We start from the raw sequence: 121,896 nt of genomic DNA, 5'->3' as shown, positions 1-121,896 counted from the left end.
AAAACTGTAGATAATTCTCATTAAATTATAATGGACTAGCATGTTCCAATGTTCCATAGGAATGTCATACTTTTTTTTGGGAGTTTTTTTGCTGCCTCGGTGTCAGGGCATGTGGCATAGGTGACGCCGCGCTACCCTTCATCTTATCGTCGTCGTTGCAGAGGATAAGCTCAACCTCAGAAGCAGGAGGTGAGCGAAGATCCGGCCGACGCTTGTGCGTTCCCCACGGACGGCGCCAGATGTCGCGGCTCTAAGAGGAGGGCCACAGCCGGGTGGCGTAGTGCACCCGCCTAATCCCTGAAGGTGGTTACTCGGGGAAGTGCAAGCGATACCCCAGATCTACTCATCAAGCAAGCACACAAGAACACTCGAGGATTTAGAGTGGTTCGGGCCGCCGGAGCGTAATACCCTACGTCCACTGAGAGTAGTATTGCTCTTGTGTCTGTGGATGAGTCTATCCTCTGCCTCCCAGTCCCCCTTTTGGACTTGGGCTCTTCTCTAACGGGCGTCTCCTTTTATAGCGCAAGGAGGACGCGTACACAGGTGTTGGACCCCAACATGTGGGCCAAACAAGGATGTATAGTATACTACGGAAAAGATACTAACAGTGCTTGAGATTCTCTGAAGGGGGTCTCCACTTGTCCCATCGGCTAGGCGCCCGTTGAGGCAGTGTAGGTTGCGGCGTAGACTGTTGGGTCTACCGCGTAGGCGTTATGATACTCCGTCGCCGAGCTGTCGTGTCCAACTGGAGTAGCAGACTGACGCGCGTGAGTGGATGGTGCCAGCGGCTGCACTGTGTGCCTTGGTAACGCGCGATCAACAGTACAGCCTGGCAAAAGTCTCCTCGCGCTCTGCTGTGGCAGAGCGCACTTAACGTCTCCCGCATTGAATGTGGTAGGTGGGCAAGTCTTCTCGAGGGAGCTTGGTAGCCGTGTGCGCACCTATGCCTGCGGACATGTGGCAGCTCCGGACCCCCTCAGGTGAGGTGTCTGTTCCCTCCCTGCAGAGGGGTCCGGATAGTATATGGGGGTCCGGGACCCGTGGGGGTCCGGGGCCCCCGGCTGTTTAGCTGAGCGCTCTCTTCTCCGGAACACGTGGTGACACCGGACCCATCCCGAGCGGGAGGCAGGTCCGGGACTGTTGGTCCGGTGAGATGGAGCCGGTCTCCAGGGGTCCGGCTGCTCAGTTTCTTAGGGCGTAGTTATGGATAACTACACGGGTCTTGACATAGCAAGAGGTGGTACCCCAGTCTAGAGGTACCGACAGTGGCCCCCGGGTCCACCTCGGGGGAGGTACGAACCCGCAGGTGGGGCCATTATCGTGACGTATCGCGACGCAAAACTGGTTGTGCTGGTGTGCTCATGTCGAGAGCGGGTGCTCCGGACCCCCTAAAGGCCGTAGCACTGGTCGCCAGGTTCAGGTACTAGGGCGCTTTCCGCAGGGCGGCGAAGGTGCAGGTTTAGGGTACGGAACCAAGCTAAGCGGCTGCACGGACCTCGATCCGTCCAGGGAGCGAGCACCACTTCCCCGGACCCGGCTCCAGCGACCGTGGCGAGCGGTCTCCGCCGGAGCGGGCCACCGGAGCGGACTTGGAGCGACCGTGGCGAGCGGTCTCCGCCGGAGCGGGCCAACGGAGTGGACTTTGAGCGACCGTGGCGAGCGGTCTCCACCGGAGTGGACTTGGAGCGACCGTGGTGAGCGGTCTCCACCGTAGCGGGCCACTGGAGTGGACTTTGAGCGACCGTGGCGAGCGGTCTCCGCCAGAGCGGGCCACCGGAGTGGACTTGGAGCGACCGTGGCGAGCAGTCTCCGCCGGAGCGAGCCACCGGAGTGGACTTTGAGCGACCGTGGCGAGCGGTCTCCGCCGGAGCGGGCCACCGGAGTGGACTTTGAGCGACCGTGGCGAGCGGTCTCCGCCGGAGCGGGCCACCGGAGTGGACTTTGAGCGACCGTGGCGAGCGGTCTCCGCCGGAGCGGGCCACCGGAGTGGACTTAGACCGACCGTGGCTAGTGGTCTCCGCCGGAGCAGGCCACCGGAGTGGACTTTGACTGTTGCCATCAATCCTCCGAGATATGTTACCGGACCTCGCGGTGGGGCATAGGAAACCAAGCCTTATACTAGAAAGAAGTCCGGACCTCTAGACACAGCAGCTTCGGATACTAGGGTACTCGTAACAGTGCAGTGAAGTGCGTAGGCTTAGGGTACATTACCAGGCTAAGCGGCTACGCAGAACTCCTCCACCCCAGGATACAAGCACCACTTCTCCGGAGCAGGTCCCTAGAAGTTCGGACCATCTTTCAGCTAGAAGGGGTGTCCCAACCTGACTACAAGCCAGCAACTCAACTTGGATCGTTAGCAACAAAAGAAGGATCTCTGTTCAGAAAAAAGGAAACATGCAAGCTGAACGGACAAGTGACATTAAGCTAATGTAAAGATAGGACTGAGAAAGCAAATCTCCTTCATTACTTGATTTGTGGTGTACATCAGAGGCCGGGATTACGAGAGCGGACCTCTACCGCTCTGGACCACTTGCTGGTGTCGCCTGTTTGTGCGATGAAACCAGAGGTTGGGTTTACAAGGGCGGACCTTTACCACTCTGGACCACACGTAGGTACCGCATCATTACAAAGGGGAAACACACTCAATCCTATCTAGTGATAACCCACAGTTGTCGCCCCGTAAGGCGTGCATGTTGCTGGCCGTAGTGGAACTACCACCTTGGGGGCTCTTCTCAGTCGTTGGGGGCGAAGGCGCCCTAGACGTGCTTGTACAGCATCATCCAGCATCACCTCGAGAGCTTGCGGGGCTCTTCCCAGCACAAGAACTGTCCCACGCTCAGATAGCATGGGAACAAATTCTTTGGCTTTGAATGGTAGTGGCCCTGCCACTGCCGGCTGCCGGCGGAAGCCAGCCCGATGGCTGCCCTCGATGTGCTGAAGCCAGCTTGACGTCCTGGCACAGCGGAAGGACGGGTGCTCGTTTGGGCGAGCACGGAGCGTGGAGAAGGGCGGTCGTTCGCCGGCTTCGCCTTGGTGCTGGCACAGGGCCCCCGCGCCTTGCGATGGAGGCTGAAGCTTGTCTGCAGCAGCTCCAAGGGTGGCTTGAGCCAGGCGAGGGAGAAGGCGACAGACATCCTTCTAGCTCCAGCTCCATCTTGAGAGGAAACCTCGAGCCGACGTCGTGCCGCCGCAGGAGACCCCGAGTGGTTGCTTGAGAGAAAACCTTGAGCCGACACTAAGGTGTCGCAGGGTGACGGGAAGCAGGCGCCGCCCCCGCGCGCCACCGCGCCGGCTCTGAGGTGTCGTAATGGTGACGCATAGCAGGCGCCGCTGCCGTGCGCCACCGCACCGAGGACATTGCTGCCTCGGTGTCAGGGCATGTGGCGTAGGTGACGCCGCACTACCCTTCATCTTCTCGTCGTCGTTGCAGAGGATAAGCTCAACCTTAGAAGCAAGAGGTGAGCGAAGATCCGGCCGACGCTTGCGCGTTCCCCACGGACGGCGCCAAATGTCGCGGTTCTAAGAGGAGGGCCACAGCCGGGTGGCGTAGTGCACCCGCCTAATCCCTGAAGGTGGTTACTCGGGGAAGTGCAATCGATATCCCAGATCTACTCATCAAGCAAGCACACAAGAACACTCGAGGATTTAGAGTGGTTCGGGCCGCCGGAGCGTAATACTCTACGTCCACTGAGAGTAGTATTGCTCTTGTGTCTGTGGATGAGTCTATCCTCTGCCTCCCAGTCCCCCTTTTGGACTTGGGCTCTTCTCTAACGGGCGTCTCCTTTTATAGCACAAGGAGGACGCGTACACAGGTGTTGGACCCCAACATGTGGGCCAAACAAGGATGTATAGTATACTACGGAAAAGATACTAACAGTGCTTGAGATTCTCTGAAGGGGGTGTCCACTTGTCCCATCGGCTAGGCGCCCGTTGAGGCAGTGTAGGTTGCGGCGTAGACTGTTGGGTCTACCGCGTAGGCGTTATGATACTCCGTCGCCGAGCTGTCGTGTCCAACTGGCGTAGCAGACTGACGCGCGTGAGTGGATGGTGCCAGCGGCTGCACTGTGTGCCTTGGTAACGCGCGATCAACAGTACAGCCTGGCAAAAGTCTCCTCGCGCTCTGCTGTGGCAGAGCGCACTTAACGTCTCCCGCATTGAATGTGGTAGGTGGGCAAGTCTTCCCGAGGGAGCTTGGTAGCCGTGTGCGCACCTGTGCCTGCGGACACGTGGCAGCTCCGGACCCCCTCAGGCGGGGTGTATGTTCCCTCCGTACAGAGGGGTCCGGATAGTATATGGGGGTCCGGGACCCGTGGGGGGTCCGGGGCCCCCGGCTGTTTAGCTGAACGCTCCCTTCTCTGGAACACGTGGTGACACCGGACCCATCCCGAGCGGGAGGCAGGTCCGGGACTGTTGGTCCGGTGAGATGGAGCCGGTCTCCAGGGGTCCGGCTGCTCAGTTTCTTAGGTCGTAGTTACGGATAACTACGCGGGTCTTGACATAGCAAGAGGTGGTACCCCAGTCTAGAGGTACCGAAGCGCACTTGAGCCGAATTAATTCGGGCGGTTCTGCCACAGTCGTGCTGCTGGCCTACTTCCCAGCCAACATAGATCCCTTCCCTATCACCTACCTGGGAATTCCTTTAGGAATAAGGAAGCTAAGCCCGTGTTCAGTTCCAAACTTCCAAATTCAAAATTTTTTTTCCGGCACCCGCATGGAGACTTAAATCTAGACGAAATAAAAAACGCATTGCGACTGCTGTCTGTAAATGGCGAGACGAATCTAATGAACCTAATTAGGCTGTAATTAGATGCTAAATTGCTACAGTAATGCTACACTAAATAATCTCTAATGACAGATTAATTAGGCTAATTAGATTCGTCTCGCGATTTACAGACGAGTTCTGTAATTATTTTTGTGATTAGTCTATGTTTAGTATTTCAAATATAGAAAGATGCCTTTTCAAAATTTTTACAGGCTGCAACCAAACGGGGCCTAAACAAGAAAGATCTACAGCCTCTGGTCGACAAGGTTGCCAAACGCCTACCATCTTGGAAGGCAAATTTACTTAATAAGGCTGGTCGCACCGTGTTAATCAAATCCACGCACACGGCTCTGGCGGTTAAGATTTCCCCCTGGCAATTCAGTGCATAGATAAGATCAGAAAGGGATTTCTTTGGACGGGTGCAGCTTCTGCTAAGAGCGGTCACTGCTTGCTTGCTTGGCCGCGGGTCTGCCGGCCTCCTGATCTCGGTGGCCTGGGCATTATTGACCTGGAGCGGTTTGGTTTCGCACTTAAAATGAGATGGCTCTGGCTTCGCAAAACTGATCCAACTAGACCTTGGCACAACCTGATCGATGTCAGAGAGCCGATTGTCGAAGCCATGTTTCGTGCATCAGTGTACGTGGAACTCGGGGATGGTAACACGACATTGTTCTGGTAGGATCGATGGATAAATGGTATATCGCTGCAGGACATGGCGCCATGTCTGTGCAATGTGGTCAGCACCCGGGTTCGAGCTCAATGCACGGTGGCACAAGCTCTAACTAACAATCAATGGATCAGGGACATCTCGGGGGCCTTGACAGTGCAGGTTCTCGTGGAGTATCTTCAAGTTTGGGATCAAATGCAACTCATTCAGCTCAACCAAAACCCAGATCGGGTGTGTTGGAAATGGACTGCCGATCGATGCTTCTCCACGGCTTCAGCTTATCGCTCTTTCTTCCTTGGTCAGTATGCTGTCAAGGGTGCAAAACTACTCTGCAAAGCTCGCGCTCCTCCCAAGTGTAAGTTTTTCATCTGGTTGGTCCTTCATGATCAATGCTGGACAGCTCACCGTCGCAAAAGACGCAATCTACAAGTGGACGACTCTTGTGCTCTCTGCTGTCAGGAACCTGAAACCATTGATCATCTACTCACTTCCTGTGTTTTTTCGAGAGAAATTTGGTCTAGAATCTTCCTCCGACTAGGCTGGTCCGATCATGTCCCTCCTGCAGCTTGCACTGCCTTTGCCGATTGGTGGACTTCAGCCCACAAAAGGATTGCTAAGCCTGATCGCAAAAGTTTTGACTCATTACTCATTCTCGCGGCCTGGTGTCTATGGAAGGAGCGCAACCGGAGGATATTTGACCACCAAACACGCAGCACAGCAGACCTTTTTTCTCTTATATCTGATGAGGTGGTGTTTTGTGCCAAGCAGGTCACCAGCAGCTTGTTCCAGTAGCTACGGCCTTCGGCAGGTCGTTGGGTCGCCAAAATATTCAGATGTAATTTTCTCTTTTGCAAACTTTGAGTGACCAATTCCCTTTTTTGTAATTGGTCATTGTACATAAATTTTTCTATTCTTTTAATGAAAAACATGCTAAGGCACGTTCGCGAAAAAAATACGGTTGACACACCAAAAAAAAACTCTTCTACGAAAGAAGGCCCCATGTCCCACCCTTGCCTCATACCAACCTCATGTTCTGAACTAAATCTGTCCATAATAAGTATGCAGAAAAGGAATAATCACACAAAAGGAGCTGAGAGCTCATGCTACAGTATCGAGGTGAGATAAACATGGTCTCGAACGTTTCGAGGATGATCCTTACAGACAGCATCTTTTTAATCTGGAATTGCTAGTGTGGCATCGTGTCGCAAAATCCTTCAAGCCACAACTCAGTGAACCACAAAACAGGAAGCCCTCGCCCAACTTCTTTGTTTCATTGGAAAATGCAGCTAAAAATATTTATATAGATATATAGTACTCGTAGATTCTCCTATCGTTCTCCGACAACCTGACAAAATCTCAACTGTTGAGGGTGTGTTTAGTTCCCACAAAATTTTCAAATTTTCCATCACATCCCCTATCATATCGAAACATTAAATATATCAAATGACCCATGCATGAAGTACTAAATATAGTTAAATAAAAAAACTAATTGCTTAGTTTTGATGTACGTTGCGAGACGAATCTTTTGAGCCTAGTTAGATCATGGTAGGACAATATTTACCACAAACAAACGGAAAGTGCTACAGTGTGATACAGTGACTGATGTGACTTTTTCTCCCACCTTTTCACCCCATCTAAACACAGCCCGAGAAATTGGGGTTCTTGTCATCCATTCTCACGGTTCTTGTCACCTTGGATTCTGTACTGATCTTTTAGCTGACTTTAAGCTCTACTCTACTCAAGTTCTAATTAGACCAATCTCAGTGGTGCGTGCCATTGCACAGTTACCAACACTGTGTGTGAATTAGATAACCGAGCTGAAAGAGTACTATGGTGATAACACTCAGGGGCGTAGCTCTGGCCCCCTATGGTTCCCAATTTTGCATTATAAATTTGAAATTTGATTAAATTTTTATATAAATTGATATAGTTGGCCCCCCTAATAATAAAAAAATAAATTCTTGGCTCCGCCCCTGATAACACTGCTCTTGTCCTGACCGAAAATTTAAATATTAAATAAAAAATGCATGTCTAACTAGCATTTCAGCCAGAGAAGGCCTGATGGCGAAGAGATTCTGTTGAGCTGGCATGCATTTCGCGGCACGTCCGTCTGTCTCAAAACAGTTTCTTATAAATTGGGGACTGAGCAAAATAAAGGACGTATCAATATTGAATTCAAACTCCACCACTGTTGAAGGCGAACGTCACTTTCGTAATCTTGTTTAGGGCCTTGAGGGGATAATGCTTTAATTTGAACACAACTACACAAGGCACCTAGTATAGACGATGCTTCTTTGTTTTCCCCCCACCTGCATGGCACACAGTACAAGAACTTGTTCGCCTTATTTTATTTAATATATATCACCCTGGTTTGAAAAAAAATGAAGGGTTGCATTGGGATTTGAAAAGATATCTTCGCAAAAAAGTGAAAAGATATATTTTGGTAGGCCAAATGTTGAGAAATCTCTGCAGGACTACCAGCAGCAGAGCTCGAGTGCTTGACCAATACCAGTGTTGTGTTCCCATACGGACTACCATGTGCGTGTGTGGTCACCGCTGGGGGCTCATATCTATCTTGTGAAAGATAGATAAGGCATTTATTTTTAAAGTCTACTTAGACCTAATTATTTACTGTAAATATATTTAATATTTTGATAATAATAATTCAATATTTTATTAAATATATTCAACATTTAGCTTTCAAAATATTAAAACTGTAAAGGCAAAATGTTGAAATTAAAAATATAAAATATTAAAAATACTAAATAAAAATATTAAAGATTTCCTCTTCGGCAAGGCCCTTCGGCGGCGCATCGCGCGCGCCCGCAGCAGCACGCAGCCCGCAGTAAGCAGCAGCCCGCACACAGCAGCCCGCAGCGGCGGCCACGCAGCAGCAGCACGCGGCGCGCGACAGCGAGCAGCAGCAGCCCGCAGAGCGCGGCGGGCAGGCAGGGGGTGGCGGCGGCGCGTGATGAGGAGGGGGCACGATGAGAAAGAAGGTTAGGTTTGAGAAAATCCAACAAATGAAATAGTTTGCACGAATATCAAACACTAAAAAATCGGCAAATAAAATCAATCAAAAAATATATAGGATCCACCTCACCGCTGGGCATGTCCTCGGCCCCGTAGTCGGAGGCCCAACCCGGCAACACCGACCCAGCCCATTGCCGCTTTCGTTCGCGCTTGTACCGTCAACCGTGTAGTACGCAGTACGCACGCATAGCAGGCACAATCCCCTGTCTCGCTGTCCAGCGTCCGGTGCCTTCCTCATCGACGTCTTTGTCTGCACGTATCGGCGCCATTGCCGTCTCCCCGTGCCGGTCGATCGAGCAGCATGCCAGAATCGGTCGCCGATCGGTTCGCCATTGGCGGCGATTCCTGCTTGCGTGGTCCCTATGCGCCAAGGACGGCGGGAGGCCGCGTCGTCCGCACCGAGCCAGGACAAGCGAGTCCGACCTGACTTCCACCCTGTTCGGCTGCTGGGCGGTTGCGGCTGCTGCTGGCGGCTGTGGCGTGAGTGCAGAACCAGCCAAGAGCAGCCGGCCGAGCACCAGCCAAGCACCAGTCGAACACAGGCGAAGTCGAGTTTGGACAAGATATTTTACAAGATTGTGTATCATCATATCATCTGCATGTGTGATTTTTTGGTGAATTTAGACGATTTTTTTGCCGTGGTTTGTATGAGTTTTCACAGTAGCCTGGTTTCCATAGCATACGTTGCCTTGTTTTTTAACCAAACAAAGGTATTTGTTCCGGCTGTAAAAAGGTAATACTTTATAGGAAAAAGTCCGGTTTACACCCTCCAACTGTCGCAAAAGTCTGATTTTCAACCTTCAACTACGAAACCGGACGACATAGGCCAACCAACTATCAAAACCGGGCAAATTTGACCCCTAGGGTGGTTTTGAAGGTGGTTTTCCATTTTGTGAGAATTAAAAATATTCAGTTTTACACTAAAAATTTATAAATAATTCATTTTAAGTCAAAAAATTATGAAATTGGTATCACAAGTTTTCTAAAAATGTAACCTATCTATTGTCATATGACTTGTAAGCTATTCATATCTAATTTTTTTATGTTCATAATATTTAGCTACTTGCAGTTATGCCTATGAACTTTAATAACTAAGATTCAAATGGAGCAATAATAGATAGTTACATTTTTAGAAAAAATTTGGTACTAGTTTCATATTTTTCTAATTTAAAGTGAATTAATTTTGATTTTTTTAAATCTAATTAGGTTTATTTAATTTTTTTTTTCAGAAAATGCAAAACCACCCCAAGGGCCAAATTTGCCCGGTTTTGACAGTTGGATGGTCTAAGTTGTCCGGTTTCGTAGTTGAAAGTTGAAAATCAGACTTTTGCGATAGTTCGAGGGTGAAAATTAAAATTTTCCCTACTTTATACTAGTATACTACTCGTTTCGTTCCAAATTATTGTCGCTTTGTTCAGTTTAAATCGTACATTTTTTTGAATAAGACAAATGGTTTCGAAGTTAAAAAAGTTAAACAAATTATAATTTAGGATAAGAGAGTATTAAGTGCCTGTTTGAGAGGACTCCACTCCCAAAACAGCCACTATACTCCACCAACTCCACTCCACTCCACCACATGTACTCTATTCTGGTTGGGTATATGTGGTTCCACTCCACAACTCTAAAAGGCCAGCCCACCTCATTTCACCCCACAAGCCCAGCTAGGCCCACCATTCCACACCCTACTTACATGCGGGTCCGGCTTATCTTCTTCCACCTCCACACTTTCCCCTCCTTCGCGCTCGCCGAGCCTGCCCCGCTCTCCACACTCGCCTCGCTCGTCGCGGCAGCCGAACTCGCCGTGCTCGCCTCGTTCGCCGTGGCCACCGCACCTACCGCGCTCGCGCCGCCCGCCGCGGCCGCCGAACTCGTCGCGGCCTCCGCACCTGCCGCGCTTGCCATGCCTGCCGCGGCGGCGGCAAGGGGCTCCACGGCGGCGGCATCAGGGGCGGAGCTCAGTAGAGGCGAAACTGGGCTCCGGCCCCTGCTTGCCGAAAGGAATTTTTCTAATGTCCCATTAACGCATAGCCTCTGGTGTATTATTGTCCATTCAAAGTCCACAGCTAGTAGCCACGTGCTGCAATTTGGCCCCCCTTGCTCTTGGGTCACGTTCCGCCACTGGGCGGCATGGTGGGTTCACGGCGGCGCGAGACCTCCATGGCGGCGGGGCTCCACGGCAGCGGCACGGGGGCTCCACGGTGGCGGGGATTGGTGCACCTCCATGGCCGCCGCGGCGCTTGGTCCCGGCGGCAGGGGCACACCTCCATGGTGGGGGCATCTAGTGAGAGCAGCAGGAGGAAGGAGGCACGGGGAGGGAAAAAAGAAGCCACCCAACCCTTATTTCCCACTAATAAGTGATATGGTGGAGCTGGTGGAGCACCTTTTGAGGAGGTGGAACACTTTTCAAGGAGCTCCAAAAAAGGTGGAGTGAAGCCAATATTTAGTGGAGTGGAGTGGAGCTAGTTAGGGTGTTTGAGTATTTTTTCTTGGAATAGAGCTAGATTTGTTAGAGCAGAACTCTGCCAAACACCCCCTAAGTATATACTGTAGCTATCAATTGGTATTTTCTAAAGTAGAGATAGAGATACCCAATGCTGTGTACACAGTTACGACATCACTATCACCGGGAGCATTCAAATATGACGTTTATGGATGGTGGTGAGGTAGTGCATCTTTAGCAGCTAGGTGAGGGCATCGACCCGGGCGTGTAAATGGCGGCAGGGCACACAGCGTTTTGGTGGTCAATCCTGGCCTTGCAAATGGGGGACAACTCCCGAGTTCAAAGGGCAACCAATAAAAAGAAAGAGCAGAAAAGACAGCAGATAGCTGACTCTGGGAAATCCAGGGCCAACTATCAGAGAAGAAAGGGGACAGGGTTGCCTTCAGATGCAGAAATGTGCTGTTTTCCCAAACTTTCAGAAACCCACTTCACAACAGGACCTCCCCAATTTGCATCACAGAAGCCGAGTGTATTGGAGGATCAGCGATGGACTCCGTTCTTGCAAAGCTCGCGGAACTTACGTGGGACAAGGCCAGCAAACTGGACTTATTGAGCGGCATCGCCTTTCTCAGAGATGAGCTTTGTGCTGTGAACGCCCTTCTCAAGAAGCTTGAGGACGGCGATGAGCTTGACCCGCAGGTGAAGGATTGGAGCAACAAAGTGAGGGAGTTGGGCTATGACATCGAGGACTGCATAGATGATTTCGTGCACCGTGTTGGCCCCGCGGATGCCAGAGCCGGGTTTGTCGGGAGGTTTTCTCACTTCGTCAGCACTTTGAGAGCCCATCTTGAGGCTGCAAGGCAGATCAAGGAGCTCAAGACTCGTCTGCAGGAGATAAGCGAGCGGCGTAAGAGGTACAAGCTTGCACATCACATCCCTGGTTCTAGCTTCGCAGCCGTTGACCCTCGATTGCCGACGCTCTACAAGGAAGCAGACAATCTTGTGGGTCTCGATGGTCCAAGGGATGAACTTCTCAAATGGGTATTAGATGAAAAGAAACAACTGAAAGGGTTGGCTATAGTTGGATTTGGAGGCATAGGGAAGACAACGCTTGCTAATGAGGTTTATCGTGGGGTTAAGGGACAATTTGACTGTCATACGTTTGTCTCAGTTTCCCAAAGACCTGATATAACAAGGCTTCTCTATGGTATAAGATCGAAACTTGGTCACCAAGAGTCTTCTTACCCTTGCGACGTGAAAGACCTCATCGACGATGTTAGAGAATATCTACAACACAAGAGGTACTTATTATGTCTTTAACATCATGGATGAGATCTTGATCTTATACTAACAATTAATATTTAGCTTTAACAAGTCAATTCCCATATAATAATGTCTGGGATAATGGAAGTAATTCATCTTAAACTCCCCAAAAAACGCACGAGAAAGATATTGTCTATCAAGTATACGAATTTTGTTATTCTTCCTACCGATTGTCCCTTAAGCAGATACAACCATTTCCTTAGTCATAGTCCTATTATTCATGACCTTGGTTTGAATTGAATTGTCATTCCTTAAATATTTATCTTCTGAATCTATTGAAGAATTGAGCATGCTTTCATCTATATAATTGCAACTATCTAATCAATGCATGATCTGTTCCAAATAATTTCACAGGTACTTGATAGTAGTTGATGATTTGTGGGATACAATATCATGGGATACTATCAAATGCGCTTTACCAGAAACTAATCTCGGAAGCAGATTTATTGTAACCACACGGATTGATAGTGTTGCTAGGGCCTGCTGTACTCACCAGGAATCCGTGTACAGATTGAAACCCCTCAATGACCAGGACTCAAGAAGATTATTGTTTAGCAGAACATTCAGCCCCAATCGTGATTGTCCTCCACAAATCAAGGAGGTTTCAGCTGAAATCTTGAAGAAATGTAGCGGTCTGCCTCTTGCAATAATTACTGTTGCAAGCCTACTAGCCAATCGGCCAACAAGTAAAAAGGAGGACCGGGATAAGATACGAAATTCATTAGGCTCCGTGTTTGGTACACACCCCACGCTGGCAGGGATGAGACAAATGTTAGACTCTAGGATCAACACAGTGCATAGATCGAGAGGAATCCTTTCTCTTTCCTTTGTTCTAAGTACAAGAGTCCTAGATCTACAACATATACATAGAGAGATAGGGTAGAGGGGACCTTCGCCGCTTGCAGAGGAGCTTGAAGTGGATCCGGCCATCTCTGGTTCGGTGATGGAGATCCACTCAAAGGCGGCGACGAGCGGCGCAGAGAGGTCGAGCCCGGCGCGGTGACGTCGAGGACGGCGGCGACGGCGGCGGCGCGGAAGGGATGACGGCGGCGGCGGTGACTCCAGGGATGCCAATGGCATGCTTCCCGTCACTGGCTGCGCACCCTCTAGATCGGTTAGGGTTTTGACGGTGGGTTTTGGGGAGCACGACAAACTTGGGCGTGCGTGCCCCCTGCGGCCCCCACCTTTCTTTTATAGCGCAGTGTGACGGGGCCCGCCAACCATAGTGGGTTGGGCGCCCCCGACCAGGGGCGCGAGGGGGAGACCGAGTCGGACTCTGCCGTTGGGCTGAGTCCATCCCGAGATCAAATCCAACATTCTCCCTCTTGATCTCTACTTTTCCTTTCAACTTTACATTTTATCTTTAGCACTTTTCACTTTACTTGTTCCATCACAGATTAGCGCATAGAGCATGCTTCATCGTCACGATCAATTGCCGATAGATTCAACAGCTACCATACACTTCATTGTTTTGAAACAACTCTTTAACTTTTGGGCCCTATATAGTCCAGGAGTCACAGACTTTCCCTTAAACCCATGCCGGCTACGTGTTCACTGAACACGCTGGGTGGTAAGCCTTTTGTGAGCGGATCCGCAAGCATTTTCTTTGTGCTTATATGCTCAAGACTGATGGCATCACCCTGTATTTTCTCTTTCACAACATAAAACTTTATGTCAATATGTTTGGCAGCACCACTTGACTTATTGTTGTGAGCATGAAACACTGCGGGTTCATTGTCGCAGTACATTCTGAGTGGTCTTTGAATGCTATCTACCACTCTTAAACCGGGTATGAATTTCTTTAACCATTCTACCTGCCCCGATGCCTCATAACATGCAACAAATTCTGTATACATCGTTGATGATGTAGTAACACTTTGTTTGGAGCTTTTCCACGATATAGCTCCTCCTGCGAGAATAAAAACATAACCGGACGTGGACTTCCGGTCATCTATGTCTCCCGCAAAATCTGCATCTGAGCACCCTTCTATCTCTAGGGTGTCAGATCTTCTATATGTTAACATGAGGCCTTTTGTGCCTTGCACATAGCGCAAAGCTTTCTTTACCATTATCCAGTGTGCCTGTCCTGGATTACTTTGATATTTGCCAAGTATTCCGGTAACAAATGTCAAGTCAGGGCGTGTACACACTTGATCATACTGTAGGCTTCCGACAGCTGAAGCATATGGAACCGCTTTCATTTGATCGATCTCATATTGGTTCCTGGGACATTGAAATTTCCCAAATCTTCCGCCCTTGACTATAGGAGCAGGTGAAGACTTACAGGCATGCATACTGTATTTCTTTAGAACTTTTTCCAATAAGTCTTCTGTGACAATCCTAATACCCCCTTTCTTCTATCTCGGTGAATTTCAATTCCCAAAACAAATGAAGCTTCACCAAGATCTTTCATATCAAAATTTGAGGACAAAAATTTCTTTGTCTCCAGTAGTACACCGACATCACTACTAGCAAGTAAAATGTCGTCCACATACAGGATAAGGAAAATAAATTTCCCACTTTTAAACTTTGCATAAATGCAATTGTCCTCATCATTCTCTTTAAACCCAAATTTTCTTATGGTTTCATCAAACTTTAAATACCACTGCCTAGAGGCTTGCTTTAATCCATAAATGGATTTCTTTAGGCGGCATCCCATACGTTCTTTTCCTTCCACGACAAAACCTTTCGGTTGTGCCATGTAAACATTTTTATTTAGATCCCCATTAAGGAATGTCTTTTTTACATCCATCTGATGTAACTCTAAATTATAATGTGCCACCAGTGCCATTATAATTCTGAAAGAATCTTTACATGAGATTGGAGAGAATGTCTCATTGTAATCAATCCCTTCTCTTTGCGTAAAGCCCTTTGCTACGAGTCGTGCTTTAAACCTTTCCACGTTCCCTCTGGAGTCACGTTTAATCTTGTAGACCCATTTGCAGCCTACTGTTTTGGCTCCTTTAGAAATTTCCTCTAAGTCTCAAACACCATTGGAACTCATCGATTTCATCTCATCTTTTATAGCCTTAAGCCATTCTGATGAGTGAACACTTCTCATGTCTTCTTCATATGAAGCGGGATCACCCTCCATATGAGACTCTTCTGTATTATAAACTTCATAGTCGCTAGAAGTAGCTGACCTTCTGACTCTTTGAGACCTTCTAGGGGCTTCGACTTCTGGTACATTTTGTACCTCGACTTGTGGCACATTATCCTCTTGGGGCTGTTGTGCCCCCCCCCCTCATCTGTGGCAATTGGTTCTATCGGATCCTGAAGGACAGTTTCCCTATCATTATTTATTTCCACAGCTGGAGAACTCACAACAGGTGTTGGCATCACAATATTAGGTATTGTCGGTGCAGCAGCAACAGGTAGTGAGAAAAATGGCTCTTCAATCATCGGAGTGGGCACACACACCTGCTTCTCCTCAAGATTAATTTCTCGAGCTACCATGCTCCCCCTTACCATTTATTCCTCCAGGAAAACAGTGTGTCTTGTTTCTACAAACTTTGTGTGTCTGTCTGGACAATAGAAATGAAAACTTTTGACTTTTCTGGATAGCCAATGAAATGACAGCTCACTGTCTTGGGATCCAGTTTCCCAATATTTGAGTTAAATACTTTAGCCTCAGCCGGACTCCCCCACACACGCAGGTGGTTTAGTGAGGGTACTCTTCCTGTCCACAGCTCGTACGGTGTTTTGGGCACCGACTTACTTGGCACTCTGTTGAGAATATGGATGGCGGATTTTAACGCCTCCATCCACAAACTCAATGGCAAGGTGGAGTAACTCATCATACTGTGCACCATATCCATCAGTGTATGGTTACGCCTTTCAGCCACTCCATTCTGCTGAGGTTCGCCCGGTGTGGAATACTGGGCGACTATTCCATTTTCCTGTAGAAACCTCGCAAAAGGTCCAGGAACTTGTCCATACGGGGTATGCCGACCGTAGTACTCCCCCCACGATCAGATCTTACTATTTTAATTATTTTATCATGCTGATTTTCAACTTCAGCTTTGAATATCTTAAATTTATCCAATGTCTCTGATCTTTCTTTAATTGGATAAATGTATCCAAAACGGGAGTAATCATCTGTGAATGTTATGAACGAGTCACAACCATCCACACTTCGCACATGAAAAGGACCACAAATGTCTGTGGGGATTATCTCTAAAGTTCCTACGCTTCGTTTGGCACCCTTTTTAATTTGCTTTACAAACTTTCCTTTAATGCATTCTATGCATTGTTCAAGATCAGAGAACTCTAGTGGAGGAAGAATTTTATTCTTTACTAATCTTTCAATTCTCCCCCTTGAAATATGGCCTAAACGACAGTGCCATAGTTTCGACGATTCAACTTGAGTTCTCTTTCTTTTCCTGTTCACATTCACTGACAAGGACGCTATCACATTTACATTCACATCATACACAGAATGTACTTTATCACTCATAGATAATAAATAAAGCTCATTATGAAGGAAAGCATCACCAACACAATTATTATCAAACCATAGTTCACATTTGTCATTCTCAAAATGGCAACCATAACCATCTTTGTCTAGACGTGACACACTAATCAAATTTCTATGAAGCGAAGGAACAAATAAAACATCACTTAATACAAGCATAAAGCCATTAACTAGCTCGAGGGAGACATCGCCAACAGCTTCAACTTATGCTTGTACTCCGTTTGCAACTTTAATGTGTCTTTCGCTTCTTAGCGTAGTCTTTGTCGAACGGAATCCCTGTAAAGAATTTGTAACATGCACAGTTGCACCAGAGTCAATCCACCAAGTAAATTTAGAAAACTGTATATACAAGGATTTATTTACGAATGAAATAATATTCTCACCTTTCTTTGCCATGATTGACTTTAAGAAGATAGGACAATCCCCCCTTGTAGTGCCCCTTCTCATGACAGTGAAAGCACTCATCACCTTCCTTTGGAGGATACTTCTTTTGCAGATGCTGATACTGCAAGGGTCCTTTGTCTTTTGACTTTGAGGGAGAGGCAGCATGGAAGGTCTTTTTCTTTTTGTTCTGATGAACATAGTTCACTGAACCTCCATGCTGACTTTTGATTCTGTCTTCCTCTTGCACACACATAGCAATTATCTTTTCCAGATCCCAGTTTTCAGGCTACATGTCGTAATTTACGACAAAAGTCTCAAACTGGTCTGGTAGGGAAGCAAAAACCAGATGGACAAGGAACTTCTCTGGAAGATCCAACTCCATAGGTTTGAGCTTAGCATTCATGTTGCTCATCCTTAGTATGTGCTCTCTTATGCCTATGTTTCCACCATGGTACCTTTCTGTGACCAGCTATTTTATTAGCATGGTTGCACAAGTCTTTGAAGAACCAGTGAACTGGCTCTGTATTCTCTCAAGGTACCCTTTGGCGGAGTCACACTCTGCGATTGAGCCCACTATTGCAGGCTCAATCGTGTTCTTTAGGAATGCCATACATTTCTTGTTGGCATTTCCCCACTTTTTACTTTCTAAGTCATAAGATATCTTTAAGGGAGCATAGTCCCTTTCCTTTTTCTGCCATTCAGCATCACTGTCCTCTTTTGCCCTGGCTGGTGTAGGTGGCTCTTTAGGCTTAGGTCTAGTGAGAACCCAGTCCACCTCTGCGCAAACGAAGGCTAGGCCAACCTTCTTGCGCCATTCTCCATAGTTGTCACCTTTAAGAGTTGGGACATCCTTGATGCAAGTCATCAAGTACATCCCTCCTTAAATGACAAAGAAAGTGAAAATACAACAATAACAATTGCATGAATTACTTCCAACGTTGGTCAAAATTAACACATACAACTGTTTATGCAATTAAATCTATATCACCGTTGGACAGAAATAGAAATAAAAGCAAAACCATACAAAAAATATAATATTACTATTAACAACGTTGGTAAAAAAATAACAATATCATATTTCACTTTTCAAGTAATCTCTTTAAACATGCTCTTCAATTTAATTGTGACGTTGGTTCGAATTAAATTAGAGAGCAAATAACTTTAATCTTCGCAGCGGAAACATGTAAAATACATTTATTCAGAAGCAATATCACTGTAAAACTTTACTATTCTCTAAGACAAATAATCCCGTTGGTTTAAATTTGAATAGAGAGTGAAACTTTACAAAAATTCACTAAATAATTGCTTCTGAAAAGAATAAAATTGTGCTCTGTGTATTTGGCATGGTGACCAAACACTATGCACTCTTGGGCCGAAAACAGCTCACCACGGCGGCCCGGCAGGCGCACGGCCTGCCCGCGCGCGTGGCACCCCGCGACCCAGGCCGCAACCTGGGCCTGGGCCGGGATTTCGGCCCGTGCGCGAGCCCCACCTGGGCTGATTCCAGCCCGCCAGTCGCCGATCGCTCTCGGCCGTCAGATCGAATCCGATGGCCCAATGTCCTCTTCGGCGGATCAAAACCGGCCGCCGGCCGGTTCCCCAAACCCTAGCGCCATTTCGCTCCCTCCTTTCTCTGTCAGCGCCAAGCGCTGGCGGCCACAGGCCGGAGGAAGCGGTGGCGCCGCCGCCGCCCCCCTCGCCGGTGCGCGCGCATCCTGTCGGGAGCGCGCCGCCGTCGAGTGGGCTAGCGGTGGTGCCCTGAGCCCATACGCGCAAATCGGGGCGGAGCTCTGTCGAGCGCAGCGGCTCCTGTCCATCCCGCGCAGAGGCGGTCCTAAGCCGGAGAGCCGGCGCCTGCCGCGCGGCAATGGCCGGCGGTATTGCCGGCGACGGGACCCGGGTGAGTCGCGCCGCTCCTCTTTCCTTTTCTAGGATTAGAGTTTCGACTTTCGATTTTGATTTGCATCGATTCTTTCTTTTCTTTCTCTGATTCGTGACCGAATCTCCTTTTCCAATCTCGATCTACTCACTTGAGTAGGCAACTGATACCATTGTTAGACTCTATGATCAACACAGTGCATAGATCGAGAGGAATCATTTCTCTTAAGGAGGTGATGGAGAAAGATATTGGTATCCTTGGGGAGTTGCCCTCACTCATGCACCTCCATTTTCAGATCCAACAAATCCCTAAAGAAAAGATCATCATATATGGTGGCACGAGATTTGTGTTCCCAGTCCTTGTTAATTTTCAGTTCAAGTGTGAACGGAAAATGTCCCTGCAGCTCCTGATGTTTGAGGCAGGAGCCATGCCCAACCTGCAACGGCTTGAGTTAGAAACCAGCGTGGCATTGCTTAAAAAATGGGACGGTTGCACGTCTGCCAGAATGGAGCACCTTTTAGGCCTCAAAGAGATATGTGTAACCATGTGGCACGGCCAATGCACAAAATCTGAAATAATAGCTGCAGAGTGTGCACTCAGAAACTTCGCTCAAGTACACCCGAGCCGTCCGACCATCACAATTACAATAATATAAAGAACGGCGACTGCACGCCCACTATGGCATATCCTTAAATGGCAATGGTTGCGATGTGAGACAAATGGAATGATGGATCATAAGAGTCAGTGCAGCAATGAAAAGACCGCCATATATTATACTTACTGATTAGTAAACGATCATGTTAGATTAATTCGATTAATCTGATTAGTTCTAGTGATCTTGATCACACATGTCGATTTGAATTTAGATCCGAGTGTTGTTCGTGAGGCACGTTGCTTTAAGCGTAGCTTGCCTCCCCTCGATCAGCTGCACGATAGCTGATTGCTGACACCATCAGCATCGGCTGGCTAGCCAATAGCCTCGGAATGTGACGTTTATCCTCCTTGTCAATTGCAAGTCAAATTGACTGACACGCCTAGCGCACCATATGCGCGTCTGTTGGGTTCAACCTAGTACTCCGGAGTGAAACAAATCTCCCTAGCCCTAACGTACGTACGTGGAGCGTGAGGATTCCTGTCCGGCGGGAAATCTTCTTGGCACGCCTAGTGGGACACGACATCAACATCCATGACATCAACATGTTCCACTAAATCAACATGGTCGAAATCAAATCGACCGTGATGACGATGGTACCATACGTGACGGATCTGAGGTCAACACCAACAACATCCTCAAAGTCACCGAAGAACACCTTAATGACGTCAAGAAGCAATAGATGGCACACGCCGTCAATAGCTTCAAAGAGGCTTGCCTTCGGTCGTTCAGTTTGGTCGGCGGAGATGGGAAGGTTATTTAGAAAAGTACTTTCCCTACGCCACATCATATCATAATCTCTGAAGACCCTATGAAGTTTTGGGAGTTGTTTGATCAGGTCATGCATCAGTCAATAGCTTCAAAGAGGCTTGCCTTCAGTCGTTCAGTTTGGTCGGTGGAGATGGGAAGGTTATTCAGAAAAGTACTTTCCCTACGCCACATCATATAATCTCTGAAGACCCTATGAAGTTTTGGGAGTTGTTTGATCAGGTCATGCATCACGCCGGGATCAATCAATCGAAGGTTATGACAAACTTTGTCCAGAACGCCATCTATCAGATGATGACGGGCAACTGTACTCCTGGATACACAGGGCCGGCTTACTCCGAAGCAAAGTCATCGGCCGCCGTGGCTAGCAGGGCAGCGGCTTTACTAGCAGCGGGCATCGGCTCCCAGCTAATAGCAAATGGTGCTGCACCGGCAGGTGCGGGACCTGCTCCTACGCCGCCTCCTGTCTTCCAGCCGCCCCATTTCCATCCATGGGGACTCTAGAACAGACGACACCAACTTACACCACCAGCTCACCGTCGATGGCTGCATCAGCCAGCATGACACACAGTACTTGTTCTGTCTGGATGCCTTATTTTGTTTAATACTCCCTCCATACCCATAAAACAAGTCGTTTAGGACATAATTGTGCTTACCAAGGAGTGATTAATTAGTGTAGATTTTCCCATTTTACTCTTATTAAATAGGTTGGCGGGCATGGTTCCAATATCAGCTATAGACTGGTTAACTGGCTAGTGTAGGGAGGCCGGGGGCTTCAGGTCCCGGGGTTTGCCTGTTCGATTCCTCTCCAGGTCAGATTTTGCATGTGCTTTGCATGCGCGTGGAAGGAGCCAGCATGCGAGGCGCAATGAATGAAGCAGCAGACCCAAAGAATCAGGGAAGAGTCAGGGGCAAACGCGTCCACCGGAAGGCAAGGAATGCCGCAACGACTTCGGATGTGTTTAGTTTCCAACATCCTCCAAAATTTCTAAAATTCTCATCACATCGAATCATTAAATGTATCAAAAGATGCATGCATGAAATATGAAATGTAGGTAAACAAAATAATTAATTTTACAGTTTAGATATACATTTCGAGACGAATCTTTTGAGCCGAGTTACCCCATGATAGGATAATATTTACCACAAACAAACGAAAAGTGCTACATTTCACTACAATGTCAATTTTGCAGGATTTCGCAGAATCTAAACACAGCCTTCATTTGCGGAAACGCGTCCACCCTCTAAAACGACTTCAATTTAAAATTTAAGTAGTACCCAGTAGTGTTGTGTGTCGTACCCTGTGTGCGTGTGTGGTCACCGCTGGGCATGGCCTCGGCCCGGACTCGGAGGCGAGGCGCTAATTTACGGTTGCCCGTAAGTTGGGTTGCTCACGGTCGATTCCAATCAGGTTGAGGCGTTGAGCTAATTCCTGATCCCACTATTTCCAGTGTCTTGTACCCTCACGTCACGTCACCTCGTCCTGTTCCCCGGATCCAGTGAAACAAACCGCCGTGACACAATTATGAACAAAACTTTGAAAAAAAATTGAAAGAAAAATCTGACAAAAAGATTTCATAAAATTTGGACTAGAATATTTTGACATCGATAATTTTTGGAAAGAAAAGTCATGGTGCAAAATTTTTGTACAAGACAAATTTAGGATAAACAATAGTCCAGCAAAAAATTCTGAAATAGAAAATTTGGAGAAAAATATTTTGATATAAATTTCATGATAAAAAGTTAAAGAAGAAGAAAAAAGTTGAAGACAAAAAATTAGAAGATGAAAAGTGAAATCTGAAGAGAGTTGCCGGCCTACTGGCCCACGTGCACGGGCAAGCGCATCGACTGACTGCTGCGAGCGGTCGACCGCAAAATCAGCATTGGCGACTCGGAGGCCCAACCCGGCAACGCCGACCCAGCCCATTGCCGCTTTCTTCGTCGCGCGCGCATTGCTTGTGCTGCGTGTACGCACGCACGGATCCTGCTAGGGTCCCCATCGTCTGGCTGTCCAGCGCCTTCCTCAACGTCGACTGCACGTACGTGCCAGCATCGACCGCCGATCGGTCCGCCATCGGCGGCACTTCCAGCTTGCGTGCGCGGTCCCGTGGTGGGGCCATGGCACATCATCACCGATCCGATCGGGCAGGTGATCCCGGGCCAACACCAGACGACGGAGGAGGCCGCGTCGTCAGCCTCGCGACGGACCGCGCCGAGCCAGGACAAGCGAGCCCGACGCCGCGCCGGCAGGGCGCGCGCCCACGCGGCAGCAGCCTGCCGCGCGAGCATCTCTTGCAAAGTCGGCGCCAGGTCACCAGCCCGTGTCGTGTTAGGCGCGCGCCAGGGCACCAGCCCGTTGCGTGTCGATCATCCGTTTCTCACTAACGAGAACGCGCGAGTTCCTCGGTCACCACCAAGAACCTCTCGCGATAGGCGCCGTGGCGATCGACGAGCGACGACGCGGCAGCAATCCTTGACTCGGGCGTGGGGAAGGTGTCCTTAATTGGGGCCCCGGCCGGCCCGGCGACCATCGGCGGCGGCGATCGTTCGAGAGCGGCGCCGGCGCGCCGTCAGTCACCCGCCAGCCAATCATGTCACGCGGATCACGCGCCGTAGTCGCGTCTTCGTCTCTCGTATGGACCGGTGGTTAGCGGCCCACGTCAGCACTAGTAGTGCTGCTGCTGTTGCCGCATGCATACGAGTGCCGGGATTAGCGGACACGTTTGGTCATCTCACCTCGCCACGGCAGACGACGTGTGCCGCCGAACGTATCTTGGGTCACATCGCAGGCTCCCTGTTTGTTAGGGATTAGGATAGCATACGTGTGGTCCCCACTCATCGACTAAGAATAGATTAACAGCTCTACCTTATGTATCGCTTAACCAGGGGAATTAATAAATAAATTGTTTAAGTCGCTACCAAAAGTATTTTTTTGGAGACCGTCGCTACCAAAAGTAGAGTAGTGCGAGAGGGACCCGACCGCGATCGAGGGAGGAGGAACCGAACCAGCAGCACAGAGCTAGGGACAACCAACCCGTCTGCGCGAACCTCCCAAAATGGCCGGTCAGTAGCGGCCTGCCACGAACTCGTCCAACCTCGACCCGCCGGGTCCATCTCCTCCATCGCGACCCGCTCGCTCAGTCTCGGTCGTCCACTCCGCCGCCGCCGCCGCCCAGCGCGACCGAGAAAGCGGGAACCCCAAACCCGATCTGCCGAAGCCAGACGCTGATCCATATGCGTCACACGAAGAAGAAGACCCGTCCCGTTTCTAGAACATGAGCAGGCCAGGCAGGCATTTTTCTTCCTCAGCCGGCGGTCGTTTTCTCGTGGGCGGTTCGTCGGAGCCACGTGCCGACATGGATCCACCGGTGGGCATTAAACCCGAGCACGCGCACCTGTCTCGCTGCTCCCGACCGGCGTCGGCGGCGAGGGCGGAGCCGTGGATGCTACCAGAAACCCCAGATCGCGCGCCTCTCGCTATCACAGGGCCCACCTTGCAGCCACATCAGTATTATTAGGCCGTGTTTAGATGTTTTGAAAAAAAAATTGTAATGGAATCTTGCGAATTTGAAGTACTAAATGAAGTCTATTTACAAAACTTTTTGCACAGATGGATTGTAAATCGCGAGACGAATCTAATGATGCTAATTAATCTATAATTAATTACTTATTAGTGGATGGGTACTGTAGCATCACTGTTGCAAATCATGGATTAAGTATGCTCATTAGATTCGTCTCGCGATTTACAGGCCATCTATGCAAAAAAATTTATAAATAGACTTCATTTAGTACTCTATGCATGTGTCGAAACATTCGATGTGACGTGTTTTTTATGTTTACGGGGTTTATGGGGTGGCAACTAAATATAGCCTAATTAATGTAGCACAAGAGGAAAGGAAACCTGTGTCTGCTGACTTGCCAGATCGCCACGTGAGAGTCACACCGCCGTGAGGCCGTCTCGTCCTCGTCTTTAACCGGCGCGGGCGGAAGGAACCGAGTGGCCCCGGCGTCGCGAGGCGAGCTTGACGGCGGCACTGCTCCAGCCAGGTGAGAGCTCCCTCGCTTCTCTATGGCTGCCTCGCTCTGGGTCTGGGGTTTCTCGCGGGGTCGTCAGGGGTAGGCACCGCGGCCGTGCTCTGATAGGGTTGGTAGGACGGCTAGTTGGCCGGTGCAGGGGGTGAGCCGTCCTGGCGTGCAGAGATTTGGGGCGAGAGGGAAGTGTGGTAGATTTATTAGTGGCAGAGGCGAGGAGTCGTGAGCTACTGAGCTTCGAGTAGCCAATTCACATCCTACCTGACGCTATCGCTTTTCTGATTTGCTTGCGCTGCAGAGCTGATGCATTTGACAAAGTAGTTCCGGGAATCGCCGTGGCCACACGATGGACCGCAGTAGTAAGCTATAAAGTGATTTGTGTGCAAACCACGACTGTGCCCCTTGTGGATCTTCATGGTTGTTTCGTCAACCGGTCCTCCTACTAATGTGTTGCCTGATGTAGGATTCCAGTTAGGATTCGTGTGTCATGTGGCCCTGGGTCCCAATTTTTTTGGGAATTATTGCGAAGATTCTGTTTTATGAACATAGGCTCCGGTTAATGTTTTGTAAAAGCTCACTCTGCTTGTTGAGAAGTCCAAGGTAGAATACTTGATGAACTCTTTTTAGAAAAAAAAAAACTCAGGCTTGCGAAATTCCTTTAGTAATTTCATCTGTGTCTAGTGCTCATGCCACTGTATTAATGCAGAAATCTTGCTTGCTTGAATACCTTCCCATCCACGACCTTTATGTCTCACTTGAGCGACTCTGGAAAATTATTTTTTTGTGAAATTGCTGCACAAGTTATAGGTGTTTAAGCACACAGTCCCATATCCCCTAAACAGAAGCTGATGTTTGGGTCAGTCAAGAGTGGAATACTCTCAGTATTGTCTTTGGGTGTCTCCTGTCTTGTGCATATATGAAAAGCTTATGCTGATATTGTGATAAGGTGTTTGTAAAAGTTGTTCAGGAAATGTTAGTATAGTACTTCTCCTTATGTTCTGGAAACCATCTCTGATCGATGCAATCCTTGTTGTAAACAGTAGTTTTAAGTTATAGCACTCTGCATGTAATTGGTGGCTTCCTTATTTTTCGTCTAATGAAATGTATTCTTAAGCAAGATAGTGTGAAGTCATTAGTTGGTGATGGATAGAGGCATATTGCGTTTTGTTTCCTTACAAATGAATTAATTTACTTTACCTGAACATATTTTTTAAGATAAGGATCATAAGATGGTTCTTGATTGTTTAATTTCCTTTACCAAACCTCCATTCAACTGTTTAGGAAATAGTCTTCTTACTGCAATCCAGAGTTAAGTAAACAAACTAGTAGGCAGAAACTAAATTCAGATCAATACCACTGAATTATTTGAAATGTATGTAAAACACAACCATGAATGTCCTGTGACACTGCCTTTATTCACAGCCATGCCTGACATGCAGTGGTTCTTTCCAACAATTGCCTTTTTCTCTTGCCTCCCTTGTACAGTTGTACCCTACCATCAGTTCCTCGTTGCTCCCTCTTGCCCTGAAGAAGCTTTAGGTTCCTGAATTCGACACCACCTCCTCCCTTTGCTAGATCTATCCTTACTTCCTGAGGGGAGTGGCTGAGTGCTTTAGGCCCCAACTGATTGTGAATTAGCCTGTATGATGTTGCTCCCAAGACTGGATCTGATTTTAGTCTTGGCATTTAGGTTCAGAGAATGGTTAGTAGGAGCTTTCAATATCATGTTTTGAACAGTAGTGCTAATTTCTTTACTGCTCCTGCTAGTACTAGTGCTCAATCTGAAGAGAATTCAGGCTCCAGATTTCCTCTAAGAACTTCTGCTATTCTTTGAGAAGATTAGGTACCCAATGGAGGAAACTTAAGATCAGGACTCAACTATTATAGCCAGACAATACCCTGTACCTATTCTAAAATGAAGCTCTGGTTTTTCTTTATTTTATAAATATGTATAGTTTTATGAATTGGCCATATCTATCCTTTTTAGCTACCATTCCAGGAGTTCATTAATTCATCTGTAGATCTTTTTCTATCAGTAAAAATTTTCTACAGGCTAAGTTATGTGTTTTTCACTAGGTAAATCTAGTTACAGAAAGGATGGCAACTTGATTAATTTAATTTTTGAATCGAAAACCCAACTCTAATTAAATTCAAATTGTGCCTGCAAAACATGTGATTAATCACTTGTTCAGTAGAATGCAGCCAGGCTGAGCTTAAGGTCACCTATACCCTCTTAAAAAGGTGCACTTCTGACATCTGTGGCAGTACTTTTTTTTTAAACAAATTTTGTAAGTGCACAAAGTGCATTTCAGATGGGGTGACCTTGGCTGAATCAAATATTTGTGCAGTATCAGTTTGTATTAGTGTCCTTGGTTTTCCTGTTACGAAGGGCTACGTTTGACTTGCGATTGTGATTGACAAAAATGTATCCTTCAATGGAGAACTTAAATCTCTATATAACTTTTCAGGCACCATGTCACTCATGTCTCCATTCCCGGGGATGGATCTAAGTAAAATGGATGCCCCAACTCTGACCCTCCTTGGGGCAGCTGGTTGTGTAATGCTGACTATGCATTTCACTGTGCAATTGGTGTCACAGCATCTTTTCTATTGGAAAAACCCCAAGGAGCAGAAAGCTATACTTATTATTGTGCTAATGGCTCCATTATATGCTATCTCTTCGTTTGTGGGTCTTCTTGATATCCAGGGAAGCAAGACATTTTTCACATTCTTGGATGCTGTTAAAGAATGCTATGAGGCACTGGTGAGTCTTCTTTGGGCCGACGTCATTCTTAGGCATAAATGATGCTTGGCATTTAACTAACACTTATTTTCCTTTCAACTATGCAGGTCATTGCTAAGTTTATGGCATTGATGTACAGCTACTTGAATATATCCATCAGCAAAAACATAGTTCCTGATGAAATCAAAGGGAGGGTTCTTCATCATTCTTTCCCTGTTTCTCTTTTCCTGGTACCTTTCTTATTCCTTGGTACAGAATACTTTTTTTATTACTGAACTTTTATAATATGTGCTTAAATTTTTTTGCAATGCATATTCTGTTATGGTGACTTGTGTTAGGTCCATACCTGGGCATATCTATAGCAAACCTATATGGCGTTTGGTTCAGCTATGGTAACGGTAATGTAATCAGCTGGCAGTGCTCTGTTACAGTGGAATGCATAGCGATGTTAGTTTGGTTGATTTCAGTAACGCTTTCTGTTTCCTTTACGTTGTTTGGCAAAAAGACGTTAATATTTACCAGACTGCTCTGCTCTGCTCTATCAGACTGCAGACCGTTGTTCTGATCAACATATAGGCAATACAAAAGACCCAAAATACTTTATCTATGAATCATTAGAACTTCGCTTCTTTAAAAATCAACATCTCAGCAAGCAAACTGTCACCAAATTTATGACCAGAAGGCATTGACCTGCTAGCAACTTTAGAAATTTCGAAATTATCTCAATAAACTATCAATATCTCAGTAAACCATGATGACAGTTTTAGAAAATGATAACAGATCTGGACATTGGCATGTCAAATTTCTAAAGTAAAAAAGAGCTTGCAGCAAGCAAGCAAGCCTCATTTCTTAGAGCTTCACAATGTTAACAAATTCAGAAAGATAACACAGTAACATATCTTGGAGCTAACACAACAACAGTCTCCAAAGTTTCATCTGGTAGCTGGTACATTGGCTTCTCAGAGTCTCAACTGAATATAATGAGCAAACATATTCTTTATTTTTTTTTCCAGCAAGGGCCTAGCCCGAATTTCATTACTTTGTGGGTAACGAAATTACACAGTTGTCGAGTTCAACAGCATACATCCTGCTCATCGTACAGAGTTCAGACCAAAACAAAGAAACGTTAACAGACATTCGACCATGAACAGATACTGAAACAGAAGAGCACTAAGCCACCAGTCGCGCAAACGGAGTCTTGCTTTAAAAAGGTGCGGCGCTCCATCACTGGAGAAGCACCATCCCTGCATCGTCGCCGGCGGCCTGTGTGTGGAAGTGCAGCGCCGTCTTCAGTAGAGCTTCTGCACCGGCTTCCAGCTCCTCCTTGTTTTGTCCTGCTTGTAAACCTGCCCAATATTTTAGAGAGGAGCTAACTGAACAAACAATTTCCGTTGGGGATCTGATTAACTTTTTCCAAAACAACAGTTATTCCGGGTTGTCCAAATCGCCCAGCAAATGGCTGCCAAGCCAATCATATAAAACTGTTTTCTATTTGGTAACAGAACTGAAATCCATTGCCAAAATTGTCAAAATGAAGTAGGTCTGTGGTTTGCCCCTAGCACAAAAGCCACCAAACTCCAGATATATTTAGCCGTATTACACTCAAAGAAAAGGTGGTCAATAGATTCAGATTCATTGCAAAACCGGCAATGCATATCCCCTGACCATTTTCGCTTGGCCAGGTTATCCTTTGGTAAGAATAGCATTATGTTCAATCAACCGTAACCAAATCTTGGTTTTTAAGGGAAGTTTCAATTTCCAGATCAGATTGCATTGAGCTCCCAGCTCATTCATGCACAGATGTGCATAGGTTGATTTAACAGAAAAAATTCCAGTGTTTTCAGAAGACTTTGACAAAATTATAAACCACATTTAATTATGGACACAATGTTATTTTATCAGCAGAACATTTAATGCTAACTTTGGATCAGAGGCTACTCAACTATTGTCGACATTTAAATCATAGACATCCTTGCAGTCCAGAAAACTTCAGACCAGATTCTCGTTGAGAATTCAGACACAATACTAACAGTTCAGCCACCCAAAATTGAAGAAAGGGAAAAGATCACCAAGAACACTTACAGATCCGAGCCTTGTTGATTCGATTGATGTAGGTCTCCTCTGCGAGCCCCTCACGGATCCTGCCTTTCACCAAGAACCACGTGAAAACCTAGAACACGAGCAAGGGTTAGGGTTTGTTGAAAAGGTTGGGGCAGAGAAGGAGAAGGAGAAAGAGGGGGAAAGGGCCGGACAGGGACAGGGAGAAGGTGGTTCTCACCAGTGAGGATGCAGCAGAAAGGGTTGCAGGCATCGTCGTCGTGTGCGAGGCCAAGAGGTCGCGCGGAAGAAGCGAGAGGGGGCTGAGGAAGAAGTTTGAGGGGGCGGGGACCGAAGCAGCAAGAGGGGTTGGCAAGGATGCGTGCAGGAGGAGCTGGAGCCACAGCCGCTGGCAGCGTCTCGAGGCCGGGGTCGAGCTTTGGGGGGGGGGGGGGGGGGGGTACCGGATAAAGCCTGAATGTCGAACCCAATCGGTTGTGGTGGGATTTTTATTGGCCGTATTCGTTACCGTCATCATGCGCTACGGGGCTTCTCAAAACAAACGTCAACTAACGGGATCTGTTTACGGTGTAATCGATTACGGAGAAAAATCGCCGAGCCAAACGCCTCCCTAATGTATTTGATTGAAGGATGTGGCAAGTACTTGAGTTTACATGTTTCTTTGGTTTTGGTAGATTACATTTCTATATTTGCTGAAAGGAACTAATATTCTGATGCATTCTACAATGGCAGCCCCACACTGTCCGATTGGAGCACAAGACACTGAAGCTTCTGAAGTACTGGACCTGGCAATTTGTTGTTATTAGGCCAGTATGCTCCATTCTGATTATTGCCCTACAGCTTCTTGGGATGTACCCAAGTTGGGTCAGCTGGACGTTTACAATTATACTGAACATTTCGGTCTCCATGGCATTATATGCCCTGGTTCTTTTCTACCACTTGTTTGCTAAAGAGCTGGCACCTCACAAGCCTCTTGCAAAGTTCTTGTGCATCAAAGGGATTGTCTTTTTCTCTTTCTGGCAGGTAAATCATCTTGACCTGAATGGCATGTAGTTTAGAATAATCGTTAATGTTTCTGAATTCTCATATATAAATTTGCGTAGTGATTCTCTTGATGATTGCATCTAGATAACTCACCTGATGATTTTTCCGAAAGCTAAAGCACTTAGTGTGGTACCGATAGTTTTGGATGGCTTTTTTGTTCCTTTGAGCGATTGGCATGCCTTCACCAGAAGCTTATAGCCATGTTGTCGACCTTTGTTCCATAAGCACATGTTACTTTGTGACAAGAAAGCACGAGCTCTAGAAAAAGGTGTACCTGAAAAGAAAGCTAAAGTTGAAAAACTTTTTGAAACAAACCAGTTGATATTAGGTACTTCATCCTTTCTCTTTTAGCCTGCTGGATGATACATTCGCGGCTCACCTTCCTTATTAGTCAGCCAGTGCACTCCCTCTTGTGGGTACATCAGGCAACATTCGAATTTGGAGGGAACCTGGTTACAGTACCGTTTTGCCCTCCAGTTTCTTTCATTGACAGCCATTGCCTATTTTCGTTGCAGGGTCTTGCGCTCGATGTTTTGACTGAAGTAGGCGTGATCCAATCCCACCATTTCTGGCTAGACGTGGAGCACATCCAGGAGGCGATCCAGAATGTCCTGGTGATCCTCGAGATGGTCGTGTTCTCCGTCATCCAGCAATACGCGTACCATGTCGCCCCCTACAGCGGCGCCGACAGGGCGAAGTTCGAGAAGAAGAACGAATGAGCCAAAGGTCCCAAAAGAGTAAGAATACCGCACTGCTCTGTTTTTTCTAGTATTCAGTTGGACTGGAGGACTAGTATTTCCTTGCGGCAGAGGGACAGACGATCCGATGAGCATATTTGATAGCTATTAGAAGTCAGGATCATCAAGCACAGACACGAACTTGACCACTGCTGTAAAATTGCACTATTATTGTACGGCTTGTACCGAATAATTGCTGGTTGTGTCGTTGAACGCTGTCTCTGAGGCCATGTAGCAAGGACCCCTCATCTTTGTACGTACGCTCTGCTATTGGGGAATCCTTTATCAATAAAGCTACAGTACTACAGAGGCACCCACGCTCCCCCAATTATTGGAATGGTTGTTTGAGGAAACTTTTTTGGTGCATGCAGTAGTTCTGAGGTCTGTGACTAAACATTTTGTGCATGGACATGGAGATTTTGGCGGGGGTGTTTGGATTCTCTGACTAAACTCCAGTCCCCGTGGATGTTTGAACATGCAGTATACCTGAAGAATCTGAGATCTGATCGCACAAAGTGGTTTTTTTTTCTTTTGTGAATTTTTTGTATGGTTCATCGTCACCGTATTTGCAGCTGTTTGTGGTGCTGCTGCACCCCGTCGTGTCAGCGACGCAGGATTGCAGGGGCGCGCGGGGAGCTACAGCCGTAGGCAGGCCCGGCCCATCGTCCTGCGGCCTGGCGGGGGTGGTAGGCCATGGACCGCCCACAGTGCCAAGGTGGGCACGAACCACTCAGCAGCCAGCAGTTAGCACTGCCACTGACTGCACTGCTGCTGGTGGTGGCGGCGTGGGCCCATGCAACTCCTGTAGATTCCTCGTACGGCTCGCACCGGCCTCCCTTCTCGTGACTTTAACCAGGGGCAGAACCGTCTTCTTGTGACTTCCTCCTGCACACCCCCAGACCACAGGCCACAGGCCACAGACCCCAGCTCGTGCTGTACTTTGTTTGGGCGATTATTATTGTTGCAATGTTGCTGGCTGCTACCAGCTATCAGTCATGGCGCTGCTTAAAGCAGAGTAACAACGAGAGAGAGAGTTCTTTCAAAAAAAAAACGAGAGAGAGAAGGGATTTGGTGCTTGCTGGTGGTAGTGGTAGCCAGAAAAGGGAGCGTATCATGTGTGTGTGTAATGGAACAGCGGATCGTGAAGGGAACATGTCGACGAAACATGGCAGCAAAGGCTACTGTTCCTTTTGGAGGTGTGCCCTCCGCATCCCTGAGGCGAGGCGATGCGAGACGGGAGGTCGTACGACGCGGCATCGGCCCGATGAGCACGACGGCAGCTGACTCGAAGGCTTGTCTTCACGCGCCACGGCGGCCTGCGACGGTCGCCGCTCTAGCCCAGGCTGTCGTCGTCGTCGCGCTCCCTCCCTCCCCGGCCAGCGGCCATAGCATTAGTGACGATCGCTGATCAGAGAGAGTGATCAGCATTCAGTATTCAGTGGCGTCGCAGCTAGTATGTGAAGGAGAGAGACAAGAGGAGGGGGCAGACTTTTCTCTTGGCATCAGCTTTTTTCTGGCGCCGTCGTCCGTTCGTCCGTCCTCGCCAGCCAGCAGCCGCCACTCGGCAGTCAGGCAGTGGCCGGGTAGGGTAAAGCTGCCTCGGATCACGTGCACGCGCCAGCGCCAGTCAGCTAAAGCAGGCGGGTCCGTCCCCGTTCCCTCCCCGCGCCGTCCCTACACCGTACGAGCGCGCACGCGGGGCGAAAGCGATCGAGGAGGAGACCCCGGAGGCCGCCGGAGCTTTGGAATTGGAAGCAGTGATTGATCTCCTAGCCCTCCTCGTGTAGCTGCGCTTGCCAAAGGCTAGCTGATCGATCCGGTCCACAGCTGTTGCTGTCCGCACGACGACCAACCTACCTCCTCCGTCGCACAAAGATGGTTAGACTTTAAATTTTATCCTACAAGGCTACAAAGATGATTCATTTGGATTGTAATAAAGTCCATCTAATTAAAAGTAATTAGTCTATCAAACCGTGCTCCTGCACGGGTTTATTAGAATTAATATAAAAATGAGGTTAATAATTATAATTATATATCTAACACCCTTTTTATTTATTAAATTTTCTAACACATACTCTAAAACATATATTTAGCATTATCTTGTTATAATATATTCCATTTTGTATCACACCTCCATATTATTGAATATATGTTTAGTTGAACTATTTGTTTGTGAATTGGTATTCTTATCTCTTCCATCATACATGAATATATAGTAACATATATCGTGGGTAGTATTTTTATATAAATAATAATAAAAATAATATATTAATAATGATAACAATAGTAATTTATAATTTTATATTGATCACTTAAATATATTATTATAATTATATAATTTAGATTCAGACTGACGAGTAACTTAACTTGTAATAATAATGATATAATTGGATAATTTATATGCAAATTTAGGGAGGTATTTGTATTATTTTTATAATGGCATATGTGGGTAATTTACACAAATATTAGGGGGTTACTTTAGACTATTTTTATAATGGCAGAGGTGGGTAATTTAGATATATGTTTAAGGGTTACTTTAGTTTATTTTCATAATGACAGAAGTGGGTAATTTATTAGGAAAGATAACAGATCCGATGGTTATTATAATTAGAATTGTTGGGTTGATGGCGGGATGTTTCTGATTTTTGTGAGAATTTATAGGATTTCTTTATTTTTTCAGAGTGTCCACCTAGGATTATATGTGGCTTCATGTGAAAGCTCTAGAAGAGCCTCTAATCTTACTATTACTAATTGGAGGCTCCTTTGAAGCCTCCACATGAAATCGTCTAGAATCCTAAGTGTACACTCTAAAAAATAGAGAAATCCTAGAAATTCTCACAAAAATCAGACACATCTGGCCATCCATCTGACTACTCTAATCTTAATAGTCATTAGATTCGTTATCTTTTCTAATAAATTACCCACCTCTGCCATTATAAAAAAGACTAAAGTAACCCCCTAAACAAAAATCTAAAGTAAACCCCTAATCTTCATGTAAATTATCCACCTATGACATCAAAATAATAATGCAAAACAACCCCTAATTTTGTACATAAATTATATGTCATTATTAAAAGTTAAAGTAACCCCTAAATCTTAATCTAAATTATATAATTATAATAAAATTTTAAAGTATCTCAATATAAAATTCTAAATTACTATCTCTATCATTATTATATTATTATATATATATAAATACTACCATGATAAGTGTCACTGTGTATTCATGTATGATGAAAGAGATAAGAACACTAATTTATAAATAAATAGTTTAATTAAATATATATATATATCAAACATATCTGGAGGTATGGTGTAAAATAAAATCTATTGTAACTATATTATGATAAATATATATTTTATAGGATGTGTTAGAATATTCAATAGATGGAAGTGCGTGAGATAGATAATTATAGTTATTAGTTGTATGATTTATATTTTTAAAATAACTCTAATTAGCCCGTGCGGAAGCACGGGTTGATAGGCTAGTTAGTAATAGTAAGATATTAAATATAAAAAATAATTGCGTAGTGAAGTTCATGGAGCCAATCAAATGCTTAATTCGATATTTATTTTCTGTATCTAATACATTTGCATTTAATGAAGATCTAGATAATTAAATAATTAAATAATATGGTTATCAATCACACCTACTATAATTAATTAGGGATAACATAATTATTTTCCACTATGAGTAATATGTCCACTACCAGTAATATGTTTGAAATTTTCTAAACAAACAGTGCGTGCCGACCTTCTTCTTAATTCTCCGCTCAGCATAGAGCAATAGCCAGCAGGCAGCAGGCTGTGACGGCTCATGTCAACGCTCACGTCAACTCGTGACGGTTACCTCGCCACATCTGCTGCCTATTGCGAGTGCGGCAAGCCGGCAACTGGAGGAACCACTACACCAGAATCGAATTATCTTGGCGGCCAAAAACCGTCAAAAAAATACGTAAACCGCCAAAAAAATGATCCTTAGCTGCTGGCCGCCGAGCAAAATCCGCCAAAAATAAAGCGCCAAGAAAATTCAATTTCCTTGGCTGCGGCATGGCCTCCAAGAAAACTAGAACAGCAGCAAAATCTTCACAATGCCAAGAAAATATAACCGCCAAGGAAATCAAAATCCTTGGCTGCCATGACCCGCCATGGAAAACACATTTCTTGGCTGCCCAGACCTGCCAAGGATATATGGTTCCTTGGCTGCCCTGGCCCGCCAAGAATTTTGTGATTTCCTTGGCAACCAACCGCCAAGAAACACATGGCACCATTAAAAAAATTGCAGTACAATTTAATATCATCCATCATATCAAATGTAAAGCAAATGGTAATTCTTTATCCAACGATTATTAATCAAATGGAATGCTACGGATACAAATCAGGCTTGTTCATATAACGGCATGAATTGGACATTGTCGATATTAACTTACAAGCAAATTTGTAGAGTAACTAGCTAAACAACTTGAAATACCAGAAACTTTCATACATCATCAAATAGAGACTAATAACAAGCCTATTTTACACAGCAACTCCTGCTCTCTCCAATTCTCAAGATTCTTGTTTTTTCTGCATTCCATGTGAACACTCTTCTTGCATTAAGCAAATACTGCAAGAAAAATAGTGCTGCCTGCATATAAAAGGAACATTCTTATCTGTTTCGCCAAAAAAAAAGGAACATTCTTATCAAGCTAGCCAATACATTAAACAAATACTACAAGAAAAACTAAAGAATTTGCAAAGTAATGTCGCCTTATCATAAGCAGGGACCCCTATCATGTCATTATTCAGTTTTCCTCCTCACCTAAAAATAAAGGCATCAATAAGTAGTCAACAGAAAGGGGCACAAACATGTAGGAATGTAGGAATGTAGTCAACAGAAAGGGGCATCAATAGTTGCACAAGTAGAAAAGCTAATTTAACTATCATGTGGACTTCTGGCTGCTCATCAAAGAACTTTTCACTAGGAATGTAGGCTGTTCAGTTTCTAATAATTTTTTGCTTTTTTTCTAGAGAAAGGAAAAAGGGCTAACTTAACATGGCACATACAAATGGTGTATAATTACTGACCTTCACATACCAGGATCAGCAGGGTACCAGTTTTTCGCAACAAAGTTCTTCAAGAGAATACTTGCAACCTATCTCACGGTCATGCCACAGTTTCCATCTACAATAATTTGCAATAATCTAATCAAATCTTGTGGAGTTTATTACTAAAGCTGCAGAATCAAAGAATGTCAATACAAGATTCTGAAATAAGACAACTAAGAACGGCACCAACAACAACAACATAGCCTTTTTAACCAAGCAAGTTGGGGTAGGCTAGAGATGAAACCCGAAAGAAATAAGTTCCAAGGTTCAAGCACATTGATAGCTAGTCTCCAAGCGCTCCTATCCAAAGCTATCTCTTTAAAAATATTCCAATCCTTAAAGTCTCTTTTAACCAACTCATCTCACGTCAGTTTAGTTCTACCTCTACCCCTCTTTACATTATCGACCCGCTCAAGAACCCCATTACGCACCGGCGCCTCAGGGGCTTTCGTTGGACATGTCCAAACCATCTCAGCCGATGCTGAGTAAGTTTCTCCTCAATTGGTGCCACCCCGACCCTATCCCGAATAACTTCGTTCCGGACTCTATCCCTCCTTGTGTGTCCGCAAAACCACCGCAACATCCGCATCTCTGCTACACTCAGTTGCTGCACATATCGCCTTTTTGTAGGCCAACATTCAGCACCGTATAATATCGCCGGACGAATTGCTGTCCTATAGAATTTGCCTTTTAGCTTTTGTGGCGCCCTCTTGTCACAAAGGATGCCAGAAGCTTGCCGCCATTTCAACCAGCCAGCTGAAATTCTATGCCTAACATCTTCATCAATGTCGCCATCCTTTTGTAGCACCGATCCTAAATACCGAAAAGTATCCTTCTGGACCACCACTTGCCCATCTAGACTAACGTCTCCCCCCTCATGCCTAGTCGCGCTGAAATCGCACATCATGTACTCGGTCTTGGTCCTACTAAGTCTGAACCCTTTCGACTCTAACGTGCGTCTCCACAGCTCTAACTTCCTATTAACCCCTGCCCTACTCTCGTCAACTAGCACCACATCATCAGCAAAAAGCATACACCAAAGGATCTCACCTTGTATATCCCTTATGACCTCATCCATCACTAAAGCAAATAAATAAGGGCTCAATGCTGACCCTTGGTGTAGGCCTATGTTAATAGGAAAGTCAGTGGTGTTGCCATCACATGTTCGGACAAACGTCGTCGCATCCTTGTACATATACTTAATGAGGGTAATGTATTTAGTTGGGACTTTGTGCTTCTCCAAAGCCCACCACATGACATTTCTCGGTACCTTGTCATATGCCTTCTCAAGGTCAATGAAGACCATGTGCAAGTCCTTCTTCTGCTCCCTATATCTCTCCATCAATTGTCGTATTAAGAAAATCGCCTCCATGGTTGACCTTCCAGGCATGAACCTAAATTGATTTTGGGTCACACTTGTCACTCTAACTAAGAACGGCACCAGCATGATTTTTTTTGGGGAAAAGAGGACATATGCAGAGAGGAAGTTAGTATCAAACTATCAATTAAACAGCACTGCAAAGTAGACCCTGACGTTGCTAATCCTATTGGCCAGATCGAGTTCCTAGCTTGTTAGGACGAGTCTCTTCCACCAAGCTCGAGGTCGCCGTTGCTCAAATCAACGAACTCGCTGCAAAAATCAACTACCCAATCGACAAGCTCGACAGAACAAATAGCCACTGACCTGTAGAGAAGGTCGGTGCTGCCTCCACGGAGAGTCATCGCCTCATCGAGGAACTTGTCGCTCCTTATGCTGAGGCGGACGTTGCCCCTTGAGATGGTCGGGAAACGCGTCGAGCTCAGCATGCTCGCGATGCAGCACCATGGCAAGCGCTAGCACGGAAGCCAGGTTCTCAGGGGACGCAAAGTGCGCATCCAAGAAGCCGTGGAGGCCCGCCGGCGGTAGGTGCGGCCGTGGCGGCAGCGCAAGGCCGCATCTCCTGCGAGGCACCGTGAGCCCAGATGCCGTGCGGCCACGACGCCGCATCCAGACCAACCCCGACGCTGCCATGGGGTCTCTCGCTCGATCCGCCGCCGCGAGGTGTGAACAGAAACGGGAAGGAGAATGGCTAGGGTTTTCACGGTGGGCTGCCCGCAGGGCGGGTTTTGTTGCACGGGCGTGCCACTGGTGCCGTCGGATTGTCGATGGATGGCCAATGGCTTAGCAGGCCGACGTGGGCGCGGGGGAGCTCGAACGAGCTGGGCTGAATTCAGCCCGATTAAGAGATATTGTGCAGTGTTTAATAAAATATACAAACTTTTGAATTTTGTGCCTGAGTCACTGAAATAGTATCTAATTTAGTCAAAAAATTCTACAAATTGACATGACAACCTATTTTTTGTCAATATGCTTTCCATAAAAAACTTAAATAGTTTTAATAAAGCTAGATCATATATTGTTCATAAAAGAATACATCTCACATAGTTTCTTATAACTCAATCCAAACTTTAAGATTTGAATACCTTATAATATTTTTGAAAACTTATGCATCTCAAATTTGGACACAACCTTATGTTGACCTTAATATTAGAAAAATGTAAAGTTACAATAGTAATTGTTATTGAAAACATGTTTTTATATTTTTCCACTTAGTGGAAGAAAATAGGCCACATGACAAATATCTAATAAATAGCAATTAGCATACATATAAACAGCACCAAATGAAAGAGCAAAATTTTATACGAAATAAGGAAAAAGAACAAACTAATTTGGAGTTCTTATAAGGAAGAAATACAACTTTTAAATTTTAATTCTAGATTAAAAAGAGAAAATATGATATTTCCTTGGCTATCAGCTGCCAAGAAAATGCGATATTTTCTTGGCTGTCTGATAAAACCGCCAAGAAAATTCTCAATTCACTTGGCGGCTTAGATAATCCGCCAAGGAAATGCATATTTTGCTTGGCGCATCTCATCAGCAGCCAAGGAATATAGAATCCTTGGCTATTAACTATTAACTAGTACCGCCAAGGAAACTACATTTTCCTTGGCGGTTTAATTTCAGCCGTCAAGAAAATTGATGCCCGCCAAGGTAATTCCAGTTTGGTGTAGTGAACACGGCATGATTACGACGGGAGCTAATCACCACGCACTCTCTCATCTTAGGACATTGGGCAGAGCTATTTTCTATAAAAAATAAGAGAGGTTTCTCCTATAGCTGGTAATATCTATACCCATTTTTAAAGCATAAAGTTTTTATCTAAATTTTTGATTTGATCCGCTTTGTGTCATTGACAGGTGAACTTTACTTCATCCTGTATTCGCCTAGTATTATATAGAAAAAAGCAAGAGTACGAACCAATAGAAGGAGAGATGAAATGAAGCAAACATAAAAAAAGGGTAAGGAAATTATATTACCCAGACGACTCTAACCATTGCTCTAGATGGGGGCGAATACTTTCCTTTTGCACTCAGAATTATGAGCAATTTGTTCTCTGACCTGTCACTTGCAACTTGAAATGATGGGCTGAATGTTCTAGAGAATATATAAGGTCATTTCTTACGGTCCAAATACACGAGTATTATGACTTCCATGCAAAAAATGCATACGCAACCAAACTTTTAGGTTCTCCATAATTTCAAAGAGCCTCAAATTCGTCATGATTTGGTGATGAAAAAAAAGGTACGATTGCATTGGTTGCCCTTGATACCCGTTAGAACAGTCAAATATGAAACACACGGCTAGAATTTATTCCGACCTTTTTTACTGTACACTTTCTGGCCATGATAATTCCCAATTTTATTCCACATAGTACGTATGGGCCACTGAGACAGTGCTCAGCACTGAGGAAAAAAGGAAGGCACAACGGGCTGAAAGAGATGTCCAAATAATGCAATACCTGGCTGTTTACTGATCGTCATGGCCTTACGACCAACTGCATGTCTTTTCACTTAAAAAGAAACCGTAAAACATCTCCTACTACTAGTAGTAAAAAACAGTACATAGTACTACCTCCGTCCAAAAATATAGTTATTTTTAGATTTTCTCCGAGTCATCTATTACTCCCTCCTTTCTCGTTTATAAGGCACACACGCATATCAAAATTCAAACATTTATATCTTTGACCAATAATTTAACTATTAATTTTTAATTTTTATAATGTAAATTTTATATGATTGGATTCGTCATCAAATATAGTTTACAATGATTATAAATTTATAATCATAAATGTCGGTACCCTACAACTGGGGTACCCACTCCTACTGTGCCAAGACTCGCGTAGTTATCCGTAACTACGCCCTAAGGAGCTGAGCAGCCGGACCCCTGGGGTCCGCCTCCATCTCACCGGATCAACGGTCCCGGACCCGCTTTCCGCTCGGGGACGGGTCCGGTGTCACCACGTGTCCTAGAGGTGGAAATACTCAGTACCTGTGGCCGCGGACCCGGACCCCCGCAGGTGGGTCCGGGACCTCCACGTGCCTATCCGGACCCCCGTGAGCTCTCGGCTGAGCTAGCTGCTCGGGAGGGGTCCGGAGCCGCCACGTGTCACGCGGGCGCGGGCGCAAGCCTTCCGCTGGAAGCTCCCTCACCCACCCGCATTAAGTGCGAGTGGTTGAGGTGGGCTCTGCTGCCTCTGGGCACGGGGCAGCTTTAGTCAGTCCGCACTATGGATCGCCAATTACCGACGCGGCTCGTCATTTACCAAGACAAGCATTAAAGACTCAGCGCCGTGCGCATGCGCGACGAGTCATGATGACCAGCTACTGACTGGAGCAACAGTGCACACTGCTACAGTGGACTGAGTCAGTAGTTCGGCGCTTCATCATGACCTCGACGTGCGGCTCCAGAGGCTAGACTCTACTCCGACAAGACAGCTCAAGACCATCCCTGGTCAGAAGCTACGCACGGAAGCCGACGACGAAGATCTCCGGATCTGTAGCATTTAAGGCTCCGCTGTGTACAATATCAAATATATCGCCGGGCCCACCTGTCGGGGCCCCGCTCAGTGTACGTGCTCCCCTTGGACATATAAAAGGGAGAGCACGCCCGCTAGAACACAAGATCCACACGAACTGGGACTCTCTCAAGACTCAAGCTCTCGCACCTTCTCACTCTCGTGGGAAGGCAATACAACACACAGTGGACGTAGGGTATTACGCTCCGGCGGCCCGAACCACTCTAAATCCTGCTGTGTTCCTCGTGTTCTTGAGTGAGATCGATCTAAGACTAGCCACCCCCTGAGTACACACCCTCTGGGCTAGGGCGGGTGCCGTCCGCCACCCAGCTGTGGTCTCCTTCTAGCACCACGACATTTGGCGCGCCAGGTAGGGGACTTCTAGCTGGTCGCAGTTCGTCTCTTGCCCATCTCCATGGCTCGGGTGGTTGAGCACTCCCACCACCACGACGACGTGGAGATGACGGAGGGTGTGTCGTCATCCGCGCCACACGCCTCTCGTCTTCCTGCGCCAGGGGCAGCCGTGCCCGTGGAGCAACCACCGTCGGCAGCGGCGCGCGCTGCACGTCGGCAAGAGTCAGGGCGCCCGTCGGGGGCCCCCTCACAAGCTGCGAGCGGCGGAGCGACAAATCCCAGCTCGCAGCATACCTCACTCATGTGAGGAAGCCCGCTCCGGCGAAAAGCCCACTCCGGTCGCACTAAGCCGACTCTGGTGGCTCTCTCCGGCGAAAAGCCCACTCCGGTCGCACTAAGCCGACTCTGGTGGCTCTCTCCGGCGAAAAGCCCACTCCGGTCGCACTAAGCCGACTCTGGTGGCTCTCTCCGGCGGAAAGCCGACTCCGGTCGCACCCCCGACTCTACATCTCTGTAAGTCCTACCCTTAGAGGACCAGCAGGGAATAAAACATTTTCCTTTGTAACTAGGTAGTACTTCCGTGTGGTCCAGTCCGGTGAGCCTCCCCCGTGGAGGGGTCCGGACCTCTGCAAACCAGGTTCAGGGAAGCGTACTCACCCTCCGGGGAGGTCCGGAGCCGTGTAGCCGCTTAGCCTGGTTCCGTACCCTAAGCCTGCATGCTCTACCTCTCTAGGGCGAGTACCGTAGTACCTAAGACTGGGGGCCCGGAGGTCCGGACAGCTCCGGCCTCATAAACCCGTGTTCTGGCTTACATCGCACATCTCATGTACATCTAGTTTTAAAGGAAAAAATTATTCTCAGTTCGCCTCTAAGGATGTTACATTCCAATTTCAATCTACGCATTCTGTTTGCGCTAACCCCCACGTGGCTTCTTACTCTTGTGCGGTGATTGTGGTCCGAATTGAGTTGGCTAGTTAGTGACTTAGCTCAAGACCCCTCATGGAAGAGAGGGGTTCGGACCCCTGGGAACCTGCAGGCTCAGGGAAGCGCACTCATTCTCCGGGGAGGTCCGGAGCCGTGTAGCCGCTTAGCCTGGTTCCGTACCCTAAGCCTGCACGCACCACCTCCTGTGAATGAGTGCCGTAGTACCTAGGACTGGGAACCTGGAGGTCCGGACTTTCTCTTAACCTAAAGGCCGACCCCTTGAGCTCCGTTCACTGAACCTAGCTGTCTATCTCAAAGGATTACAGCCAACAGGATTTGGGACCCGTGGGCACGCTACTAAGCATCTACCTTGAGTCATGTGCAGGTCCAAACGTGATGATGCAGCAGGTGACCCAAAGGATGGACGATGCAGGGCAAGACCCTTGCGGCGCGCACCGCTGGGCGCCAGAAGCAGCCAAGTTGCTCACAGTAGTGGCCCCACCTGCGGGTTCGTTGCCTCTCCCGAGGCGGGCCCGGGGGCCACTGTCGGTACCCTACAACTGGGGTACCCACTCCTACTGTGCCAAGACTCGCGTAGTTATCCGTAACTACGCCCTAAGGAGCTGAGTAGCCGGACCCCTGGGGTCCGACTCCATCTCACCGGACCAACGGTCCCGGACCCGCTTTCCGCTCGGGGACGGGTCCGGTGTCACCACGTATCCCAGAGGTGGAAATGCTCAGCACCTGTGGCCGCGGACCCGGACCCCCGCAGGTGGGTCCGGGACCTCCACGTGCCATCCGGACCCCCGCAGGTGGGTCCGGGACCTCCACGTGCCTATCCGGACCCCCGTGAGCTCTCGGCTCAGCTAGCTGCTCGGGAGGGGTCCGGAGCCGCCACGTGTCACGCGGGCGCGGGCGCAAGCCTTCCGCTGGAAGCTCCCTCACCCACCCGCATTAAGTGCGAGTGGTTGAGGTGGGCTCTGCTGCCTCTGGGCACGGGGCAGCTTTAGTCAGTCCGCACTATGGATCGCCAATTACCGACGCGGCTCGTCATTTACCAAGACAAGCATTAAAGACTCAGCGCCGTGCGCATGCGCGACGAGTCATGATGACCAGCTACTGACTGGAGCAACAGTGCACACTGCTACAGTGGACTGAGTCAGTAGTTCGGCGCTTCATCATGACCTCGACGTGCGGCTCCAGAGGCTAGACTCTACTCCGACAAGACAGCTCAAGACCATCCCTGGTCAGAAGCTACGCACGGAAGCCGACGACGAAGATCTCCGGATCTGTAGCATTTAAGGCTCCGCTGTGTACAATATCAAATATATCGCCGGGCCCACCTGTCGGGGCCCCGCTCAGTGTACGTGCTCCCCTTGGACATATAAAAGGGAGAGCACGCCCGCTAGAACACAAGATCCACACGAACTGGGACTCTCTCAAGACTCAAGCTCTCGCACCTTCTCACTCTCGTGGGAAGGCAATACAACACACAGTGGACGTAGGGTATTACGCTCCGGCGGCCCGAACCACTCTAAATCCTGCTGTGTTCCTCGTGTTCTTGAGTGAGATCGATCTAAGACTAGCTACCCCCTGAGTACACACCCTCTGGGCTAGGGCGGGTGCCGTCCGCCACCCGGCTGTGGTCTCCTTCTAGCACCACGACAATAAATGATATAATATATGACAAATAAATAGTCAAAGTATCGTTTGGAAGACCGTGCAATGTTCCACCGTGCCTTATAAACGAGGAAGGAGGGAGTATCTTATTACTTGACCAACAAACGAAGCCTCCACGACTAGAAATTCCCACGTTAATCAGAGAAAAAATGAAAAATAAAAATTACCCATCACTACCATTATGATAAAAGTTAGCCTAAAATATCCCTGTGCCTAATTAAAAATCACCCACCAATGCCATTATGAAAAATTAAATATAAAATACCATTTAGCTATGTATCAGTTACAAACATATGTTATTAATAAAATATAAAGCTAACATCAATCAATCAAAATAAAATGAAAATAAAAATAATTTTATACATAATATTATTAAAGCTCAACTAATCAAATTGTTATTATAGGTAGATCATATTTGAATTGTTTTAACCAACAATAAGACATAACTTACGATAATGAACAGAGTTATGTATGGTAAAAATAGTATAATCTTTAAGGATACAACAACATGCAAATTTTTGAATTTTCAATACTAGCCGTGCAAATACGCGGGCTATACGCCTAGTATCTTTTAAACTATAAAAATTGACAACATAAAAGTGATATCATTTTATTCATAATGAAAAGCAACTATCACAACATGTAATATTTTCTATAAAATAATTATTTTTAAAGATATTATTGGTCAAAGATGAAAATATTTGACTTGGATCAAGTCAAAAGGTTGTTATATTTTAGAACGGAGGTTGTAACTTGTCAAAGAAAAACTTCAATATATTTGGCTAGCAAATTACATGGCAAACGTTCTTATCATATCTTATCGCTCTATGTTTGGCTTGCGGTTTTCCAATCAACCATGTTACTAGAACGTGGGCAGCGTCGAATTCTTGATAGACAAATTATCATTTTGTTTGTGAACAAAGCAAAATATCCTCCAGCAAAAGTTGGGTTTGAACGACGCTTTAATTTCTTCATCCCAGTTTTCTTGAGAAGAAAAAAAAGATGAAAGATTCGCTAGCCAAATAACTTTTCATAAGGACGGCTAAATTCTTTAACAAATAACGGTCGTCAAAATTTGGCTTGGCATCGTCCAAACAGGCTCTGATCTAGCTAGTAGTAATCCTCCAGGGTTCGTTTGGCCTGGCTAGGCCACGCATGCATATATGCAGAAATTTCTTAGACTTATCTTGTGATGAACCTGGGCTCTCGTGCATTTTGCTAGAATTCAGAAGCCCCAACAATAATTAGGATCAATAAGGTGTGTGGCTTGCAGGTCGCATGTTCCCCCATCACACCTTTTTAGACTAGTTTGATCCAAAGCCAGTAACAGTGAATCAGTGATTGGTACCCATCTTGTCCTGTAAAAGAATATCTGCAACTGCAACCAAACATGCGGAAGGGTGACGATATGATGGTCGACAGATGATACTATGAAAAAAAAATCGTGAAACCGCGAAAGCAACAGCTTACATCGGCAGGAATCCTGGAAAAGGTGAAAACAACGCCACCTTTAATTTCTTACCGAGCTTCGTTCTCAACACATGATATCCAACATTTAATTACCAAAAAAGGGAAGGCGTGAGCACTGGCTCACGAGTGCGCGAAGTCACTCATCAAAGGCATGCTGCATGGAGCAAACGCGAAATGGCACGCGACTTACCGGACCTCTCCTGACGAAAGTTTCTGGATATAAGCATCACATGCACCACCATTCCACAACGGCACAACCGTAAACTCTCGTGCATTTTGCTTGAATTCAGAAGCACCAATAGTAGGTGTACTGGTGTGCAGTCAACAGGTGATTTTGACGGCTAACTACTACGGAGTACTACCTCGGTCTCAAAATATAAACATTTGTTGACATCTGCTGATCATGTTTAACCATTCGTCTTATTCCAAAAAATTGTGAAAATATTATTTATTTTGTTATGATAAATTTTATCTATATATATATTTGAAGTATATCTTAATTATTTTTATTTTTCTTAAATTTTTTGAATAAGACGAATGGTCAAATATGATTAGCAAAAATCAACAAATACTTGTATTTTGGGACAGAGGTAGTACTACAAAGATAATAATAATGTAACTAAATTGAAGCACGTGACTTGCATTGACAGTACGCATGAAACTAACGTTTTTGAACTTCATGAGCAGTGTCGATCGTCCAACGTAGTTGTTGGCCGACGATGTTAATGGACACACACACAATCTATGTTCAAAGCTTCTAGAGTCAAGCAAGCAGCGAAAGAGACAAACGCGCCAAGCCATCCACCACCGGTCGTGTCGTCGTCGGTCGCTGCGCCGCTGTTAATAATTTCACCGGAAATTAGCGCGGTCAAATATTTGTCGGAGCCGTGGCACCCGGCACGGCGCGCGGGAGCAGATCGATATCGAGGGCGAGGCCCGGCGCCCGGTCGTCCGGCCCGCCGGGTGACTCATCTCCAGCTCCGTCCCCCTCGTCGTCGCCTCCCCGCTGCACTCCACTCCACTCCACTCCACCGATCAGGCCCGCCCTGCCCGGACTCGCCCCCATTGGATGGCGCCCTCGCGCGGTACGGCGATGCAGCCGCACCACGCCGGGGCAGTCACCGGCGTGCCGCGCGGCGTTCCCGGCCGTAGGGGTCAGCGATGAGTGCGCCGCAGCCCCAGCACCCACGCACACGCACGCGTGGTACGCTTCGATCTGCGGCCATCGGCCCCGGCCCGGCCCCCTCGCGATTGCTCGCCCGTGCCGTGTGCTCGGAGTCCCGGCGGCCGGTCTCGCACGGGACGCCGATCCTCGCGTTCCGTCCAGGGTTAACAATTTCGGCGAAATTTCGGAAAATTTTTCGTTTCCGCTAGTTACCGGGATCCGAAATTTCGGTATTTTTCGGTATATTTCGTTTTCAAATTCAAAATTCAACAAATTTCAACCGAAATTCAACGAAATTCGTCGAAATTTACCGAAATTTCGGAACGGAATTCCGTTTCCGCTAAACACCGGGATTTGACCGGAAAACGAAATGGTTAACCCTGGTTCCGTCAGAGGATTGGGGGTCGTCTCGTCTCATCTCCGCGCGAGGACTGGACAATTAGTGGTGCACGACAGTCCTGGCTGCTACCTATCTACTATGCTGTTTTGTTTGGTGATTATTCGATAGCAAAACCAGTAAGAGACTAAGCCGTGCTTGCAAGTTGCAACTTTCAAGCAGCTGACAAATAAGAAAACGCAATGTGCCTACTGTACGCTTTGCTTGTACTGCTAGCTTCAATCCAAGGCTACTTACAGCTTTGTATTTTCATTCGACAACTTTCATCTGAGGCTTCTAGCTCTACCACATGGCTCGATATTATGCCAGTTGCCAGGTCCACCTGATCTTTCCTTCTTTAAAAAAGACACTAGTAAGAATGGTCGTGTGTGTGTGTATACACACACACACACACACACACACACACAGACGCATACGCCCCAATGGCCCATGCTGCTAAGGCATACATGCACACGTGTATCGGTGTATGCATATAACGTGTAGGTACACGAACCCGCTATGGCGCGGGGCCCACATGGGCGCCCTGCCTCCACACACACGGCGCCCGCCTTTATATCCCTGTCAACCGCCCCCGCCGTCCCCCTTCGCGTCATCGTCCTCCGCTCATGAGAGCTAAGCAAGCTAGCAAGCGCGGCTCCCGAGCTCCACATCCACCACGCCAGCTCTCCTCCCCCGACGGCGCCGCCATGGACCGCAAGGGCCCGTCGAGCTCGGCGGCGGCGTCCATGGCCGCGCTCGCCGCCGCCGCGGCGGCCGGCCAGGCCAACGGGGCGCTGTCGCCGCATGCGGAAGAGGACGAGAACCCTGCGACGCTGGCTGCCGTGGGCGGTGCCTCCGGCTCCTCGGACCCGGTGGCCGCGAGGAGGGGCGCGGCGGGCGGCGGCCCGAGCTGCCAGGTGGAGCGGTGCGCCGCCGACCTGCACGTTGCGAGACGGTACTACCGGAGGCACAAGGTGTGCGAGCCGCACTCCAAGGAGCTCGCCGTGCTCGTCGCCGGCCTCCGCCAGCGCTTCTGCCAGCAATGCAGCCGGTAAGCCGAAACCTCCCGATATAGCCCGCAGCACATGGGTGAAAATTTGCAAGACCAAGAGCTCAAATAAAGCACCGTCCACTTTGAGTTCGTACAATTAAATAAAATATAGCTCAATTCGTTCTTTTCTTTTTTTAAAAAAACTAGTCCTTGAGATGTATGGATCTTCAAAAATCTTATAGCTTTTCTTGGATAATGGATTGCATGATCCAAGAAAAGCTAGCTGTTAGATTCTCGTCCTGGTTTCAGGTCAAGATCGATCTTGCCGTTTCTCTCGTGCTAGCTCTTGGGCGGCCATGCTCTGTTTGGTTCTTGGCTCTGCAACAACTAGCTAGTTAAAGTGCAAAATAGCCCCAAGCCCCTTACAGATTCAAGCGTGACATAACATCTGGATTAATTTGGGTATCACAGTTCCTCTTTTGGTGGCTGCAGCAGCCACGGGTTTAGCTAGCGGTCTAATCTGAAGCCTAACTGATACCCTGACGCACTGAAAATATGGATCATCAGTGGAAGTTACTGGTCTGTTCGAGGACGCTTTACAAGGAGAAACTAACCTTTGTGTGCTAGTAAAGAGAGAAATTAAAGAGAGAAGAGAAGCAGGATATGGGGACAGACTAGGTTTTCATGCTACCTCAGCGGATTACTTTCGCTTTTTGATGGTGCGCCAAAGCCCCCCTTCGTGTTTCGTACGTTCACATGAGAGTGAGCATAGTGGCCAACTGGCAGGACATGATTGTCCTTTCCCCCTTCTTGCTTTTTGTCGGTGGGGTTAGCATGGCGGTAGGCCGGTAGCCGATGGAAAGATTGAGCTTGACCCGGCCGATCGGGGAGTGGCCGGGCCGGCCAGCCGGCCTCTTGCTAGAACAACAACGGCTGGCCGGATCCAGGCCGGCGGATCTGGCTCTCCCAGGCAGATTCGGCCTTCCCGATTGAGCTGCGAAAGCCTGCACATCTTTGCCAAATGTGTGGCCTTTGCTGATCAGTGTCGTAGACGTGCTGTCTTTGATGAGTCAAGTTGTGGACACGGGATAGTTTTGGTCTCTGTCCCTGACGATATGCTTATCTACCTATGCTTCTTCGACCATCTCGCTCTATGTTCAGGAGCATAAACTGCAAATGGGAAGCACTTGCATGCTATTGATGTTCAGATTTGAGTCATTTCACTATTGATCTCATTCTCTGTTTCAAAAGAGAAAAGTTATTGATCTCGTTCTCCTATTTATTCTTGTGGCTTTCAGCATATTGAGACCTTTAATTTGTAGCCTGATATTAATGTGCCTGATGAATGGTTCTTGTTGGTCCCTGGTAGTACTGTTCAGCCCTAGTGCTGTTGACTGAGGCTCTGATAAAGCCCATGTATGTCATCGAGCAAAAAAAAAAAACTGTTGCAACTGGCAATCGATAACTGAAAGAACAGATGAGACACAACACTTGTCGTTCTGATCTTCTTATGGTGCTCTTATCCAAATTGATGTGCTGAAATTTTAAACAGTTTACCGTGAAAACTTAGAAATTTCAAGGTACTAGCTAGTGAAAACTGTACTGCTCCAGATGAATTTTGTCTGATGCATGTGTTCCGTCCTCCTCTTGCTTGGTCTCCGTTTTTGTAAGGTTTCATGAGCTGTTGGAGTTCGACGGCGACAAGCACAGCTGCCGCCGGCGCCTGATGGGGCACAACGCACGGCGCCGGAAGAGCTCGGCGGATAGGCACGGCGGCGGCGGCGACCAGGACGGCCGGAGCCACCCAGGGAACCCGTCACGGAACCACTTCCAGATCAGATAAACCTATCTAAATTTAGAGCATGCTCTCTCTCTTCTGTCATCATGCAGCTAGCACTACCGGTATACACACCACCGAGAGGTGTGTGCTGTGTCGATCTGCCACAAAATAATCGAGTTGGACTTTTTCAAAAAAAAAATCGAGTTGGTTATGCTGATTGTAACCTAACCAGCAGGTGATTAAGCAGGGGCGCTGCTAATTAACGGGTACGTAACTGTGTCTGCGAGGATGGATTATTCTGACGTGTAATTGGTTCGCCTGTGCTAAACAGTACACTAGTAATTTCTGCAGGCTGTTTATGTGATGTTGTGCCCTCTGGTAATTGTGGTAGCAATTGCTGTTTATTCAAGTGGTACATTGGCTGGGTCTCACACGTTTGTGCATGGTTTTTGGTAGATACTTCCTCCATCCAAGTATGACATCCAAGTATGATAGATATATTTCCATATGACACAATGTCCAAGGGGCACCAAGTGTGCTTATTAATCTCATAAATACAACATAGAATTTTTGTTGATCCTCCAATGTTTTAACTGAGAACTCATCGTTTCTAGTGCTGTTTATTGCCACAACCCATGCCAATAGCAAATATAGCTATCATTTTTGAACATTTGAAGTTTTGAAATATAGCTATCAAAAGTGGATGGAAGGAGTATCAATCAGCTGGAGGGTACCAAACAACTGTAACGAACATGGCACCATTTATGCCATTTCGAGTGATTTTGGTGATCGTATGATAACGCAATCAATGAGACTAATAGTTTTGTTAAGTGAATATTTCTAAAATCCCAGGGATGAAGTAAAAAGATCATGCAAAGCAATACACGAAGAAAGAACTCAAAGAAACGCTGAATTGGACGAGTTCTACTGAAACCAATAGCACCGGAAGAACCGATGCCTATAGCATCGGTGCATCCGATGGTTGTTGGAAGATCCGATGGCCTGGCTTTGGTGCAAGACTGAGCACCTCTGGAGATTAAGTGAAGAAAGAATAAAGCACCGGTTGAACCGACGGTGTCAAGAGAAGCGTCGGTGCAATAAACGTACTATGTTCCAGAGACGATGTCAAGCGCGAGGGAGCCACGCCTTCAGTGCAATGACGTCAGCAAGGGCAGCGGCTACATGGAGATCAAGAGGCACCGGTTGAACCGACACTAAGTCATCGGTTAAACCGGTGGTTGCCAATTCAGCTGCAGAAGTGTCAGAGTTGCCAACGGCTACTTCAGAGTGCAGAGTGATCGGAAGAACCGATGCCCTATGCATTGGAAGTTCCGATGCCTACCCAGAAACTGGCTAACGGCTAGTTCGAGTTGGTGGCCTATATATACGTCTCACCCTGGCCATTTTGAGTTTGCTGGAGTCCCAGGACATCTCATACACACCCAAGAACACCTCCAAGCCATACAAGAGCTCATTGATCATATCCTTAGGTTTTAGCACTAGCTTTGTAAAGTGTGAGTGCTAGATTAGCTCTTGAGTGAGTGAACAAGCAAGGTTGAGATTCTTGTGGCTGGTTCTAGAGTGAACCACACTTGTATTACGGTGTGCCGGTCCCTTGGAGCAATTGGTGGCTCGCCGGCAAGTCAACGACCCTCCGGCTTGGTGTGGAGCGACGTCGACGATATTGTGCGGGGGACGGAGACCCATCCTTCGTGGGCAATCTCCCTTAGTGAAGATCGGGATTAAGGTGACCATGATTGTGTTCACGGAAGAGACTTGATTGCCGAGAAGCGATACTCTTCGTGAGTGCTTCAACAACGTGGACGTAGGGGCGCCTTTGTGATAATCCGAACCACGGGATAAATCCTCGTGTCGAGAGTTCGCTTCCTCTCATCCCTCTCTTTAAACTTCCGTATTTCATATTGCAACTTGTGTGCCTTTATCTTCTTAGTGTAGTATCTTGCTAGGATTGGCTATAGGTTGTAAAACTCTTTTGGGATGAGGGTTACACACTAAGGTGAACCATAGTTGCACATCTAGATAGCTTGTTTTAGTTTAAGTTTTGTGCAAACTAGTTGGAGTCATATGTTAAAATTTTAAGAGTGTCTAATTCACTCCCTCCCCCTCTTAGGCTAGAGCATCCGATCACTTTCAACAACACTCCAGACTTTTGGGAAAAAAATTCAGTGGGGACCGTGTGGACCCCTCTCGATGCCAAGCGTGCCGTCCGATCCTCTGGTTGGACAAGTGGCTAGCATCGGGAGGGGTCTGCACGGTAAAGAGTTTGTGTCTTCAGCCAACCAGAGGATTGGCCTCCAGTTCTAATAAATTGCTAAATTGTTAGTTTCTGTCGATATTTCCTTTGTGTGTGTGAGAGAGGGGCACGTGGTTTTGTATGCTCCTACTAGGAAGCAACACTAATTAGCCAGTCAATAATAATTGTGGCTCTACTTTGCACAACGTAAAAGCAAAACAAATTCATTCACAAATGATTATAAGAACTTGTTTGGTCAACCAGATGAGAATGGCATTTCACTTGTGGAATGTCGAATAAATGACATTCCTCAAGTAACAGAAATAGAGAATGAGACCCTGATATCTGCTTTCACTGAGATAGAGGTGAAGGAGGCGGTGTTTCAAATGGAACACAATAAAGCCCCTAGTCCTGATGGTTTCCCAGCAGAATTATCAAGTATTCTGGGAAATAATAAAGGAGGACCTTATGGCACTCTTTAAAGATTTCCATGAAGAATGCCTACCCCTTTATAGTCTTAACTTTGGGGTGATTACACTACTTCCAAAGACAGTGGATGCCAAACAGATACAACAATATAGGCCAATCTGTGTTCTCAATGTCAGCTTCAAGATTTTCACAAAAGTTGGCACCAATAGGTTGAATAAGGTAGCTCAAACGGTGGTCAGTCCCTCCCAAACTACTTTTATGCCGGGTAGAAATATCATAGAGGGGGTGGTCACAATCCACGAAACCATTCACGAGCTACACACTAAGAAACGAGATGGGGTCATTTTCAAAATTGACTTTGAAAAGGCCTATGACAAAGTTAAATGGTCATTCCTTCAACAAACTCTAAGAATGAAAGGGTTCTCACCCAAATGGTGTAGATGGGTTGAAGGAATGATTAAGGGGGGCAGTGTTGGGGTTAAGGTCAATGATGACATTGGTTATTACTTCCAAACTAAGAGGGGGCTTAGACAAGGCGATCCTATGTCTCCAGTCCTATTTAATATAGTTGCAGATATGCTAGCAATTTTGATTAAAAGAGCTAAGGACGATGGACAAATCAGTGGTGTTATACCACACCTAGTGGACGATGGCTTGTCAATTTTGCAATATGCAGATGATACCATCATTTTTTTGGACCATGACATCGAACAAGCAAAAAATATGAAACCTTTATTAAGTGTTTTTGAACAGATGTCTGGTCTTAAGATAAATTTTCATAAAAGTGAAATCATTTGTTATGGACAAGCGAAAGAGTTTGAAGATGAGTATATCGAACTCTTTGGATGCAATGCTGGGGAGTATCCTTTCAGATATTTGGGCATCCCAATGCATTTTCGACAGCTCCATAATATTGATTGGAGGAAAGTCGAAGAATGTTTTGAAAAGAAATTAACATGTTGGAAAGCTAAGTATTTGTCTTATGGAGGCAGATTAGTTCTCCTAAACTCAGTGCTTTGCAGCTTACCCATGTTCATGATGTCATTTTTTGAGATACCCAAAGGGATTCTTAAGAAACTTGATCAATACAGATCATGTTTCTTTTGGCAAGGTGGCTTAGATAAGAAAAAATAGGGAAAATTCGATTCATGCCACCACAACTCCGTGAAATTGGGTGTCATGTTGAAAATCACGCCACTCAATGGCATGGATTTCAACATGAGATCCAATTTCAAGAAATTGGAGTGGCATGGATCCAACTGACCCGAAAAAATACCGCTTAGCTAAATGGGACATTCTCTGCCGCCCTAAAGATCAAGGGGGCCTTGGACTCATTGATCTCAAGGTTCAGAATAAGTGCCTTCTAAGCAAATGGATAGTTAACCTGGTTAACGGCAAAGGCACGTGGCAATACTCAGAAATAAATATTTGAGCTCAAAATCTCTACCACAAGTCCAAGCTAAACCAAACGACTCTCATTTTTGAAGAGGATTAATGAAGATTAAAGAAGAGGTCTTGGCATGTGGATCCTTTGAGATTAAAGATGGAAAACAAACGAGATTTTGGGAGGATACTTGGATGGGCCAAAGGCCATTCAAAGATCAGTATCCAAGAATTTACAACATAGCTCGCAGACCACATGCATCAGTAGCGAGTGTGTTAAGTTCAGAGCCCCTAAACATTTTGTTTAGAAGGGCTTTGGTGGATGAAAAACTCCAAGAATGGCTTGACCTGGTAGCTAAGATAACCAACTTCAATTTAGTTGAAGGGGGAGATCATCTCAGATGGAATTTACATAATGACGGATCTTTACTGTTAGATCTATGTACCTCCACGAGATGAACCAGCATGCTCCCTTTCGCCACAAATTGATTTGGAAACAAAAAATCCCTCTCAAGATAAAGATTTTCTTTTGGTATCTCCAAAGAGGAGTTATCCTAACAAAAGATAATCTAGTGAGGAAGAATTGGAAGGGGAGTTTGAAGTGTTGCTTCTGTAACTGTAATGAATTGAATACACATCTCCTCTTTGACTGTCATCATGCAAAGGAGGTTTGGAGGATAGTCTATTTAGCTACAGGGTTAACCCCGCCAAATTTCAGTTTCTCATATGCTAGAGAATTGGCTCTCAAATTTTAGTGACAAAGAGAGACATGTCATGTTAGTGGGGGCAGCTGCATTGTGTTGGGTTATTTGGAGATATCGTAGTGATATTATTTTTAACAAAACCAAGTATTCTTCATTTATACAAGCTATTTTCAGGGGGACCTATTGGTTGCGCCTATGGGTGCACCTACAGCATGAAGATATGATGAAGGTGCTATTCCGAAGGACGAGTCTTGCTTTGGAGACCGTCGCCTTGGAAATAGCTAATCGGGGGTGGAAGCATAACCTCAGGATTGGTTTAGATCATTTTCTCTTAAATTTTCCCCCAATTCGACCATGGATGGCTTTGTTTTGTAATAATCTTTTGGCCATATACACTTTGTAGAGGCTGGAACTCGTTTGCATTATCTAAAAAACAAATTCATTAACAATTCTGAATTTCGCACCTTCGAAAGTGGGCGATGTTGAACATGTAGCGATTCCTCGTTGTTCTGATCCTCCAAGTAGGGGTGGTAAAGGACTTCAAAATTTTACCTAGATAATCTAAGAGCTAAATTCTAAAGAGGGCTCGGTTCTAATTTTATACAATTTTAAACTTATATATATATATAAAGTTCGACTGTATAGAGATTACTAGGGTCATGATCTGTTACCACCCCTCTAGGGCATTAAGATAATTATTTCCTGAAGAAGAGCACTTGGAGCTGTTGTTAGAAAGAGTGCTGCAAAATTGCACTATGCTTGAACTGAATAATTTTGCTGGTTTTGTCTCTCTTAACTCCAAAGCCACGTAGCAAGGACTACTTATCTTGTACCCCCGGCTCTCCGAGAAATCCTTCATCAACAAAGCTACATTCCCGGGTGTACAGAGGCGGCACTAAACTGATCTTAGAGCATCTCCAAGAGTTTGTCAAATCGAGTTGCCATCTTTGATTTTTGGCAAAAACGTTAAAAATACTCCTCCAACAGTTTGGCAAAAGACTTGGCAAATTTTGGCAACTTGGGAAAAATCAACCTCCAGCGCGTAAATATACGCGCGCGGTGCGCGGTTGGCATCGTGGTTTCTAGTCAGGTGGGAGGGTGAAAAAAGAAATAAATAATAGAGAAGGGTTCCTGATTTAAGTTTTCAAGAGGTGGAATGGCATAAATATAATTTTGTTTCTCTCTCAGGGTTCCTGATGTAAGTTAGATCTGGATTTGGCAAGTGAATTATGCTAAACTGTTGGAGATAAACTTTTTTTACTTGGCATATCTTTTTAAAAGTTGGCAAAACACAAGATATGACAAGTAAAATATGGCAAACTCTTGAAGATGCTCTTAGGGAGTTCCAGAAGTGATCGCATAGCGGGTGGTTTTCCGTTCTTTGAATTGTGGCAACTTCATCGTATAGAGAAAAGGTTTACCCGCTTTATTTCCCCAAAACAAAGATCACAAGTTTAGCATCCAGAGTATTCGCAGCATGCTAGCACACGCTAGTTGGTTCAGGAAAGATCAAAGCTCTAAGCAGAATTAAGACTAGCTATTGCATCCAGATTATCTCCAGCATTGGACAAAACCTCCCTAACATCACCTTCAACGATATCTAGTAGTACATTGTCGGAGATCGATCTTACAGTCGATGGAGCCGAAGGCGCCGCGCTCACCCTCAGGGAGTGCTAGGTAATTTCGGATATATTTTAATTTCAAAATTACATAAATAATTGAGTAATATTTCTATGACAATAGCGAGTGAAACATAGCATGTGTACGTGTTCATGTCGTTACCAGCCGGAATAGTCATGCTATTCGGCTGACCTTGTTCGATGTAGCCGTACAAAATAGATGTAGGAAGATGTTCGCAGTGCAGTCCCGCGAACGACCACCAGGACATGTTTAATGTCTCAAAATTATTGCATTTAACATAAAAATATTCTCATCGCATTGCACGATGTGGCTAGCTAATCTCCTCTTACCGGCCTCACAAGGAGTGCACACCAAGCCCACCATTTAAGTCGGTTGAGATTCTCCTCAAATGCTTATATGAGATTAAGCACTTGATCTTCTCTAGTATTTATTAATGGGCTTTTAATTTTTTATTACTAATGAAATTAAATGGGCCAAGTCCCTAAATTCCAACAGGGAGCTCAACTGAGATGAGCTCACTTGGCTTGGTCCTACCAGAGTCCAGTTTAGGGGATGTCATTTGATCCTGTGTTTCCAAGTCTCCATCCACGGACAGAATCCATCGATTCTTCAATGTAATTGATAGTCTTCTTATCACCAGCTTCTCTCTCTGTCACATTTTGCCTTCAAACCAGATTTCATTTTGAAATATCCATAAGCACCACATTAATGCTGCTGAGCAACAATTCATAACTTTGTATTTTTGTTTTAACCGACCAACAGACTACAGATTCAAATCTGCTACCCAAATCGATATGGAAAATATCCACTAAATAAAAGCAGCTATTTTAACCACCACGCACTCAAAGAACAGGTGACAAATTAAACCGGCCCTAGTTCAGCATAAAATAAACAAGTTTTATCCTCTACATTCTTCCTCTTGGCCAGGTTATCTCTGGTAAGAGTATTAATTATTTGAGAAAAGCCAGACAAAGGGCCAATTTGGGAGGGCTCCGGCTTCTCTAGTGGAGCGGTTTTTCTGGTGGAGTTGGAGCCGTTTTGAAAAATATTTGGCAAAACGACTTCACCTGTTGGATTGAGGTTACAAAATGTCTAAATTGCCCTTTCTTTTTTTCTCTTCTTTTCATTTTTCTCTCCCTCTTCTTTTTTACCTCCACTCCTCCTTATCTACTCGCCCCACCTCCCTCCTACTGCCCGCGCCTCCTCCTCCCGCCGATCGTGGCCGCAAGCTTCGGCCGGCCCCTGCACTCGCCGGCCTCCACCCGCGCCTCCTCCTCCTGCCGTCCATGCCTCCTCCAGCCGGCCGCCGTTGTGAGCTCCGACCAGCCCCTGCACCTCGACCTCGCCGGCCGCCGCCCCTCCTCCCTTCTGGCAGCCCGCCCCACCTCCCCTTCGCCGGCGGCCCTGGGCTCTCTCCGCCCCGCCCCACCGTGGCTCGGGCTGCCCCTATCACGAGCTCCCATCGGTCGCCCTCCTCGTCTGCGCTCTCACCAACCCCGCTCCGCCGTGCCTCAAGCTGCTGCTGCCGCCGCACGACCTCCCTCTGCCACGGCAACCTGCCACCGGCCACCCTCCTCTCCGCGAGCCGCGCCCCTGCGGCGGCCCTCCTCTCCGCGAGCCGCGCCCCTGCGGCGGCCGTCGGACACATGCCTGCCCGAGGGCAGGGTTGGTAATGGTCCTCTGGAGCCCCTCGGAGCCGGATGAAACCACGATTTTGTAGCTCCGCCAACGCCAAAGTGCTGGAACCAAGGGTGAAGATCCCGTGGAGGCCTGCCAGCCAAACAGGGCCAAAGATATGCTGGCGTCTTCATGATCATCATCATTCACGTCACGGCCTCTGTTGGTTCTGCTGCGACTGCGAGGCGACCCGCGACGGCGATTGGCCGCGATTCGCTCCCGTCGTGTCAGCGACGCAAAAAGCACCGCAGGCTACGGGGTATAGCCCTGGCCCAGCGTCCTACCTATAGCGGGGTAGCCATGGCGGCAGGGCGCGGTACAGTCCAGTCCCTGAAGGAAGGAGAGAAAGAAAAAGGAAAGGAGGAGCGAAGGCCGTGGAGGCGTGGACCGCGCACAGTGGCGCCGGGGTGGGCACGGATCGTTGGGATCAGCACTGGCTGGTGGCTGGCGATGGCGCGTGCGTGGGGCCATGCGCAACTCCTGTAGATTCCTGGTACGGCACCACCACCACGGCTTCTCGTGAATTTGCCGGTTCGCCATGCCCCCCAGCCTGCCTACAACCATGGCTGGCTACTCGTTGCTCCTACAGCGGCCTTGTTTAGATATCAAAATACAAAATATAAAATTTTTGTAAATTATTTGCATGATCTACTAAATGTAGTCAAAAAAATAAATCGCATTACATAAATGGACTGTAAATCGCGAGATGAATCTAATGAGCCTAATTATGCCGTGATTAGACACGAAACTGCTACAGTAATGCTACAATAAATATGCTCTAATGATGGATTAATTAGGCTCATTAGATTCGTCTCGTAGTTTACAGACGAGATCTGTAATTAGTTTTGTGATTAGTTTACATTTAATACTTCAAATAGTGAAGTTTGAAGATATAAATTTTGGAACTAAACACAGCCTAGCTTTGCTCTGCCTGCCCTGCACTCTGTCTCTGCTGCGCATTGGAAGCGTCCGCGTAGCTGTGCCGGCGTAGGCTAGCAGCTAGCTGACCGATCCGGACATCCGGTGGCCGGCACGGTCGCTGTCCGCACGTCGATCAGCCAAGCCCAATCAGTGAGTGCATGCGGAGCTTCTCCGGCGGACCGAGCGAGCGGCTGGCCGACAGGCTGGGTCGCCGGCTCGCGTCAACTCGTGACGGTTAATTGGCCACATCCGCCGTGCGTAGCGTAGCGAGGGCGGTAAACTGAAGGACACGACGTGGTTTTACGCCGGATGCGCCGGAAGGCGGGAGCTAAATAAGGGGCATGTTAGTCTTTTCATTGTCTTTTTAATCTGTCTTATCCTCGCTCCGTCCCTGAATACAGATACATTTAGGGTTTTTTCAAAGTCATTTTTTTTAACTTTGACCAACAACATCTCTAAAAATAAATTATTACAAACAGAAAAGATTATATGCTATAATAGTTGATTTCACAATAAATCTACTACCATAATTTTTATGTTATTAGCCTCTATAACAATTTTGCTACTTATACTTAAAATTGAAATATTTGACTTTGAAAAAGTCTAAATGTAGCTATATGCCTATATCCTAGGACCAAGGGAGTAATTGTTATTAGGATACCCCGAGCGAGCAAGTAGTGTCAGCCTTATTCATATTTATAAAAAATGAAGGTAGATGAACTTTTTTTTTGCCTTATTACTCACTCGGTTGCCCTTGATACTCGTTAGTTAAAACAGTTAAGTCCCAATTTGAAAGGCTCAATTTATTCCAATTTACTCTAAACTTTTAGTCATAATAATCCATAATTTTGTTCCACATCGCAATGGTTAAAACCTACTCCCCTGCGCTCCTCTCCCCGCGTCTCATGGGAAAAACGGGACTCGTGTCGATTTCCCGCGAGCACTGTACATTTTGCACAAAACCCCTCCAATTTTATAAGAATTACAAATAAACACAGAGCCTCCAGATGCACAGTACCCGCGTTCATATATTTTTCTCTTGGATCCCCAAACTAATGTTTATTTGCATGCAAAGAAGAAAAAAAATCGAACACTCTATCTTCGCAAAAATCCCCCCGAAGCATTTTTCACTTAAGCCCTCCCGCAACCCCAAACCCTACCCCCTCTCCCCGCCGCCCTCTCCTGCTCCCCAGCTCCCAGCCGTCGCCCTCTCTCTCTCGACGCTGCCTCCCCTTCTCCCACTCCTCCTGCTCTCCGCTGCCGCCACCGACTCCCACGGGATCCACGCCGCCCCTCTCCCCAGTCCCGCGCGCCTCCTCTCTCTCTCTACCCTAGCGGCGCCTCCCTATCTTCTCTCTCCCGGCGGCACCCCTCCGCGCGGCATGGGCCGGTGTGGATCCAGTGCCTTCTTCCCGGCGGCACCCCTCCCCATCCCTCATCCCTCCGCGTGGCACGGGCCGGCGTGGATCCGGGGCCTTCTTCCCGGCGGTGCCCCTCACCCCTCCACGCGGCATGGGCCGGCGGAGATCCGACATGCCTGATTGTGGCGCGACTGGCAGTGGTTGCACCGCGCACGCGAAGAGGAGGAGGAGAAGGAGAGGGAGGGGGAGACCGCCGTGTGCCCAGGTCGGCCCGCGCCCCTGTAACGACCCGGCCCGGGATAACGACTAAGATCTACTCTGCAAGTTGAGTAAACCACACCTACTAATTAATCCTCTTGCGCTTTCGTCCTCGCTTCGCGCAAAAAAGATCAATCCGGAATTAATTAGCTTCCCGCGACCGGCTATTTAAGCTGGTCTGCTCCTTCCTCCGATTCCAGTATGGAATCATCGGTCTGGGGCTACAGTGTCCCGCGATGAACAACACCCTGATGCTACAGTACCAGTTGTGCTACAGTACTCGGGCCCGCCCAGTGTTGTTCAATTCGGCCCACTGGCCCACTTAAGCTGGGATGTCACAGCCCCCTCCCTCCCTTTCTGGCACAGAAGATGAGCACGGTGTGGTCGTTGTGCGGCGCCATCTTGCGGAGCTAGGCCTCGGCCTCGGCCTCCAGCTCCCGTTGCTCGTCCCAGAGCTCGAAGGGGCGAGCCCCCGCGGCTGCGAGCATCACCAATCGCGCGGCTTGCCTGGGGCAGCGATCCAGGCAGTGGAGAGATCTCAGCGACCCAGGGCGGTAGTGGATCTCTATGCCTTCACCGTCAGCACACACACCGCAGTCTCCCCATGTAAGCAAATCCCCTTTCCGCTCACCCCTCTCCAATCAGCGGGGACAGTCTCCACCCTCATATATTGTACTGATTCCCAGTGCTTATTAGATTCTTAGCAGTTGTTTGGTCTATAGCGACAACGGATACTTCTTTGTTTTACTGTTTTAGTCACAAATCTTTTGCAGTACGAATGAGATGCATACCGAGTGAAATTTTCTCCTTCCCAATAGTAACTCTTCTGTCTATTTGGCCAATCAAAAGGAAGCATGACTATGGCAGTAATTCAGACAATGTCAAATTTGTGGTGTATATTTAATTACATGTGTTTCTGTTGCCTTGCATATGCACAACAGGTTTGATTGAAGCCTTGAACGTAATGCTGTGTGGAATTTTCTTACAATCCATATTTTGATTCGTAATTTTGGTAATGCTCTGCAATGGTGTGGTTGTTGTCTAATGCTTGGATAAGTTCAGTGTTAGCTACCTTTGCAAGTATCATCCTGTTATATTGGTCCGGGTTGATAAATTTGTACCTGCTACCTTTACTTGTAGACTATTATGCTTAAAGTTAGATATTGTAAAAAAAAAGCAGAACTGCTATTTTGGTTGTCTCAAAACCATACTAGCAAAAATGACTCTTTGATCTAAACCTGAAACTATATTTTTGATATATGGATGTACCACTTACAACTAGATTCAAGCTATTGTAATAAACCTGATGCTTCTACGGATATAAAATAGAGGAGAGAATTATAATTGTCACAAGAGTTCTTTATAGCATCAGTAGCAGAGAAGAATAACATCTTGTCTTTGACTAATTGCTCCAACAGAATGGTGATTGGCTTCTGCTAAGCATAGGCCATGTTCATGTTCAGGGTGAGGTGATATCTGAATTTCACGAAGCTCCTTAACTTTATCTAATTCTTATTCGATTTCCCCATGTATAAAATGTTGTCGGAGTAGGTACTTTAGTAGATAATCCTTAACTTTATCTAATCCTTAAGTTTTGATTGGATTTGTTCTCTCCCTCAAGAGTTATAGATTTGAAAATTCTCATTCAGGATGTGGACTGCTCATCGATCTAGCTCTGACTCTGACCTTGTATATGCATGTGCATTGGTTTTTTGGCCAAATCGATTTAAATAGTGTGTTAGATCTGCACTTATGTTTAATGTTTTTCCTTAAAAATTTAGATACATGTTTTGCACTCTTCTGGTTCTTGCATTTGAAGCCATGCTCTCTGTATCAGTTAGCTTGTTGACCATGGCATCTACTGTTCTAATATTCTTATTTTCTTTTCTTAGAGGCTCACGAATTACTTTTCCTTAGTCTGACCCACAGCTGTTTGTGTTGGTTGTGCTTGTAGGTGCGCTGCATCGGCGATGAGACCGGGAGGTGGGCTTTTCTGCGTCTTCCTTGCATAAGCGTGCTGCATCGGCCATTCGAGGCCGAGAAGTGGGCTTTTCTGCGTGCTTCCTTGCATGCGAGTCCAAAATGAACATGTTCACATGTTTCTTGCTTCTGTGTCTAATGTTTCGACTATGTTTTGTGTATGCAAAAAAAGAGAAAGAAACAAAACTCTTTTTGTAATTAGAGCTATTCTTTGTCTGGGTGATTTTCAGAAACGAAACTTTCTTTCATGTGTTAGAAACACGTGTTGTTGATTCAGAAAGGAAACTTCCTTGCATGTGACTTTCTTTTCACTTTATGCAGGGAGGGCTGGTGCAGGATTTAGGCCTTTTTAGGTGAATTTATATGCTATCTTTCTTAACTTGATTGTTTTTTGACTTGTGCCGTTGAGGTTCACTTTCCTTCTCTGGGTTTGCATGCTTAACTAAGAAGTGGAAAGACAACTTCCTATTTCAGGAATACATCTTCCTTGGATGGTATTAATGAGATTACAGATTCAAAACATTAATGAGTCAAGGTCACCAAAGACAAGAGTCTTAGGTTTCTCTTTTTTGGGTTTTCATAGGTACTGTCTAGAAATGTGATTGGATTTGGTTGTCTTTGGTTTGTTTTTTGTTGGTAGATTTAGATATGAAAAATTGGTTTAAATGCACGCGATGAGAAAAGAAATTATTTGCGATATCAACTATTAATTGTCTGCACCTTCCGTTTATTCTCAATTTTCATAATGAGATAATGAAAGTTCTTATGCTTTCCTTAGTTAACTTTGAATTTGCTTCCAGAAGACCAAATGTCGAGCAGACACCTGGTTATGGGATAAATTGGTGATCGAATGTACTGTGACGTTGATGATTGAGATGCTGGACAGACACCTGATGAGTAGGATAGCTTGTTGCTCAGATGTGTTGTAATATTCATTATTGAGATGTCGGGCAGACACCTGATGGCTAGGATAGCATGAAGTTTGGATTTGTTGTAATATTTATGATTCAAATGTCTGGTAGATATATATATATATGATAACGTGCTTGCTACCTGGTGGTTTCGTTTGAATTCATCTTATACCATGCATATAGTTTAATTGCATTTTTATTTACTTATGCTTGCTTACATTTGATTGTTCAAATGGTAGGGCGCGCATATAGTTTAATTGCATTTTTATTTACTTATGCTTGCTTACATTTGATTGTTCAAATGGTAGGGCGCGCATCGCGCGCCGAATGTTCTAGTACAATGTATGACCAGTGAGAACGATGGCCAGTAGTGACACTGTGAGAGGTTGCTCTCAACGAAAGGAAAAGGTAAAGGTATAATGGCAGTCCCAATGCAGACTCCACTCATAGAGTCTAAGCCTCCTATTTATTATGTTTTGCTGATATGGTAGTATATTTATGGAAGAGGGAGGGAGAGAAACCAGGACCCCAAGTCTTATTTAGACTCCAAGTTTTCACACAAATCAAGAATAAATGTGAGAGAGACAAGTAGGCCATATAAACCAAAGTAACACATTTTGCATTGAGAAGTATAGTTTCTTATGATGGAGTCTTTGAGGTTTAGATTCTACGAGTGGAGTCTGCATTGGGACTGCCCTAAAGGGCGAAAGAGATGTTCAAATACCAACGTGTTTACAGATTGTCGTGGCCTTTTAATGAAAAACTGTGACATGTCTTTTCACTTAAGAAAGAAAATGTAAAGCATCTAGTTGTAGTAAATCCTACATGGTACTAACTAAGTAGAGTAAAAGTTCGGTATTTTTTACTAGCTATTTGGATAGCACCATTTATTATATTCTTATTGCCCTAGACAGAGGTCCAAAGCATGGGCAATATGTTCACAAAAAAAGAAAGAAACATGGGAATATCAAGTTCTTAGTAGGAAAAAAATAATTAACATTTGGTTTATGAGCAAGCAAAATATTCGGCGGGCAAAGGTTGGGTGGCCAAATTGGGTGTGGTCACTTTGTCCATTCCATTTTTTCACGAAAAAAAGGAAGGTCTCATTTTTTCTAGCCAAATAACTTTTTGATAAAGATGGGGCAAATTCTTCAATGCATAATTGTCAAATTTCTTAATGAACGTAAAAATTTGGCTTCATATCGACCAAACAAGCTCATATAGTCCCCCAGAAATTGTTTGGCCTGACTAGGCCACGCAAGAAGAATTTAGGAGCCCCAATTAGGATCGAGAAGGAGTGTGTGGTTCTCATGCCACACTATTCCACATCACACCATTAGACTAGCTAGTTTGTTAAAAAAAAGCCAGCAAAAGTGATTCATACCCATCTTGTCCCGTAAATAAAAGAATAGCTACAACCAAACATGCAACAGAGAGGATGCTACCGCGTAAAATTCTTGACGATGCGGTGAAACCGTGTGAAAGCAACAGCTTACACAGAGACAGCAACCTTGGAAAAGGTAAAAAACCCCGGCACATCTGTTCTAGGCATACTCCAACATTTAATTACCAAAAATGGGAAGGCGTCGGCACTAGCTCACGAGTTGCGTGCCATTTTAGGAGAGATCAAGGCGTGAGGCAAGTGTAAAATCGCACGCAACTTACCGGGTCTCCCTCCTAAAATTACCCAATATGAGCACGCATCCATTCCACAACTGTCAATTTTCAGAGTGGGTGTGCTTTGATGGTTATGGTAGATGCATGTTATTCCAATTGTATGTATGAAAGTGACGTCGAGCTTCACAAACTGTACTTCAACTTTTTTTTTTGGAGATGTTAATGTACACTCTCGAAATCCATGCTCAAAGTTAATTATCATTTTTGAGTAAAAATAATACATTTTTTCTTAATAAATTTTACAATGATTGAAAATAATAAAAGTCATTCATCTGATAAAATTCTATGGTGGTGAAATTAGAATGTACCTAGAATGAATAAAGTAATTGGTACTTCCAAAATGTGGGTCAAATCTTTTTTTTTCTTTTGAAAAAATTGGTAAGCGAATCCACCGCCGGTAGTCGCGTCCGGTCGCCGTACCAGCAGTCGTCCACCACTGTCCAGGCCATCTCCCCGGAAATTACCGCGGTCATTTGCCAGCCGATGGAGCCAGCCGCGGAACAGCAGCACCCGGCGCGCGGGACGGCGACGAGGCCCCGTCCGCTCCGGTCATCGGTCGTCCGGCCGGGTCCCCTCTCCGTCCTCCCGTCCGTCCCCCGTGCCCCTCGTCGTCGTCGCCTCCGCGCTGCGCACCCCGTCGGTCAGGGCCACCCCCACGCGTACGGCGCCCGGCCCGGCCGGCCGCCCATCAGTCGCCGGGTAGCAACATGGCGGGGCCCGGTACGGCGACGGAGCGGATCGGAGCCGGAGCCGAGCCACTGGTCACCGGTGTACGTACCAGTCAGCGATGAATGCGCCCCGGCCCCAACCCCACCCTCGGGGGCGTGAAAGGGAACGTGGTACTGGTACGCCTCGACCTGCGGCTCCATCGGCCCCAGCCCGGCCGGTCCCTCGACCCGATCGCCCATGTCGTGCCCTGCTCCGACCTCCGAGTCCCGTCGGCCGTCGGGTCTCGCACGGGATCGCCCGTGTACACCACTGGCTAGCTTAACCATCCAACGCGATCGAGGCCGGCCGCAACGACGACTGGCCACTACCCGACCGGCTGGGTACGAGACTACGACCACACGACGGGTGAAATGAAACATGACGAGATGCGACGACGCAACTGTAGTGGTGTGCCGTCTTAGCTAGGTCCTACTCCCGTAGCTAGCTAGCCCGATCTGTGGTTTGATTAGGTGCTCCGATGACAAAACCTGAAGCAAGTTGAATAGTTGTTGCAGGCAGATGAACTGAAAGACCAAATTCTAGAACCCGCCAAGATGAAGGTAGTGGGCCAAATTGAATACTAGGTACAATCATGTGGTTATTGGCTTGTTAACGTGCACGAAGAATGGTGGAGACTGGACCAGTAGCAAATCCCATCAAACTGTGTGTACTTAATCATCATGAGAAAACATCGGAATGCAAATCTTTTAGTCATTTTTATTTTATCATCAGAAAACATTTCATGATACCACTCATCGCTGTCGTAATCTCTATATATCGCTCCGGTGTTTGTCAGGGCTCCGGCTCCTCCAAAAACAGCTCCGGCTCTAGCTTTTTCTGTGGAGCGGCTTCTCTCGTGGAGTTGGAGCCGTTTTGAAAAATATTTGGCAAAACGGCTTCATCTGTTGGACTGAAGTAGTAAAATGTCTAAATTACCTATTTCATATTTTCTTTTTCCCTTCTTATTTTTTCCTCTCTTTTTTCTCTCTCCCATTTTCTTTTTTCCTCCCGTCCACCTTATCCACGCCGCTCCCTCTTCTCCTCTAGCTTCCTCTCCTCCTTCACGCCGCCGCCGCCCTTCTCCAAGCCGCCCTCCTTCACGCGCGAGCTCCCTCTACCGCCGGCCGCCTCCACGCCACAAGCTTCCTCCACCGCCGCCCTTCTCCATAACGCCGGCCGTCTTGAGCCTCGCCTCGGCCGCAAGCTTCCTCCGCCGCGCCCTTCTCCACGCTGTCGGCCGCCTCGGGCTCCCCACCGCGGCGAGGTCCCTCCACGCCGGCGGCCGAATGCGGCCCGGCATCTCCGGCCGCCGTGAGCACGAGCGGCCCCGCATCTCCGGCGGCCGCGAGCTCCTGCCGTCGTCCTCCCAGCTCCCACCCGCCGCAGCGCGCATGGCGCGAGGAGGTGCTGCGCGTGCAAGGGCAAAGAGAGCAGGCATCTGTCGGAGCCGCTTGGAACCATGATTTCGGGCTCCGCCCCGCCTTTGGAAGCCTCTACTGGCTCCATGGACAGCTCTAGACCTGGAGCCGGTGCATTTTGCACCGTTTGGCAGGGCTCCGGGTGGAGCCGGTTTTGGAGCCGCTCTTAGAGCCCTGCCAAACGGGGCCTAGCTAGGACACATCATCAGATCTGGCATACCTAAATATCTTTGGTGAGAGAGAACATACCGATGTGCATGCATGCTACCGAGGCATGTACATGTACAGATTGCATCCATATATGCATATGTACGGCATGTGTTTCCTCCTGCCTCCACTCGTGGTGCTATTTTTGTGTGTGTGTGGGGTATCACTGGCCACAAGGTTCTCAATGCTCTCGGAGGTATGCCTTCCCAATACAGATCGGCACCATGAGAACATTTACAATCTACAAGGTGTTAAAACTTTAATTTGTACATTACATTTTTTTTCAAAATACGGTACAGATGCGTTAAATACATATGCATGCACTCAACTACCTCTATAAACGTACACACACGCAATCTATCCTTGTTAACGCATCCAAGAGTACCATAGATGTTTTGCATTTTGGTTGATACCGAAATTGATGAAGTTATTTCTTGAAATAATAATGAACTACTACTACATTGAGTGAACCAGACGGCTAGCTACATGACAAAAATTATTTACGTTTTGTGCTTCCTTGATTTTCAATTGCAGGCTTTCAACTGGTTCTAGGCTTCTGTTCGACCAGGGTTGTGTTTAGATCCCTGAAAAAGTTGGAGAAAAAGTCACATCGGACACTGTAACACTTTTCATTTGTTTGTGGTAAATATTGTCCTACCATGACCTAATTAGACTCAAAAGATTCGTCTCGCAACGTACATCAAAACTATGCAATTAGTTTTTTTATATACCTACATTTAGTACTCCATGTATGAGTCATTTGCTATATTTAATGTTTCGATGTGATGGAGATGTGATGGAAAATTTGGATTTGGGGGATTTGGGGCATCTAAACACACCCCCGCTCAATCTGTGTGTCCCTACACGCACCGTACCAGTATCGCAGGTCCACCTGACCTGAGAGCATACGTGTATTTGACATACGCATAGTAGGTACGAATTGGAAGCACAGGGCATGTACATGTACATGTGCAAGTGTATGCATACATGTACGGACACGAAGCCGCTGTGGCACGGGGCCCACATGGGCGCTCTGCCTCCACACACACGGCACCCGCCTTTATATCTGTCTCAACCCTTTTCCCAGCCGCCTCCCTACTTCGTCTTCCGGACTTCCACTCATGAGCGCTTAGCAAACCAGCCATCGCAGCTCCAGAGCTCCAGCTCCCGGGCCGCTCCTCGATCGCCGGAGACGCCATGGACCGCAGGGAGAAGTTCCGCAGGGGCTCGTCGAGCTCGGCGGCGGCGGCGGCGTCCATGGCCGCGCTCGCCGCCGCCGCGGCGGCTGGGGAGGGATCGAGCTCCGGCTCCGGCTCGGCCGACGGGGCGCTTCCGCCGCACGGGGAGGAGGAGGAGGACCAGAAGCCTCCCAAGCTGGCGGCCGTGGGAGGCGTCTCCAGCTCCTCCCCGTCCCCGGTGCCGGCGAGGAGGGGTGCGGCGGCGGGCGGCGGCGGCGGGCCGAGGTGCCAGGCGGAGCGGTGCAACGCCGACCTGAACGAGGCGGCGCAGTACTGCCGGAGGCACAAGGTGTGCCAGACGCACTCCAAGGCCCCCGTCGTGCTCGTCGCCGGCCTCCGCCAGCGATTCTGCCAGCAATGCAGCCGGTAAGCCCCCGCTCCCCGCCCAAACCCTCTCCCCACATGGCCTGCTCGAGAACACCGGGCGCTTCCAGTCCGCGTACTGCTAAATGAAACGAGCTTGATTAATTTGTTGAGAAAAAAAAAAATCACCGCCTGAGGTGCATGATTCTCCTAAGGCCGTGTTTAGTTGTTTACGTGTAAAAATTTTGTAAATGAATTTTGCTAATTTGAAGTACTAAATGAAGTCTATTTACGAAACTTTTTGCAATGATGGGTTATAAATCACGAGACGAATCTAATGATGCTAATTAATCCATAATTAGCGGATGGTTACTGTAGCATTACTGTTGCAAATTATAAATTAAGTAGCCTTATTAGATTTACTACCATTAGATGTAAAAAGTTTTGTAAATAGACTTCATTTACTACTCTATGCATGTGTCAAAATATTTGATATGATGTTTTTTTTTCTGTTTACGGGGTTTCCATGGCCTAAAGCCTGCACCTTTTTCTAGAATCATGGATTATATGACGAGCTTGGTAGCCATTAGATCCTCGTCGACTGAGATTGTGACACTCCGGTTCAGAACTTAACAGGATTAATATAATATTTATACTAACAAATTGCAACTTCTTTTTCGGAAGCCGGTCTCTAAAGAACTCCGAGGTTAAGCGTGCTTGGCCCGGAGCAATTTGGGGATGAGTGATTGACCGGGAAGTTATTTATGGGTGCGCACGAGTGAGGATAAAGTGTGCAGAAAAGACATGTGTTAGTCTGTGAGGGCAGTCTATGTCCTAGAAAGCTGACAGATGTAAGCGGGTCCGGCCTCGGAGAGCCGGGACGTTACGGAGATCCTCTGCAGTAGCTGCAGAGGTGATCCGGTGACCTGGTCTCAGCCAAGATCTTACAGTCGTTTCGTTTCTCTCTTGCAAGTTCTTGCTCTGACCGTGCCCTGCTCTGTTTGGTTCTTGGCTTTCCAACAACTGCAAAAATAGCACTATAACAGGAGGATTTGGATATAGCGGTTCCTCTTTAGGTGACTGCAGCAAACACTGGTCTAACCAGTGGTCTGTCTGATCCTGTGAGCCAAACTGATAAGATGGTCTGTATGTCAAACAGTCCCTGATGCACTCAAAAAATGGATCAGTGGAAGCTACTGTTCTAGGACGCTCTGCATGTGGAGTAACTAGCGAGTGGTAGCAGTAGTATCTCTCTCTTTTTTTTTTGGAGAGAATAACTAGCGGTGGTAGCTAAACCATCTGTGCATTTCATTTCCCCCAGCAGTGTAGTAATTTTACAAAAGAGGAAGCAGGGTAAGGTTCTCATGCTTTCACCTCAAGCTGATTCTTGCTTTGCTGGTGCACCAAAGCATCGCCGCTCGCATTCCGTTCGTCCACATGAGGGCGAGAGGGAGCGTACATGGTGGTGGACATCATTGTCCTTTCCCCCTTGCTTGCTCTGAAAGGCTAGTGGGTTGTGCTCTCCGTTGGGTTGGGCCCCATGGCGTTAGCTTTTCGTCGGTGGGGTGTGAGCATGGCCATGGAAAGAGCTGAGCTTGACCGGCCAAGGAGGAGTTGCCGGCCGGCCAGGGTTTAGGTCCGGACCCAGCCGCGCGCCTGGCTTCTCCCGGCCAGGCAGATTTGGCCTTCCCAATTCAGCTGCGAGGCCTGCACGTCTTTGCAAAATCCGATGAGCTCGCTCCCTAATCAGTGGCATGTTGTGTGCTGATGATGTGGAACGTAGCTAGATGTTGTCTTAGATGAGTAAAGTTTTTTCTTCTTTTGCGAGGATTAGTTGAGTCAAGTTGTGGAAAACAGATCGTTCTGGTCTGTGTGACTCTGTCCCTGATGCTTTCTTTACATATGCTCTCGTTGGGCCATCTTGCTGCTCCATGTTTCAGAGCATAAACTGCAAGTGGCAAGCACTTGCAGCATATGGATGTGTCATCCTGGACTGGATTTTCCATATCAGATTAAGTCACTTCACTGTTGATCATGTTCTAACTCACCAGCATCCTGAGAGACTTTTCCTAGTCTCTCTGTGCGTCACGAGGACAGGGCTTCTGCAGACTCGGTGGTAGCTGTTGTGGCCTGATGTTAATGATGTGCAGGACTAGTTCTTGTTGGTCCCTCGTTCTGGGTGTGGTACTGTTCACGCTGTCCTAGCGCTGTTGAGGCTCTTATCGAGACATGCTAGTGTGTGGCGTTTACACTACAATAGTTGTTTCATACTAGCTCACTAGTCATGAGGGGTTTTAAGTGGAAGAAACTAAAAGGGAAAAAAATTCTCTAGGTGGGTTATTGGGTAGTATTGCAGATATAAATCTGTTTAGGTAGCATGGTCCTGCATCATCATTGTGTTAAAGCTTAGTATAACCTTTGTCATGTCGTAAACGGGAACGGGAAGCAGACAAGACAGCACTAGCTCTGATGTTCTTCAGGTGCTCTGCTTTTCCAAATTAACGTCCTGAGTGCTACACTGCTACTAAAACAAATTCACTGCTGGAACTTGGAAGTTTCAACGTTTCTTTTCGATGTTTATGCTGAATGAATTTCGACAGGCCCCTTTGTTGGGATCGGTCGATAGGACCGATACGGCCTCGACGCTTGCTTTTGTTGTCGCCGCTTTTGCGCGCACGCGCATGTGCGACCGCACGCACGGCACCAGATTCCGGGCGGCAGTGAATGGGCGCCATGGCCGGCACGCCGATAGCTTTCGGCGATTCGTTTTGTATGCTTGCCGGTGCACTTCGTACCCTCGCCGTACGCAGTCCCCTCGTGGTCGCGTCGCCGTGTCACTCCGACGAGATTTGACGGCAGTATGCGCGCGCGCATCTGGGTCGACCGATCGACGTGCTATCTCGTAAAAATTGTACTGCACTGGTTCAGATAAATGGCCGTGGTTTTACTTTCATGGCGTTGCATCCATCTGCTGGTAATTAGTAACACTACTGGTGCTCTGGATCTTGGTCTACCTTTTCTTTGCAGGTTCCACGAGCTGTCGGAGTTCGACGACAACAAGCGCAGCTGCCGCCTGCGCCTGGCGGGGCACAACGAGCGCCGCCGGAAGAGCGCGGCGGACACGCACGGGCACGGCGGCGGTGGCGCCGGAGCTGGCGCCGGCGCCGGCGACGGGTGCCGCCACGCCGACCAGGACGGCCGGGGCCACCAGGGGAACCCGCCGCCGCCGAACCACTTCCACCAGATCAGATAAATCTATCTAATTAAGCATGCTCTCTCTCTTCTGTCATGCAGCTAGTTAGCAGCACATGTATGTGCCAATGTGTGTGCGTGCGTCTACCCTACTACCCCCAGGGTCGTATATTGCATTGCCCTACGTGCTAACTTGGCGGCTCCCATCACCTCCTGTAATAACGTGACGGGCTCCCGTGTGCGCGCACCGGCCGGAGGTGTATGTGCTATGTGTCCATCTGCCAAAAAACCTAGTTGATGATGCTGATTGTTGTAACCTAACCTGCTGGCAATTTAAGCAGGAACTGCTAGAGTAATTGTTGCTGCTGCTGCTGCTGTTGTTGTTGTTGTGTGTGTGTGTGTTATGGATGGATGGGTTACCGGATGTGTAATCCAGTGGCCTGTGCTAAATCAAACTGTGCAGGCCGTGTATTGTTGTTGTGTCCTAGCTCTGATAATTGTGGTAAGGCCGTGTTTAGTTCCACGCGCAAATTTTTTTGTGTTGGAATCTTATTAATTTGAAGTACTAAATGAATTTTATTTATAAAATTTTTTGTACAGATGGATTGTAGATCGCGAGACGAATCTAATGATGCTAATTAATCTATGATTAATCAATAATTAGTAGATGGTTACTGTAGCACCATTGTTGCAAATCATGGATTAAGTAGGCTCATTAGATTCGTCTCGCGATTTACAGCCCATCCATGTAAAAAGTTTTGTAAATAGACTTCATTCAGTACTCCATACATGTGTCGAAACATTCGATATGATATTTTTTTTGTGTTTACAGGGCTTATGGGGTGTGATATAAACAGGGCCTAACATATGTGCTATTTATTCCAGTGATGTCTTATTATTGGTTGGCTCTCATATCGTACTGTTTTTGTTAGATGTTGATCGGATGGGTACCCAACAGTACTCCAAAGTTTTTTTTTCTTTTCAACATGTCTATCAGTGTAGTTGCGGTCCAGATGTCAGATACATTCCACTGTGTTTATGTTGATGTGATGAATGAAAGGGCAGCGAGAAAGTAACTTCACGGTTTTGAAAAATGTCTATTATTGCCACTTGTAGACTGTAGTAATATATTAACCTGTTATTATCCAATGTTTTTACTGTCCATATCAAGTCCCGGAGTAGTTGAGTCGATCGCCAAACGTCCATCATGACATCTTATCTTTGGATCAGAAAGGGACGTCGTCATACTCAATCAATTGCGACCAGAATACTATGAAGTAGTAGATCGCAATGGCACTCACTACGCGTACAATTTTTTTTTTGTTTAGATAATGAAACTAGTCCAGGATTCACCACCATCTTCTTTCAAAGATGCATCAGTACAAATTATTAGAGTACTTGTAACTAGCATAGCTCGTCAGTTTGCTCATGATCGGTTGTTGTAACTAAGTTTATCAGAATAACTGAATTTTCGATCGTGGATCAACCAGCTTTGTAGGTCAAGTACAGATTCTACCTTTTTTATCTTAAGTTCTGCTAGTTTTTTTAACAGTAAACAATTTTTTTCGTATCACCTAGTGGTATATGACAAAGATTCTAAATTACTATGTCACGAACTTGAGGATTATTCTTTTTTTTTTAGAGGGGACTTGAGGATGATTCCTGGAAAATTTATCTTGGCATGGAGAATTTTATTTTTGGACTATGACACAGTGTGAGGCTAGCCGAATTGACAAACTGCACCACCGGCCGCCTCCTCCGCTATGACCTGCGCACGGGCCACACCGCCGTCGTGCTCGACCGCCTCGGCTTCGCCAATGGCGTCGCCCTGCCGAGGGATGAGGCCTTCGTCGTCGTCTGCGAGTCCAGCAGGTAACTCAACGTCTCAACTCAACCACGCCGTCTTCACACGAGGAGACGCCGGAGAGGCGGCTGGAGATGACGAAGCACGCCGCCTCCGCCGCCGTCGCGGCCGTCGCATCCGCGCAGCGTCTCACGCCGCTCCTGCCGTCGAGCTGGACGGCAACGGCGCAGGGGCGCAGGGACCCCGGCGCCACGAGCGCGTCCGCCAGGGCCACGAGGTCCTGGCTCAACGCCGAGCCGCGCCGATTCGCGGCGGATCCCTCCACCCCGCTCGTCCCGGCGGGTGTCGGCGGCGCTGGGAGGGTCCCAGCTGTGCCGCCTTCCTGCAACAAACCGCAGGAGAGGATCCTTCCGTTTGGCTTCACGGAGAATTTTCCTCTGTGTCGGGAAGCTACCCGATCTGCTCCACCGCCGATGGGGGCGAAACAGGGCTGGGGAGCATGAATCAGGGGGGATCTCTGCTCATCCACGCTCGGCCTGGGATCGTCGTTTGGAGTGGGAGAGACTAGCGCTGCACATCAAGCGATCCTTGTTCGGTGATGGCTTGGATGAGCTTGATGTCGCGGCATCTCCTCTAGAAGGAGAAAAATGAGATTTTGCCCTTATGAGAAGTGAGTTTCGCTGGAACGCCACTAAAGTTGTGGGTTTCACTAGAATGCCATTATGAACGATGTCTCGCACGCTATTTTGCCATTTCGGCTCATTTGACTGATTTACAAATTCAATAGCTCTTTTTTCACATGAATGGACGATTTTGCCCCTATCTCCCATGCATTTTATCCTTCTCCGTCACCTCCTTGTGTCTGGTCACGGGTCTCTCCTGTTTCTCCTCTGCATCTCGGCGCCCGCAGGAACCGACGCTCCGCCTCCGCCTGCCGTCCCTTGGCTAGAGCCCCGCCTCCGCCCGTGGCCCGAGGCCGGCGGCCCACCTCCGCTGCCGCCCCCAAGCCGGCGCCGCGCCTCCAACCCGCGGCCCCAGGCCGGAGGCCCTCGTGGCCGCCGCCCCGTGCCGGCCACCAGCAGGGCAAAGAGCGCTACCCTCATGATCTGCATGTGTTCGTGGTAGTTGATCTTGCTCTCGGCGACTACTGGATTTTTTTAGTTCCAGCTTTATGTTCGGTTTGCTGATTGTAATGACAGCTCGCATTGCCTGTGCATGCATGTTTAGGTGTGGCAGCTCGCATTGCCGTTCTCTGTGTAATCGGCCAGCATTCACCGGTCATGCTCATACGTTTCTTGTCCCCCTCCTTACCAATTCATAAGCATTAACTATGCCATGATGCGAGATCATTTAAATTGACGCGGGCGGGGCAACTCCATCCCTCCAAGCGGTGGCGGCTCCTGGGGGCGGCGGCTCCTGACTCTGCCCGTGAACAAGATGGATGAGGAGGAAACGGGAGAGGCCGTGAGGTAACAGAAGGAGAGGAAGAGAGAGGATAAGAGAGATTGAGGCAGGGGCAAAAGCGTCGAACTAGGTAAAAAATATAGGCCGCAGAATTTGTGAAATGGTAAAAAATTGTATAATGGCAAAATAGCGTGAAGGACAATACTCATAAGGACATTCTAGCGAAGCCTATAACTTCAATGGCATTCCAGCGAAGCCCACTTCCCATAGGGGCAAAATCCCAATTTTCTCGTCTAGAAGAGGCGCTGGCAAAAATTCTTGTCCCGGCAGTTGGGGTTGGGGATGAACTGAGCAAGGAGGAAGATGACGGCCCAGCAAGCTACAGAGTTGGGCTTACACACGAAGCCATCCATTTTCATTCATGGAGGCCTAGTGCCCCATGCTGGCTGTGGATTTCCAAAGCAAGTGCTACTGCAGGCGTAGGTTTCCCAGCCCGTCAAGAGGAGGTCCATCGCTTTGGGCATCTTGCGAGACGTGTGCACCGAGTTGGTCCGCCACCGCCCCTGTCGAGATCTTTCGCAGCGGCGCTTAAGGAAGGGAGGATGGCCTGGCAGGCTCCCCCTCAGCAGCGGATCGGCAAGCGGCGGCCAGACTTCGAGGACTGGATGGAGGAGGATGATTTGTTGGAGCCAGATCGCCCCCGCCATCAGGATCTGCGCCACAAACTTCAGCATGGAGGGGGCCGTGAAGGTGCGCCCAGGGAGGCTGTGCGACGGGAATGGCGGGAGAGAGACCTCCCGCACCCTCCTCCTCCTCCCTCGCGCGGAAGTAACTCAAGGGCTCCTATCCCTTCCCGGCCCCGCAATGATCCCATGGGGGCGGGGGGGGGGGGGGGGGTCTTGCGTGGGGAGCAGACGCAGGGAAGAGAGGAACACCTTCCACCAACTGAGTCCCTCAAAGAAAATCTGAAGCCCAAGGAGGACAAGACAAAACGTGCTGAAGGTAACTAATCATCAGACATTTGTTTTCGCCGCAATGAAGTTGGCCATCATCAATTAAACTGCACCAATGATCCAATCTGCTACAAGTGTAAGCTTCCTGGTCACATGGCTGCTGAATGCGTTGGTTTACACTGTAAGAAGATTAAGATGTTTAGGTTTGGAATCCCTGGGCAAGGTTTTTACTCCATCGAGATTCCTGATGTTGAGCAGGTTGACAAATTTGGAGGGCTAATTTCTATAACTGAGGGTAAGTTGGAGAGGAAACTTTAGAATTTGATTAAACCCGATTAAGACTTTCGTGTAAAGGAATTGGATAAGAATGAGTTTAGTGCTACATTTCCAGATCAGGTATCTCTGAATACCTTCTCTAAACTAACTACCGTTGGCCTAGCACTGTATGGTTACAAAGTCAAGATCTCCAAGACCAATGTTGACCCAGATGCATCTTTTGTGTTACAGTCCACTTGGATTAGGATTGGTGGTGTTCCCAGTTTTGCTAGGAAGGTGGATGTGATCAAGGAGATCACTTCCCTAGTGGCTGAACCAATTAAGGTGGATGAATTTAGCCTTCTGAGGGATGAGCTAGTGCAAGTCAGAGTGAACTCTAGAAACCCAGCTAACCTAAAAGGCTTTGTGGAGATTTTGTTTAACAGAGTGGGTTATGAAATCAAATTCTGGACTGAAGGTACCTCAAATTCTGCGCGAATCAGAGATGCTACATCGGGATCTGGAAATCCAAATGATAGAAATGATGGGGCCGATAAGCGGAATGAGGACTACCAGAAGCATAGGAAAGTGGACAAAGCTAAGGAGACCAATAGGAATCGGGACAAGGACCTGGAGACTAGTCAAGGGGAGTCGCAGGATGATAGCATGGAGGATTTGATAAAGGATGGGTCGCCTATGGAGGCTGATTTCCCTGACCCTATTGCAGCTTTCCATCCTGAAATTGGGCTGATATAGATTGATTCTTTGGAATGTTCCTTGGTCCCAGGTACGGAGCGTGTGAGTGCTAAAGAGACTTGTGTGGATCAACAGTCTCAGGTGCTGTCCCAGGAAGAGGAGACAGGATGGGCTCAGGTACCTCCATAGCAGAAGATCTTGGTTCACAATGCAGAAGGGGTGTACTTCATGGATGAGGAGAAATGGCCGAAGCTAGTTGCTGCCGATGATATCATCACCGGTACTCAAGAGAGTTCCTTGGAGGGGCAGCTGACAGATGAGGGAGGTGACCAGGGGTGGGAAAAACCTCCTTCCAGAAAGAAAAAGTCCAAGTCGACCAAGCCAAGAGTGATAGTTGCTACTAGGGCAAGTTATAGGATTCCAAGAGATGGTATACCTGTTGCGGAGAAGGCCATGAAGAGGGCACAGGAGAGGGATGAGCTTACAGGTAATCCTTTTACCATGCTAAATAATACTTTTAATGATGAACTTAGGAGAATCGCTTTAGATTTAGATATTGATGCTGATTTCCTTGATGAAAATCTTGATGCTATGAAAACTGAAGAGCTAGTAAGGGCTGACCTGGCTCAAGCCAACTATAAAACTTATTTGGACAAAATTAAGCATAAGGAGATCTCTCTAGGGGAGGAGGATCTAAAATACTTAAATTTGGACATTATAGATAATTGCTCTCGTGATATAGAAGGCTCTACTGATTCTGCCTCTCTTGAGGCCCCATCTAACATTTCCTAATGAGAGTTCTTTCTTGGAATGTGAGGGGCTTGGGGAATGCTGCTACAAGGGGGCAGGTCAGGACCTACATACACAAAGAACGCATTGACATTGTTGGGCTGCAAGAAATAGTGAAACAAGATTTATCCAACCACGAGCTAAATGAATTGGCAGGGGGGCTTAATTTTATTTGGCTCTGGTTGTCAGCAAGAGGGAGATCTAGGGGCATTTTATTGGGTCTGAAGTCTGATTTCTTGGAATTGGAGAGCCATGAAGTCAAAGAGTTCTGCATTTGTGCCACTATTAGAAATAGGATTTCCAACTTTAGATGGATCTTGATTATATTCTATGGTCCTGCACATCATGATCTCTCCCCTAGGTTCTTGGAAGAATTAGATAATTGTTGCTATGCTGCTACCTTGCCTTTGCTTCTAGGCGGAGATTTCAACTTAATCAGGGCCTGCGAGGAGAAAAGTTCTGACAACTACAACCTCCCCTTGATAAGGGAGTTCTCTAATTTCATTGGAAAGCACCAGTTGAGAGAAGTGGCCAGGGGTGGGAGCAAATTCATTTGGACTAACAAACAACTCTCCCCTACCATGGTCATCCATGATAGATTTCTGATGTCTGATGAATGGGAAAATAAGTTTCCTCTTGTACAGAGTCCTACGAGAGTTGGATCCGACCACTCTCCTATCGTTCTGGATACTGGGGAGCAGGGCGCTCCTAGGCCGAAATACTTGTTTTTTGACAGCAAATGGCTGCTTACCTCCGACTTTGAGCCTATGGTGAGGGACAAATGGAACCAGGGTTCCTCTAGGCGGCCTCTAGGGGTGGAGGCTCTAAACACCTGGCATGGAAGCCTGTGTTTTCTTAGACAACATCTGAAAGGTTGGCATATTCAACATTTGGGAGAGCAGGCCAAAGAGAAAGAAATCCTCTATGACCAATTACGGGAGCTTGATAACTTAGCTGAATCAAACTCGTTGAGCCCAAGTGAGTGGGCATCGAGATATGAAATAGAGGAAAAGCTAGAAATAATCATACAAATGGAGGAAAAGCACTAGCAACAGAGAAGTTCTGGAAATTGCGTCCTGCGGGGGGATTCCAATACTGACTTTTTTCCATAAGTTTGCCAATGGGAGAAGGAGGAAAAATCTCATTAGTTATTTGGAAGGGGAGTAGAGAGTGTTGGTTCGTCAGGGAGAGATTGAACAACACATCACTGCATTTTATAAAAATCTTTTTGGGGCCGGCCCTCCCAAAAATTTGAAACTATCCCCCTCCTTTTGGTCAGATAGACATATCCTTTCTAGGGAAGAAGGGGCTTCCCTAATTAGAGATTTCCAAGAGGAGGAGGTGAAGTCAGCCATGTTCAGCATGAAGAGTAATTCAGCTCCTGGCCCCAATGGTTTTGGGGTGCACTTCTTTAAGAGCTTTTGGCATGTCATTGGTAAAGATTATTTTGCCCTTTTTCAAGACCTGCACAAGGGTGTGCTGGACATCAGGAGGCTAAATTATGGAGTTATCACCCTGGTTCTGAAAGTCCAGGAAGCTAACATCATCAAGCAATATAGGCCCATCTGTCTTTTAAATGTGAATTACAAAGGGATCACCAAGGTGCTGACCAATAGGTTTTCTACATTGGTACAAACAGTAATTGGTGGCAACTAGACTGGGTTTGTGAAGGGGAGAAATATCCTGAAAGGGGTGGTAGTATTACATGAAGTGATCCATGAGTTGAAGAGGACAAAGAGAAAAGGAATTATTCTAAAAATTGACTTTGAAAAGGCCTATGATAAGGTGAGATGGGACTTCTTAGAAGAGGTTTTGACTGGGAAAGGGTTCCCCCCAAAGTGGATCAATTGGATAATGCAATCTGTCAAAGGAGGGCGGGTCTGTGTTAATGTTAATGGTCAAAGGGGGCCATATTTTGGAATCTTTGGGGGGGGGGCTGAGACAGGAGGATCCACTGTCCCCCCTACTCTTCAACCTAGTTGCTGATGTCTTAAGTAACATGCTAGATAAAGCCGTGGCTAAGGGTCACCTTGCCTTGGATTGGCTAATCCAAGGGGGGATTTCCCATATTCAATATGCTGATGACATAGTGATCATGATTGATTGGTCAGAAAGATCCATCTTGAGTCTTAAACTGCTCCTTAACTGCTTTGAGTGGCTTTCTGGGTTGAAGATCAATTACCATAAAAGTGATGTCTGCGTGTTTGGAGTAGACCAAGAGCGTAAGGAGGTTCTAGCTAATATGCTAAATTGTAGGCTTGGGGATTGGCCGATGAAATATCTTAGGCTTCCTATTTCTGAGTATAAGGTTGGGAGTCATGCTTTTACAGGCCTGGTGGATAAAATGAGGAAAAAACTTGACCCCTGGAAGGGTAGGAACCTGTCTTTGGGAGGAAGATTAGTTCTCACAAACTCTAGTTTGTCTAGTTTACCTATGTATACCATGAGTTTTTACCTACTGCCAAAATCTGTTCACAAAGAGTTGGATCAGATTAGGAGTAATTTCTTCTGGCAAGGCGCGAGGGAAGAATTCAAATATCATATGGCCAAAATGGACACGATCTGCAAGCCCAGGAACCAGGGAGGTTTGGGCATGGTTAATACAAGTATTATGAATGAATGTCTTTTAATCAAGTGGATTTGGAAAATTGTTAAAGGATCAGATGAAACTTGGTTTAAGGTTCTTCAGGCTAAATACATGCAAAATAGATCCTTTTTCTCATCTTGTTCTAGGGGTACTTCTCAGTTTTGGCAAAGCCTACATAAGGTGAAACACCTGTTTAAATGGGGGGCCATTTATCAGGTTCGAGATGGAGCTAAAACTTTTTTTTTTTGGAGGATTCTTGGAAAGGGGACACATCAATCAAAAACCAATTCCCGGAGCTCTATCAAATGTGTGCCCATCCTTAGGCGAGGGTAGCAGATTGTTGGGATGGTGAGGATTGGAAGATCGCCTTTCGAAGAAGTCTGACCACCTCTGAAAAAGATTGCTTAGACAGGCTCCTTGCGTGGTTAAGGCTTTCCCCCTTGGAGGTTGCACAAGATAACATCGTTTGAGCTTTGGAGAACTCTAATTTTTTTTCTCTACCAAGTCACTCTATTCCTTCATGACCAACAGGGGCGTGATTATGAAGGAATCAAACAGCTGCTGGAAGGCCCGCATCCCACTAAAAATTAAAATATTTCTTTGGTAGCTGAGCAATGATAGATTGCAAATTGCCATGGCCCTAAAACGCAGGGGCTGGAGAGGGAGCCACCTCTGCTGTCTCTGTGGTAACCCGGAGAACGTCAATCATATCTTTTTTCAGATGTTCTTTGGCCCGCTTTCTCTGGGCTGGGATAGGCGAGGCACTCGGTTGGGTAGATCGGCCAAGGTCTTGGGAGGATTGCATGGACTCTTGGCTTAGGAAGCGCAATCTACCGAAGCGCTTGGGACTGCTCCTGTTTGCTAGTCTAGAATGGGCGTTTTGGACTACTCGTAAAAAAATGGCCATTGAACACACCTTCCCTAACAGTGCCATCCAAACCTTTCATGTTTTTGTTGGTTTTATGCAGCGCTGGAGCCCACTATCGAAAGCTTCTGGTCGGGAGAAAGTGAGAGCACTGGTGGAGCAGTTGAAAGCTTGGGCGATGGGCTTCCGACCTACGACTACGTCTGTCTCGGACATTGAGATCCTTTAGTGTCGTTGTCTTTGTGCGTGGTTTAGTCTGAGTGACTTCTTTATGCTTTGCTTGTAATCTGGTGTCCCCAGAATGTGACGTGGTTTGGCTAAACACTTTGCGTTGTACCCTTTATTGCTTTCAATATAAAGCAGAGGTTCTCCTCTTTAAAAAAATTGCTTTCAATATAAAGCAGAGGTTCTCCTCTTTAAAAAAAACTATGACACATTGTAGTGCGTAACACGTCCAACAAGTCAACAAGAGGCGAGAGCCGAGAAGCCCACTCGCTTACTCGCAGGAATCAAAAGTGAAGCCCACCCGCTTACTTGGATGGTCCGACTTGGGCCTATCTACGGCCCATGTACGTCCCACCAACGCAACGGCTCGCACCGTGCGTTCGAATCAGAGCCGGCGTCCCTTCCCTTCGATCGAGCCCCTCGATGGCTCGATCTGGCTCGATCGGCTACGCTCTATTGATCGCTTCCGCGCATGGCATCCCCTGCTCCCGAAGCAGAGGAACACGGTGAGCGACATGGCTGATGGCGCCCTGCTGCCGCTGCTTAATTATCATCCGACGTGTGGTGGCCGGTGACGAACGGGACGAGCATCACCGTGGGTGTCCCCATCGGTGGGGATTGGTTGGCTTTGGTTTTGCACGCTCGCCGACAATTCTAGGACAAATGTTCTGGGGTATCGACAATGTGCCGCGGTGCATACCCTCATCGTCACTCGTCAAGAATGGGTGCATTTTTTGAGTTCCAAAATAATCCAAGGATTACGTGTCTTTCTTGGAATTGCTTAGGATCTACTCCTCCATCTCAAATTGTAAATCATTCCAACTTTCTACGAGTTAAACTATTTTCATGTTTAATAAAAATTACAGAAAATGTTATAAAGATTTATAGCACTGAATAGATTTAATGAAGAATCCAATGATACTTATAAATATTAGTACTTTATTGTATATAAATTTAGTCAAGTTTGAAATGTTTTGTCAAAAAATTGGAATGACTTATAATTTGGAGGGATTATTTGGATTGATTAAAATTAAAATTTAATCAGGGCTAATATTCATTTATTTATACTTTAAGAGGCTAGCCCTATATTATTTGGATACCTGGCTAAACTTTAGCTGTAGTTTGAGTAAAATCGCTTATATCCACGTGCTTGGTGCGAGAGGAAACATTTGGGGAAGGTATTTTGATTTTTGGTTTGGAAGTCTAATGGACTAAATTTTAGTTGAGGTTCCCTAATTTTAATTTCATATTTAGCTTCCGGCTCGATCATCAATAGCTAATTGTATTCAAACATATCCTTAGTGAAGTTGCGTAACAACAATGCGCCCGTGAAACTGTTCTTATTACAAGGTGCTTGAGAGAGTAAATATATGCCCTCCTAAGAAAGTCTTTTAACAAAAACTTAAACTTCACATGAAGCTATGAACAATTATAAAATTTAATATATAAAAGTACCACAAAAAATATGAAATGACATGAATATTTTTTTTTCATTTGAGAGCTCTTACACAATATTGGTGTTGCTGCTATAAATGAAGTTAGACCAGTTTCAGTGCACAGTTTCATGACATACAGTTAACTAGACTGAGAACTAGGTGACTGTAGTAAATGGGTTCATGGTGATAAAACTCTTCTCACATCCCATGAAACTCTAACATTCTCTTTCTTTGTCATGTCGGCAAAATTGATAATATTTAATGCCATGAAACCTCCATTAAAATTGGCCTTAGAGCATCTCTAACAATTCCCAATACACCTCTCTTTAAGGCTAAATTCGCATGTGAAGAGAGCAAAAAGACACTCTCTAAATGTTTTCAAAATGCATGCACAATATTTTGGCCAAATCAAAACAAACAGCCAACATACTTGATATAGGGAACACCTACATGCACGGATGCACCCAATCTCTCAAGTCTCAATTCTTGCCGCGCACCAAAAATCAATCTTTCGTGTCTCCAACAATTACCAAACAGTTTGCAGAAAATCTCACAACAGAACACATACACAACATAATGACTCAACAGAACACTATTCAAGCCAACACAGAGCTCACGAAAGTTAACCTGCAAACGTAGGAGACGCAGACACAGACACAGACACAGACACGATACAGCAAGAGCAACCATTGTAGCGACCCAGGGCCCGGTTTACAGGCTTGCACTTGCACTTGCACAAGCCTCAGCGTCGCATCCGCGACGTTCTAACATCTCCCGGGCCAGCTTCTGCAGCGACACGTCCGACGACCCGCCCCACTCCACGGCGCGCCGGAACAGGGCCTTCGCCTCGGCGGCCTTCTCCCTCGCCTTCCGCCCCTCCTCCGACTCGCCGCCCATCAGGCTCCGCACCGCGCGCTCCAGCTCGGCGGCCTCCACGAAGTTGCCCCGCTTCGTGTCCACCTCCATGGCCGCGGCGACGCCCGCCACGGACACGAGCTGGAACGCGTTCAGGTGCTGGTCCGCGTGCTGCGGCCACGGCGCCATCGGCACGCCGTGCCACATGCTCTCGAGGACAGAGTTCCACCCGCAGTGGGTCACGAACCCGCCGACGGCCGCGTGGGCGATGATGGCCTTCTGCGGCGCCCACGTGGGCCACACGAGGCCCCTGTCCTTCGTCCTCTCCAGGAACCCTTCCGGGAGGAGCTCGTCGACGTTGGCGTCGGACGGGTACGGCGAGTGGCCGCCGTCAGGTACGGGTCCACGGAGCACCCACAGGGCCACAGGAACCGGTGCCCGCTGCTCTCGAGCGCGGCAGCGATCTCGCTCACCTGCGGCGCCGGGAAGCTACCGGCCTACCGCCCATGCTCCCGAAGCAGAGCAGCACGACGGACGCCGGCGGCTGCGCGTCGAGCCACGCCACGCACCTGTGCGGCTGCTCGCCGGGCGCCTTGACCGGCGACAGCGCGGGGCCGATCGCGTAGACGGTCGGAGCGCGGCGTCCGGGCACGCAGCGGCCGTCGGCGATGGCGGCGAGGACGGGCGGCTCCAGCTCGGCCACCGTGTAGACGATGATGCCGGCGGCCTCCATGATGCGTCTGGCGTGGTACACCATCCACGCGTAGTTCGGGCCTATCTTCATCAGGGGCGTCGGCAGGAGGGCAGCCGGCAACGGCGGCATCCCGGGCACATCCACTGCTCCTTCCATGTCCCCGAGATCCCCTGCCACCTCTTCGTCAAGGGCCGGCAGGAGCAGGATGAGCGCGAGCATGGCCGCGGAGCACGGCAAGTACACGTACACGGGCAGCGCGAGGTCGCGGATGGCGTCGAACAGGGTGGTGCAGAAGTAGTCGATGACGACGGCGGCGACCGGGGAGGCCAGGCCGGAGAGGGCGGCCTTAACGTGCGGCGCGTGGAGCTGGATGAAGTGCACGATGAAGTTCTCGACGCCGTGCGAGTCGGTGGGGAGCTCCACGGCGGGGAGGTGGTGGAAGCGGATGTCCAGGCCGGACCCCGCCTCCCGGCGGATGAGGTCGGCGACGTCGTACATCAGGTTGTCCTCCATGGTCATCTGCATGAGGAGCACCGTGAGCGACATGGCGCCCCCGCTGGCGCCGAGCAGCCGCTTGCCGGCCTCAAACAAGGACGGGAGGTGGCCGGGGACGCAGAGCGGGACGAGCACGATAGTAGGGGTTGCGCTTGCCATTGTCTGTCACTCGAGTTGTTGTTCGCCTCCGAGCACTGGATCGGGGTTGCGCGTTGCTGAAGTTTTGCCCCTGCTGTATATACATATAGTACTGGTATATTACTCCCCTCCGTCCATGAGTCTGAGTCATTCGTGACTAGACATTTTCTAATAGGTTTCAGGTTTGCTTGGACAGTTGGACACACTGTAGAGTGTACACATTCTTGCAAATTCGTATTGTCTTTTGCACTCACACTAAAAGTCTTGTTACATACATGTTCACCCTCAGCATTTGGATGCCATGAGTGGAGCACTGGAGCTGTATTTCATTTTTTTTTCAGCTGCTTAGAGCATACTACTCTGCAGTCTACTGAATTTCTGAACGAAACTGAAAACGCAATGAGGTTTGAGCAAACAATTCAGCTTATCATTCAGGCTGGGCCGTCAGTATACCGACGGATGATCTTTGCATGCTGGAACCTGTTGCTGAGTGCTGACTAATGGATCATCTTCAAGCTGTTGCTGACCAAATGGATCACGTTCGAAGCAAAGATTGTTAGAGGTGAACTCACACGAGTTGCTTCTGTTACAAATATACAGGTGACGCCGACGAGGTCCTCGCCGTGCAAGATGGGGACGGAGGCCGCGGCGAACAGAACGAGAAGGACAAGGAAGCCTGTGAGATCGAACCAATGCACTGGCAACGTTCGCCGCGCCGGCGAGCCTCACCCATCGCTGCGCAACATCACTGCCGGATACGCCAGCCCGCCAGCAGCTGATGAGCATCTCAAGAGAAAATGAGAAATGGACTAGGAGCGGCGTGGTGGGAGATATCCGTTGGAGAACTGGGTAGGGGAGAACCAGAGGCCCTCGAGGCGACGTCGCGCCGTGGCGCCCGTCGCCACGCCGCGCCGCCGGGGCAGGACGGGAAGAACGCGCGCAGAGGTTCTGGCCAGAGAAGAGGGACCATTTTTTGCAAAAAGACGATTCAAATTAGAGGGGTTTACAAAAACTGCTCGGGTCACATTTTAACGCGATCCGATTTTGAGTGGAATTTGTAATAAGATGAAAGTGGAAGGAAAAAAATCTCGTCCATCCCACCTGTATTTCCATATTTATTTGGCCCGTTTACGTATTTACTGAAAGGAGGACGGGACGAGAATCGAAAAGAGGGCATTGCAGATTGTTATGAATCCATGGTTTAGTCCATTATGAATCTATTTCATGGGCGCGGTGGACTTGCAAACACGACAGATAAGATGCCAAGCAACAATCGCCTGCCATTTATTTGCGTGGCTTTGAAGCAGCAGTGCGATACGTCTGCAGAGTTTTAGTTGGGTCGGGCTCGGGCAGAAAAATACAGCCTGAAATTAGCGGTATTTGTAAAAAATAATCATATTTTACTTTACAAATACACCTCTAAATTGGATCGTGATTATTGATTGCGACCCAAAACAGCCAATCAGTGGTTAAATGGAGATATTCGAGCCATAACAAATACGGACTCCTGTAAAATGTCAGCTCTGACTCGCCGCGCTTCACCACGGCAGCGCGATCTCGCCAGTCGCCATTGCCAACTTGTCGTACGACATGAAGGGTGGAGACGACGGAGACCATTGTTTCTACAAGCTTTTTTAGCCCCTGTCATATAAAAAGAACTTTACTATTTAGAAGTATCAAATAAAATCTGTTTATAAATTTTTTTTAAAGGTGAGTGCTAATTTGCAAAATGAATCCAATGAGCCTAATTAATTCTTGATTTTCTACAGTGATGCTACAGTAACCATCCTCCAATAATGGATTAATATATATCATTATATTTGTCTCGCAATTTAGCCTCAGAGTTCTGCAATTAGTTTTATAATTAGACTTCATTTAATACTACTAAATACTAATTTTTTTTATGTGACATGGTCTAAAATTTAGCCTCCGGAAAACAGGGAGCAGGCCGCGCCTGCCGGTCACGATGAACCTCCGTGTCGCAAGCTCCGTTGCTATCCGGAGCAACACAGTGATTTCTCCCCTCTTCTATCTTTTCGCGAACTTTTCTCCTCTCTTCTTTCACTAGACAGATTTGAAGATTCATGGGAAGCACTGACATCAGCTTCTCTAGATGATTGCAGCCACCCAAGACAGTAAACGGAGAGACAGATTTCTTATAATATAACTGATTACAGCCTTCCCAATCACATTGGTTAGCAAGCAACACGATGTTGGGACATCTATCGTGCATTGCTGACTCCATAAAAGGCAAATCGGTTGAATGGATTCAACGGAGCATCTGAATTTCTTTGGGCAACCAGCATGTCTGAACTTTTGTCAGTCTATTCGGTCACTCAGGTTGCCACTTCATCAGACGAAGAGAATGGCCATATAGCATAAACCGGATTACCAACCTTGATGATCCTTGCCGACAGGGAGTCCTTGCAAACTACATTTTGCCCAAAGTACACCTACGGAAATTGATAAAAAAATAAGGATTTTTAATGATTTAAGCCATTGTTAACCTATTTTATGAGCATGGTGGAGTAGCAAGCGCCACATATAAGATTGCAAGTGCAAAATCACCTGATGTTTGTTTTTTTATTTTTGGCTTGGAAGCAGCACTTCTCCGTACCAATATTTCTGGAGTGTTTCAATTGGTTCATCAAGGCCACCTATCTTATCTTATCTTACTATTACTAATTGGAGGCTCCTTTAGAGACTTTACGTGAAGCCACCTAAGATCCTAGGTGGGCACTCTGAAAAAATAGAGAAACTTATAAATTCTCATAAAAAATAAAAAAACATCCAATCATCAAGCCAATAACTCTAACTATAATATTCATCGGATCTGTTACCTTTCCTAATAAATTACTCACCTCTGCCATTATAAAAATAGACTAAAGTAGCCCCCTAAATATGTATCTAAATTACCCACCTCTGCCATTATAAAAAAACTAAAGTAACCTATAATCTTTGTGTAAATTACCCACCTATGCCATTATAAAATTAATACAAATACCCCCCATAATTTACATATAAATTATCCAATTATGTCATTATTATTACAAGTTAAATTACTCATAAATTTGAATCTAAATTATATAATTACAATAATATATTAAAGTGCACCAATATAAAATTCTAAAATTACTATTTCTATCATTATTAATATATTATTTATATTATTATTTATATAAAAATACTACTCATGTTATATGTCACCATATATTCATGTATGATAGAAGAGATAAGAACACCAATTCACAAACAAATAGTTCAACTAAATATATATTGAATACATATGGAGGTGCACAAAATGAAATCTATTGTAACTAAATAATGAAAATATATATTTTAGAGTATGTGTTAGAATATTTAATAAATAAAAAAGACGTGAGATGGATAATTATAATTATTGATCTTATTTTTATATTAATTCTAATTAGCTCGTGCGGGAGCACTAGTTGACAGACTAGCTATTACTAATTGGAGGCTCTTTTTTAGTCTACACGTGAAGCCACTTAGTATTTTAGGTGGACACTCTAAATAATGAGGAAATTTTAGAAAGTCTCATAAAAATTAGAAATATCCAGCCATAAATCTGAATATTAATTTATATGCAAAATATTAAAGCCCACCAATATAAAATTCTAAATTATTATTTCTATTATTATTAATATATTACTAATATTATTTGTTATATAAAAATTCTACCCATGATATGTGTCACCATATATTCATGTACGATGGAAGAGACAAAAGTACCAATTCATAAACAGTTGGTTCAGTTAAATATATATCAAACACACATGAAGGCGTGATGCAAAATAAAACCTATTGCAACTAGATAATGATAAATATATATTTTAGAGTATGTGTCAAAATATTTAATAGATAAAGAGTGCGTGATACAGATAATTATAATTATTAACTATAAGACTTATTTTTATATTAATTTTAATTAGCCCGTGTGGAGCACGTGTTGATAGGCAAGTTAGGCCTAATTTGGAAGCAATTGGGAGCTAAATCCAGGGAAGGGAAACCTTGAACTGTCTTATTCAAATGACATCCCCATGGATTGCTCACCCTAGGAAAAGAATTAGGACAATCTCAGATAAGGAGAGAATACAAACTTTCATTATATGATCTTTTGTAATTTGTTTTGGGCATATAGGTTTATTTGCTTGAATAAATTTTTATTTAAACTAGATATGTCAGGGTGAAAAAGAAGGTGGTTGTTTGAGTGACTACCCTACGTACGGCGGTACGGGCGCAACTCGCAATCCTTCACATGCATACTGCGGCCTTGTTTAGTTGCAGGGTGTAAAGTTTTTGAAAGGGAATATTTCTACATTTGAAGTACTAAATATAGACTAACCATAAAATTAATTACATAACTTGTCTATAAATCGCGAGACGAATCTAATGAACCTAAGTAATCCATCATCAGAGGTTGTTTACTGTAGTATTTCTGTAGCAATTTAGCGTCTAATTACAGCCTAATCAGGTTCATTAGATTCGTCTCGCGATTTATAGGCAAACTGTGCAATGCGTTTTTTATTTCGTCTAGATTTAAGTCTCTATGTAGGTGCCGGGAAAAAAATTGGAATTTTGAATTATACAACTAAACAAGGGCTGCATACAGCTTTCCCGGCACCTTTTGGAGGTGTGGTCCGTTCCAGCATAGTGAGCTGACATTCAGATCCTCAATGAGAATATTTCCAATTCATAAGGCTCTAACTTTTAGTGGGAGGAAAGATGCACTTTCAACTCAAATAACATGCCAGCATCAAAATCGGGAAAATTTGTACGTTCAACCCAAATGTTATGATTCATTAGCATATTCACCTTGAGGTAGTCGCTCTATATATTAGTACCTTTTTTACATTTTTATGTTCTTCTTATAACCTCCTTCAAAGAAAATAAGTTGATTTATTTTTCTTTGAAGGATATTATTAGAATATGTCATGTTTTTTTTATATTTCTGATAACGTATCCCCAAATATCTCTCTCACTAATAAAGATTTTAGGAATTGGAAGCACCGTAGCATTTTTACTTGTGCTACTATTTGCTTCCTCTCGTGCCGAGTCTTCCTTCATGGCTGTGGTCAGAGAATTCAATGACTGGGCGTGGCAAATGTCATCCACGGTTAGTCAGTTACACTACACATGAGCTCATGACCCTACAAGGCCACAACTACCCAAAAAAGAAGAAGAAATACTAATGCATGCTGTTGCCATGCATGGAGCCATGGACTGACTGGTAGCTAGAGCTTGCACTAATGACTAATGTGCTCCTGTCCCTGGACAGGCAAACAAGTGGACCATCTCAACCGCATGTCCTTGGTTGACTCTTCAGGCGTGGCCGCGATGGGCTAGGAAAAAATACATCGTCAGACGGGACAGAAGCTGAACAACCAAATTTATGTGGTATTTTTTTTCTGTGATAGAGAGCATCTCTACCGCACGCGCTGATTTTACCTACCCCTATGCTCCCAGGGACCGCACGCCGCGGGCACGTGTGGAATTGAGCGGGATGAGTCCCGCCGCCATCCTGTTGGGCTCCGGGCGGCCCACCAACTCAAGCTGCTAATGGTTCAATAAACGGACCATAACTAGACCAAACCATTTTGATAATATATCTTATCCCCCTCCATACCATCCCAATCCGGTATCTTCTAAAATCAAACCAGACCAATCTGCATGCATCATTTCAACCAAATTGGACCGCCCCACGTTCCCAAACCACGGTTTCAAACTAACAGGCACTAGTAAGGAGAAAAAAGCACCACAATCGGAAACATGCAGGCAACCCAGAGATCGAGCTAGGAACCCATACGGCTAGCAGTATTCCTATCGATGCATGGGGCTGCTGGGGATGAGACGGTGGGAACCAGACCAGATTGACCCACATAAATCGTCAACCCGAACCAAACCAGCCCACTAGCCATCTCAGCCTGGTTACCACCAAACAATGTTGGCCCAAATGCAAAAAACCGAACCACAAAGACTGGTTTTGGCCTAAACCACTAGCAGATTGACCACCAACACGCACAAAATCCGCTCCTCAGGATTCTCAGCGCAGCCCACAATTAACTGATATCAGCTTCGGATCTCGTGTTTCGTCCTTTCACTGGCGAAGCGGCGATGGACCTGGAAGCAGAAAATAGAGAGCGAGTCAGGAGGAACCCCGCGAATGGATGCCTGGGTCTTCTTCGGATCCCTTCAGTGTTTGCGCCATGGGGAGAGGATCGGAAGACCTGAAGCTCGCCGGTGGTTCAAGAAGACCAGAAACTGCGAAATTGGGCCAGTGAATGTGTATTGGACTATTGGGCCAGCGGCAGACTAAATGGATATTGGGCTCCACGACTTGGCCCATCGGAATGGTTGAAATCCACCCCCCTGTGCTCGTCCGCCCGCATCCCACGCGAAAAAGGGGACGCGTGTCGCGTCCCCGCGAGCTCTGGCCGTTTTGCAAAAAAGACCTCTGATTTTCTAAAAATCTTAGATAAACCCATCCCGCCCTGGCTGCACAATATCCACGTTCGAAAAGTTTTCGTGAAAGCCCTTGAACTTATGTTTATTTCCACACGAAGATGAAGAAATATGATAACACTATTGTGTTTGAAAAAACCCCCGGTAATTTTTCGTTTACGCCCTCCTACAGACCGGAACCCCTGCCCCGCTCACTGGCTCCTCGGCGCCCTCTCCCTCCCGCTCCTGCTCCACGCTGCCGCCCTCTCTCTCTCTCTCTCCCTCCCTCCCGCCACCTCCCCTCCCCTTCAACCTCTTCGCTTTCCTCCGTTGCCCCTCTCCACCGGTGCTCCTGCTCCCCGCCGCCGCCGCCTGCTCCCGCGGGATCCAGATCCGGTGCGGGGCGCAGCTCGGAGGGAGAGGAGGCGAGATCCGCGACGGCCTGGTGCGCCTCTCCGCGTGGTGCGCCTCTCTGCTTCCACCTCTACAACCCCGACGACCGTGCGCCTCTCTGCGTGGTGCTCGTGCTCAAGCGCCACCCGTGCATCGAAGCCAACATCAGCCGCATTGAGGAGATCGAGGAGCCGGTCGACCCCGCCCTCGCCCTCGCATGCGCCAATAATCCCGCGTGACTCGGCGGGGTCGACTCCCCGATTGTCCGCCTTGTCGCCAGCGAGGTCGGCGTCGGACAGGACACCGTGCCCTTCGTCTAGCTCGGCGAGTTCCGGCAGACGCGCGCCATCTACGAGCTCGAGGATGGTGGCCTCGTGCTGGAGCTCGATGAGATGCGGTTCGACTTCGGGACTAGCTACGAGCTCGAGTGCGATGGCTGAGCCTGACGGGCCAAGGAGGTCCTGGCGCGCCTGCTCACGGTGGCCACCGTGCTGTTGTTCGCTAGGGGCGTGCGGAAGATGGAGAGGGCACTGCCGGCGGCAACGCTGCGGGAGAAGCTGCCCAGGTCCCTCTCCGTATCCTCTCTCCTCATCTTCACTGCCTCCTCTAATCTCTCCTCTCTTCTATGTAGCTCTCTTTGAACATGAGCAGTTACTGTTTTATATTGTTGGATCTTATTTGTTTAGCATTAACTCACTATCAGAAGATGAACCAATATGCTTAGCTCTGGTTGTGTAGGTTGGTTAATTTGAGAGACGTATCATCAGTTGCCATTTTGTTCTGAACATCATCAACAACCACCTACAAGGCCAGCAAACGGTCCTCCATCAGCTCTACGAGATGAACCCACCGTCCTACAACTTGGCTCTATAGGTGAGCAAACAGCCATCCTCTTCAGTCCGAATTCTTACCTGCATTTGAATATTTGTTCGACAGTCTTTTGGAATTAACACTGCCCCTTTTATCAGCTACGTTCTCGTCAGGTTGGACCATTAGATGGCGATTATTTCCTTCACCTGCTCGCAAAGGTATTATTAATTTACTGTCCATCTCCTTCACTTCTGCTTGTTCTGACGAAACTGACAAGAAATATGAGTGTTTCAGCATTGTGCTAGTGTTCATTTCTTTGGCTTCGTTTGTATGTGACAGGAGAGGCAGGACCTGGCCGAGTAAGTGATGATCACATGCCTTCACCTATACGGCAAATGGATCAAGGTAGTAATTTAGAGATCAGTTCATCAGCTAAGTCCGAAAGAAATACAAATTTAGGGCACAAATTAAACTTACCTCTCTGTTTTGTGCCTTGGTGAACTTAGCAGTTTATCAGCAAATAGGTGTTTCTTTTTCTTTTTGAAAACCTGGATTTTTGTCTTGTGCCTAGATTTTGAAATGAAGTGGTCCGCTGCCTAGATTTCATAAAATGGCCGGCCGTGATCCAATATTCCCCTAATTCAGTGTATTCATGAGTTAAATGAGAATATCAGTCATCATATTGAGATGATTTGTTGTTAGGTTCGAATAACTAGGCCATGCCTTTTGGCATCTTGTTTGCTTGTACAAATATTTTGCTTCAGCAATGTGTAGTCTGATCTTCCATGAACCAAACCAAAATTGTGAGCACGTTGCTGGACCTCTCACTTTTATGGTTTTCAGTTGTCAAACCAATTCAGATTTCTTAATGTGGTGGTGAACCAAACATTGACAAATCATGATTAATGTGGTAATGTGTTGGCCAGCTCCATAGACCCTATTTGATTTCAGCGTCGGGTCAATCAAACAGGCCAAGGAAATAGGATGATAACTGTTGACGCTCCTTAGAGCGCCAATTTACGTACCGCAAGCGCACGGATCGTGTAGCTTTTCCCTTAGAGTATCCCCCAAGGTTTATCAATCCACGGAACAAGTGTATTACTATGCTTAACTAAGCACTAATGATGTTGGTAAAAGATCTATATTGAGTGATTGAGTGTGAAATAGATCTAATCTAATCAATCTAATCCAATCTAGACTAGTGAGCAATGATAGGTGTGTGCACAAGATATGAAGAGCATTTGTCCATAGGGTCTAGGATCACTAGAGATGTAATTGCCAAGCAACGAAGAACGGATCTAATTTACCAAAGGTGTGTTCTAAGATCAAAACCTTTCCCTCCCGCATACTGTCACTACACGAGGATAATCGGTAACGAATCAACAAGAACACGATAATTGATGTAATCTAAGTAAACCATGCAAGAGCAAAGCAAACCCAAAGCCAAGTCACGAACTATTAAGCATCAAAGCATCATCAACAAGAATCGTGATAGATCAATCTCATAAAGGATTCGGCAATTACAACTCAAGATCTCCTTACAACCCCATGAACAAACGAGGACTTTACCCCATGAAGCTAAGCGAAGCGTAGTCGATCATGGTGACGAAATCTCTGGCAAGAGATGGATCCCTTGCTGTTCTCCAACTTGCAGCGGTGCCGAGGGATGATGAGGCCTCCGGTGTCACCTTTCTCTTGTGTCTAACTCGAATGTATCTCTGAAACTCGTCTCTGGATGGTCTCTCTCTGCGATCTCTTTGCCCCCCCTCTTTGACGGCGGCTTCGGGGTATATATAGGCGTTTCTGGTCGGTGGTTTTGGTAAAACACAAATTAGGGTTGACGCATACTTCGCGCTGAAGAAAATTGAGGCCGATTGGGCCCCGGAATGGGCTAGGCCAGCCGGCTCAGAGGGCCCCATGCCGGCTGGCCTGGGCCCTTTCTGGCCCCTTTCGGTCCCATCTTTCGCGTGCGGCCTCTTCTCCTTATTCCTCATCTTAGCCCAGTTGTGACCATGCGTCAAAACATCTCCGAAAATGTCCAATTTCCTGCCAAAACACAATATGCTCCAAAATCCAGGACAAAATCGAAAACGGTCAAGTTCGGGTGCCAAGTGGCGGGTTAGTACATGAATCATCCCGAAGAAATTACCAAAACCTCTTCTAATTGTATAATAAATGGGTACTTAAGGAGCGCCAACAATAACCTAAGTTTGGTGCTGAGAATCAAATAGGGTCTACAGAGCATGGTTTGTACTAATCAAAGTTTTGTTGGATAGCTGACTTGTAGGACAAATATTCTACATGTTCAAGTTAAAGCGGTGACAGGTGCTAATTTAGAATTCAGTTTGGCTGTCACAATATTTCTAAATTCCGATGGCCTCCTAGATTGTGCACTATGCTTATGGGGGAAGTATGTTGTGTTTCATAGAAGGAATCAATTTTAATCTCAATTTCAGCTTCTATTCATGGGCATAATCAGAGGCTTTATTAATTTTGACATTTACAAAGTTGCAGAGGATCAAAAGACCTTAATCCAGTAATATCTCAAAAACTTTGGTAGAATAGTTTAGTAATTATTATAGCCATTTTGCATATTTTCTTTTTTTCCCTACCATATCAAGTAAATAACGTTTAGCTTAAAGTAGACATATTTATTGTAGCGAAAGGTTGTGTTTTACGTCTGCCAGTTGGTTATTTAACATGGAACTCATATCTGTATTTTTAGATCCCGTTCATTGCCTAACAAGAAAGTTGCTAAGAAGCTATTTACTGGTGAAGAAACTGTTGGCAGTGATAGTGGTGAAGCCACCTCTGATCAGAACAGGTACTTAGCTACTTTGATCAAGCTCCTGCATGTGATATTTTATGAGAAGTAAAATCGAAACAAGCACGACTCCCGTCCTACTTTAAGAGTAAACAGAGAAGTGATTATTTTTTTGCAAAGAGTAGAAGAACTAAGTAGCATATGAAATGTAGACTCTGAAGATGGGAGAAAATACCAGCACTGGCTCCATGATTCAATTCAGGTTCAGATCTTAACCTACCATCAACTCCACCTCGCTAGGTCCACTCAATATTCTTGTCATAGGTACCACAATCATGCTACACTAGATCGACCTGAACAGAGTAGATAGCATTACAGCCTAAGATGATTGCTTGCCCGTTATTAGCTTGCTTGTGCAAGCACAACCATGTATACTAAACAACTTGGGAGCTGACTACATGTGATATCTTTTCATTGAACAAAATGGATCGACAAGTCATATAACCACATAAACTCGGCTGATCAAAGTGGCCAAGCTAGATAACTTAACAAAATGCAGTAAGAAGACACAGAAGCAACCGAGTGTTACTATTTTGTTGGTCTTTTTTAATTAGCAATCTGCTATCCTATTTTTAAAAACCAAGTAACAAATCATTTGGAATTTTCTGCTACATCTCCATGACAGGTGCTAGACATTAAATTATTATCCTTTTGCACTCCAAGCAAGGATGCATGAGTAATGAAGCTCATGTTGATTGTCTCTGCCAGTTGCCGACAGCTTTTGTGTGGCCTTCGTCTCTGGCAATAAAAGTCCGATGCTTGGGATCTGAAGTATGCATCGACCTCTGCGTTACAAACTGTGGCATAGTGATTAGCTTTTGGTCTCAGTTATATTCAAAGCTGCCAGTTAGTTTGTTTGGTAGCTATGCGTATGCGTATAGATTTATAGTGCTCGGATGTGCTGTGCTTGGATGCACTGTGATGTTGATGATTGAGATGCCGGGCAGACACCTGATGGATAGGTGATGCGGATATGTTGTAATATTTATTATTCAGATGCAGGCCAGGCGGCCAGACACTTAATGGCTAGGATAGCGATGTGTTGTGGTATTTATGATTCAAATGTCATAGACAACTATCTTAACATGATGATGATGTGCTTGTTACTAGATGTTAGATGTTAGTGGTTTCGTATTGAATTCATTTTATACCATGTACGAAGTTTAATTATCAGTTTTTATTGTTTTATGATTACTTATATACGATTGTTCAGACTGTAGAGCGCGCATCGCGCGCGTCGAATGTTCTAGTATCCTTAAATTCTGCGAATCCTCATTCTTCACCGGCCTGGCCAACGCGTTGCTGTGCTGCGCGACGCCCCACGAGGCTGTGACGCCTGTGCGTAGCCGCGTAGGGCGAGCGAGGCTTCCAGGGACGAGGCCTGACCGGCTGAGCTCCGGCCGCCGTGGGCGTGCGGCAGCAGTGGTAGCTGTCACTGAGGAACACATGACTCGCAAGCTATTACAATTTTTCTCGATTAACAAAGCAAATTAAACACGCCATCATGCCATTGTATCGCACACAATGCAACAAGTTTGATCATGGCGCATTGCCGGCCGGCGTGCCATCTCCGACCATAGCCCGGCGTGACGTCTCCCCCAGCCGGACGTCACGGTGGCGGCGCCCCTCCGCCGGATGAGATCTCGCTCACGAGCTTCCGAAGCGCGGCGTCCGAGGACCCGCCCTCCGCCACGGCCTTCCGGCACGCGGCCTTCAAGCCCGCGGCCTTGTCCCTCGCCTTCCTCCCCTCCTCCGTCCCGCCCATCAGGCCCCGCACCGCCTGCTCCAGCTCCGCCGCCCCCACGAAGGACTCCACCTTGCTCCCGTCCATGCTCTTCATCGGGACGGCGACGCCCATGGCCGTCACGAGCTCGAACGCGTTCAGGTGCTGCTCGCCGTACAGCGGCCACGGCACCATCGGCACGCCGAACCACAGGCTCTCGAGGGTCGAGTTCCACCCGCAGTGCGTCACGAAGCCGCCGACGGCGGGGTGCGCCAGGACCTCCTTCTGCGGCGCCCACGACGGCCACACGAGCCCGCGCCCCTGAGTCCTCGTCAGGAACCCGCCTGGGAGCATCGCGTCCAGGTCGGCGTCCGTCGGGTTGCTGGACCCGGCGGCCGGCGGCCCCCGCAGCACCCAGAGGAAGCGATGGCCCGCGCGCTCCAGGCCGGCGGCGACCTCCCCGACCTGCGCTCTGTCGACGAACCCCTTGCTCCCGAAGCAGAGGAACACGACCGAGGCTGGCGGCTGCGTGTCCAGCCACCGGACGCACACGTGCGGCGGCTGCTGCTCGCGCGCGGCGAACCAGATCACCGGGCCGATGGCGTGCACCGTCGGAGCCGGCCGGCCCGGCACGCAGCGTCCGTCCGCGATCGCGGCGAGAACCCCGCGCTCGAGCTCGATCGAGGAATTGATGATGATGCCGCTGGCGTCCATGAAGCGGCGCCCGTAGTCCTCGAACCACTCGTAGTTGCCGATCTTGTCCCCCGACAGGCACGCCGGCATGTAGGGCAGCGGCACAGGCGGCAAACCCGGCACGTGCACCGTGCCTTCCGTCTCCCTGAGCTTGGCGGTGAGATCCTCGCGGAACGCCGGCAGGCGCAGCATCAGCGCGAGGAACGCGCCCGTGGAGGCGAAGTACACGTACCGGGGCACGGCAAGCTCGGCGGCCGCGTCGAGCAGGGGCGTGCAGAAGAGGTCCACGACGATCGCCGCCACGGGAGACGACAGCCCGGCTACGGCCTCTTCGACGTGGGGCGCGTGGAGCTGGGTGTACCTGAAGTTAAACTCTTCGGGGGCGACGTAGCCGGTCGGCGGCTCGACGGCGGGGAGGTTCAGGAAGCGGATGTCGAGGCCGGAGGCCGCCTCACGGCGTACGTGGCTGTCGACCTCGGCCGCCTTGGCTGCCGTGGGCGCCTGCATGACCAGCACGGTCAGGGAGAGGGCGCCGCCGCTGGCGTCGAGCATCCGCTTGCCGGCCGCGACCATGGACATGAAGTGGCCGGATTCCCAGCACGGGAGGAAGACGATGGTCGCGGCAGCCATTGATCGATCGATCATGGACTAAACGCAACAACGTGCTCTTTAACTTGCTGGACTCAAGTGATGGTTTCGCCAAGCAAGAAATAGGGAAATGTGGCTTTGTTTTATGCGAGCAAGCAAGAAGCGTAATTAGATTTTACAAGATATAGTATATATCAGTGAGTGTTGTTCTAGTCGATGATAGCAGATTGGAATCGAGCGCAACGACAACGCTACCACCGGACAGCAAGTGTGGCTACGGTTTTCTGCACTGGTGAGTGGTGACCGTAAACTCTTCACTGACAGGCAGGGGAGTCTACTGGTGTGTTTTTGACAGAAAGATATTCTTTAATCCAAATTGTCATTCTACTAGTATGAACTGACAGCAAAAATCAATTATTAGTTGGTAAAAAAGTTTGGGTTTTGGTACTGTAGCACATTTCGTTGTTACTTGATAAATAATGTCCAATTATAGACTAATTAGGGTTAAAAGATTCATCTCGTGTTGATCAGTTAGACTATGTAATTAGTTATTTTTTTAACTACATTTAATACTTCATACATATGTTCGAAGATTCGATGAGACGAATACTGTATAAATGTTTTTGAAACTAAACGGGGTCTAAAAAGATTTTCCTCTGCACTTCCTCTCTCGTGATGTGAAAGCTCAGCACTGTGTCTCCAACAATGTAGAACTGTGTGTCTCTTATGATTGAGATGTGCTGGACTAATACTGGCCCGTTCACTTCCCAAAAATTTTTCAACGGTATGTGTCAAATCGAATTTTTAGACACATATATGAAATATTAAATGTAGTTGAAAAAAATAACTAATTACACAGTCTAATTGATTAGCACGAGATGAATCTTTTAAGTCTAATTAGTTCATGATTGGATATTATTTGTAAAGTAACAACGAAATGCGCTACGGTAACTTTTCATCACCTTTTCGCCAACTGAACGGGGCCACAGTGGATAGCATAGCATGCGGTCTTTCGAAAAAGAACAGCATAGCACGCAGGGTGGACCAAGCAATGAAATGAGATAGAGAGGACCAAGTGTGGTTTCTACGAGCTACTCCTACGTACCGTATCAGTTTGAGATTCTCAGTCTTTTCTTGGGACTCTAATAGTTAGAATCTGTCGAATCTTAGCATATCATTATATGGCGAGATCAATTACCAATCCCAGTAGTAAAACCTAAAAATCAAAGTACAATCGCGAGTAGTAATTTGCTCAAGGCACACGAGCGTCGTCACATACTCCCTCCGTCCCAAAATAAATATAATTCTAAAACCGAAAACGTAAACCAATGTTAGGTGTAAATTACCAAATTGCACATTATCTTTTGTAATAAAAATCTAGACATACTCTTGTCTTTTGTACAAGAAGTTTCTAGAGGACCTTGTCTCTTGTGGTTGCTAGGTCAAAATTGCATTTTTTTGTGGGACAAATTTTGAACCATAGAATTGTATTTATTTTGCGACGGAGAGAGTACACAATTTTGTAAAACGTGAAGCCTAGGCTTCATGTGTTGGAATACACATCTGCTTTGTGCGATCCTAGTTTGGAGCAAGATTGTTTTGAACGTTTAGTGCTTCCACCAATGGAGAAACGGCAGCGGGGCATGGTTCTTGCTGTGAGACTTTGTCCGCTCATCGATCACTTTGTGGCTCTGAACCATCGCTTGGACTTCCGTGGCGAACTGTCCGAAACATACATCGTTTTCTCTATGGGAAACAACCTCTAGTTTTCTCCTAGACGCTGCTCCCTCTTTCGCCATTGGGTCCGGTCCATCCCATCCCCTACTGTTCTTATCCGCTTTGTCCTGTAGCTCGGACAGCTGATCACTCGAAGCCTATGCGCAGTAGACTAGCTGGTGCAATACAGTAGTAGTGTGTCGGCGTGTCGATGGGTCTTTGGATCAAAGCTCGACCTAGTTATCGTTGTCACAATGTGGCCTTGAGGTGTTCGAAGTACTCCCTTTCTTCAATGCCACTAGAACATCACCCTTCGGGCGCCCTGCAGCTGCAATGGGTTGAAGAACACAAGCTATATGTATGCTCAATAAACATGACTTTATTATTCGATATGGTAACACTTAAATATCAAGTACATGCATTGTCTCCATAGCGTTAGTACCCTATACCCAATATCAAGCATATCAAACCAATATATATAGTCAGTTTGCACTAGAAAATCCAAGAGACAATACGCGACAACTAACTAAATGGGTTAGTTGGATTGTCAGCCTAACTCAAGGTGGCTCGGTTTGTGTGAGATTGAATGATGAAAATGGAAAATGCTACCACCACTACCGCCGCCGCTTGGCGGTGACCCACCGCCGGCACCCTCCCCAGCTCACCAGCCGTCCGGTGACCCACCGGCGTGCACCAACTCCGTTTCGCTGGGCACTTCCCAACCCGGGGAGGCTCCTGCCGCTGACGGGGAGTTAGTGGAGCTTCACTATTGCTCCTCTTCCGAGGAGGAGTTTTCTTCCGTAGCAGCATCTCCCTCGAAGCCGGCTTCTCCGGCAAAGCGCCGATGTGACACGACCACCGCTGCTGGGGCTGGACCCGTTAGGTCGGTTGTTGTCAAGCCTGCGACGCATCATGTCTCCTACAAGGAAGCCCTACTGAGACCTAGGTCATTCAAGCCAAGATTCAATGCAAGGACAAGGGAAGAGGATGGCCGGTGGCATTCAGAGAGAGGCATGGCAAGGGGGCCTGGAACTGTGTGGTCACGTCTAGGGGCCCGGCCGGGTGGCATTCATGGCCGGGCTTCGGGGCAGGTGGCCTCCATCATGGACCGTCTCGGACCCCGCCTGCCTGCTGGGAGTGATTTACTTCTACTGCTGAGGTCGAAAGCAGTTGGGAAGTGTTTCAACTGCTTTGGCCGCGACCACCGCATCGCGCAGTGCAGAGACCCACCGAGGTGCATCCTGTGTTCCTGCTCAGGACACAAAGCTCGCCACTGCAAGGCGTCGGCATCTGCCGGCAGGGAGGAGGAGAGGCATCGAGGTGAGCGGGCGGAGGAGTCAGGGGGAAGGGTGGAGCGTAGGGAGGCGTCTGGGTGCCGTGAGGAGCTAGGCGGCCTTTGGGGGAGCGGGGCTGCCTCTGGAAGCTGTGCATGCTCTAGTTCGACTGCAAGGAAGGAGAAGATGGAGCACTTCATCCCTGGTGAGCCAGAACGTCGCCCGGATGAGGTGGTGGCCTGTGTGCGGCGATCGGCCGCCATGCGTGAGACGGAGCGGGACATCATGATCCACTCGCTGGTGGTGGTCCAGATGGACGCCTCGGCGAGACCCACCTGCGATGAGGTACTGCGGGGGGCGTCCTTCCAACTGCGCATCCCGGTGCATCTTCTTCGGGTCTCCAAGCTCAGGCCCGCAATGTTCCTGTTGCGTTTCGAGGCGCAGGCGCAGCGTAATGCTGCTCTAGGACAGGAGGCGCTCGTCTTTGGGCGTTCTCGACTGCATCTCATGCCCTGGACCAGACAATTTGGGGCTACGACAAGTAAGCTGTTCTATCGCATTCGCGTTTGCATTGAGGGTGTGCCGTCCCATGCTGAACATGCGGAGGCGGTGAGTCAGTTGTTTGATGGTAACACCTTTGTTGAGAGCATTGATCATGAGAAGCTTTCGGAAGACGAAAGAGCATGTTTCTGTGTCTGGATTCGCACTGGTGATCCGGACACCATCCCCCGCACTGGGACCATCAGGATGGAGGAGCCGTCGCAGCTGTCTGAGGAGTTCTGTAGCGGTTTGGGTGATGAAGCAGAGCAAGATGGTCCAGCGCTGATGCTGAACTACAAGGTGATCATCCATGTCGATCGGGTTGTTGACTACACGGCGCTCCCATCCAGTCCTTACCGCAGCTACGATAGTGGGGTCAGTGGGATTCCGGACGATGTGCCGGAGGTGGAGTGGCCAGTTCAGCATCACTTCGACTGGCGCCTGGGTGTGCCGGACGGATACCCGGTTCAACGGAGGGTGCCGGTGCATGAACATCTTGGCGAGCGGAGGCGTGATCGGTCCCCGCCAGGCGGCGGGAATGGTGGGGGCGGACTGCAGTTGCGACAAGTCCCGCCACCGAGCATGCATGGATTTACCAGTGGTGGCATTGGTCAGCAGGCGACTGGTAGCAGGAGAAATGATATTTCATACGGTGGCCGCCGCTACTACAGGGCGTCTGGCCCTGTGGGGAAGCCGGAGGCGAGGGAGATGGCGGGCGGTAACCTCACCGCGGGGAGCGACAGTTTCGTGGAGAAGGTGCCTGCTGCCTTCCACAAGAAGCAAGCTGATAAGGTGCCTTCCTGGATGCCAGACCTGCCTTGCCATTCGTGTGAAAGTTCTGCAGTGGGTCTGGGTGCTTTGGAGCCAATGAGGGAGGAGGCCAGCCAGGTACTTTCGGCGCTCGAGCGGCCAATTCGAGGCCAACTTGTGCTGCCGGATCTGAACCAGCAGGGAGCGGTTGAGGACCACGGGACTGAACAATGTGCTGAGCAAGGGGCAGAGAGGGAGGACCACGGGACTGAACAATGTGCTGAGCAAGGGGCAGAGAGGGAGGACCAGGATCAAATGCTGCATGTGGCAACGTGGGCAATGGAGGAACCGATGAGGAGCAATCAGGACAGGAAGCAGTTCTGGGCCTTGGAGCTTTGGGCTAGGCAACGTCAGATGATGATGTGGGGCCGAAAATTGTTACAACGGAGGCACAGGGTGATGTTGGGCCTGGGGGCCTGGAATTGGTGTTTTCGGATGTCTTCGTGGATGGGCCAGGTAGCGACTTGACTGCGGGCTGCACTAAGTCGACCCAACCGTCTGCCATTTTGGTGGACCAGGTGCTGGGGGGTATCAACACGGGTGTGCAGGATGTTCTGTCGACCTTCACGACTGGAGCTATGGCTGAGGAGCCCACTGAGGTGGGTCATGTTGCTGAGACCCAAGATCTGATGCTGTTGGGCCGGCGGGTGCTGGGTCAAGCAGAGGGGCATCTTAATAGTGAGCGGTCTGCAAACAAATCATCACCAGGGGGGCTTGTGAGGCTCACGGTCCCGCTGAGAAAATCACTACTGTCGGTTCCCCCATAGCTACGTTCTAAAGTTGGGGGCTCGAAGAAGACGACAACAGTTGATGGTGCGGCGAGGCGCAGCTCCAAGGGAAAGGGGGCAACTAAAGAACTGGCAGTTGATGATCAGGCAACGGTGTTTCTGCTCAAGGCCAATGGAATTGTTCTAGATGCGGAGGACTTGCCGGGGCAGGCACAACAGAAGTTGGCTGAACAGTTTGTCAACCCTCTCCGGGAGGAAATTGTGGGAGGCATGAGGGTAGCTTTTGGGCTGCCGGAGGTGGGGGGCGTTGATGTGCTCAGCCCGCTACTTCTGGAGGAGGACTCTGATCTCAATGCTTGAGTGGCCGACGCGGCCGTGTGGGTGCTTGCAGGCTGTTCAAGCAAGCATGTGTATCTTTACTTTCCTGTCAGTTCCTTGTCCTAGTTCTAGTTTGAGGTTGGAGGAGTTGTGTTTGTGGTGTCTTGTACGTTGGTTTTGGTTGTGTTATGCTCGAGGGGCTGTGTCTGTGTGTTGTTTTGTACTAGGGAGATGGTTTTCCTGGCTAGGAGCTCTGCTATGTATGAGGGGCATTGTTCGTGGGTTGTTTTGCTCTAGGGGGGTTCTGAGGTGTGCTGCAGTTCTCAATGATTGATCAAAACCGCGTTGTGTTAAATTGGAATGCAAGGGGGCTAAACAACAGTGCACGAAGGAAGGTTGTCAGGGATCTGGTGGCTGACACCAGAGCTACAGTGGTTGCAATTCAGGAAACTAAAATGGAGGCAATTGGTCGGGCAGTGGTAATAGAAACACTTGGGGATCGATTTGTAGAGAACTTTGTGGTTTTGCCTGCTTCGGGGACCAGAGGAGGAATTCTCTTGGCGGTTGATGAAGACTTCTATAGGCTGGAATGCACTGAATTGGGCATTCATTCAGTAACCGCGCTGATCAGAGCAGCCTCAGGTCATGTGCAGTGGCATATAACTGTTGTTTACGGACCCCAGGAAGACAATGAGAAATTGATGTTTCTGGCTGAGTTAAGATGGATGAAGCAGGTGGTCTCGGATAACTGGCTGCTTATTGGGGACTTCAACTTGATTTTACATGCGGCTGACAAAAGTAACACGAACTTGAATAGAAGATTAATGGGGGCCTTCCGGGACGTGGTGCAGGACCTTGAGCTGAAAGAGCTGAACCTACGGGGGAGGAAATTTACTTGGTCCAATGACAGAACACAGACAAGAATTGATCGCGCTTTTTGTTCGGCCGCCTGGGATCTAATGATGCCAAGTGCAGTCCTGTAAGCTTTGTCATCAAAGGTGTCGGACCACTGTCCTTTGCTCATTGCCGGAAATGTAACAGTGAAACGGTACATGGGGTTCAGGTTCGAGGCGTTTTGGCCGAGGCTACAGGGTTATCATGATATTGTGGCCGCTGCGTGGGGCAGAAGCACTAGACTGACAAATCCGTTCCTGCGTCTTCTTGTCAAATTATAGAGAACAAGTAAAGCGCTGCGTCGTTGGGCTAGAGGTCTTATTGGGCACACCAAAATCCTAATCAAGGCAGCGAGTCAGCTCATTGGTATCTTGGATGTGGTACAGGATTACAGGGAACTCACCGTGTATGAGATACGGCTAAAACGAGATGTTAAGGCAAGGCTACTGGCTTTAACTGCAGTCGAGAAGCTGAGGGCAAAGCAGGCTTCCCGTTTGACGGCAATTCAGGCAGCTGAGGCGAATGCAAAATTGTTCTATCTCCAGGCAAATGGAAGAAGGCGGAAAAATTACATCAGCTCTATTCAAACAGATGTTGGTATCTCTTTTGCTCATGATGATAAGGCCGCAAAACTCTTTGAGCACTATAGCAGGCATTTTGGTACTCCACCTCCTCGAGACTTTTCGCTGAATTGGGAGCAGCTTGGCATCAACAGACATGATCTTTCGTCCTTGGAGGAAGCCTTCACAGAGGAGGAGATCAAAGCGGTCATTGTGGAAATTGCTGCAGAAAAGGCGCCTGGACCAGACGGCTACATTGGCGTCTTCTTCAAGAAAAGTTGGGAGATTATAAAGAATGACCTACTGAGTGCTTTTGAGTACTTCCACATGATGCATGATCAGCACTTCTCACAGCTTAACACGGCACATCTGGTGCTAATTCCCAAGAAGGCAGATGCAAAATGGATAAATGATTTTCGGCCCATCAGCTTAACACACTCGTTTGGGAAAATTGTGTCCAAACTCCTGGTGTCTAGGCTTGCGCCTGAGCTAAATGGTATGGTCTCAAGAGCACAAAGCGCCTTCATAAAAAGAAGAAGCATTCAAAACAATTTTTTATACACCCAAAATCTGGTCAGGGCAATGCACAGGGAAAAAAAGGACGTTTTGTTCCTAAAGCTTGACATAGCAAAGGCCTTTGATAGCGTGAGGTGGGATTTTCTTATGGAAGTGCTTGAGCATTTTGGCTTTGGACACAGATGGAGAGCTTGGGTGACCACCTTACTAGTGTCATGTTCGACAGCTATACTGCTAAATGGCTCAAGGGGTCTCTGGTATAGGCATCGCAGAGGGCTACGACAGGGCGATCCTCTGTCGCCGATGCTCTTTATTCTAGTTATGGAGCCACTGCAGAGATTACTTGAAATTGCAACGGAGGATGGTCTGCTGACGCCTCTCAACAACCGATCGGCCAGGTTATGGTGCACTATGTACGCTGATGATGCAGCTATTTTTCTCAACCCGGTTAAGGATGAAATAAATGTGATTGCTGAGGTACTTAAAATCTTTGGCCATGCATCGGGATTGTCGGTAAATCAGAGCAAGTGTGCTGTACACCCAGTCAGATGTGAGAACATGGACTTGGACGACATTATGCAGGGCTTTCCATGTCAGATCAAAGCTTTTCCATGCACATACCTGGGTTTGCCGCTGCATGTCAAACATCTACGCCGGGTGGACTACCAACCACTGATAGATAAGCTTGGAAACAGACTCTCGGCGTGGAGGGGGAGGTTCCTAAATAAAGCGGGTCGTCTAAAGCTGATGACAACTGTACTTACTTCAATGCCAACTTTCTTTTTGACAGTCTTTGCTCCGAAGAAATGGGTAATAAAACGGATGGACAAAATTCGAAGAAGCTTCATGTGGAAAGGATCATTGGATGCTAATGGTGGGCATTGCCTAGTGAGTTGGGCCAAAGTAAAGCGACCAAAGAATTTAGGCGGGCTGGGAGTGCTTGATCTTGAATTGTTCAGTCGTGCCTTGCGGTTAAGATGGCTATGGTTTGAATGGACAGAACCGAACAGGCCCTAGGTAGGAACTAATGTTCCTTGTGATGAGTTTGACAAGCAGTTGTTTCGGGCATGTACACGGGTCAGTGTTGGACATGGTGCTAAGGCAAAATTCTGGGATTCAACTTGGGTGCAAGGGCGGGCGCCAAGGGATCTAGCGCCAAACCTATACAAGTTAGCCTGGAGGAAGAACCTGACTGTCAGGGAGGAGCTGCAGAATCATAATTGGACTCGTGGTCTATGGCGCATGTCGTCGGCACTGGAAATGGCAGAATTTGTCATGCTTTGGAACTTAGTGCAGGACACTCAGCTTTCGATGCAGCAAGATGAAATTAGATGGTGCTGGACAGCAGACGGACAGTACACTACACAATCGGCGTACAAGGCACAGTTCTGTGGGTCGTATTGCACCTTCGACAGTCAGGCAATTTGGAAAGCTAAAGTTGAGGATAAACATCGCTTCTTTGCCTGGTTATTGGTACAGTGTAAATTGTTGACAGCTGATAAGCTAATCAAGCGGAACTGACCCTATAATCCTATTTGTCCACTTTGTGACCAACTGGAAGAGACGGCGGAACATATGTGCCTGCACTGCGTGTTTGCTCAGGAGGTGTGGCTTCTGGTGTCGAACTGGACGGAAGGGCAGGTGAAGTTACCGGTGCCAGGAACAACAATTCAGGAGTGGTGGAACAACTCCATGCAGGGCCTTGCGAAGGACAAGCAACGTATGGCTGCATTGATGATCTACACGTCCTGGAACGTGTGGAAGGAGCGAAACCGGCGAATCTTTCAAGGAGTTGCTGTTCTGCCTTCAAGAATTTTAGCACTTATAAAGGAAGAAATGAAACTGAGGGAGCTAGCGTGTGGGAGAAGACAGAGCAACTTGGTGTCTTAATGCTGCGGTCCCTTTCGAGTTTCGAGTTTTACGTTTATTTATGTAATACAAACCCTGTAAGATCCGGCATCCTCCTCCTTCTTATATGATATAGCAGTGCTCCTGCTCTTTATTTCAAAAAAAAAAGAATGATGAAAATGGTCCTTATTTCACGGTTGGTAAAGGTCTGAGCCAAGAAGATCCATTGTCTCCCTTGCTCTTCAACTTAGTTGTAGATGTCTTTACTAAAATGTTGTGTAAAGCAGCCAATCAAGGAATAATTGGTGGTCTATTAACAGACCTATATGTAGGTGGTATTGTTAGTCTGCAATATGCGGATGACACAATCCTCTTCCTTGAAAATGATCTCTTACAAGCTTTCCATTTTAAATGGCTGTTAGCTTGTTTTAAAAAACTTTCAGGCATGAGAATCAATTATAATAAAAGTGACCTCATTACCCTTGGCATTTCTGAGGAAGATAAGCTGGCTTTAGCCAGATGCTTCTACTGTAACATTGGAGACTTCCCAATTAAATACCTAGGAGTCCCTCTATATTTCAACAAGCTCAAGAGAGAAGATATTCAACCTGTAGAAGACAAGTTAATGAATAGAGTAGCTGGTTAGAAAGGCAAACTGTTATCTAGTGCTGGCAAGTTGACCCTTCTCAGATCCTGTTTAACAAGTATTCCAATCTATCTCCTCTCTGTTATCAAATTTCCCAAATGGGTCATTGAGAATATTAATTCTTATATGGCTAATTTCCTTTGGAATGATCAAGATGGTAAACACAAATACCATCTCTCTAACTTCCAAAGTCTAACCCAGAGAAACGATTTTGGAGGTTGGGGGATCCTAGATCTTAGTTGCTTGAATATGTGCCTCTTATCTGCTTGGATTAACAGATATCACTTGAGTGAACACTCCATTTGGAAATCAATAATAGATCATAAGTATAATACTGCAAATCCTAATATTTTTTGCTGCTCGGAGTAAGGAGCCTCTCCTTTTTAGAAAGGGGTTCTTTGAGCCAGTAAGGCTGCAAAATTAAGTGTGTCTTTGAAAGTGGGGAATGGTAAAACTATTAGATTTTGGGAGGATCACTGGTTTGGCAACTGTAGCCTAGCAATCCAATTTTGGGACCTTTATGTCCTTGCTGAACAGACCAATAGGTGTATAGCGGAGTTGTGGGATGGGGAAAACCTGTCAATCTCATTTAAGAGACGTGTCTCCCCGAGATTGATGAGAATGTGGCTAGACCTGGTTTCTATAGCTGAATCTATTTCTTATAGCGATGATTGCGATGCCATAATTTGGGCTTTTGATGGTAGTTCTAAGTTCTCAGTCCAGGCAGTTTGTAAGACGATCAGTTTCAGGGGAGTCCAGCCGGCTTTTACTCCTAGTATCTGGGATATTATTGTCCCTCCCCGGATTCATATTTTCCTTTGGCTGTTAGCTAACAACAAGATCTTGACAAGAGATAATCTAGCTAAAAGAAGAAATGTTGAAAACATGAATTGCCTCTTTTGTGATGAGCCTGAATCAGTTCATCATTTGTTCTTTGAATGTGTTGTGGCTAAAGCCTGTTGGGCCTATCTAGCTGATATCTTTCATATTGGCTTTGGTAATGATTTTGAATCAGTGGCTTGTTGGTGGGTTAGTAACACTAGGCATAAAATTATGAACTGCTGCTCATCCGTTCTTATGTGGTGCTTATGGAAAACCCGCAATGAGTTATGTTTTCAAGGCAAAGCTTGGCTGGGAGAGAAACTAATTATAAGAAGAATGATGAACATGTTACAAAACTGGCAGATTCTCTTCTCGGATGGAGACTTGGACTCGCTGAATCAAGTCCTTGTGTCTTTGAATGTCAAGCTGAACCAACCGTTGTCTCTGTTGGGACCAAGCTGGGTGAGTCCACTACAGTCAACTTCGATGGTGATGAGCAGGCCGTTCGGTACCGTCTCCTGGAAGACTGGTCTCTACAATTGCAACTGGAGGCGTCGCTGATACTTCGATGAGAGATCTTAGCCTGTCTGTTGAACAATCCTTGTAATAATTAGATGCTTTTCCTTTCTTGCTGTACTCTGCTCCAGTGGGAGCGTTGCACTGTTTCACGATGAACCTTCAAACATTTGCTTTGTTTCGATGAAATAAAGCGGGGAAACCTTTTCTCTAAAAAAATCAGCTTCAACCTCTTGGTATAGAGTGACTAAAGCTGAGCCCTTCAACGTCATCCTAAAATTCTGAATTTCTAAAAACCTTGCATTCACGTATCATGCAACCAAACTAAAAAGCTGAAGCTGGTTCTAACATACCCCGCCGTCCAAACTTGTTTAAGGACGGAAGGCATTAAAGGTGGGAAAGAAGAAAGCAAAGTATGCCCCGTTTAGATCCCCAAAAACCTCCACAAAAAACCAAACTTTCGATCACATCTCCATCACATCGAAATATTAAATATAACAAATGACCCATGCATGGAGTACTAAATGTAGGTAAATAAAAAAATTAATTGCATAGTTTTGATGTACGTTGCGAGACGAATCTTTTGAGTCTAGTTAGGTCATGGTAGGACAATATCTACCACAAATAAACGAAAATTGCTACAGTGTGCTACAATATTTTCCTCCCAGTGCTGCAGTGTATTTCAGGGAACTAACACACAGCCGTAGTGTATAATATATCCTGTGCGGAAAGCCACATCTTTTTTTTTTGCGACTGCGGAAAGCCACATCTTGTAGAACGGTTCCTTCGTATATTTATCACCACCGAGACATTGCTTTCGAACCATCTCCTCTACTATTCCTGTAGCCACCCGGCAATGGCCATCATTGATCATATGAGCAAATAAAAACGTGAATTAATTAGGGAGATCTGATGAGGCCAATGAAGCACTACAGAAACCACAAGAATCATGCAGCATTCCTCCATCGCTCCTACAAATTAAAGATATGTATGATACATTGATACCGTAGTATTCTGCACTGCGACCTGACAATTCCAGCCAATACAGGTGAAGAGCTAAAAAAACAACAAAGATATAGTGTATTGATTGTCTAAGATTTCAGAATGTTCTATTTGGCCACTATCACCATCAGCACAACTAATTGCTCACTTGTAATTTAGCCACCACGACCTGTATTATCCTAAACAAAGTAAGCTCACATGATTTAAGATATCTTTTTTTTCTAAATTGATGTGTACCTCCTATTTGCACATATCTTTAAGTCACCACGACCTGTCAGTGCGATAGGAGCCCAAGGGCCGACAGGCCTATTGGCCCTGTGCCGCTCGGGAGCCAATAGGGGTGTCGGCCCATTAACCCCCAACTTACACTTGGCCCTTTCGCCGCTTTTTACCGTGGCATCGCTGTGCCCGCCGCCCCTCCACACGACGCCGACGCACGCCGGCGCCCCCCAGTCAGAGCGCACGGGGCGCGTAGGGGGCGCAGGCCGGGTCGCTCCTTGTTCCCGGCAGCGCCGCGCCCATGGTTGCCTCGGTCCGTCAACTGGTAAGATTTTTTATTAAGTCTTTATTAATTACAGTTAAATTATAATATTATATATTAGGCATTTAGTTAGTTTATTGCACTATTGTAATATTATATATATTTTTAGATGAATAATTAATGATTACATTAGGAGAATACAGAATAGAATAGTTTTGCATATGATTTAGTTTGTTTAGGTGAATATTTTAGTATTAGAATAGTATAATACGTTATTACAAGATGTTAGTTTAAACTATAGGTCATTCGCTAATTCGTGAACATTCATAGAGGAATATTAAACATTTAATATCCAGGCTAATTAAATAAATACAACAGCTTAGGGATATGAATTTAAGAAAAGGATTATTTAATGTCCTACTGCTGGCAGTTCAGTTAGGCCAATCTCAATGGAAGTTTAATGGAGAGTTTTTATAATATTAAATATCATCAATTTTGCTGACATAGCAAGAAGAGAGAAGGTTTGAGTTTCATGGGATGTGAGGAGAATTTCATCACTATGAAATTTATCTGACATCGTTACCTAGTTTCCGGTCTAGATAACTATACCTATAAAACTCGGGTCTGGCTAATTAGCGGGGGCGCGTCGGGAGGGGTTAGAACGATTGATTTCCGACATTTGTGTACTTTCCTTTTCTGGTAGTAGAGTACGTGTGCCTCGATGTATTTATATTCCCTTTCGGGCTTCTCTCTACGCTCGGACTCCCTTTTATTTCCGGGCGCTGTCAACTTTTCTCTGGCGCATGTAATTTTGTACACACAATTTCTTCGTCTACATCTATGTCTATTTCTAAAGCACGTAATATTTTCATCTAAATTTTTAATTTGGTCCGCCTTGTGTCTTTGACATGTCAGGTTTAGTCCATCTCGTATGGTGTCGAGTCAGCACTTCGTTCACGATTCGATCACGTAGATCCTTAAAAATTAACGCACGGATGACTATACATCTATGATACTTACCAACTTTATCCGTGGCAACGCATGAGCATATTTACCTAGTCAAATTTTATACATACAAATAAACTTGCACTCCAGAAATTTAGATGCAAAAATTTTATGAATAAACTTTTCCGTATAACCTATGAACATAGAATGGTGCATACAATTTTTTCACATAACTAGTGAATACAAAGTATGCACATAACTTGTGCGCAAAAAGTTTTTTTTCACATACTTCATGAATCATGAAAAATAAATTATGTAGATAAAAGTTATGAAAAAATATATGTGTGTGAACATAATTTGTGAACTATTTTTTGTACACATAATTTATGAACAAAAATTGGACACATAATCTGGATCTGAGACAGAGAAAAAAAGATGAAAAATTGTGAAAGAAAAATATAAGCTAAAAATTATGAACATAAATTGGTGACCAAAATTATGAGATAGGATTATGATAAAAAAAACGTATTGAACTCCCATTGGAGCTCCACCACTCCGCTTGAGCAAGTGGCAGCGGCGAATAAGAAAGGGAAAGGGAATAAGACTCTACCAGAAAGTTGTGCACCACATAGGTGCGGTGCTTTAATGAAGATGGGTCCACTACATGGGTGCACTTGGATGGAAGCCTCCTATTCGATTATGTGGGTACCGAATAGGGACAGCATCGTGTCAAATCGAGCGTTGGATTCAGAACTAGCGGGCGATTGCTAGATTGGATTTGCGCCTCGCCACCCGCTTCTACGGCCACCCCACCTTCCTAAATCCTTTCCATATCGCCTTCCGGATGCTTGCTTCCTGCCCGGTCTCTTTGTTTATTCCGATCAGGTGTACGTTGCCAAGGTTAGCTAATCTGCTCCGGTCATTTGTTAATCCCTGATGCACGGTTCAAGAACCGAGCCCCAGTTTTATACTAGGTAGGTAATGACTTTATTACGGTCCACCGGACGTTTCCGTTGTCGTACAATAGCCTAAATTCATCCACCACCGCAAGAATAGTGGCACACACAAATAATTTCAAAACTTAAAAAGTTGTAGTTCTTAAATTATTCATCAAATTTAAATTTCAATTGCACAATTGTATCTCTTTCAAAAAGACCTACAAAACAAGACCCCATTTGAATATATTTCGACAATATTTTTCAAAACACATAAATTATTTTATGTCTAATGAAAAAATACTAAAATTAATTAGTTAAAATGCTCAACTGATCTACTAAAATTACCTATTATTTATCGAGCAATCAACATTCACCTACCTAACAAAGTTGTTTACCATTATCCACTAATAATGACGCTAAACAATCTATCTTCACAATATGAACTCCAACATCCACTTAACTGAACGCAGGAATGCAAAACAATATTATGTAAACCCATAAGTAATTTTTGCAAATATCACAAGTAAATTAGAATACACGAAAAGTACTTTCACTTAAAAAAATTATATCATTAAAACATAGTAGTGTGAGATCTTATTTTGAAGCTTTTATTAAACCAAACACAACTGTGCAATCGAATTTTGATTTCGATGCTTGGTTTTGAAATTATGATCTTTTTTATTTTGAAATTATGCGCATGGATATGTTTTTTCTTTATCTGGTTGCTCCTCGCGTGTATGCACACACTACTAATACGCTATCGTACGATCGGTCTAATTTACGACCGGCATAAATTAGCTGTGTACCTAATCTTCACAACCGAAATTGACAAGATCAGATGTTGGCAAATCCTGTGCTTGGCCATTGGTGCGAAAATCGAACTGCTCAACCGTCACCATTTATTTTTTGAAAAGCCCATTCATGCTTTACACTGTGAGTGTGAGACACCGTGACACAGAAACAAGCTTTTTTTTCCCGGTTCCAAATCCCCTTTTCATCCCGGTTTTGGAACCGGGATAATGAAGCCGGGACAAAAAAAAGCCCGGACCCTTTAGTCCCGGGTGAAATATTCAATGCAACTCAGAACTCGAACTCGAGATGTCTTGTCTCGTGTGTAATTTCTTTACCACCCCACCAACACACTACATGAAACTTTAGAATGAATGCATTTCTGTTAAACTAACCCGTGAAGGACCCTTTTATCCAGGTTGGAGCCACTAACCGGGACAAAAAACCCCTTTTGTCCGGGTTGGAGCCACCACCCGGGACAAAAGTGATTCTTTTGTCCGGGTTGGAGCCACCACCCGGGACTAAATGGCCAGAGCCTTTTGTCCCGGTTGGAGGCACCAACCGGGACAAAAGTCCCCTGTCCCCCTCACTGGCCTATCTAGCCGTTGGACCCGAGATAAAAATCACATATTGTCCCGGATCCAAAAATAAGGGACAAATAGCCTGGAAAAAAACAGCTGCACGCAAGACCGAGAGCGCGGACACTCTACCAACTCCGCCACCGTGATTGAAAAATCAACATCCCACGCAGTTCGATGCACACTGTATTGTGATTTTTTCCCAACCCAAGCATCCATGGCGACCCCGACCGTCGTCTTGGTGCCCGTGTGGGGCGCCGGCCACCTCATGTCCCTGCTCGAGGCCGGCAAGCGGCTGCTCGCCCGCGCCGGCGGCAAGCTCTCGCTCACCGTGCTCGTCATGCGCCCGCCCACGGAGCAGCTCGCGGCCGAGGTCGAGGGCCACTTCCGCCGGGAGGAGGCATCCGGGCTTGACGTCCGCTTCGTCCACCTTCCAGCCGTGGACCCCCCGACGGACTTCGCCGGCATCGAGGAGTTCGTCTCCCGGTTCGTGCAGATGCACGCGCCGCACGTCCGGGCGGCGATTTCCAGCTTGGCGTCCCCGGTGGCCGCGGTCGTCCTCGACTTCTTCTGCACAACGCTCATCGACGTGTGCCGCGACGTCGCCGTGCCGGCCTACGTCTACTTCACCTCCAACGCGGCGATGCTGGCGCTCATGCTGCGCCTGCCAGCGCTCCACGAGGAGCTGACGGTCGAGTTCGAGGAGATGGAGGGCGCCGTGGATGTGCCCGGGCTGCCGCCGGTGCCGCCGTCCTCGCTCCCGAAGCCGGTGATGGACAAGAAGAACCCGAACTACACGTGGTTCGTGTACCACGGCAGGCGCTTCGCGGAGGCCGACGGCATCATCGTCAACACGGCTGCCGAGCTCGAACGGAGCGCGCTTGCTGCCATCGCCGACGGACGGTGCACGCGCGGCGTCCGTGCCCCGGCGGTCTATCCGATTGGCCCCGTTATCTCGTTCACGCCGCCCCCTGAGCAACCGCACGAGTGCGTGCGGTGGCTCGACGCACAGCCCCCGGCCTCCGTGGCGCTCCTCTGCTTCGGCAGCCTAGGCTTCTTCGCCGCGCCGCAGGCGCACGAGATTGCCCGCGGCCTGGAGCGCAGCGGCCACCGCTTCCTCTGGGTGCTGCGCAGCCCGCCGGCGCCCGGCGCGCGGCACCCAACGGACGCGAACCTCGCCGAGCTGCTCCCCGACGGGTTCCTCGAGAGGACCAAAGACAGAGGCCTGGTGTGGCCGACGTGGGCGCCGCAGAGGGAGATCCTCGCCCACGCCGCGGTGGGGGGTTTCGTCACGCACTGCGGGTGGAACTCCACCGTCGAGAGCCTGTGGCACGGCGTGCCGCTGGCCCCGTGGCCGCTGTACGCCGAGCAGCACATGAACGCGTTCACGCTGGTGGCCGCCATGGGCGTCGCCGTGGCGATGAAGGTGGACAGGAAGCGGGACAACTTCGTGGAGGCCGCGGAGCTGGAGCGAGCGGTGAAGGAGCTATTGGGCGGCGGCGAGGAGGGGAGGAAGGCGAGGGAGAAGGCCATGGAGATGAAGGCCGCGTGCAGGAACGCCGTGGAGGAGGGTGGCTCGTCCGACGCGGCGCTGCACCGGCTAGCAGAGCAGCTTTACAAAGGCGTAGTGGTCACCACGAGTAAGTGACGACGAGACGAGAGGCAGCTCCTCCTATGTCGCATCGCATGTAATGTGTTCGTCGATGCTCCGATTTAGGAGGTATTGTTGCTATTTTTCAAATAAAAGGTTATTGCCTCTCAAACTTGCATATTATAAATAATTGATAAATCTAGAAAAAATTATATGTTTGCTAATATCAATAGTAGAAGCAATATTTGTCTTCTTTTGAATAAAGTATATATTATCATAAAATACGTTACTGAGATGGGTGTGCACTTGACATATGGTGAGCTATGAGCAAGAGCTCCGCAGGACAAAGAGAGAGGCGAAGATGGAGAGCCTGTCTAGGCTGTTTGGCTAACTTGTCAGTTACGGAACGATGAATGCTTCGTTTGGTGGTGCAAATTCAGACAGCATGGGTGTACTTGCCAATGCCCTGGTTGTTGCGCCTTTGGTAGGTAGGATCGCATTGTTGGTAGGACAGTGTAAAAGCCAAGCTTTGTTGGCTTACTGAACTGCCAGCAGTAGTACATTAAATAATCCTTTTCTTAAATTCAAATCCCTAAGCTGTTTTATTTCTTTAATTAGCCCGGATATTAAATGTTTAATATTCCTCTATGCATGTTCACGAATTAGCGACTACAGTTTAAACTAACATCTTGTAATAACTTATTATACTATTCTAATACTAAAATACTCTGTTCCGAAATATTCCGTTTTAAACTCATGCAACGTGGCATAAGGGCCCAGAGCAGTTAAACGCTGGCGCAAGGCCCCAAGGCTGTCTTGTCCCTGGAGGACGATCTCATACCCCAATGAAAAATAGATGGATGGAGTATTCACCTAAACAAACTAAATCGTATGCAATACTATTCTGTTCTCCTAATGTAATAATTAACTATTCATCTAAACAAATGTATAATATTACAATAGCGCAATAAACTAACTAAATACATAAAATATAGTATTGTAATCTAACTGTAATTAATAAAGACTTAATAAAAAAATTTACCGGTTGACGGATCGAGGCAACTGTGGGCGCGGCGCTGCCGGGAACAAGAAACGACCCGGCCTGCGCCCCCTAAGCGCGCCGTGCGTTGACGTCGTGTGGAGGGGTGGCGGGCGGAGCGGCACCATGGTAAAAAGCCCTAATGCTGAATCGACAAGCCCTAATGGAAACTCACGGTCGACTCGACTCACCGACTCCCAGCGCAAATCCGGGTGCTCCTTCTCCTTTCTCCTTCTCCCAGCGCCATTTCCTGTACCCGAGTGCTTCTTCCCCGGCGTCCGTCGCCTGAGTCCGGCCGCCCCCGCCGCGGCCTCCCCCCTCCCTCCGCGTCCGCAGCTCCTGTCTCCCTCCGGCGATCGACGGCCAGCAGATCCGCGCCGGATCCGCGGCAGCGCGGCGCGCCCCGGCGGGGCTACGGTGGCGGAGCAGTGCGGCGGCTCCGCGGGCCGGCAGGGAGGCCCGTGGGAGCAGCGCCGCGGGCCGGCCGGGAGGCGGTGCGGCGGCTCGCGACGAGGTAAGTGATTTTTTTTGCAAAAATTTTTTCTACAAATTTTTTTCATCTGATTTTTTTTGGATTTTCGATGAAATTTTTTTTACCCCGAGTCATTTTTATTTTGTTTTGAATGAAAAAAAATTATCTGAGGTTTTTTTAATGTAAAAGTTTTATCATTATTTTTTTAAGTTTGTTTCTTCCAAAAATTTTCTCTCTCAATTTCTCTCGCTTTTTGATTTTTTTTTCTTTGCAAAATTTTTCAGAGAAAATTTTATCACAAAATGACAAAAAAGTTTCTAAAAAAGAAAAAAAACTGTCGAAAAATCGATCGTACAGACTAAAACTTACGATCGCCCGGAAACTAGTGAACCCGTCTTTTGGTTGGGCTTCTGGCACACGGGTGGAGTCCCGGTCACACATGTGGTAAAATTGGCCCATTTAAAACTCGTTTGATTGTTGGAAGAACAAGAAACTCATTCATATAAATTATCTTCTTCTACCCCTCAAAAAAAAATTATCTTCTCTCTCCATTCGAAACAAATGAATCCGCACCAAGCTTTCCACAGGAAAAGCAATTGCACCTGTACACTTTTGCAGGAATTTCTAAAAAAAATTGCTGATTCGTTTAAGAAGGTAGAATGGCAAATTTACATAAATAGGCACACTCAACCCAACACGGGTACCGCACGCGCTCTGACGAAGCTCCATCTCCTCATGTACTAGTCGAAATACCTCCACGGGCCATATCGCCGGATCTTTTTGCTAATTTTCAGGCGCAAGCTAAATCTAGCATCTCCTTTAGTGTACGTGATGCCTCCTAAGACAGCACCCAAGGTGCCATCGTCCAACCTCAACGTGCTAATGATCTGAAAACCAAACCATAGACCAAAACCATTTCTTCAACCGCTGTCACCAAAACACACCCCACCGTACCCCACCCCATTATTCCCTTCCTCTAAGGGCTCATTTAGTTAGCAACAAATTTTGGGCAATTTTTTTGGCAATGTTTGCAACATTAATTAGAAGTATTAAATATATACTAACTATAAAACTAATTACATGGATAGATGGGAAATCGCGGGGTTATGGAATGGATTTTGTCAGTTATCCATATTTAATACTCCTAATTAGTGGTCAAACTTTCGAAGTTACTGTAGTGCATGAAAAATTTTGGAAAGTAAACAAGGCCTAAAGCTAATCCAATTCAGACCAAATATAGATTTGCATCTAAATCAAACCAAATCATTTCTTCCAACAGATCCCATACTAATTAAGAATCATGCTCTACATTCCGCCACCTTTGTTGCAGCATGCCTGTTACAACGGACATCTAGCTAGCTACCGAGACTCTACGCGCATGCCTGTCTTCTTGTGCTGCCGCTGCAGATGCCGAGGTCATGACGATGATGAATGCTAGCAAGGCAACCAAGTGCTACGCGCCGGCATGATGCTCGCTCGGCCAGGGGATTATCTTAACCACTCGAACCCACCCCCGCGTCGTCCTTGCGGGCGACTCGGGGGCGACTCGCAGCCCCCGCCCACCACCTCCCGCAGGCCGCTGCCGGGGGCCGCCGCCGCCCGACCGGGCGGCGGCGGCGGCCGTGCCAAAGCCGGCTCGGTTGGTGCCCTCGCTTCTCCCCCTCCTTTTTCTCCGTCCTCGCAAACCTGGGCTCTCTCTGCGCCGCCGCCGGTCGCCGGCCGGATCCGGTGCTCCCTTCACCGGATCGGGGCTCGCCCGGTCCAGATCTGCACTCCCTCGGTGGGTTTTGGCCGGGGTCCAGCCTTCCTCGCGCTTGGACTCCACTGGTGGCCGGGGTTCCTCTCGCCGGGGCTCGCGGCCGTCGGTGGCCGGGGCTCGCTAGCTGGGGCTTGTCGCCTTGTGGGGTGCAGGTGTTGCGCCGCTGCGTTTGTGCTCGGGTTGGTGGTCGCTCTGCTGGTCGCCGCCTCCCTGGCCGACGCTTGGGTGGCCACCGCCCTGTCGCCGCGCCGCGCTCTGGTGGGCACTTGGCAGGGTGCTTCTGGATGCATGCTCCTGGGTGTTTTGCCTCCGGCAGCTCGGGTGGCCGTTGCCCGTGGCCGCTCCGCCGTCGGGCCGTCACCTCACACACGCCATCCTGTCTGCTGCTCTTCTCTGGTGGCCGGCTGGCGGGCTACATGTTGTGGCGGCGTTTATTCGGTCCTCAGCTCTGGGGAGAGACTGAAGTGGAGGCGAAAGCATTGGTCTTCTCGTGGACCTATGACGACGACGCCTGCGGGCGCCGTTCATCTTTTTGAAGACATCATCTTTTCCACCTCTTCTCTCCTCACCGGCGTGCTTTCCTAGCGAAAGCCTTGACCTTTATGGTCAGACGACGATGGCGCCTGTGGCGTCGCTTCCTCCCTAGAGGCGTCGTTTTGGAAGCTCTTCTGGTGGTGGTCGTATGCTCTCTTCGAAGAGTTTCCGCTCCTGCTCCTGCCTTCGCTCATCTACAACGCCTGAGTTGCATTGGTCGTCATCTTGGCGGATGCTTTGCCGCCCTGTTCGTTGGCGGATACTTTGCCGCCATCTGCTTTGGCGGATGCTTTGCCGCCATTGTCGTCTTGGTGCTCGTTTTGGCGGATGCTTTGCCGTCTTGGTGGGTCGGGTGGATGCTTTGCCACCTTTGTTGTGCTGCCAATCCTTGCACCCTTAGCGTTGTAATATCCTTTTGCAGGTTTCAGTTGCAGTCGTGTCTAGGTTCGCGGGGTTGCCCATGTCTTCCCCGTTTTTCTTGATGTTCTTGTTTGTTTTTAGGTCGCCTGCCACCTACTTGTGGTAGTTTTGTTTCCATCTTAATAGCCTCTGTCTATTAAGGTTTGTATTGGCCGTATTGCTTTCCTCTTAATAAAATACGTACTCAGGCACGTTCACGAAAAAAAATAAGATGCTCGCTCGGCCAGCGATAGCAGCGAGCTCCAGCGGCGCCACCCCCAACGCCAATGGGAAACAGGTCGAACCAAATATAAATTGTACCACACCAATTCGTATTGTATTATTTGCTGAATTAAACCAAACCACACCACCACACTGCTAGGAACATTTTGCACTAAACCCAGCAAGATAAAATATAAAATCAAACCACCAAAACGGGTTTAGGACCAAACCATTAGAAATGGTCGCGGCAACAGTGGACAAGCCGGTGTAGTACATCTGTTGATTCGCTGTTTTTTGAACTCTGTTTTCCTGGTTGGCCATCTAGATGCCTCCTTGGCAGGCACAATTTTTGTCTGGCATAAATATATCTACGCGTAGCGTAAAGAAAAAGAACAGACGCTACAGTTATGGATCTCCTATTTTCTCGTAGGGGTGCTGCAGGTCACATGCTGTAAATTGTCGAAAAAATTTCTGAATAGCTACTAGATCCACTATTGGTGCAATACTTATTTTATGTTTTCACGCACCAATCACAAGCTGGTCTGGAGCTTGATTGAGGAGAATGAAGATTTTTTTTCTTTTTACTTGACCTGTCATGAAAATGGCAGAAATCCTCTATGTGTGGAATACCAAAGAAATCGCTCTCTAGTTACTATATTTTTTTTGGCATACCGCATATGGCAATCCTAACAAAGTGAAGCACGAAGAAATACTACGTAGCATGATGTAGCATGCCACTGAGGGCTGAAGTTGTCAACTCTTGAGAAAGTCCGAGCAGCTTAGCTCAAAATCTTTGGATGTATTCATTATGGTTGTATTATCTCTCTATCTAATTTGGCGGCTCCCTGTATTATGTGTCTGATTAACAAGTTTGCTCAGGTGCCTATAACAGAAAGTTTCCTTTATGGAGGTTCGCCTACAGCAGGGCTCCAGAAGACAAAAGTTTAATACTACATTTGCTTGAATTGCAGTATCCGCATACCTCAGGAGGACCTTGTGAGGGGAAAAAAAGACAATAATTATAAGAACCAGCTTTTGCTCTATGAATTACGTACAATCAGCCTTAAGCATATTGATTAAGAAATTTTTAGGGAGCAACACAACCACATACCTACCTTTTGCTGTGAAAGTTGGCATATGCCCATTTCTTACGAAAGACAATTATTATGTAGCTTTTCTTATACTTATTAAACCCTGCGTATGCTGAAAGCTATATGTTCACAATTCATGCATAGAATGTCCAGGAGCTCAGCCATGCAATAACTTTGATCAAAAGAGCTCCAATTCAGTAA

The 121,896-nt window shown here is 47.1% G+C and overlaps 6 protein-coding genes, 3 long non-coding RNA genes and 1 pseudogene across 15 annotated transcripts; 6 read left to right on the top strand and 4 right to left on the bottom strand.

Moving 5' to 3' along the window:
* The first annotated feature begins 11,337 nt into the window (after positions 1-11,337).
* Positions 11,338-13,626, top strand: LOC120662833 (disease resistance protein RGA5-like). The gene is made up of 3 exons (XM_039941900.1): positions 11,338-12,203; positions 12,580-12,857; positions 13,622-13,626. Exons 1-3 carry the CDS (start codon positions 11,449-11,451, stop codon positions 13,624-13,626), a joined length of 1,038 nt encoding a protein of 345 aa, XP_039797834.1. The 5' UTR covers positions 11,338-11,448.
* A 10,642-nt stretch (positions 13,627-24,268) lies between these two features.
* Positions 24,269-31,311, top strand: LOC120661441 (transmembrane protein 184C-like). Of its 2 annotated transcripts, XM_039940305.1 has the most exons (6): positions 24,320-24,429; positions 24,713-24,773; positions 26,883-27,178; positions 27,265-27,387; positions 29,948-30,238; positions 30,775-31,311. In XM_039940305.1, the coding sequence occupies exons 2-6, from the start codon at positions 24,761-24,763 to the stop codon at positions 30,976-30,978; spliced, it is 927 nt and encodes a 308-aa protein (XP_039796239.1). In that variant the 5' UTR covers positions 24,320-24,429; positions 24,713-24,760; the 3' UTR covers positions 30,979-31,311. The 2 variants fall into 2 exon arrangements, with proteins under 2 accessions (XP_039796240.1, XP_039796239.1); XM_039940306.1 differs by lacking the exon at positions 24,713-24,773 and having other exon boundaries at positions 24,269-24,429; positions 30,775-31,212.
* LOC120661442 lies at positions 29,808-30,786 on the bottom strand. The gene is made up of 2 exons (XR_005669904.1): positions 30,639-30,786; positions 29,808-30,533 (listed from the first exon to the last, which is right to left on the bottom strand). It is a non-coding gene; the product is annotated as an uncharacterized LOC120661442 (long non-coding RNA).
* Positions 31,312-35,312: 4,001 nt separating the features above from the next.
* On the bottom strand, positions 35,313-38,181 carry LOC120661440. Of its 2 annotated transcripts, XR_005669903.1 has the most exons (3): positions 37,769-38,181; positions 36,064-36,160; positions 35,313-35,797 (listed from the first exon to the last, which is right to left on the bottom strand). It is a non-coding gene; the product is annotated as an uncharacterized LOC120661440 (long non-coding RNA). The 2 variants fall into 2 exon arrangements; XR_005669902.1 differs by having other exon boundaries at positions 35,313-36,160; positions 37,769-38,180.
* A 9,369-nt stretch (positions 38,182-47,550) lies between these two features.
* LOC120661439 (squamosa promoter-binding-like protein 13) lies at positions 47,551-50,150 on the top strand. The gene is made up of 2 exons (XM_039940303.1): positions 47,551-47,999; positions 49,611-50,150. The coding sequence occupies exons 1-2, from the start codon at positions 47,575-47,577 to the stop codon at positions 49,780-49,782; spliced, it is 597 nt and encodes a 198-aa protein (XP_039796237.1). The 5' UTR covers positions 47,551-47,574; the 3' UTR covers positions 49,783-50,150.
* Positions 50,151-68,336: 18,186 nt separating this feature from the next.
* On the top strand, positions 68,337-72,460 carry LOC120661438 (squamosa promoter-binding-like protein 13). Its single transcript, XM_039940302.1, has 2 exons — positions 68,337-68,852; positions 71,817-72,460. Exons 1-2 carry the CDS (start codon positions 68,446-68,448, stop codon positions 72,040-72,042), a joined length of 633 nt encoding a protein of 210 aa, XP_039796236.1. The 5' UTR covers positions 68,337-68,445; the 3' UTR covers positions 72,043-72,460.
* Positions 72,461-83,398: 10,938 nt separating this feature from the next.
* LOC120661434 lies at positions 83,399-85,237 on the bottom strand (annotated as a pseudogene).
* A 6,663-nt stretch (positions 85,238-91,900) lies between these two features.
* LOC120661436 lies at positions 91,901-96,811 on the top strand. 5 transcript variants are annotated; one of them, XR_005669898.1, is made up of 6 exons: positions 91,901-92,594; positions 92,768-92,902; positions 92,998-93,057; positions 93,179-93,244; positions 95,565-95,663; positions 96,289-96,811. It is a non-coding gene; the product is annotated as an uncharacterized LOC120661436 (long non-coding RNA). The 5 variants fall into 5 exon arrangements; XR_005669899.1 differs by having other exon boundaries at positions 92,733-92,902; XR_005669901.1 differs by lacking the exon at positions 96,289-96,811 and adding an exon at positions 95,816-96,172 and having other exon boundaries at positions 91,901-92,902.
* A 299-nt stretch (positions 96,812-97,110) lies between these two features.
* LOC120661435 (anthocyanidin 3-O-glucosyltransferase 2-like) lies at positions 97,111-98,963 on the bottom strand. The gene has a single exon (XM_039940301.1). The coding sequence runs from the start codon at positions 98,722-98,724 to the stop codon at positions 97,273-97,275; it is 1,452 nt and encodes a 483-aa protein (XP_039796235.1). The 5' UTR covers positions 98,725-98,963; the 3' UTR covers positions 97,111-97,272.
* Positions 98,964-114,690: 15,727 nt separating this feature from the next.
* LOC120661433 (anthocyanidin 3-O-glucosyltransferase 2-like) lies at positions 114,691-116,432 on the top strand. The gene has a single exon (XM_039940300.1). The coding sequence runs from the start codon at positions 114,806-114,808 to the stop codon at positions 116,234-116,236; it is 1,431 nt and encodes a 476-aa protein (XP_039796234.1). The 5' UTR covers positions 114,691-114,805; the 3' UTR covers positions 116,237-116,432.
* The last annotated feature ends 5,464 nt before the right edge of the window (positions 116,433-121,896 follow it).

Source organism: Panicum virgatum, chromosome 2N, assembly GCF_016808335.1.
Source record: "Panicum virgatum strain AP13 chromosome 2N, P.virgatum_v5, whole genome shotgun sequence".
In the NCBI taxonomy this organism is placed as follows: Eukaryota; Viridiplantae; Streptophyta; class Magnoliopsida; order Poales; family Poaceae; genus Panicum; species Panicum virgatum.
The sequence above is the reverse complement of the archived record's forward strand: the minus strand, read 5'-3'. Positions and strand labels throughout refer to the sequence as shown.

What these genes read in the sequence shown, in the direction of transcription:
- LOC120662833 (XM_039941900.1), top strand. Translation starts at nt 11,449, where the DNA reads ATGGACTCCGTTCTTGCAAAGCTCGCGGAACTTACGTGGGACAAGGCC. An exon ending in GAATATCTACAACACAAGAG is followed by an intron (nt 12,204 to 12,579) that starts GTACTTATTATG and finishes ATAATTTCACAG; the next exon opens with GTACTTGATAGTAGTTGATG.
- LOC120661441 (XM_039940305.1), top strand. An exon ending in AAGAATGCTATGAGGCACTG is followed by an intron (nt 27,179 to 27,264) that starts GTGAGTCTTCTT and finishes TCAACTATGCAG; the next exon opens with GTCATTGCTAAGTTTATGGC. An exon ending in TCCCTGTTTCTCTTTTCCTG is followed by an intron (nt 27,388 to 29,947) that starts GTACCTTTCTTA and finishes CTACAATGGCAG; the next exon opens with CCCCACACTGTCCGATTGGA.
- LOC120661439 (XM_039940303.1), top strand. Translation starts at nt 47,575, where the DNA reads ATGAGAGCTAAGCAAGCTAGCAAGCGCGGCTCCCGAGCTCCACATCCA. An exon ending in TTCTGCCAGCAATGCAGCCG is followed by an intron (nt 48,000 to 49,610) that starts GTAAGCCGAAAC and finishes CGTTTTTGTAAG; the next exon opens with GTTTCATGAGCTGTTGGAGT.
- LOC120661438 (XM_039940302.1), top strand. Translation starts at nt 68,446, where the DNA reads ATGGACCGCAGGGAGAAGTTCCGCAGGGGCTCGTCGAGCTCGGCGGCG. An exon ending in TTCTGCCAGCAATGCAGCCG is followed by an intron (nt 68,853 to 71,816) that starts GTAAGCCCCCGC and finishes TTTTCTTTGCAG; the next exon opens with GTTCCACGAGCTGTCGGAGT.
- LOC120661435 (XM_039940301.1), bottom strand. Translation starts at nt 98,724, where the DNA reads ATGATCGATCGATCAATGGCTGCCGCGACCATCGTCTTCCTCCCGTGC.
- LOC120661433 (XM_039940300.1), top strand. Translation starts at nt 114,806, where the DNA reads ATGGCGACCCCGACCGTCGTCTTGGTGCCCGTGTGGGGCGCCGGCCAC.